We start from the raw sequence: 144,179 nt of genomic DNA, 5'->3' as shown, positions 1-144,179 counted from the left end.
TTTGAGTTTAATTTTGTGTATGGTGTAAGTTTGTGCTTTAGTTGCTTTTTTTTTTTTTTTTGCATGTTTGTGTCCAATTTTTCCAGCACCATTTATTGAAGATACTGTCATTATTCCACTGTATTCTCTTGCTTCCTTTGTCAAATATTAATGGGTTGACTTCTGGGCTCTTTTTCCATTCCATTGATCTATATGCCTGTTCTTATGCTAGTACTACAATGTTTTGATTACCATCATTTTGTAGTATAGTTTGATATCTGGTATTGTGATCAATCCAACTTTGTTCTATTTCCTCAAGATTGATGTGGCTATTTAGCATCTTCTCTGGTTCCATATAAAACTTTGGAATATTCGATCTAGATCTGTGAAATATGCCATTGGTGTTTTAACAGGGATTGCATTGAATCTATAGATTTTTTTGGGTAGTATGGACATTTTAATGATGTTAATTTTTTCAATACATGAACATAGTAAATGCTTTTACTCATTTGTATCTATCTAGTATTTCTTTTTCAGTGACCTATAGTTTTCTAAATATAGATCTTTTTCCTCCTAGCTTAAATTTATTCCTGGGTACCTTATTTTTAATTATTTTATAGTGATAACCGGGATTGTTTTCTTGGTTTTTCTTTTTGATAATTTATTATCAGTGTTTAAAAATGCCACACATTTCTGAATACTAATTTTGTATCCTACTGCTTTGCCAGATTTACTTATTAAATCCAGTAGTTACTTTGATGGGCTCTTTCAGGTTTTCTATATGCAATATCATCTCATCTGTGAATAATGACAATTTTACTTCCTCCTTCCAATTTAGGTGCCTTTTTATTTCTTCTTCTCTGATTTTATGGGCCATCCAGCATTCCTGTCCTGTTTCTGATTTTAAGTGAAATGCTTTTAGATCATTAAGTATGATCTTAGTTGTAGTTATTTCTTACATGGCTTTTATTATGTTGAAGTATGATCCTCTATTCTCATTTTCTTGGGAGTTTTTATCATATACTAGAGGCCCAGTGCAGGAAATTCAGGCATGAGGGCGGGGTGGGGAGGATGGTCACTTAGCCCGGCCTGTGTCCTCTCGCAATCCAGGATCCCTCAGGGGATGTTGGGCCTAAGCTGGCAGTCGGACATCCCTCTCACAATCTAGGATGCTGCATACACCAATGACCATACTTTTCATACAGGTGAAAGGCATTTTGCTTTTGCATGGGCAGCTACATTTTTTTGCCCTGATTGTAAAAAGTAGTACATAACATGATCCTTCTGAGGCAGTAGTACCATTTTCCCCATCTAATGGGTGGGAAAACTGAAGCAGAGAGAAGTTAAGTAATTGGCTTTGCCACACAGTTATAAGTGTCAGAATCAGGGCTGACCACAAAATGTGCAAGCCAGAGTCCATGCATGTCATCCCTGCATCATCCTGTTTTTTTTTCAGTGTTAGAGTAGCCTTGCCAGGTTTTAATTTTTAAATCTAAGAGACTGTTCCCAATATATAGGATAGGGTCCCTAGGCCTGGCCGGCAATCGGGGCCATCTGTGGGACAACCAGCAGGTAGGGAAATTGGGGGCCCCCACTGGCACCTGCCTTGGCTGGTGGCCTGGCGCCATCCACTGGCCAGCCCCAACCCCGCTGCTACTGCCAGTCACCTCCCTGTGTGGGGCGACCAGCAGGCAGGGTGATCAGGGTGCCTCCCATTGGCACCTGCCTTGGCTGGCAGCCTGGCACTGCCCATTGGCCAGCCCCACCCCCTAATCATGGCCACCAGTCATCTCACTCTTAAGGGGAAGATGCTCAACGTCTGGGGACAGCTCCTGCATTGAGCATCTGCCCCATGGTGGTCAGTGTGCGTCTGGTCATTCTGCCGGTCATCTGCCATTCAGTCAATTTGCATATTAGGGTTTTATTATATAGTATGGGTGTTGGATTTTGTCAAATGCTTTTTCTGCATCTATTGATATGATCATGTCATGTTTATCTTCCATTTTGTTTATGTGGTGTGTCACTTTTATTTATTTGTGAATATTGAAAAATACTTGCATCCCTGGGATAAATTTCATTTGGTCCAGGTGTATGATCTTCTTAATGTATTGCTAGATCTGATTTAATAATATTTTGTTGAAGATATTAGCATCTATGTTTATCAGAGATATTGGCCTGTAATTTTCTTTTATTTATATGTACATTTTTAATTGATTTCAGAGAGAAAGTGAGAGAGAGTTAGAAACATTAATGATGAGAGAGAACATTGATTGGCTGCCTCCTGCACGCCCCCCACTGGGGATCGAGCCTGCAACCCAGGCATGTTCTCTGACTGGGAATTGAACCATGACCTTCTGTTTCATAGGTCAATGCTCAACCACTCAGCCATACCAGCTGGGCAATATAATTTTTTGTGTGTATAGTGTCACTATCTGGTTTTGGAGTTAAGATAATGTTGTCCTAGTAACAGGGGCTTAGCATTCTTCCTTCATCCTGAATTCTTTGGAATAGTTTGAGGAGAATGGGTCTTAGTTCTTTGAATGTTTGGTAAAGTTCACCTGTGTAGCCATCCAGTCCAGGAGTACTTCTTTCATGGGAGTTTTTTTTTTTTTTAATTACTTCTTCAATTTCATTAGTTGTTATTTGTCTATTCCAGTTTTCTGATTCTTCCTGATTGAGATTTGGAAGATTGTATGCTTCTATGAATTTGTCCATTTCACCCATGTTGTCCAGTTTGTTGGCATATAGTTATTCATAGTATTTTCTTACAATCCTTTGTGTTTCTTTGATGTCAGTTGTTACCTCACCTCTTTACTTTCTGATTTTATTTATTTGTATTCTCTCTTTTTGTTTCTTGATGAGTATGGCTAAAGATTCATCAATCCTGTATATCTTTTCAAAGAACCAGCTCTTAGTTTCATTGATCTTTTATATTTTATTTTTTAGTCTCTATGCCATTTATTTCTGCTCAGATCTTCATTATTTCGATCCTACTTCTTACTCTGGGCTTTTCTTTCTTTTTAATCTTTATTGTTGAGAATATTACAGATGTCCCCTTTAATCCCACCATTGCCCCCTCTAGCCAGTTCCTGCCCCACCCCAGGGCTTTACCACCCTACTGTCAGTGTCCATAGGTAAAAATCTCTGGTTAATCTCTTCCCACCCCACTCCCCTTCCCTCTGAGATTCATCAATCTGTTTCATGCTTTTATTCCTCTGAATCTATTTTATTCACCAGTTTATTTTTCTCATTAGATTTATTTTTCATTTATTTTTATTTTTAGATTAAATTGTTCATAGATATGTATTTGCTGTCATTTTATTGTCCATATTTTTATCTCTTCTCCTTCTTTTCCTCCTCCTCCTCTTCCTCCTCCCTTCCTCCTCCTCCTCCTTCTTCTCCTCTTCCTCTACCTCTTCCTCCTCCTCCTCCTCCTGCTTCTACTCCTTCTTCTTCATCATCATCTTCTTCATCTTCTTCATCTTCATCTTCTTCTTCTCCTTCTCCCTCTTCTGAAAGAATACCCTTCAACATTTCATGTAATACTAGTTTGGTGGTGATGAACTCCTTTAGCTTAATCTTGTTTGAGAAACTCTTTATCTGACTTTCAATTCTAAATGAGAGCTTTGCTGGGTAAAGTAATCTTGGTTGTAGGTTCTTGGTATTCATCACTTTGAATATTTCTTGCCACTCCCTTCTGGACTGCAAAGTTTCTTTTGAGAAATCAGCTGAAAGTCATATGGGTGCTCCCTTGTAGGTAACTGACTGCTTTCCTTTTGCAGCTTTTAAGTTGTTCTCTTTGTCTTTAACACTTGGAAATTTAATTATGATGTGTCTTGGTCTGGTCCTCTTTGTTTTCCTCTTGTTTTGAACTCTCTGAGCTTTCTTGACTTGTAAATCTATTTCTTTCACCAGGTAGGGGAAATTTTCTGTCGTTATTTTTTAAAATAGATTTCAATATTTTGCTTTCTCTCTTCTTCTGGCAGCCCCATAATGCAAATGTTGGTATGCTTGAAGCTGTTCCAGAGGCTACTTATGCTATCTTCATATTTTTGGATTCTTTGTCCTTTTTGCTCTTCTGATTGTGTGTTTTTTTGCTTCCTCATATTCCAAATCATTGATTTGATTCTTAGAATCCTCTATTCTACTGTTAAATCCCTATAAATTAATATTTATTTCAGTTAGTATATGCTTAATTGCTGATTGGTCCTTTCTCATGTCTTTGACATTCTCAGTAAGAATCTTGAAAGTCTCATGAAGAACCTTGTGTAACCTTATGATCATGGTTTTGAACTCTGTATACAGGAGTTTTCTTGCTTCCATTTCTTTCGTTTGTGACATTTTTCTTTGTCTCCACATTTTGACTGTTTCCTGCATTTGTTTCTATGTATTAGGTAGAGCTGCTATATTTCCTGGAATTGATAGAATGGCCTTGTGTAATAGGTGTCCTGTAGGGTCCAGTGGCTCAGCTACCCCAGTTACCTGAGCTAGGCACTCTAGGTGCACCCCTGTATGGGTTGTGTGCACAGTTGTTGTAGTTGAGCCTTGATTGCTGTTGTAGACACTGGAAGGAGTTGATCTCCAGGCAAATTGGCAGTGAGAACCTGCTGTTCAGGAAACACCATTATGGAGTAGGAATTCCTTCAGTAGGGCTTTGGTGCTCACTGGGTCTGCCTCTTGAGTGTGTCACTTGTGGATGTGTAGAGTTATAATTTGGTATGGTCTGAAGCTGTCAACCTGGTGCACTGGATCTGGGGCCTCCTGGGAGGTGCAAAGTCAGCCACTGCCTGGGGCCACCCAGCAGGAGCTAACCAGCAATCTGCAGATGGCTGATAATTTCTATTTGTATTGGGCTTGGAGGTGCCCAAGCAAGGCCCATCTCTGAAGAAGGCAGGATGATGCTAGTGCCTGGTCTTGGACCTTTTATAGATAGGTTTGGGGCACACTGTCACCATTTGCAGCTTGTTTTTGAGATTTTAGCAAAGTTTGAAGCCTGAGCCAGGACAGACCATTCATATGGAAAAGCTGCTACAAACAGCTTGGGTGGGGCTGAAAAATGGATGGGATGTGGCCTCAGGGAATCCCCAGGGTGGAGCAAACAGTGTGCTCCAGGCTGATTGAGACTCATATATGGCTGCCAGTCAGCCCTGTGACAGGGGAGTTTTCAGTCCCAGGGCTGACTGTGACAATGACCTCTGCAATCACCCCCATTTGAGAGAAAGCCACCCCCTGAGTTCTTGCCCCGTTGCCAGATAATCCAGTTCCTCCATGTATATGTCTGGGTCCCCCAGCCCTGGAGTTCGGAAGAAGTGGGATCCCGTCATTTTGTGTGGACGTCCTTTAAGAGGAACACCTGGGATTCCAGCAACTTCCATATCACTTAGCCACAATCCCAGCTGGTTTTTAAATATCCAGGTGTAGACTTATGTTGTCACCTTAGCATGAATTATGAAGGTTATAACATTTTATATAAAATAAATAGAATATTAATGAAGGCTATTATATTAATAAAGCAGGAAGTACTTTGTTCCCAATGGAAAAAAAAATTAGCTGCTGAAGTGACTTGATATTTTCTTTGTGTCTAATGATATATCATAATTATTTAGTATATATAAATCTATGCACACTGAGAATGATGAGGAGGAGGGTGAAATCAGGAAAAGATTTATCATAGGAAGACATCTGTTGTTAAAACTAACTAACCTCTAGTGAATTCCTAGGCATAAGCCAAGAATTGCTCATATCTGGATTATACATCTTGCCTATAACACATACTTATTTGACAACTTTTCTCTAATGAAACTTGCTTCTCATTTCCATGATTTATTTTATATTTTTATCTTTATTTATTTTTTCTTAATCCTCACCTGAGGATATTTTTCCATTGATTTTTAGAGAGTGTTGAAGGGAGGGGGAGAGACAGAGAAAGAGAAACATCAATATGAGAGAGACACATCGATTTGTTGCCTCCTGTACGAACCCCTACTAGGGCCAGGTATTGAGCCTGCAAATGAGATGCCCTTGACTGGAATCAAACACAGGACCCTTCTGCAATCTGATGCTCTATCCATTGAGAAAAACTGCCTAGGGCTATATTTTTATCTTTTAAAAGGTTGATATTACCAAACCTGAAAATTTCAACCAGGTCTGCCAAATAGAAAATGTAAAATGAAAAAGTGTGATCACATTCTTATGTAGATAAAGCCTCATTGAGACAATCATATATATATCCTATCTAATAATAGACAAACATGGTAATTGACCATAACTTCACTATGCTTCCTATTGGCTAATCAGTGTGATATGCAAATTAACCCAACCAAGATGGTGGCCGGCAGCCACTCAGCTGAAGCGAGCAGGAGGCTTGCTTGCTCCAGTGATGGAGGAAACCAAGGTTCCCTGCCTGCTGTGGCCCAGCTCTGAGCTCCGAAAGCAACAGAGTTTCAATTATAGAAGCTAAACAAACCCCAGATACCTGCTTTTAGCAGGCCGTGGCCTCAGAGCTGGAGCAAGTAGGAGCCGGCTCTCAGCTCCAGTGACGGCAACAAAGTTTCAATTATAAAAGGTAAATAAATCCCAGAAAAAGAAAAAGAAAAAAAGGAGAGGCTGGGAGCTTCAGTGGCCGGCCAGCCTGAAAATGGCCCTCAGCCCCTCACCCAGACTGGCCAGGCACCCCAGTGGGGAGCCCCACCCTAAATGGGGTGTGGCAAGCCTGAAAACAGTCATCAGCCCCTCATCCAGGCTGGCCAGGCACCGCAGTAGGGACCCTCACCCTGAAAAGGGTGTGACCAGCTGCAAACAGCCATCAGCCCCTCACCCAGGCTGGCCAGGCACCCAAGCGGGACACCCACCCTGATCCAGGACACCCTTCAGGGCAAACCAGCCGGCCCCCACCCGTGCACCAGGCCTCTATTCTATATAGTAAAAGGGTAATATGCAAACTGACCCTAACAGCAGAATGACTGGGAATGACTGGTCAATATGACACACACTGTCCACCAGGGGTCAGACGCTCAATGCAGGAGCTGCCCTATGGTGGTCAGTGTGCTCCCACAGTGGGAGGTCTGCTCAGCCACAAGCCAGGCTGATGGCTGCCAGTACAGAGGTGGTGGTGGGAGCCTCTCCTGCCTCCTCAGCAGCACTAAGGATGTCTGACTGCAGCTTAGGTCTGCTCCCCATTGGCAAGTGGACATACCCCGAGGGCTGTCCAGCTGCCAGATGGATGTCTGATTGCCAGCTTAGGCCCAATCCCCTGGGGAGCAGGCCTAAGCCATCAGGTGGTCATCCCCCGAGGGTTCCCAGACTGTGAGAGGGCACAGGCCGTGCTGAGGGGACCCCCCCTGAGTGCACAAATTTTTGTCCTTTTTGATGACAAGTTAAGAACATATGGCTTAGATACTACTACTTTCAGCCTTACTCCTAAATTATCTATCTTCTCAAACATCCCCAAAAGACATTCTTGCAATTATAGGTAATAATAAGTCTATAGTTATTTTCTACTTTCTCGCTTGGCAAGGTGCTCTAACTACCTCAGCAAGCTGAAGGCACATCTAGACACTCAAATGTAGTTGCAGAACATCCAGTTAATTTAAAGGGATACTTTAATCTTTAAAAATCAAATAATTATTATATTATGACATATATACCTAATTTTCCTGTTTACCTATGGGTAAAAACATTTTTAAAGTCACTTTCATAGATTTATCAAGACAAAGACATTAAAATATCAAACAACAAAATATATAGATTTAAATTGTTTATCTTGTACATTCTATTACTGATAAAATGAATTTTTTATTAGAGAGGAAATTAAGTCTTTTAACAGTGGTCAGCAAACTCATTAGTCAACAGAGCCAAATATCAACAGTACAATGATTGAAACTTCTTTTGAGAGCCAAATTTTTTAAATTTAAACTATATAGGTAGGTACATTGTTATTAACTTAATTAGGGTACTTCTAAGGCTTAAGAAGAGCCACACTCAAGGAGCCAAAGAGCCGCTTGTGGCTCGCGAGCCACAGTTTGCTGACCATGGGTAGGACAATGCAATACAAATCTGATAAACTGCAAGTCAAATCTACAGGCCTTGAGAGAATTTTTGGCAACAGGGTTCAGATGGTTCAAGGGAAGGGGAAGAGGTAGGAAAAGAAGAGAAGATACCAAACGAGGAAGAGTCAAAGTAAAAGACTGGAGGAATATTTGAAATGGGTTTCATTAGTTAAGAATAGCGATAGTAGTAATTGTTGTTGTAGTAGTGATAGAGGTAATAGTAGTAGAAACTAAGAAGTTAGGCACTATGCTAAGTGATTGAAATGTATGGTTTCATTGGAACTTTATAATAATTCCATTTAATTTAATCATAATAAATGATACTAGTATCTCATTTTACAGAGAATGAACTTAGACAAATGAGATCACTTGCCCAGAATCAATGAAGAAATGGTAGTTATTAAATTCTAACTCCAGTAAGTGCAACTGCAGAGGTAGAGCCTTCATTCTCTATAAATACTTCCCCAGAAATGTGAGAAGTAAAATTCAAAAAGGCACAAACATCCCAGGAACCCAAGTCTCCAAACAAAAATGTATTTCCTGTTTTCTCCTCCTCTTTGCCAATTTTGACCTTTACTGAGGTCAAATGTGACTGGGCCATGTTTACAATTCATTAAGGATGTAACAGACTTAAGATGCACACTTGCTATTGCATATCATGTTTGTTAATATACCAAGTTTGTCACTATCATCACCATTACATCACACTAACTCCATCGCCATCTCCACCATTACCCTTGTCTCCAATCTAAAACACATGCATTATATGTGGCTCCCTAATACTGAAAGAAGCAATCTATTCCAAGAAATCTATTTCCTTTTAGCTCAAGACTGTTGTCACCTATCCCCAGTCTTCTTTCTGTATAAACTGTAGGGTTAGGATGGCAGGTGATTGGTAACAGATATGGTCCTCAGACCTCTTAGTAAGCCCTAGAAGAAAGATGTGGCCAACATTTTCTGTGCACTCTCTTCAAAAAATGGATACTTGGGAGCTCTTGTCTTTATCTTCATTTGAGTTTTAAGTCTAACATTGAGACAATAGGAGTTACCCCTTAACCTAATGCCTCTTATGGCCCAGCATAATGTCTTTATTGAGTAAAGTAACTATTTAGATTTCTCTTTGACCAGAAGTAGAAATTTGACTACAGACTACTTTTCTGTCCCCTGATTTGAAAACAAACAAACAAATAAACAAACAAACACTTTAGCAAGGAGGAATTATTTCTGTTGTTTTTATCTTCACTGATTTGGTACCACAGCATGGAACTCAGTGTTCTATTAAAAAATTCCCAGGTTTAGATCCCTCAGGTAGCTTTTGGGTTGCCATGAGGTGAAAAGGTGGCTTGCCCTTTGTTTGGGATTATTTACTCTTTGTGTAAGTATTGATTTCAAAAAAGGACAAGACAAGAGATCTTTTTGCAGTATTACTGGTACATATTTCTTATGTTAAATTGGAGATGTTAAATGTGACATCTCAGATCTGCTTACTTCATCTCATCCTCACAGCCAGCTTCTGTATGATAACAGAATACTCAGACAGCCCTGATTAAAACTCTGATGGGAAAGCTAGAAGAACATATAGTAAAAACTTCCAGGCATCCATATATATTTTTAAAAGGAAGTTCTCTTACTCATTTGCACTGACTTTTCTTTGTTGGTCCCCACAGTTGACATCAATGTTTGTATTTAGATGATTCTGAGAAATCATATCATACTTTTGTAAACAGCAGAGAGCAATTTTGCAAAGTTCCCATTGTGGTGACTCAAACAGATATATGGTGACTAAAACTACAAGCAGTGTTTAATCTGGTGCTTTAAAAATAGAAGATACCTAATTATATTAGCTGGTTATCAAAGATCTACAGTATTATATACAACTCAAATTTTTTAAAAATGATGATGTGAGTCTTCAGTTTGATCAAGATCTCTGTTTTTCCCACAGAATTGTGCCTTACAAAGATCAGAAGTAAATTTATGTTTATGCTGCCAAGAAAGTCAGTTTAAAGTTTCCTCTCTCAACTCCAAAGACAGTGTAATATATCCAAATTTTAAGTTTTTGTTGTTACCCTCCTTAGGAAACCTCATGGGTCTTCTAGTCCAGACTTCCAACAGAAATGTCATCTTCGTGAACCCATCTAATAAGAACAGAGTCTATTTGGATTTTAAGGAGCCAAAGGTTAAAATGTTGTTTTATCATAATAAGCTTCATAAGTACTTCTCTCTAACTCCTTCCCGATAGTCGTCATTTGCCCTCTAAAGCAATTAGCCTTAATGTTTTATTCCTCTACATAATCACCTACAAAATATTTGAAGTTATCTATTTTGGTGACTGTTAATAATCATATTTGGCGTACAAGTTTGATGGGAGCAGAAAGAGAGACACAATTTATCTGTACAGGGAAATAAAATATAACCACTTTGGTTTCTTAGCAGGTATTGAAAATACATTTCATTTTATGATACATGCAAATTTGAAAACAACAGAATCACAGATTCAGAGTTGGAATGAACTTTAGAGATCAGACAGGCCAGGTTTCCACTTATTCCTAGAATCTCTCTGGAGTATGACTGATGGAAGATATTCCGGCTCTGGATTGGAATCCTGACTCCACAGAGTGATACATTCCAGTGAGAACAACTTGGATTGCCTTCCAACTTGGGTTGGGGAAGAAGCTTCCTTTCTGTGATTTTTATATAAAAATTACAACTGCTGCTTTCTGAGACAGACCAAAGCAAGACTGTGTCCTCAACAGGATCATTTTTAATCTTTCATGGCAGCTATTACAATGGCTGCTTTTAGTAAAATTTTGATAAACAGGAAGAATCAATATCTGGCTATTTATATTACTGGGGTAGAATGATAGTTCTTGTATGACTCTATATATAGAATTGTGTGTATATATAGTCCAAACCTCTTTTTTTTTTTTTGAAATGAAATAACTGAAACCTAGAGAGATGGAAAAGGTAGAAAAACATATAGTAAAAAGAATACAAAGCTGATTGCTGGCTGAAATGAACCTGACACCTCACTCACCAGACAGTCCAATTCTTATTACTGTGTCTTTGGAGGAAAGTTAGTTTGAAATGCATTTGTTCAATCAATAATTGCACGCACACATCTAATCTCTGGGAACTAGCAAAGATTCAAGCAAAACCAAACAAACTACATTGTGAAATCTCAAGTAAAAGAAAATCTTGTATAAGAGCACTGCATTAAGGAGATTGAGTTCCAGTCCTGGTTTCTCCACTAACTAGTAGCATAATATAGTCACACTGCCACTTTGGGCCTTAGTTTTCTTTTCTATGTTGTGCTTGTGTGCTGGATTCTGAGACTGTACAGAAGCCCAGTAGCTAAACATACCACAGAAGTACTGAACAATTTTTTTCTCGTTGATAAATAAGTTCAAAATTTCCCACAAGCTCTAAAATCCAGTGCATGAGTCATATTTTATTCAGTTCTGATATATTCCTTTTTTCAAAATGGAGGTGGTGGCCATCATCAGCTTCCCAATCTTATATAAGCTCACAAAAGGTATTTATTTATGAGAGTATCACCAAAATCAAGATATAGGACAGAGTTGGCAAACTGTGGCCTAGAGGCCAAATCTGGCCCATTGACAGCTTTTCTAGTTTCAATGCAACACAGTGTTACCCAATCATCAATTGAAAACCCTAAATTATTTATTCTCTGATACTTTACAGAATACTTATGATGGTAGTTGTAGATTTTAATAGATGTTCTTTATCAAATCAAGAAATTTCCCTTCTGCTTAGGCCTTGTTGAACATTTTTATCATGATAAATTCTAAATTTCCCACAAGCTCTAAAATCCAGTACATGCATCATATTTTACATGTTAAATTTTGTCAAATGCATTTTCTGCATCTAATGTGAAGATATTTTCATTTTTCAATAATCTGCTGATATATTGATTGATTCTTAAATGTTGAAACAACCTTTTATTCCTAGGAAAACCAGCACTTGGTCATGATTTTTTATCAATGTATATATTACAGTATTTAATGTACTGTTTGTTGAGGATTTTTGTGCATATTCATAAGTTTTATGAGTTTGTAGTTCAGTTTTCCTTGTGTTTACTTGTCCCAATTTTATCAGAATAATACTTGCTTCTTAAGTGTTTATTCCCCTTGTATTTTTGTGTTTGATTCACACTGGTATTTCTTCCTTAAACGTATGGTAGAATTTACCGCCAAGCAACTGTACCTAAAACTTTGTCAGAAGACTTTTAACTATAAATTCACATTCCTAAATAACTATAGGACAATTCTATATTGTCTTGAATCACTTTAGAAGTTTGTGTCTTTCAGGAAAAATGTCCAATTCATTTTAAATTACAAAATTTATGAGTACCACCCTGTTTATTTTATTATCTTTATAAAATCTATATAATCTTTATTGATGGCACTTTTTCATTTCCAAAATTGATCATGTATATTTCTCTATTTATTTCTTGATCTTAATTCTAGCTAGAATGTTAAAAACTTTGACTATTTCAACTATCTAGATTCAGTTTTTATTGTTTGTTTTCTCAAGTTCTACATTTTAAAAATCAGTGATTACTGCTGTTATCTTTTTTTTATTTTCTTCTGAATGTTTTGGGCTTAATTGCTTCTTTTTTTTCACACTATCATAGTTAAAACTGCGATCACTATTTGTGACACTTATTGATTTCTAGTAAAGCATTTAGACTTATAAATTTCATTCTAAGTACAACAATAGCTTATTTGGTTGTACTTTTATTTTCAATCAATTCAAAATATTTTCTATTTTATTTTGTTTTGTTTTTTCATTACCATTTATCCACACTATGCCCTTTCCCACCTCCACCAATTTCTTTTTGACCAAGAGTTATTAAAGGTGTGTTTTTTAATTGAAAAATACTTGGTGTCTGTTGACCTGGTGATGGGGGAGGGGGGGAGACAGAAAGGTTTTCTGTTGTCCCAGTCATGGGATACTTAGGTAGGCCTATACTTGGGCATTGGAGATGGAGTTTCTCAATGATCCACACCTTTTTCTCATGTCAGTAAATCTTTGCAGGTCATGTGCAGAAGTGGGTTTCTTGACCTTCCCACTTTGGTAGAAAATCTTTAATGATATTGGTGCAAACCCTAGGCTCAAGGATGTTTCCTACTTTTCTAATAGGGCTAATGTGTTTTGTTCCTTAGGGGACAGGAACATGCCCTTCCCCTAGAATCAGCCTCTTGTACAGTGAATGAGATCTATGGAAGAGTACGCACATAGGTGTAAATTCTCTTGTGTCTGTGTTCCAAGGGTTCTATCCTATTATGCTAGCTCACATGCAATCTTTAGTTTGTTTAAAACATCTTTCTGAAATTTTCTTACTCCTTTGTATAATGCCAGTGTCTCTTACCATTCCACTCTGCCACAGGTAACCTAATACATTGTAGCTCTCTTTGGAAGAACCTGCTTTTCCTTCAAGTATAGGCTCCTTGGTGTCTTATCTCTTTAATGGGTTCATGAAAAGTTATGTTTTTATAGTTAATGTGACTTTTCTTGCTTTTAGTGTCAAACAGATGTGAAGCTCTGTGCTACACATTTGACTTTCCAGGCTATCATTTTCTTAAAGGAATGTCATTGTTTGTTTGTATTAATGTACTTATGAAATTATATTCATTCTTTTAATATTTTCTGATTATAGATACTTTGATATATCCTTCTCATTAGGCTATAAAAACAGACTTACAAAACTTTATTAAGATTATGAAAATAGAGTAATGACATATAGTGATATTTTACAATTACTTCGTAGATTAAAATAGACAAAACACATTTTCTATAAAAAAATATGACCATAATAAAGGAAAAGGATTTTTATTTTTTCTGGTTGTAGCTTTAAAGCTATCGCACATTTAAATGAAGTACCAGGAATGTTATAGTTGCCTTTTGTCTACACCTGAAATCAGATCTTCAAGGTGCTAATTGCTTACAAAAGCACAACAAAGTACCCTGTTTAATGGTATTAAGCTGGATATGTTTAGTAGATATACTGTTTTTTACTTGGGATGAAGAATATCTTAAAATATTTATTTACAAATAAATGTTATATTTTCCATAAAAATATATAATTAAAGAGAAATTACAGTTTGATTAAGAATTTCACATTCTTATAAATTTTTCAAATACTATGTAAAAGAAAGTGAAGCTGCCCTAACAGCATTCTCTACAATTAGCTGAGAGTTCTGAAATCTGTCTGGGACTCAATATTATTACCTCTAGTAATAGATGCTGTATCTAGTATATAACTACATGGTCTCTTATAGCTCCAAGATTTTATACTTCTTAAATTGGAAATCTGTTTTTAGTAATTTGATTGAAAATTACACTGACAATAAACCTCTTCATAATTGCAGGTTTCATATGGGGAGAAATAAAACAAATGTGGGATGGCGGACTTCAAGATTATATCCATGATTGGTGGAATCTAATGGATTTTGTGATGAACTCCTTATATTTAGCAACAATCTCCTTGAAAATTGTTGCATTTGTAAAGGTAAATATTGTTTATGTTGTTGTAATGCATAAATTCTGATAAATATTTAGTTTATACCTTCAATTGCTATAAATTTTATTAATATTGTTACTTAGAGTATCATTTATCTGTATGTGATATTCATCAGCATATGACCTTAATGAGATAGGTATAAATTACATAGATAATGCATAATTTATAATCATAGAAAAATTTAAAGAACAATTAGAAGTTGTCACCCAGTTTTCTTGTATCTAAATTGAATGATGCCTCAAAATTATTCACAGTAATTCCTCCTGTTTCTAATCCTATCAATTTCTAATGAAATTCTACCTCAAGCACTTTAAATTTTGGCAAAAATATCTATTTTTATCAGTTATAACTAGCTAATAAAATTACATAGACAAATCAAAATATTACTCTTTCAAACCACTGAAGTTATTATTTCACTTTAAACTAACATAGTTTTATATTATTAGAGCAAAATGTATATATTTTTCTCCTCATGCCATTCAACATGACAGTTCTTGAAATCTCACACACTCATTACCCAAGAATCTATACAACATCAATATTATCCCAAATTACATAATTTATGTAAAATAAATTTTGTTCTGCAGTGATAATTGGGATTATTTTGTATTTGAGGGATGTTTTTCAAACCAAAGTATTGTCATCTCCTCCTTCCTGTTTTTTTTTCCTCTTTCCTCTCTCTGTTTTTGAAATTTTATTTTATTTTATTGTTGACAGTATTACAGATATCTCCCAACCTCCCACTCTTACCCTCTTCTCCCAGCCTCTGCTCCACCCCAGGCCTTCATCACAGTATTGTGTGTGTCCATTGGTTATGCACATATATGTATATAGTATTTATCTCTCCCACTCTGCTCTGAGATTTGTCAGTTTTTCCATGCCTTCATGTCTCTAAACTTACATTGTTTGTCAGTTCATTATGTTCACTAGAGGCCCAGTGCACAAAATTTGTGCACAGGGGTGGGAGGGGCTTCCCAAGGACCTTTTGGGGGATGTCTGATTGCTAGTTTAGGCCCGATCTACAGGGATCAGAATGGGGCTAAACTGGCAGTCAGATATCCCTCTCACAATCTGGGACAGGGGGCGGCCTGATTGCCCCTAACCACTCCCTCAGGGGCTGGGCCAGCCGGGGTGAGGACCGATTGGGGAGTTGGGGCACCGCCCCCTGTCATGCACAGAGCAGGGCAGATAGGGAGGTTGCGATGCCACCCTCAGTCATGCTCAGGGTAGGGCCGATTGGGGGGTTGGGGCACCACCCCCTGTCCCTGCTAGACTGCCAGCCTGATCTCCCCTAACCACTTGCCTGCCTGCCTGATTGCCCCTAACCACTCTACCTGCCTGCCTGATTACCCCTAACCACTCCCTCAGGGGCTGGGCCAGCCGGGGTGAGGTCCCAAGGTGCTCTGGTCTCTGGTCATTCTGGTCATTCCACTGTTTTGAATACTGGGCTTTTATTATATAGGACTAGAGGTCCGGTGCACAAAAATTTGTGCACTAGGGGGAGAGGGGGAGGTCCCTCAGCCCGGCCTGTGCCCTCTTGCAGTCTGGGACCCCTCGGGAGATAACGACCTGCTGGCTTAGGCCTGCTCCCGGGTGGCAGAGGGCAGGCCCAATCTCTAGGTGCAGCCCCTGGTTGGGCTCAGAGCAGGGCCGATTGGGGAGTTGGGGCACCGGCCCCTGCCATGCACAGAGCAGGGCGGATTGGGAGGTTGCGATGCCATCCTCAGTCACGCTCAGGGTAGGGCCGATTGGGGGGTTGGGGCACCACCCCCTGTCACACTCAAGGCAGGGTCGATGGGGAGGTTGTGGCGCCACCCCCTGTCACTCACAGAGCAGAGCCAATCAGGGGGGTTGGGGCTCCGTACCCTGTCATGCACAGAGCAGGGCGGATCAGGGGGTTGAGGAGCTCCCCCCTGTCACTCACAGAGTAGGGCCGATAAGGGAGTTGGAGCACCGCCCCCTGTCACACACAGAGCAGGGTGGATCAGGGGGTTGGGGCGCTGCACCCTGTCACACTCAGGGCAGAGCCGATGGGGAGGTTATGGCTCTACCCCATCACACACAGAGCAGGGGCCATGGGGGGCCATTGGGGCGCCACCCTCTATCACTACAGAGCAGGGCCGATCAGGGGGTTGGGGCGCCGCACCCTCTCACACACTGAGCCGCAGGGCGATCAGGGGGTTGGGGTGCCGCACCCTCTCACACACTGAGCCGCAGGGCGATCAGGGGGTTGGGGAGCTCCCCACTATCAGGCACAGAGCAGGGCTGATCAGGGGGTTGGGGTTCCTCTCCCTGTCAAGAACAGAGGAGGGCCGATAGGGAGGTTGTGGCCCCGCCCCCTGTCACACACAGAGCCGCAGGGCAATCAGGGGGTTTGGGCACTGCCCCCTGTCACGCTGATCCCAGTGCTGGGAGGCCTCGCAGCTCCGCTGATCCCGGTGCTGGGAGCCATATTACCCTTTTACTATATAGGATAGAGGCCTGGTGCACGGGTGGGGGCTGGCTAGTTTGCCCTGAAGGGTGTCCTGGATCAGGGTGGGGATCCCCACTGGGGTGCCTGGCCAGTCTGGGTGAGGGGCTGAGGGCTGTTTGCAGGCTGGCGGGTGACTGAAGCTCCCAACCACTCCTTTTTTTCTTTTTTTTTTATTCTGGGCCAGCTTTAGCTCTGAGGCTTGGCTCCGGCTCTTAGGCCTTGGCTGCTGAAAGCAGGTATCTGGTTTGTTTGGGTTCTATAATGGAAACACTGTTTCAACTCCAGCTCTGAGATCCCGGCTGGCTGAAAGCAGGTTTCTAGGGTTTTGTTTAGCTTCTGTATTTGTAACAATGTTTCAAACTGAAAGCTCAGAGGCCGGCAGCTGCAGGCGGGGAACGTTGGAGTCCTCCGTCACTGAAGCAAGCAGGCCTCATGTTCGCTTCAAGCTGCCTGGCTGCCGGACGCCATCTTGGCTGGCAGTTAATTTGCATATCCTGCTGATTAGCCAATGGGAAGGGTAGCAGAGGTATGGCTAATTACCATGTTTCTCTTTTATTAGATAGGATTAGACTCCACTTATAAGTGAGATCATGTGATATTTGTCTTTCTCTGACTGGCTTATTATACTCAGCATAATACTCTCCAGGTTCATCCAAGCTGACACAAAAGGTAAAAAAATTCTTTTATTTTACAGCTGCATAGTATTCCATAGTGTAAATGTACCAGTGCTTTTATATCCACTCATATATTGATGGGCACTTGGGCTGTTTCCAGATTTTATCTAGTGTAAATAATGCTGTTAGGAACATAGGGGTGCATATATTTTTTTTCTGATTGGTGTTTCAGGATTCTTAGGATATATTCCAAGAAATGGGATCACTGAGTCAAATGGTAGTTCTATTTTTAATTTTTTTATTTAAAATATATTTTTTATTGATTTCAGAGAGGAAAAGAGAGGGAGAGATAAAAAACATCAATGATGAGAGAGAATCATTGATCACTATATCTTGAACTTCCTCTAACAGGGATCCAGCCCACACCCTAGGCATGTGCCCTAGCCGGGAATCGAACCTTAACCTCCTGGTTCATAGGTGAATGCTCAACCACTGAGCCACACTGTCAAGGCCCATTTTTAGTTTTTTGAAGAAACTCCATGCTGTTATCCACAGTGGCTGCATCAGTCTGCATTCCCACCATTGGTGTACTAAATGCTCAACAACACTACTAATCATCAGAGAAATCAAATTAAAGCAATCTATATTTTAAGAATGGAGACATAATATAGTAACTTTTCTATTAGTATTGAGGTTAATGCCCTTGAAAACTATTTTTTTAATATATTTTATTGATTTTTTACAGAGAGAAAGGGAGAGAGATAGAGAGCTAGAAACATCGATGAGAGAGAAACATCGATCAGTTGCCTCCTGCACATCTCCCACTGGGGATATGCCCGCAACCCAGGTACATGCCCTTGACCGGAATTGAACCTGGGACCCTTCAGTCCGCAGGCCGACGCTCTATCCACTGAGCCAAACCGGTTCCGGCGAGGTTAATGCCCTTGAAAACTTTAAGAGAGGAGAAGGTGGTGTCTTAACCAAGGAGGTTATGAATCCATCTAGGAAATGGCCAGTCTGTTTTTAAGTGCATATCTGTCCAACCCCTCTTTTCTCTGTAATGATCCTTAACTAAATATATCTATAAAATTGTTTGTGACATTGCCACAAAAATGTAACATATCCGCTTTATGTGGCTCCATGCAGTTATAAAATTCTGGTATTATATGACTATAGCAGCTTTTCTAAAACTTTCAGGTACATAAGGATAACTTAGAGAACTTTCAAAAACACAGATTCTTTTTCTTCATCCCCAGAAATTCTACATAGGAGTATTAAGGAGGAGCCTAAATTTTAATTTCTAGCAAACTCACCAGGTGATGCTGATACAGCTGGTATAAGGGAGACATTTTGAATAGTACTGGGTTGTATAAGTCTACTCAACAGCTCATAGAAGTATTGATTTCAAAATGGATCTCTCTCATATGCCAGTATTTATTAATATAACATTTATACAAATATATTGATATATTTTATATATTACAATAGTACATATATTTTCACATGTAAGAATTCTGTATACTACAAATCCATAAATTAATGGATACTTGTGAATGTTTTGCCTCAATGTTTTTAGATATGGGATTTTAATTTTATTTTAAATTCTTCATGTGCAACACCTATTTCAAAATTAAAATATAAATATTGCTTTTAATACCACACCAAAGGAAAATTTATGTTTACAAATTTAACTCAACTACCCCAACTGATGAAGAAGGGGAAGAGGTGGGAAAAGGGGAGATGGAAAAATACACAGAAATTACCTCAGATGATGATGATGCAAATAACATGGAATCTTCAGAAATGTGTAGTTTATTACTTTGGTTATAAGAGTTCAGCTATGATTTTAAATATAAATTATGAATTGTTCTTTCTTAATGGTTTGTTTGTGTGACTGTGATTTGAGTTGCATTGGTAGCAGTTAATGGCATATAATTTACCATCAAGTCTCCTGGGATCAGTAATTTCCTCCATTAATTACTAGTTATTTGAACTTGAATCTGTTTTTTTCACTTTCTTCTGACTTATCTATTAAATAGTAAGAATAACAATGTCTACCTTATTGTGTTGGTATGAGAGGTAACTGAGTTGATATATTTAACAGTCCTGTTAAAGAGTAAATGCTCATTATTAGCTTTTCGTCTTCTTTTTTTTTTTTTTTTTACTCCTATCTCCTCCTCCTTCTTTATATAGTGAGCTCACTAAACTTGCCTTTTGTAGTCTTAATTACACATCCTCTTTATTTTGGTTAAAAAGTGGTTTGAACTCTGGATTCACACTTACCTTTCTTTACAATATGCAATCTGTGTGATTTGGGACAAGTTATTTAATGTAAGCCTCAATTTTATTATGTGTTAAATGGTAATAATAATTAAAAGAACACCTATTTGGGAGTCTGTGATGTCATACTTACTTGTTGACTCACCCTTCTTTATTTTATTGATTTGAGGGAGAGAGAGAGAGAGATTGATTTTTGTTGTTCCACTTGTTTATGCATTCATTGGTTACTTCTTGTATGTACCCTAATCAGAGATTGAACCTGCAACCTTGGCATACGGAGATGATTCCCTAACCAACTGAACTGCCCAGCCAGGGCCTGGACTCACCTGTTCTTGCCTTCTTTTGTTCTATCATTCAATTTTTTGTGCAAATTTTTAATAACTTATAACTTATTTCAGGAAAAGTGCCTTTTTTATGTACAAAAATAGATTTTGCTAATAGTAAGAGAAACAGTTTTTATATGAAACAACCAATAAGAATTTGTAGGGCACACTTGGAAACCAGCTGTTGATCTGGTTGCTAAAAATGCAAATATACCAGAGATATAGTCTATGCTTTCAAGTTGTTCACATCCAGATGTAAGAAAGAGAGATAAGTATCTTACATGGGATAAGATCTACATCAAAGGCTATGATAGCATCAAGGAATGAACCAAACTTTACTGGAATTGTTCTGGAATTATACAGAGGACAGAGTGAGTAGGCAACTACCATGTTCATGAAGATGCATGAACGTTCCAGAGAGAAAAGACACAATATGCAAAAGTCTATGTGTATAAGGGAGGTCAATATCAATGAGAGATGATCCAGGAAATAGAAGCAAGAAAAGATTGGAAAGGACTTTCCACATCCTGTTATAGAATGTGGATCCTTTCCTATAAATAAAAAGAATCCATTAAAGAGAATTAAACAGAAAGTAAGTCAAGTGGTGATGAACCCTGAAGTAGAGCAATAGACATGGGGGATGCTAATAGAAGGTTGGATTTGAAAAAAAAGAAAAGAAGGTAAGATGCACAATATAAGAGACATTAGCTATGAAGTATATGAAATCATTCTGATGCTGCACCCTAGTAAAAACAGTTTACCTGTTATGGGGCAAGCAAAATTACCACAGAGTTAGAACTGGGTTCTTTGCTGGGATAGTACTGGTTTTACCTCCTGTCTAATGATACTTAAATCGTAGAGAAAATCCAGCCCTAGAACTTTTTGGCCAAGCTGTGGATACAGACAAAAACATTAATAGCCAACAATAAGGGAAACCTTTCTGTGATTGCCTGTTCAAGAGGAGAACCTTTTATAATAGGCCTGGCAGAAGAGCCACACTTGCTTAATTTCTTCATCCTTTTTCAATTCATCTGCTTGGAGGGTTTTGTTTTGTTTTGTTTTGCTTCTTAAACACAGAAATATTGTCCTAACCAAGGCCATGTCTGGGCTCTAGTCCACACTTGATATGAGTATTGCCTATATCACTTCCTATTTGTGTGATTTGGGGCAAGTTATTTAATCTATGCCTCAATTTTATTTTATCTGTAAAATGACACTAATAATTAAATCCCATAGAATGTGAAGATTACATTAATAAAGACATTTATTGTCTATGAATAAAGCTTAATATAAACACTCGCTAGTTCTTTTTTAAGTTTTATGTATAATATGATGTACAATGTAATGGTACTATATTTTACAGACAAAGAGCACAGAAGTATATGTGACTTCAGTACTCTTGCTAACATGCAAGGCTTCATGGTGCTTCCTTAAAAACCTTGATTCATTTTCATTACTTGTGGATGTGGCTTTAAAAAATGCTCCTAATTATTAAAGGAGAAGGTTTGTTATCATATCCTCTTCTTGATGTGTATGAAATATCATTTAATCCAGAGCTTATTTATGCCTGGGTACAATTATATTATTTTAGCTTCATTAGGTCTGGTTTTCTTCCTTGCCATATGTACAACTTATCTCATATTTATCTTCAGTCATTTGGCAAAAATGATTAAATTTCTACACTATTTCCACTGTGTAATCTAAGTAATAGTTTAAAAAATAAAGATATTATAAATAGGGACATTTATTTAGACAATCATGATAGGTTTTTTTCATAGCAGTATTCTAAATAGTTGTGAATATATATCTCATTGATCCCTCCTATTTTTACCAGCTAATAACAAGTCAATATTGTTGTTTACATTTTGCAATTGCTGTAACTTTATTGTACTCTCCAAGTTATAGGGTTTTCTAAATATTCTTTAGTTTTATTATAGAGAGCTATAGTAATTTAAATCCCAATGGCTTAATCTAGTATTATCCACCACAGGAAAAAAAACAAAACAAAAAACATATGCCTTCCTATTCTTTCACTACTTAATTATCTAACCCAGTGGTCAGCAAATTGCAACTCGCAAGCCACATGCAGCTCTTTGGCCCCTTGAGTGTGGCTCTTCCACAAAATTCCACGTGCAGGCGCGCACCTACAGTGCGATTGAAACTTTGTGGCCCATGCGCAGAAGTCAGTATTTTGTGGAAGAGCCACACTCAAGGGGCCAAAGAGTCTCATGTAGCTAGCGAGCCGCAGTTTGCCAACTACTGATCTAACCAATTTGTAGAAAGAAAAAGATTATCACCGTGTAAATCAGATATGAAAACCAGTAGAATTTTCTATTTAATCTCATATGACAAAGATTTTCATTTTATATCAATTTAATGTTTACTCATTTTGATTACTTACTTGGTTTTTATAAATATATATATATATATATATATATATATGTGTGTGTGTGTCTGTAGAGGATATAAAGATAATCTAACATATATTTTCCTGTATTAAAGGAATTTATGACCCAATGTTATGATTCAATATATCTTCCTCTCTTAACACTTCTGCAGTCTCCAACTTCCTCTCAGATTATATTTTCCCATTATATTAAGATTCTCACATTTTTACAAACCTTGCTTTTGAATATGTCTTATGATTTTCTCCCTCAATGTTTTTAAGCTCATACTATATGAGCCCAGCACATGAAATTATTAGACAAAGCTCCCTGCATGGAAAACTGTCAAGTAATCTAAGGGTGAATAATCTATAATAATCTATTATATAAGTATGCAAAAGGGAAATTATCTTTAAAAGAATCTGTATAGAAATAAATGCTTAGGGAAAAACAAAACCATGGCAGGATTAAACTAGAAAGCAAATACTTCAGAGAAAGAAAAAAGCAGGAATTGATGGTCCTGGATAGGATATGGGTGTTCAGGGTAGCTCTTGATTTTGTTCTGTCAAGGATTATTTTACAATATAGAGTAACCACTCTGGTCAGCAGAATGCTAGTGTTTTTTTTGTTTGTTTGTTTGTTTTTTATTTTTTTAATTAAATCTTTATTGTTCAGATTATTACATTTGTTCCTCTTTTTTTCCCCCCATAACTGCCTTCCTCCCAGTTCCCGCCCCAGCCTCCGCCCTCACTCCCCACCCACTGTCCTCTTCCATAGGTGCACGATTTTTGTCCAGTCTCTTTCCGAATCTCCCACACCCCTTTCCCCCCCAAGAATAGTCAGTCCATTCCCTTTCTATGTCCCTGATTCTATTATGATCACCAGATTATTTATTCACTTGATTCTTAGATTCACTTGTTGATAGATGCATATTTGTTGTTCATAATTTATATCATTACCTTTTTCTTCTTCTTCCTCTTCTTAAAGGATACCTTTCAGCATTTCATATAATACTGGGTTGGTGGTGATGAACTCCTTTAGCTTTTCCTTATCTGTGAAGCTCTTTATCTGACCTTCAGTTCTGAATGATAGCTTTTCTGGATAAAGTAATCTTGGTTGTAGGTTCTTGGTATTCATCACTTTGAATATTTCTTGCCATTCCCTTCTGGCCTGCAAAGTTTCTGTTGAGAAATCAGCTGACAGTCGTATGGGTATTCCCTTGTAGGTAACTAGGTTTCTTTCTCTTGCTGCTTTTAAGATTCTCTCTTTGTCTTTTGCTCTTGGAATTTTAATTATGATGTGTCTTGGTGTGGTCCTCTTTGGATTCCTTTTGTTTGGGGTTCTCTGCGCTTCCTGGACCTGTAAGTCTATTTCTTTCACCAGGTGGGGGAAGTTTTCTGTCATTATTTCTTCAAATAGGTTTTCAATATCTTGCTGTCTCTCATCTTCTGGCACCCCTATAATTCTGATGTTGGTACGCTTGAAGCTGTCCCAGAGGCTCCTTACACTATCTTCATATTTTCGGATTCTTTTTTCATTTTGCTTTTCCGGTGGGGTGTTTTTTCTTCTTCGCGTTTCGAATCTTTGACTTGATTCTTGCGCTCCTCTGGTCTGCTGTTGGGTGTCTGTATAATATTCTTTATTTCAGTCAGTGTATGCTTAATTTCTAGTTGGTTCTTTATCACAACATCGAGGGTCTCATTAGATTTCTTGAGGATCTCACTACATTTATCGGCGGTCTCACCAGTCTTTTCGAGGGCCTTCCTAAGTTTATCGGCAGCTTCTAGACAGTTCTTGAGAGACCTTAAAAGTGTGGTTTTGAGCTCTATATCTTCCATTTCTGACATTTGCGTCCTGTTTCTTTGTCTCCGCATTTTTATATCTTTTCTTGGTGCACCCCCTAGTGGTCTTTGTGCGCAGTCTTGTAGTTAAGCCTTGATTGTTGTCGGTAATACCAGGGGTGATTTGACCTCCAGGCTAACTGGCTATGAGAGTCAGCTGTGTCTGCAGTGGGAGAGCTTCTGTGCTGGATCTCTAGGGTGGTGCTAATCTAGCCTTTGCCTGAGGCTATCAGGCAAATGGCTCTGTGCAGGGCTTGGGCAGGGCGGGTCCCCAGGGATCTACAGGGCGGGCCAGAGCAAGCAGTTATGGCGGCTCTCAGTTCCGTCCCTAGGGGCTCTGCCTCTCAGAGTCCCAGCAACTGCTGCAAACCTCGGAGAGAAAGCTGCCTTCGAGTTCCGACAGAAGCCAGAGAGTCCCGCTTCTCCCGTTTGAGTCTGGGTCCCCAGAGACTCGCCGGGATCTGGAGCTCAGAGTCTGAAACTCCCTCCCGATTGAAAACAACAACTGCGCCCTCTGCCGCCAGCCCGCTCCGCGTGCGCACTCCGCACCTGAGTATTTCACTTCAGCACTGCGCCTCCTCTGAGTCTGGGTATGATATTCTCTTTCCTCCTAGTTGTAGAATTTCCACTCAGCCAGCCTTCCTGTGGTTCTGGATGATGTCTGTTCTGTCCTTTAGTTATATCTCTGAAGTGGTTGTTCGAGGCAGCAATCTCCGGCGTTAACCTATGCCGCCATCTTGGTTTCTCCCCAGAATGCTAGTGTTGAGTCATCTGCAGTCAAAGAGTACTTATCAAAGGAAAAATTAGAATTGTTTACCTAATGTCTATCTTCAGTATATGGTAAGCCTATATGACATAAACTATATATTGTCTGATCAAGATGATGAACCCTGAAAACTGTGCCTGATACAGAGCGGGCACTTAACATATATTTGGTAATGAATAACAGTTGAAAAATAAAAATAATTAGACTTTAAATCCAATCAAGGCAAAGGGCCTCATATTCATAAAAAGCATTTTGGTGAGAATGTGAGGGTAATTTGGGGAATTACCAGTACTAAATGTTGAGTAACAGCATTAGGTATCTAATTGGGGACAAGTGGCAGGTCAATCTTAAGATGAAGTCAAGACCCATACCCTACAGTCTTTATGTGCCATGTTGGGCAACTGATAACATAAATTGGCAATTTAATTTCAAGTATAATGTAGAGTCATTGAAGAACTAAGCAATATGTGAGATGGTGTCACTGGCCCTTTAAACAGATGATTTTAGAGGAAATCGATGATTGTAGAGATAACGTTCAAGTCAGGATAAGCAGATAGGATGCTATTATAATAATTTCTGTGGGAAATAGAAAAACGTTTTAAGACAGTGAGGATACTAATGAGAAGGAGTAAGCAACATATACAAGATTTAGGTTCACAGGCTGGGAATTTGGAAAGTAAGGCTCAAGGATAAAACTCAAATTCTGCCTTGAGCAGTTTACTGCCATTCACTAAGATCATAAAGCAAAAATGGAGAAAGAGTTTGAGGATGAAAAGATTATGAGTTCCAATATTGGCCTCTGAGCTTGAAATGCCTGTGAGATGTACAAATGGAAAGGTCAACAAGACATTAGAATATAAAATATGAATGTAAGGTAAGGAGAATGGGCTAGAGATGTGAAACTGAGAGTCATCAGTACATGGCTGACAGTTGAAATTATAGGAAACATAATTCATGTTGAATGAATTAGGAGAGAAGAAGCTTGCAAAGTGAACTCAACACTTAAGGGGCAAGTGAAAAAGAGAAACATGCAAAGCATACTGAGAAGTACCACAAATGAATTAATGCAAACACAAAGATAAACAAAAAAAGCATATAGATTTTGTGAATTTTTTTTTAAATTTCTTTATTGATTAAGGTATTACATATGTGTCCTTATCCCCTCATTACTTCCCTGACCCCCCGACTCATGCTGTCACCCCCCCTAGTGTCTGTACCCATTGGTTGGGCTTATAGGCATGCATATGAGTCCTTTGGTTGATCTCCCCTCTTACCTCCACCCTGCCCTACCTTCCCTCTGAGGTTTGACAGTCTAATCGATGCTTCTCTGTCTCTGGATCTGTTTTTGATCATCAGATTATGTTCTTCAATATATTACACAAATGAGTGAGATCATGTGATATTTATCTTTTGCTGACTAACTTATTTCACTTAGCATAATGCTCTCCAATTCCATCCATGCTGTTGCAAATGGTACGAATTCCTTCTTTTTTACCGCAGCTTAGTATTCAATTGTGTACATGTACCACAGGTTTTTAATCCACTCATCTGCTGATGGACACTTAGGCTGCCTCCAAATCTTAGCTATGGTAAATTGTGCTGCTATGAATGTAGGGGTGCATATATCTCTTCTGATTGGTGTTTCTAGTTTCTTGGGATACATTCCTAGAAATGGGATCACTGGGTCAAAAGGGAGTTACATTTTTAGTTTTTTGAGGAAACTCCATACTATTCTCCACAATGGCTGCACCAGTCTGTATACCCACCAGCGGTGAAGGAGGGTTCCTTTTTCTCTGCATCCTTGCCAGCACTTGTCGTTTGTTGACTTGTTTATGATAGCTATTCTGACACGTGTAAGATGGTACAGCATTGTTGTTTTGATTTGCATCTCTTGGATGATTAGTGACTTTGAGCATATTTTCATATGTCTCTTGGCCTTCCTTCTGTCTTCTTTTGAAAAGTATCTATTTAGGTCCATTGCCCATTTTTTGATTGGGTTGTTTATCTTCCTTTTGTTAAGTTATATGAGTGCCCTGTAAATATTGGAGATTAAACCCTTATCAGTGATAACATTGGCAAATATGATCTCCCATGCGGTGGGCTTTCTTGTTTTGTTGATGGCTTCTTTTGCTGTGCAAAAGCTTTTTATTTTGATGTAGTCCCATTTGTTTATTTTCTCTTTAGTTTCCATTGCCCTAGGAGCAGTATCATGAAGAAAATGCTTCAGCATATGTCTGAGATTTTTCTGCCTGTGGGTTCCTCTAGTATTTTTATGGTTTCCCGTCTTATCTTTAAGTCCTTTATCCATTTTTAGTTTATTTTTGTGTACAGTGTAATTTGGTCGTCTAGTTTCATTTTTTTTTTGCATGTATCTGTCCAATTTTCCCAACACCATTTATTGAAGAAACTGTCTTGACTCCACTGTATGCTCTTGCCTCCTTTGTTGAATATTAATTGAGCATAGTGGTTTGGGTCAATTTCTGAGTATTCTATTCTATTCTATTCTATTCTATTCTATTCTATTCTATTCTATTCTATTCTATTCTACTGATCTATATGTCTGTCCTTGTGCCAGTACCAGGCTGTTTTGAGAACAGTGGCTTTGTAATACAGCTTGATAGCTTGATATCTGGTAGTGAGATCCCACATACTTTGTTCTTTCTCAGGATTGCTTCAGCTATTTGGAGTCTTTTTAAAATTCCAGATGAATTTTTGGAAAGTTCATGCTAGGTCTGTGAAATATGCCATTGGTAGTTTAATGGGAAGTGCATTGAATCTATAGATTGCTTTGGGTAGTTTGGACATTTTGATGATGTTGATTCTACCAATCCATGAACACAGTATGTCCTTCCATCTGTTTATGTCTTCCTCTATCTCTTTTTTTAGTGTCCTGTAGTTTTCTATGTATAGGTCTCATACCTCCTTAGTGAAGTTTATTCCTAGGTATCTTAAATTTTTTTGGTGCAATGGTAAATGGGATTGCTTTTTCAGTCTCTCTTTCTGTAAATTCACTATTGGTGTATAGAAATGCCATAGATTTCTTGGAGTTAATTTTGTATCCTCCTACACTGCCGAATTCATTTATTAAGTCTAATAATTTTTGATGGAGTCTTTAGGGTTTTCTATGTACAGTATCATGTCATCTGCAAATAAGGACAATTTTACTTCTTCTTTTGTAATTTGGATGCCTCTTATTTCTTCTTCTTGTCTGATTGCAATGGCTAGTACTTCCAGTACTATGTCAAACAGGAGTGATGAGAGTGGGCATCCCTGTCTTGTTCCTGTTCTCAGGGGAAATGGTTTTAGTTTTTGCCCATTGATTATGATGTTGGCTATGGGTTTGTCATATATGGCTTTTATTATGTTGAGATATGATCCTTCTATTCCACCTTGCTGAGAGTTTTTATCAAAAAGGGTGTTGGATTTTGTCAAATACTTTTTTTCATCAATTTATATGACTCTGTGATTTTTATCTATCAGTTTGTTTATGTGATCTATCACATTTAGTGATTTGAGGATATTGTATGATAGTAGCATCCCCAGGATAAATCCTACTTGGTCATGGTGTATGATCTTTCTGATGTACTGCTGTATCTTATTTGCTAGAATTTTGTTGAGTATTTTGGCATCTATGTTCATGAGGGATATTGGACTGTAATTCTCTTTCATTGTGTTGTCTTTATCTGGTTTTGGTAATAGGGTGATGCTGGCTTCATAGAATGAGCTTGGAAGTATTCCTTCCTCTTGAATTTTTTGAAATATTGTGTGGATGGGTTTTAGTTCTTCCTTGAATTTTTCCTTATGTCTTGTTATGGTCTTCACTTTGTGGTTTATTTTGTCAGATATAAGTAGTTTTACCCTCAGCTTTTTTTTTTCATTTCAATTTACCTGATAGATATTTTTCCACCCCTTCACTTTCAGTCCGTGTGAATCCCTTGTTCTGAGATGGGTCTCCTGTAGACAGCATATATATGAGTCATGTTTCCTTATCCATTCAGTCTTTTTTTTTTTTTTTTAATATATTTTATTGATTTTTTACAGAGAGGAAGGGAGAGAGACAGAGAGTTAGAAACATCGATGAGAGAGAAACATCGATCAGCCGCCTCCTGCACACCTCCTACTGGGGATGTGCCTGCAACCCAGGTACATGCCCTTGACCGGAATCGAACCTGGGACCTTTCAGTCCGCAGGCCGACGCTCTATCCACTGAGCCAAACCGGTTTTGGCCCATTCAGTCTTTTGATTGGAGTATTTAATCCCCATTTAAGTTTAATGCTATTATTCATAGGTACTTGTTTGTAGCCATTTCTGTACTTTATGCCTGTGTTCCTTCCTCCCATTCTATTTCTTCTTTTTACAGCATTCCCTTTAGCATTTCTTGCATTGTTGGCTTGGTAGTGATAAACTCCCTCAGCATTTTTTTTTCTGTCTATGAAGCTCCTGATTTCCCCTTCAATTTTGATTGATAGTCTTGCTGGATAGAGTATTCTTGGATTCAGTCCTTTGCTTTGCATCACTTTGTATACTTCATTCCATTCCTTTCTAGCTTGATATGTTTCTAATTGAGAAACATTTGATAATCTGATGGGGGATGTTTGGTTGGTAACTCTCTGTCTCTTGCAGCCTTTAAGATTCTCTCTTTGTCGTTAACATTCGCCATTGTAATTATGATGTATCTTGGTGTGGGTCTTTTGGGATTCATCTTGCTTGAGACTCTCTGTACTTATGTGACTTTTTCTTCCCCACATCAGGAAAGTTTTCCGTCATTATTTCTTCAAATAGATTCTCTAATCCTTGCTGCTCTTCTTGTCCTTCTGGTATCCCTATTATATGTATGTCACTTCATTTCATATTGTCCCAAATCTCCCTTAGGCCCTCCTCCTGCTTTTTAATTTTTTTCTCCAGTTGGTGTTCAGATTGGGCTTGTTTCTCTACTTTATCTTCTAACTCACTAATCTAGTCCTCCACTACTTCTAGTCTCCTGTTGAAACCTTCCATAGCTTTTTTGATTGTAGCTATATCACTTTTGATTTCTTCCTGATTTTTGCATAGGTTGTTGATTTTCTCGTCCATCTGGTTTATGAGCTGTGACCATTACTCTGAATTCTTTTTCTGTCATATTGCATGCCTCCATTTCACTTATTTCCTTTCTTGGTGATCTCTCTTTTTCTTTTCTCTGGGGATTGTTTTGTTGTCTCCCTATGCTAACTATCACCAGAAGATCCAAACGTCAAGTTGTGGGGGCCTGAGCCCAGTGCAGTGGGAGTGTCGCACCACCCGAGTGTCACTGAACAGCTCCAACCTGGAGACGTGTGGCTGCCGTTGATTGGTGGGTGCCATGTGCGCCGAGAATCAGAGTCACTAGCACTCAGTGCAGCTCACGCGTGCAACTAGAATCAGGGACCCTGCGTGTGCCATGCTGAGGAAAAGTCTTCACAGGCATGAGCTGAAAATCAGAGTCCCCTAGCACATTCCAGGAATCAGAGTCCCAGTGTGCATGCACCAAGAATTGAATATCGGAGTCTCTGTCACTTGGTATGGCCTCACACTGAGAATCAGGGTCCCTATGTGCACTCAGTGTGCGTGCACTGAGAATCTGGGATCCTGTGTGCATGCCATGAGAAACAGAGTCCCGGCAAATGCATGCTGAGAGTCAAGTCACTGGTGCTCAGTGCTGCCTTTTGAGGCAGTGGGCTCAAGAAGCCTGTACACTGGAAAGGTGCAACTGTGGTGCCTGGTGACTGGCAGCTATGGATTGGGAAGACTCAGTTTTTGCTGTTGGGACCTTGCACCCTTGGTAGGATTTGCGTGTGCCCAGTGGCATCTCACTGTTTGCCAAAGCAGAGCACTCAGAGGGGCCCTCACACTGAAGCTGCATGACCTGTGGTGTCTGTGGGCAGACAGCCAAGAAGGGAGGTAGTCCCAATTTTTACTGCCGGGGCAGTGCTCCCTTTTCTGGATAAGAGCGCACCCAGCAGGGGCTTACAGTGGCATCCAAAAGCCACCTTTGGGACAGTGGAATCAGGAGGCCTGTGCTCTGGAAAGGTGTCTTGACTGTGGTGTCTTGGAGGTCAGCAGCCAGAGAAGGGAAAATCGCACTTACTGCTGCGGGAGCCATTCACCCTTGGAGGTGGAAGTCTTAGGGTCTGCAGTTCTGTGGGCAGGGCAGCAGGATTTTGGCTGGAGTGGCTGCAGGTTCACGGGTAGTGTCCAAGGCCAGTCTCGCTGGTGATGCTGATGAGTTCCGAGAAGAGGCTGCTCTCCCCTTCAAAATGGCGAAGGCTTCATGCCCGAGTCCTGCAACTCACTGCCTACAGCAGTGGTAGGTGCTCTCTGCCCAGGAGAGCCTGGGTCTCCCAGCCTCTGATACTCCTGCTGGATTTAACTGTTCCTCACTCACTCCCAAACACACCACACACATCCACACACTCTCCTTTCACCCCCTCACTCACTCACACCCTCTCCCTCCCCTCCATCTTGCCAATTACCCTGTAAAATGTTTTAAATTGCACTATAAAACAAAGCCTATGTTTTAAAATATAGGCTAAATGTATATATAAATAACAGGAGAAAAATTTAAAAGCAAAATTTAAAAGGAGGAAATCAAGAGATAATTACTAAATGTTTATATTTCTACTTATAATAGTCCCCTTTATCTGCAGTTTTGCTTTCTGTGGTTTTAGTTACCCACTTTCAGCCAGTCTGAAAATATTAAATGAGTAATTCCAGAAATAAACAGTTTATGTTATAAATTGTGTGCTGTTCTGAGTAACATGACAAAATCTCACACTGTCCAGCTCCATCCTGCCCAGATGTGAATTATTTCTTTGTCCAGGGAGTGTCTCCACATTGTATGTGCTCCCAACCATTAGTCACTTAGTAAAAATTTTGGTTATCAGGCCTGTTGTCATGGTATCACAGTGCTTGTGCGTTCAGGTAACCCTTATTTTACTTAAAAATGACCCCAAAGTCATTCATATAGTTTTCATTATAGTATACTGTTATAATGGTTCTTATTTGTAATTGTTGTTAATCTCTTACTGTGCCTAATTTATAAATTAAACTTTATCATAGGTATATACATGTGTATAGCAAAAAAATATATAGTATATATAGGTTTTGGTACTATCTGTGATTTCTAGCATCTACTGGGTACCTTGAAACATATCCCTGATGGATAAGGAGGAAGTGCTATATTTCTGACAGGAAACAAGGTTTTTGGATCAAGGAAAAAAAAAATTTACTTACATGACAGTCTTAGTGTTGATTCCCCATGCTTCATTCCCTCTAAGGCAGTGGTTCTCAAGCTTCCTAATGCCATGAACCTTTAATACAGTTCCTCATGTTGTGGTGACCCCCAACCATAAAATTATTTTTGTCGCTACTTCATAACTGTAATTTTGCTACTGTTATGAATCATAATGTAAATATCTGATATGCAGGATGTACTTTCATTGTTACAAATTGCACATAATTAAAGCATAGTGATTAATCACAAAAACAATATGTAATTATATATGTGTTTTCAGATGGTCTTAGGCGACCCCTGTGAAAGGGTCGTTCGACCCCCAAAGGGATCGCGACCCACAGGTTGAGAACCGCTGCTCTAAGGGCCGATATACCCTTTGCATACAAAAGTTAGACATGGGAGAGGACCTAGAAAATTATGAATCCCCTACTATAGCTGTGCTAGCTGCCCACCTTAACTTCAAAACTAAACATATCCTCTCTGGAGTGTCAAAGGTCCCTAGGTTTATTATCATTAGAATGTAAGCAGATGGTTCCAGGGGAAAGGTTTCTAAATCTCTCAGGAGGTCTCCATTTTTAATTTACAAGGCTTGTTTGTCATTAAAATGTTATTTTAAAATAATATATTTTTATTGATTTTTTTACAGAGAGGAAGTGAGAGGAATAGAGTATTAAAAACATTGATGAGGGAGAAACATCGATCAGCTGCCCCCTGCATGCCCCCTACTTGGGATTGAGCCTGCAACCAAGGTACATGCCCTCAACTGGAATCGAACCTGGGACCTTTCAGTCCACAGCTCGATGCTCTATCCACTGAGCAAAACCGGTTAAACATTCTTTAACTCTAAGGCCAGCAATGTTTTGCACAGGAAGCCCTAACCATACATAAATGTGAACATATTTATGTAGCATTGTTTCCTAACAATTACCAGAAGTCCTAGACTTTGAAGCAGACTTTAAGTAAATATACTGGGGCAGAATCTAGCATTTCATGATTTGTAAAGTGGAAAACTTTCCTTGTATAATTTTGCAAATATCAGTTGAGATAGTCACTCACCATGTGATGATGATTTCACATCGAACTGCCTTGAACTGGCTGTAAAACCTAGAACAAGGTCTAGCATATCTACTGATCTTAATAATTGGAGGACCCTCAAACTGTAAACAACATATAATCTCTGTTCAGCCCCAGGTTGAATGACCAATTTCTCCTCTGTTTTCAAAAAACACTTTATGTCAATTTCTTAGATCATTTTTATTACAATTAGTTGTCCCTGTCATCCTCACTGGTATATGAATACTTGATGGGACAAAATGTTTCTTGAGCAGCTATTATATGCAGGAGATTGTGTTAAATGTTGTGAGAAATTTGAAAAAACAATCACATTCTTAAGAATGCTTATTGTTTGTTTTGTACATTTTGAGATGTAGTCATAAGCCATGAGAGAGAGAGAGAGAGAGAGAGAGAGAGAGAGAGAGAGAGAAATATAAAATTAGTATCAATAAAGGGGAACGATATTCTCTACTTAAACTGTGTGTCTTTCAAGAAAAGTGAGAAAAAGAGGTAATTGTGATCCTAGCTTTGAAAGGAAAAAGACATAATATGTGGGGGAACAAGTGGAGATAATTTGGTAATGTTTGATACTGTGAACTCTTACTATACTTGTTATAATAAATTTTTTAAATCTTAAATTTTTAATTTTTTTCTCTTTAGTCATTAGCTCTTTCATGTTAAAACTATATGTGGGAATGTTTAATAATAGTTAACAATATTTAAATATAGAAAATAACATTCCTCTAGTTCATTTTTTCCAGTATTTTATTTCTTAAATTTATCTTTATTATAGAAAATATTACAGATGTCCCCCCTTTTTCCCCTATTGACCCCCTCTACTGTGCTCTTGCCCCTACCACAGGCTTTTACCACACTACTGTCTGTGTCCATGGGATATGCATATATGCATATAAGTTATTTTGTTAATCTCTTCCTGCCCACCCATCCACCCTTCCCTCTGAGATTCATCAGTCTTTTCCATGCTTCCGTGTCTCTGGATATATTTTATTCGTCAGTTTATTTTTTTCATTATATTCCACATAGTGAGATCATGTGATACTTACCTTTCTCTGATTGGCTTATTTCAGTTAACATAATACTTTCCAAGTCCCTTCATGCTGTCTCAAATGGTAGCAGATCTTTCCTTTTTATAGCTGCATTGTGTAATGTACCACAATTTAAAAAAATATATACCTTTATTTTAAAAGTATTATGATGTCCCTTTTGTTTTGTTTTTTTCCCATTGACCCTTTCCATTTTGCTTTTGCCTCCACCACAGGCCTTCATTGCACTGTCTATGTCCATAGGCTATGCATACATGCATATAAGCTCCCTAGTTAATCTCTTCTTTCCCATTCCCCCATCCCCACTTTCCCTCTGAAATTCCTCTGCTCCATGCTTCTATGTCTCTGGATCTATTTTGTTCATCAGTTTATTTTTTCATTAGATTCCACATATGAATGAAATCATATGATACTTTTCTTTCTCTGACTGGCTTACTTCACTAAGCATAATACTCTGCAGGTCCATCCATGTTGTTGCAAATGATGCATCACAACTTTTTTATCCACTCACCTACTGATGCAAACTTGGGCTATTTCTGAATCTTAGCTATTGACAATAGTGCTGCTATGAACATAGGGGTACATATATTCTTTTGGATTGGTGTTTCAGGAATTTTAGGATATATTTCTAGAAGTGGGGTCACTGGGTCAAATGGCAGTTCAATTTTTAAGTATTGGAGGACACTCCATACTGTTTCCCATAGTGGCTGCACTAGTATGCATTCCCTCTAGCAGGTACTAGGGTTTTTTTTCTCTACATCCTCTATAGCACTTGTTTGTTGATTTGCTGATAGTAGCCATTCTGGCAGGTGGGAGGTGATACTGCATTGTAGCTTGAATTTGCATCACTTTGATAATTAGTGACTTTGAGCATTTTTTCATGTGTCACTTGACCATTTGTATGTTGAATTTGGAGAAGTGTCTATTAGGTCCTTTTCCCATTTTGATTGTATTGTTTGTCTTCCTTTTGATAAGTTGTATGAGTTTTTTATATATTTTGGAAATTAACCCCTTAGCAGATGTGTCATTGTTAGCTATGTTATCCCATACAGTAGGGTCCCTTTTTATTTGTTGATGGTATCTTTTGCTGCGCAGATGCTTTTTATTTTGATATAGTCCCATTTTTTTATTTTTTCCTTTGTTTCCTTGCCCTAGGAGATGTATTGGCAAACATCTATACTAATAATAGAGGGATATGCAAATTTTCCAGGATGCCATCACAGTAACAGTAACGACCAGCAGGCTGCGTGGGGCCATCAGGCCAGCAGGGGGTTAGTGAGGGACAACCAAATGACTGAACAGCAGGCTGCATGGGGCAACAAGGCCAGCAGAGTGCTTAGTGAGGGATGACCAAAGAACTGAACAGCCTGCTGCATGGGATGACCAGGCCAGCAGGGGAGGCAGTAAGGGGCAACCAGGCTGGTGGGGGGGCAGTTAGGGGTGACCAGGCTGGCAGAGGGAGGCAGTTGGAGGCAACCAGGCCAGCAGGGGTGGGGGAGTTAGGGGCAACCAGGAAGGCAGGCAGGTGAGCAGTTAGGAGCCAGCAGTCCCGGATTGTAAGAGGGATGTTCGACTGCTGGTTTAGGCCTGATCCTGGGGCCTAGACTGGCAGTCAGACATCCTGCGAGGGGTCCCGGATCGGAGAGGGTGCAGGCTGGGCTAAGGAGATGCCCCCATGCATGAATTTTGTGCACCAGGCCTCTAGTCTATAATAATAAAAGTGTAATATGCTAATTATACCAAACGACCTTCCAGACGTCCACACTATGACAGCCACTGGCTCCAGGCCAGCCAAGGCAGGTGCAATGTGATTGGTCGGGGCCTGGCCATTGCTCCATGATCGCCCCACAGAAAGAGGCCCAGGCTACAGACTGATGGGCTGCCATGGGTGGGCAGGGCCTCCCTCTGCCAGGGAAGCCTGGGTCCCAGATGCCAGAGTGAAGCCGGTGCTGGCAGCCGGGGGAAGGAAGGCCTACTCTTGAATGAATTTTGTGCATCGGGCCTCTAGTATTGCTATAAGAGATGTCTGAGATTTTATTGCCTCTAGTTTATTTAGTATTTTTATGGTTTCATGACTTACATTTAAGTCTTTTATCCATCTTGAGTTTAGTCTTGTGTACTGTGTAAATTGATCTAGTTTCATTTTTATGTACCTGTCCAATTTTCTAAACACCATTTATGAAGGGACTGTATTTACTCCATTGTATGCTCTTGCCTTTGACAAATATTAATTGAGTATAATGATTTGGATTGATTTCTGGGTTTTCAGTTCTGTTCTATTGATGTATATGCCTGTTCTTGTGCCAGTACCAGGTTGTTTTGAGTACAGTGGCTTTGTAGTATAATTTGATATCCAGTGTTGTGATAGCTTATACTTTACTGTTCTTTCTCAAGATTGCTGTGACTACTTTGAGTCTTTTAGTTTCATATAAATTTTTGGAACATTTTCTCTACATCTGTGAAATATGATGTTGGCAATTTTAAAAATCTTTATTGTTGAGATTATTACAGATGTCCCTCCTTTTTCCTCCATTGACCCCCTCCACCCGGGTTCCCACCCTTCCCCAGGCCTCTACCACCACATTGGCTGTGTCCATAAGTAAGCCATATATGCATATAAGATCTGTGTTTAATCTCTTCCCAACCCCCACCACCTTTCCCTCTGAGAATTGTCAGTCTGTTCCATTCCCATGCATCTGATTCTATTTTATTCACCAATTTATTCTGATCATTAGATTTCTTAAGCATTTATTTTTTATTTTTAGATTCAATTGTTAGAAAATGTATTTGCTGTCATTTTTTGTTCATATTTTTTATCTTTTTCTTCTTCTTCCTCTTCTTAAAGAATTCCCTTAAACATTTCATATAATACTGGTTTGGTGGTGATGAACTCATTTAGCTTTTTCATGTCTGTGAATCTCTTCATCTGACCTTCAATTCTAAATGATATCTTTGCTGGGTAGAGCAATCTTGGTTGTATATCTTTGCTATTCATCACTTTGAATATTTCTTTCCAGTCCCTTCTGGCCTGCATAGTTTCTGTTGTGAAATCAGCTGACAGTCATATGGGCATTCCCTTGTAGGTAACTAACTGTTTTCTTTTAAGATTCTCTCTTTGTCTTTAACACTTGGAATTTTAATTATGATGTGTCTTGGTGTGGTCTTTTTTGGGTTCCTCTTGTTTGGGACTCTCTGTGCTTCCTAGACTTGTATGTCTATTTCTTTCACTAGGTAGGGGAAGTTTTCTTTCATTATTTCTTCAAATAGGTTTTCAATATCTTGCTCTTACTCTTCTTCTGGCATCCCCATAATGTGAAAGTTGGTACGTTTGAAGTTGTCCCAGAGTCTCCTTATACTATCTTCATATTTTTGGATTCTTTTTTCGTTGTGCACTTCTGGTTGGGTGTTTTCTGCTTCCTTATATTTCAAATCATTGATTTGATTCTCAGAATCCTCTGCTCTACTGTTGAATCCATGTATATTATTCTTTATTTCAGTGAGCGTATGCTTAATTTCCAACTGGTCCTTTCCCAATTTTTTGGAGGTTTCTAGAAGATTCTTGAGTAACCTTGTAACCGTGGTTTTGAACTCTATATCCAGTAGTTTGCTTTTTTCCATTTCTTTCATTTGTGACATGTTTCTTTGCCTCTGCATTTTGAATCCTTTCCTGTGTTTGTTTCTATGTATTGGGTAGAGCTGCTTTGTCTCCTTAAGCTGGTAGAGTGGCCTTGTGTAGTAGGTGTCCTGTAGGGCCCAGTGGCTCAGCCTCCCTAGTCACCTGAGCTGAGCATGCTAGCTAGGTACACCCCTTTGTGGGCTGTGAGCACAGTCTTGTTGTAGTTGATACTTGATTTCTGTTGCTGTCCCTGGGAGGAATTGACCTCCAAGCCAATTGGCTGTGAGGACCTGCTGTGACTACATGAGAGAGCTGCTGTGGAGGACATACTCCTATGAAGAAGGACTTGTTTCAGTGGGGCTTTGGTGCTGACTGAGTCTGCCCCTTGAGTGTGTTTCTTATGGTTGTGTGGAGTTATAATCTGGCATAGTCTGACACTGACCTCTGGGTACACTGGCTCTTGGGTTTCCAGGGAGATGAAAAGTCAGCCACTGTCTAGGGACACCCAGCAGGAACTTCAGATTCCTCCTCTTTGTATTGGTTTTGGGATTTCCCAGATGCAGACCAACTATGAAGCAAAGCAGGCTAGTGCTGGTACTGTGTCTTGGGCCTTTTATTGATAGGTTTGAGACTCCTTGACCCAGCAGCAGCTTGAGAGATTTTAGCCTGAGCAAGGAGAGGCCATTCATATGCAAAAGCTTCTGCACACAGCTTGGGTGGGGTTGTAAATTGGATGAGGTGGGGTCTTAGGGAATCACCAGGGCAGAGAAAACATAAATGGCTGCCAGTCAGCCCTGTGACCTACCAGGGATGTCCCAGCATAGGAACAATGGTCCCTATGAGCACCTCCATCTGGAAGAAAACCACTCCCGAGTTTATGCCCCAATGACAGATAAGCCAGTTCCTCCTCATATGTGTCTGTGTCTCCCAGAGCCTCGCCCTGGTGCTGGAGTTCAGAGGAAGCAGTACCCTGTAAATTAAATTTGTGCTGCCAGCCTTTTAAGAGGAAAGCTGGGTCGCCAGCAGCCTCTGTGTCACTGAGCCCCAATCTGCACTGATTTTTACAGCCCATAGTTCTCACTGCTCTTAGGGACTTCTTTTCCCAGCTCTGGGATAGGGGGTCTGGTGTGGGGCTGGGACCTCTTGCTCCTCCAGGTGGCCTCCACAGAGATGATTTTTCTCCCCATTAAAAAAGCAGCACATGTGGGTGTTGGACCACCCATTCTGCGCCTCCACCCCACTACCAGTCTCAGTGTGCTTTCTTCTTTACTTCTCTAGTTGTAAGACTTCCATTTAGCCAGATTCCCAGTGGTTCTGGATGATGGTTGTTCTGTATTTTAGTTGTAATTTTGATGTGGTTGTGGGAGGCAGGGAGTATAGGTATTTATCTATGCCACCGTCTTCATTGTCCCTACAGTGTTGGTATTTTATTAGGGATTGTGTTGAATATATAGATTGCTTTGGGCAGTATGTACATTTTAATGATATTAATTCTTCCAATCTATTGTTTACATCTTCCTCTATTTTTTTTTAATGTCCTATAGTTTCCCAAGTACTGGTCTCTTACCTCCTTGGTTAAGTTTATTCTAAATATCTTGTTGTTGTTGTTGTTTTTGCAACATAAAATGGGAATGTGTGTGTGTGTGTGTGGGTGTTAGTTACTTTTTAGAGTTCATTATCTATAATAATAAAAGTGTAACATGCTAATTAGACCAGACATCCTACTGGATGACTTTCTGGACAAAGCCAAGGTTGTGAGGGTCGAAGCAGCTGCTGTGGTTGCCTTGGGCCGAGACAAGCCACTGCAGCTGCGAGGACCAAGCCCCTTGCACTAATTTTGTGCATCGAGTCTCTAGTTGGTGTATAAAAATGTCATTGATTTCTGGATGTTAATTTTGTATCCTGCTACATTGCCAATTTCATTTATTAAATCTAGTAGTTTTTTGGTGGAGTCTTCAAATATCATGTCATCTATATACAATATCATGTCATCTGTGAAAAATGACAGTTACACTACCTTCTTTCCTATTGGATGCCTTTTTCTTCTTGTCTGATCACTGTGGCTAGGACTTTGAGTACTATGTTGAATAAGAGTGGTGATAGCAGACATGCCTGTCTTGTTCCTGTTCTTAAGGGAAACACTTTCAGTTTTTGCCCATTAAGTATGATGTTGGCTGTAGGCTCGTCATATATAGCATTTATTGTGTTGAGGTATGATCTCGCTATTCCCACTTTCCTGAGAGTTTTTATCAAAAATGGGTGCTAGATTTGGTCGAATCCTTTTTGTGAATCTATTGATATGATCATGTGATTTTTATCTTTCATTTTGTTTGTGTGATGTATCACATTTATTGATTTGAGAATACTGTACCAGCTTTGCATCCCTGAGATAAATTCCACTTGGTCATCATATATATTTTTAATATATTGCTGGATCCAATTTGTTAATATAATTATAAGGGATATTGGCCTGTAATTTTCTTTCCTTGTATTGTCTTTATCTGGTTGTGAAATTAGGATAATGCAGCTCTTATAAAAGAGCTTGGAATTGTTCCTTCCTCTTGGATATTTTGGAATAGGTTGATGAGGGTAGGTGCTGGTTCTTCTTTGAATGTTCATTAAAATACTCATGTGAAGCTGTTCAGTCCAGGATTTTGGTTTACAGCGAGTTTTATTTATTTATTTTTATTACTGCTTTAATTTAATTAGTTGTTATTGGTCTATTCAGATTTTCTGATTCTTCCTGATTCAGTTTTGGAAGATTATATGTTTCTAGGAATTTATCCATTTTGCCTAGGTTGTCCAATTTGTTACCACATAGTTGTTTGTGATATTTTCTTACAATCCTTTGTGTTTCTTTGGTGTCAGTTGTTACTTCATCACTTTTGTTTCTGATTTTATTTGGCTCCTCTCTCTTTGTTTCTTGATTAGTCTTGCTAGCAGTTCATTAATCTTGTTTATCTTTTCAAAGAACCAACTCTGAGATTATTTCCTTCCTTCTACCTACTCTGTATTTTTCCTGTTCACTTTCTAATTCTTTTAGTTGGAGTGTTAGATAATTTATTATAAATTGTTCTTGTTTCTTGAGGTAGTCCTGCAGTGCTATGAACTTCATTCTCAGGACTGCTTTCACTATGTCCTGTAGATTTTGGTTTGTTGTGTGTTCATTTTTATTTATTTCCAGTAAGTTTTTTAAATATATTTTTTACTGACTTCAGAGAGGAAGGGAGAGGGAGGGAGAGATAGAAGCATCAATGATGAGAAAGAATCATTGATGGGCTGCCTCCTGCCTGGCCCCCACTGGGGATTGAGTCCACAACCTGGGCATATGTGCCCTGACTGGGAATCAACTCATGACCTCCTGCTTCATTGGTCGATGCTCAACCACTGAGCTGGGCTCCAGTAAGTTTTTAATTGCTTTCATGATCTTATTGTTAACCCATTCATTGTTTAATAACATGGTCTTTAGCCTCTGTGTTTTTGAATCTTTTTGTGTGTTTGTATTATTAATTTCCAGTTTCATGTCATTGTAATATGATAAGGTGGTTGACATGACTTCAATATTCTTGAATTTGTAGAGACACATTTTGTGTCCCAATATGTGGTTTATCTTTGAGTATGTTCCATGTGCACCTGAGAAGAATGTAAATTCTTCAGCTTTGGGGTGAAATGTTCTATAAATGTAAATTAAATCCATCTGATTTAGTGGGCCATTTAGGATCACTGTTTTCTTATTGATTTTTTTGTCTGGAAGATCTATCCAGTGAATCAGTGGGGTGTGAAGTCCCTTACTATGTATTGCTATCTATCCCTTTAAGTCTTTCAAAGGAGTTTTTAAAAAATATATTTAGGTTCTCCTATATTGGGTGCATATACATTTACCAGGATTATATCCTCTTGTTGGGTTGATCCATTTAGTATTATGTAGTGACCTTCTTTGTCTTTTTTAGGGCCTTTTCTTTTCTTTCTTTCTTTTTTTTTTTTTTTAAAGAAACCTAAAGAATTTTTTTTTTTTAATATATTTTATTGAGTTTTTACAGAGAGGAAAGGAGAGAGATAGAGAGTTAGAAACATCAATGAGAGAGAAACATCAACCAGCTGCCTCCTGCACACTCCCCACTGGGGATTGCCCTCAACCAAGGTACATGCCCCTGACCGGAATCGAACCTGGGACCCTTCAGTCCGCAGGCCGACGCTCTATCCACTGAGCCAAACCAGTTTCGGCTAGGGCCTTTTCTTTGAAGTCTGTTTTGTCAGCTATAAATATTGGACCAGCTGCTTTTTTGTTGTTTCCATTTTCATGGAAAAATATTTTCCATCCATTTGCTATTCTCCTGTGTGAGTCTTTGGTTCTGAAATGGGTCTCTTGCAGACAGCATATATATAGGGCATGTTTTCTTATCCATTGAGGTACCCTATGTCAGAAAATTAATTAGAAGATGATTGGCAGATGGTACTGGGCAAGATGGGCTGGACACACCCTGGAGCCAACCTCCTGTGGTCCCTCCCCTGCTGGTTGCAACTGGGGCAGCACTGGGGATTGAAGGGTGTCTGCAGAGTGAGTGGGGTCCCTCTGGCAGATGGGGTCCTTAGGCCTGGCCTGCAGGGATCGGGCTGAAACCAGTAGTTCAACATCCCCCAAGGGGTCCCGGAGTATGAGAGGGCACTCTGCAAAGTTGCTGTCACTCGGCAGCTCCTGCATTGAGCGTCTGCCCCCTGGTGGTCAGTGCATGTCATACCTACCAGCCGGTCAGCAGGTCAGCAGGTCAGCAGGTCGGCTGGTCAGCCAGGCAGATATATATATACTCACACACACATATACACACACATATGTTTTATTATTGATAGTATTACAGATATCTCCCATTTCCCCCCCTTTACACCCTTCATCCCAACCCCTACCCATCCCTCCAGGTCTTTAACATCCTATTGTACAGGCCCATAGGCTACACATATAAATATATAAGTCCTTTAGTTTATCTCTTCTCATCCCCACAACCCCACATCAAGGTATATCAGTCTGTTCCATGACTTCATGATACAGGTCTTATTTTATTGGTTAATTCATTTTGTTCATTGAATTCCACAAATAAATGAGGTCATATGATATTTGTCTTTCCCAGACTGGCTTATTTCACTTAACATAATATTCTCCAAGTTTATCCATGCTGTCTCAAAGGGTAAGAGACTCCTCTTCTTTACAGCTGCATAGTACTCCATTGTGTGAATGTTTCACAGCTTCTTTATCCACTCATCTACTGATGGGCATTGGGCTTTTTCCAAATCTCAGCTGTCTATAATAAAAGCATAATATGCTAATTAGACCAGACAGCCAAATGACCTTCCAGATGAAGCCACAGCAGCGGGGGCCAAGGCAAAGGCAGTTAGGGCCAATCAGGCAGGAAGGTGAGTGGTTAGGGACAATCAGGCAGACAGGTGAGCTGTTAGGGGCAATGAGGCAGGCAGGCGAGTGGTTAGGGGCAATCAGGCAGGCAGGCAGTTGGACATATCCCAAATTGTGAGAGGGTGAAGGCCAGGCTGAGGGTCCTCCCCCCGCTGCATGAATTTTGTGCACTGGGCCTCTAGTTGTAAATAATGCTACTATGAATATCGGATGCATATATTTTTTCTGATTGGTGTTTCAGGATTTTTAGGATAATATCTCAGAAGTGGGATCAATGGATCAAATAGAAGTTCCTTTTTTTAAATTTTTTAGAGTAAACTCCATACTGTTTTTCATAGTGGCTGCACCAATCTGAATTTCCACTAGCAGAGAATCAGTGTTCCCTTTATCCTGCATCCTTGCCAGTAGTTGTTGTTTGTTGATATATTTATGATAATCATTCTGACAGGTGTGAGGTGATATCTCATTGTGGTTTTAATTTGCATTTCTCTGAGGAGTAGTGAATTTGAGTAATTTTTTATGTGTGTCTTCGCCATTTGTATGGCCTCTTTGGAGCAATGCCTATTCAGGTCTTCTGCCCATTTTTTAATTGGGTTGTTTGTCTTCCTTTGTTTAGTTGTATGAGTGCTTTATATATTTTGGATATTAACCCCTTATCAGATGTATCATTGGCAAATATATTCCCCCATACAATGCATTTCCTTTTCATTTTGATGGTGGTTTCTTTTGCTGTACAGAAGCTTCTTATTTTGATGTAGTCCCATTTACTTATTTTCTCCTGTATTTTCTTTGCCCTAGGAGATGTATCAGCAAAAATTCTGCTACAATGAGATGTCTGAGATTTTCTTCTAAAATTTTTATGGTTTCACTAGAGGCCTAGTGCATGAAATTTATGCACTGCGGGGGGGGGGATGTCCCTCAGCCCAGCCTGCACCCTCTCTAATCTGGGACATCCCTCTCACAATCTGGGACCGCTGGCTACTAACTGCTCACCTGCCTGCCTGCCTGATTTCCCCTAACTGCTTCTGCCTGCCAGCCTGATCGACACCTAACTGCTCCCCTGCTGGCCCAATCGCCCACAACTGCTCTCCCTTGCCGGCTATCTTGTGGTGGCCATCTTGTGATGACATGGAGGCGGCCATCTTGTGACCACATGGGGGCAGCCATATTGTGCAAGGGCATGATGGTCAATTTGCATATTACCTCTTTATTATATAGGATGACTTACATTTAAGTCTTTTATCCATTTTAAGTTTATTCTTCTGTATGGTATAAGTTGGTGGTCTAGTTTCATGTTTTGTTTTGTTTTTCATGTGTCTGTGCAGTTTTCAAATACCATTTGCTGAAGAGGCTGTCTTTACTCCATTGCAAGATCTTGCTTCCTCTATCAGATATTAATGGATCATAATGGTGTCAGTCAATTTCTAGGGTATCTGCTCTGATCCATTTGTCTGTATGCCTGTTCCTGTGCCGGTACCAAGCTGTTTTTGGTATAAGGGCTTTGTAGTATAGTTTGATATTCAGTATTGTGATCACTACAACTTTTACTTCCTTCTTAAACTTGCTTCAGCTGTTCAGTGTTTTTGTTGCCTTTATATACAGTTTTGGAGTAATGTTCTAGATCTGTGAAATATGATGTTGGTATTTTAATAGGGATTGCATTGCATGTATAAGTTGCTTTGTGTAGTATAGACATTTTAATTATGTTAATTCTTCCAATCCATGTACATACTATAGGTTACCATTTTTTGTCTCTTCCTCTATTTCCTTTTTCAACGCCCTATAGTTCTCTAAGAATAGGTCTTTTATGTACTTGGTAACTCTATTCTTAGGTATCTTATTTTTCTTTGTTGTAATGGTAAATGAGATTGTATTTTTTATTTCTTTTTCAGAGAGTTCATTATTGGTGTATAAAAATTTCATCAACTTCTGGATATTGATTTTGTATCCTGCTACCTTATCGAATAGATTTATTAAGTCTAGTAGTTTCCTGGTGAAGTTTTTAGGGTGTTTTTTTTTTGTACAATACTAGAAGCCCAATGCATGAAATCCATGCAAAAGTAGGCCTTCCTTCCTCCAGCTGCCATCACTGGCTTCCCTCTAGCACCCGGGACCCAGGCTTCCCTCTGGCCACTGGCACCCGGGACCTGGGCTTCCCTCCAGCTTCCAGCAGGCACCCAGGACCTGGTCTTCCCTCGCAGCCCCAGCTTCATACAGAAGGTTGTCTTGTCTAATTAGCATATCACCCTTTTAAAATTATAGATCATGTCATCTGTAAATAATGAGAGTTTTACTTCTTCCTTTATAGTCTGGATGTTTTTGTCTCTTCATCTTGTCTGATTGTGATTAGGATTTACAGTACTATCCAGAGGGAAGTCAGTGCTGGCAGCTGGGGGAAGGAAGGCCTACTCTTGCATGAATTTCATGCATCGGGCCTTTTGTGTTGAATAAGAGTGGTGAAAGTGGACATATTGTTCCTCTTCTTAAGGGAAACACTTTTCGTTTTTACCCATTAGGTATTATGTTGGCTATAGGTCTGTCATATATGGCCTTTATTTATGTTGAGGTATGATTCCTCTACTCCCACTTTCTTGAGAGTTTTTATTTTTAAAAAAAGGGGTGCTGGATTTTGTTGAATGCTTTGTCTGCATCTATTGATATAATCATGTGCCTTTTATCTTTCAATTAGTTTATGTGATGTATCACTTTGTTTACTTTGAAGATATTGTACCAGCCTTGCATTCCCAGAATAAATTCCATTTGATCATGTTGTATTATCTTTTTAATACATTGCTGGATCCATTTTGCTAGTTATTTTGTTGAGGATTTTAGCATCTGTGTTCATCAGGGATATTGGCCTATAATTCTCTTTCTTTGTACTGTCTTTATCTGGTTTTAGAATTAGGATAATTCTGGCTTCATAAAAAGAACCTGGAAGTGTTCCTTCCTCTTGAATTGTTTTGGATAGTTTGATGAGGATAGATGTTAATTCTTCTTTGAATGTTTGGTAAAATTCTTTAAATTCATCTGATCCAGGACTTTTGTTGTTGGGATATTTTTGATTACTGTTTTTATTTCCTCACTTGTTATTGGCCTATTTAGGTTTTCTGATTCATCTTGATTGAGTGTTGGAAGATTGTATATTTCTAGAAATTTGTCCATTTCACCCAGATTGTACTGTTTGTTGGTATAAATGTTCATACTATTTGCTTAAGATCCTTTGTATTTCTGTGGTGACTACTATATTCTCACTTTCATTTTATTTATTTTGGTCCTCTCTCTTTGTTTCTTGATGAGTCTGGCTAGAGGTTCATCAACCTTGTTTATCTTTTTAAAGAACCAGCTCTTGGATTCATTGTTCTTTTTGTTTTGTTTTTTTAAATATATTTTATTGATTTTTCACAGAGAGGAAGGGAGAGGGATAGAGAGTTAGAAACATCAATGAGAGAGAAACATCGATCAGCTGCCTCCTGCACACCCCCTACTAAGGATGTGCCCACAACCAAGGTACATGCCCTTCACTGGAATTGAACCTGGGACCTTTCAGTCTGCAGGCTGACTCTCTATCCAATGAGCCAAACTGGTTAGGGCACTTTTTGTTCTCTTTTTTTATTGTCTGTGTCATTTATTTCCACTCTGACGTTTATTTCCTTCCTTCTACTTACTTGGGCTCTCCTTCTAATTCACTTAGTTGTAGGGTTAGGTAGTTTATTAGTGCTTTTTCTTGTTTCTTGAGATAGGCTTATAGTGCTATGAAATTCCCTCCCAGGGCTGCTTTCACCATGTGCCATAGTTTTTGAATGCTTGTGTGTTCATTTTCATTTGTTTCTGGAAAGTTTTTATTTCTTGCTATATCTCACTGGTAACCCATTCATTGTTTCATTGTTTAATAAAATCCTATTTGGCCTCCATGTATTTGAGTGCTTTTGAGGTTTTTTTGTGCGTTTTTTTTTATTATAGTTGATTTCTAACTTCATGCTCTTGTGATTTGAGAAGATGCTTGGTATTATATCAATCATATCTAATTTGTATAGGCTTGTTTTGTATCTGAACATGTGTTCTATCTTTGAGAATGCTCAATGTGCACTTTAAAAGGATGTATATTCTGTTCACTTGGGATGAAATGTTCCATAAATATCAGTTAGGTCCACCTGATCTAGTGTGTTATTTAAGGCCTCTGTTTCCTTGTTGATTTTTTTTTCCCTGGAAGATATATATCCAGTGGTATCAGTAGGGTGTTGTAGTCTTCTAGTATGACTGTAATGTTGTTAATCTCACCCTTAAAGTCCATCAAGAATCTTTTTATGAACTTCGGTGCTCCTCTATTGGGTGTATATATATTTACAAGGCTTATTCTTTTTGTTGAATTATTCCCTTTAGTATTATGTAGTGGCCTTCTGTGTCTCTGGTTATGGCCTCTGTTTTGAAGTCTATTTTGTTTGATATGAGTATTGTTACTCCAGCTTCTTTTTCCTTTCCATTTGCATGGAATATATTTTTTCAGCCCTTCATTCTCAGTCTGTGTGTATCTTTTGTTAAGAAGGGGGTCTCTTGTACACAGCATATATATGTGCCATGTTTTCTTATCCATTCAGTCACTCTATGTCTTTTGACTGAAGCATTTAATCCCTTTACATTTAAGGCTATAATTGATAGGTATGTATTTATGGCCATTGTTATTTTCTTTATGCCTATGATCTTCTTTCTATTCTTTTCTTCTTCTTCTTCTTAAAGCAGTCCCATTAACATTTCTTGCATTGCTGGTTTGGTAGTAATGTCCTCCTTTAACCTTTTTGGTTATTTTTGGTCTGGAAAGCTTTTTATTTCAACACTAGAGGCCAGGTGCACAAAATTCATGCACAGGGTGGGGGCCCTCAGCCCAGCCTGCACCCTCTCCAATTCAGGACCCCTTGGGGGATGCCCGACTGCCAATCCCCAGGATCGGGCCTAAACCGGCAGCCAGACATTCCTCTCAAAATCCTGGATCACCGGCTCCTAATCGCTCACCTGCCTGCCTGCCTGGTCACCCCTAACTGCCTGCCCCCACTGGCCTAATCGCCCCTCACTGCCTCTGCATGCCAGCCTAGTTGCCCCTAACTGCCCCCCCTACCAGCCTGGTCTCCCCACACAGCCTGCTTGTTCAGTTGTTTGGTCATCCCTCACTAATCCCCCTGCTGGCCTGGTCATTTGCAGCCATTTTGTGAGGGTGTGAGGGTTAATTTGCATATTACCTCTTTATTATATAGGATTGATTTTAAATGATAGCCTTGCTGGATACAGTAGTCTTAGATGTGGGCCCTTGCTTTTCATTACTTTGAATACATCATACCACTCCCTTCTGTCCTGAAGTGGTTCCATTGAGAATTCATCTGACATTCTAATGGGAACTTCTTTGTAGGCAATTTTCTGTCACTCTCTTGCTACCTTTAATATTATTTCTTTGTTTTTAACATTTGCCACTTTGATTATGATGTGTCTAGGTGTGGGTCTTTTAGGGGTTGTCTTTATTGGAACTTTCTGTGCCTCCTGAACTTGTGTGACATTTTCCTTCACTTGGTTAGGGAAATTTTCTGTCATTATTTCTTTTTTCTTTTTTTTTTTTTTTTTTAATTTGGACCAGGAATTTATTATACAGATATCGCTATGCACCTGTTGACAATGTATCTAATTGAAGAAATAGTTCCTGGAAAGAGAGATTAAAAAATTATGTTTATTTGCTTGGAAAACCCCAAACTCTGGGGAAATATCAGTTGTCTTTAGCAATACGACACAAATGCTATGGTGGGATGTCTGGCATAATATTAAATCGGTGATTACCTAAGGTCCCCAGGGCTCACAAGACTGTGGGAAATAAATCTAGATGTGAGATAGACATTGTTAAACCAAGTCCTCTAGGGAACATGATTATACTAGAGTATAATTATGCAGTGAGACTTGGAATGGCAGCTATGGAAAGACAAGCACTCCATTTTCAACATGTGACTATCTTTAAACCTAACTTTCTCTGATACAAAATGTCTGAGAATCTCTACAAAAATGTTTAATCACATTTGCACCATAGTTACTTTACAAATACTTGATCATTTAACTAAGTTATAAACTTCAGATATGCGTTTTAACTTCACAGAAATAGTTTTGCTCTTGAAACAAACCCTTTGTGGCTCTGAATCTCATATTATGTCTGCATATTATGTCTGGCTTTGTTTTAGGCTTAATCTGAATTTTTAAAAAGCACTTTTATCATGTTTAAAGTAAAATAATTAATAACATTTACACAAACAAAATTCTCCGAGGCATGGCTAACCAGTCACCAAGGACAACAAAGAACATGTTTCTAAGAAGTGGCATGACAGCACATCATTCTAAATTTGGTTATTCCCAGAGTCTATAAGAACATTATCAAAAGATATGGTTCAATTACTATGTAGCCTCAAGTAACTGAATAATTAAGTTATATTTAACCCAATAATATCACTGTTCTAATTTACTATATATTGTGTAGCTTTCCTATCTGCTCTTCAGAGATTCCAAATAGTGTATTACTGATCTAATGACCAAAAGTGCCGGGGTCCAACCCCAGAAGGTCCAGGGGTCCCCAAAGGTGTGGACGGAGTCGGCGAAGAAGGAATGACACGGAGACAGCGTTCGGTTGATCAGCAGCCTAGCCAGGATCTCTAGCCAGGATCTCCAGCCAAGTTCTGGTCTGGATCTCCAGGGAAGTTCTGGTTCAGGATCTCCAGCCAAGTTCTGAGTCCATGCTCTCTTGCTAGGTTCTCTAGGTTCTCCAGCCAGGTTCTGTAGCCATGTTCCCTCGCTAGGTTCTCCAGCCAGGTTCTGTCCAGGTTCTCCAGCCAGGTTCAGTCACCAGGTTCTAGTCAGGTTCTTTTGCCAATTTCTGTAGTCAGGTTCAATCCAGGATCTTTTGCCATGTTCTCTCCAGCTAAGTTCTTCTGTCTTCTGGTTCCTGTGTAGGTTCTGTCTCTCTTGGTTCTGTCTTCTTACATCTGTATTTATACTAGTTGATTCCAATCCTATCAATCTCTATTCCAAAGGTTAGGGTGTTTCTTATCTCCATGCCAGGGAGTAAAGATTATGTAGCTTAAGCATGATTGTTCGTAGTTAAAGTGATTAATTACCCGCCTGGCACTTAGTTAAGAGGTTTTATTCCCTCCCTAACTTCAGGGGAAAATCCCTACCTGGAGAAACACCCTTTCTCAGAGACCTTGGTTAAAACACATAGTGCCAAGAAGGTGAGCAAACATATTAAGAACAGTATGCCATATATGCCAGGTCCCTTGAAACAGCAAGCATGGACCGGCTCCCGGCAAATTCCCCCTTTTTTATTTTTTAAAAGCAGGCATTAAGAAGAAAAACCCGAAATGCTCTCTTGTATCCATTTTAAGAGTAGGATTGGTGCTTTCCGCTATTACCTGAGTCCTGATCTATCACCCCAGGGAGAGCTTGCCAATCCTGCACTTTCCCGGGGTAGAAAGGCTGCAGTGGGGTTAAGGATAAGGCTCCTTGGGCCTACCTCCTCCCATGCCTTTACATTTACCTTTCCTTCCTCAGAAAAGCATGGACATACTTGTATAAAACGTTCTGTCTGACTGGGAGTAACCTTAATTCCTCTGCTAGCAAGCATATGTGTTAAAAGATCAATACAGAGTCTTATTTCTTTAGACTCAGTATGGCACATTTTCTTAATCTAAAGATCAATACAGAGTCTTCTTTCTTTGGACTCAGTATGACACATCTTCTCAATCTAAGTTCTGTACTATCCACCTTCTTACCCTACTTATCCTCTATAGGGGGGTCTGCAATACCCTGGTGGAGTCCTATCCGTCCCGAATGTGGGGGTTCTCAATGGGGGGGGGGGCTTACCTAGGGGAATCCTGTTCCAGGGGTTCCCAAAGGTGTGGACGGAGTCGGCGAAGACTATCCACCCTCTTCCTATGGTGGAGTCCGATCCGTTCTGAGTGCGGGGCACTTACCTAGGGGTCCCTGTTCGGGCGCCAGATGCCAGGGTCCAACCCCAGCAGGCCCAGGGGTCCCCAAAGGTGTGGATGGAGTCGGCGAAGAAGGAATGACATGGAGGCAGCATTCAGTTCATCAGCGGCCTAGCCAGGATCTCTAGCCAAGTTCTGGCCAGGATCTCCAGCGAAGTTCTGCTTAGGATCTCCAGCCAGGTTCTGTGTCCATGTTGTCTTGCTAGGTTCTCCAGCCAGGTTCTCCAGGTTCTCCAGCCAGGTTCTGTAGCCAAGTTCCCTCGCTAGGTTCTCCAGCAAGGTTCTGTCCAGGTTCTCCAGCCAGGTTCAGTCACCAGGTTCTAGTCAGGTTCTTGCCAATTTCTGTAGTCAGGTTCAGTCCAGGATCTTTTGCCATGTTCTCTCGCTAGGTTCTGTCTCTAGGTTCTGAGGCCAGTTTCTGTCCAGTATCTTTTGCCATGTTCTCTCCAGCGAAGTTCTTCTGTCTCTAGAGAACGTTCTGTGTAGGTTCTGTGCCTAGGTTCCGTCTCTCTTGGTTCCGTATTCTAAGTTCTGTGTCTGTCATTATTTCTTTAAACAGGTTACTCTCTTCCCCTTCTGGCATTCCTATAATGTGGATGTTATGTTCCATGTTTTCCCTGAGCTCCTTTATGCTATCTTCCTGCTTTTAATTCTTTTTTTTCTATTTGCTGCTTTGCTCTAATTGGGTATTTATTTTTATGTAGTCTTCCAAATTTCTGACTCGGTCTTCTGCTTCTTCCAGTCTACTTTTAATTTTTTCCAGGGTGTTATTGGTATCAGGTATATCATTCTTCATTTCTTTCTGGTTCTTGTTCATGGCCTCTATTTCCTTTTTAATGTTGTAATTTCTTTAAACATCTTTATAACTATTGCTTTGAACCCTGTCTCATAGGTTGCTTGCCCCATTTCATTTCATTCTTTTTCTGTAGATTCCTTCTTTTCCCTCATTTGGGGGTTGTTTTTTTGTCTCCCTATTGTATCTGTCTCTCTGTATTTGCTTCTATGTATTAGGTAGAACTGTTTTGCCGCCCAGTCTTTGTGGGATGGTCATATGTAGAAAGAATCTTGAGGGGTCCAGTGGTTCAGTCTCTTTGTTCACCTGAGCTGGATGCTCTAAGAATGCCCCTTGTGTGCCTTATTTGGTATCTCCTGTTGTAATTTGGACTTTATTGTTCATGTCCAATTTGTGAGAGGAATCTCCCCTCTGACTTGTTGCCAGTGAGGTTCAACCCCAATTGTGTGCAAGTTGTTATACAGGCACTGACAGAATAGAACAAGACACAACAGGACCAAACGAAAAATAACACCACAATAATCAAGCTACTCAATGCAACAATAATAGGAAAGACTAAGAAGGAAAGGGAAGAGAAAGCAAGCAAAGAAAAAAATAATACTATACTAAAAGGCATGCAACCAAATTCTTAGAGGAGATATAAAGAAAAAGGGAGAAAGAAGAAGATTAAAAAATGGCTATATGGAAGCAAGGAGGAAGCTAAAAGAAATAGTATAGGAGGAAAAAAGAAAAGGAAACAGAAAATAAGTGAAATAATAATGAATTTAAAATGTATTGATAATGGACTTAAGATATAGAGATAAAAAATAAAGCTAAAAGAAAGGAGAAAAAATAAAATCAAAAGAAAAATTAGTAATAACAATAAGAATAAACAAAGTAGAATACAATAAAAGGGAACAAAGGAATTAGAGATATGCAAGAAAAAGGAAGAAAGGAAAAAAGGGCTGGGAGGAAACCAAGCAACTGTGCCCCCCCCCCAAAAAAAAATCCAATAACACATATCATAGCCCAATAAACAAAACCACTCACACTCTTACACTAAAAAACCTTTGGGTCCACTATTTGTGGAGCTCACTGGATTTTGCTCTGATGTTGTTGTAGCTGGCCCCTTGGTGTATCTATCCTGGGCCTTCTGGAAGCTTCTCTGGTGCAGGTCAATGTGAGTCACTGTTCTTTCTGGCCCTGGGCAACCTGATTGAGGTCCAAGAGGTTGAAGCCTCTGGTAATCCCATGAGCAGGGACTCCTTAGGCCAAAGACTAGATCTGCCTTGAGTCTCTCACCTTGATTATCCCTGTTCTGAGCTGGACTCCCTTCCCCCATGGAGCTGGGCTGTGCGAGGGTATCCTGTTCTTGGCCAGGATGGTTTGAGAAGACTCATGTTGAGGGAGGTGCCGGTAGCCTTTAAGGGAGAGGGGGGTGGGCCCTTCCTCTTCTTTTAATGCAAGTATGTCAAACTCAAATGCTAACTCGGGCCAAATAAACAAGGTTTATGTTTATGTGGGCTGCAAAAAAACAAAAGCTTCAATTTTCATAGAAATGTAGGTTTATTTTGATAGAGACATGCTGAATACAAAGGGCTGAAATAAATGAGTAATTGTTAACATAAAATAATAGAACATTTTAAGAAAAATTAATATTTTTCTTGAACATTAACTTACCAGACATTGAATAACTGCACAAATTAATAAGCATAACTCAAATAAACCTATTTTTCTTGTTTTCCAAAAGTGAAATATTTCCTGTTGTGCACACCAACCAAGTCAGTACAAGACTAATGATGTGGCAATTGGCTGCTAAAATATTCGCTGCTGGTATTAGTGGAGAGAAATGGTGCGCCTGCACATAAGGCACTTAAGGGAAATGAATGCAATACAGTTATAGTAATCAGTCATTAGCGAACATTGTAGCTCATCATTAATAATTATGTATAACAGGATATTGTAAAATTTAAGTTGGTAAATTTTTATTAAAATGTTTCTTACAAACCATTATATTGGCTGGGCTGCAAAAATATTCGTTTTGGGCCGCATGTGGTCTGTGGGCCACGAGTTTGACATGCTTGTTCTAGTGCCTCAGCTCTTTCAGGTTTGCTGGCACCTCCTCTCTGTCACCTACAGGGGCACATTTTTCCTGCCACGGGATGTTCCCCCGTGCCTCAGGTCACTGCAGGTTGGGTCAGAAGCAACTTTTTGCCAGTGGGAAAGCGGGTACCTCCCCTGAACTCCAGGTGGGCAGGGATGACCTCCTTCCTAGACCTACTGTCTAGCCCCCTTTCTCTTCACCATCATGACTTCTTCTAAGAAATAGAGCCCCCCTCCACCAGATTCAATGTTAAATGTATCCTTCAGACCCCTCTAGTGTATGCTGGCCCTGAGATCCACTGTGTGACCCTTCTCACTGGTCAGAGGAGCTTCCCAGGCTGCAGGATGACAGGGTGCTAGCACTGCTCTATCCAGGGACTTCAACCCCAGGCTTCCACTGCTGCACCCACTCCCAAGTCTCCACAGCCAGTGCTCTCAGGCCTCTTTTCTCAGTCCCAGGTCCTCCTGTCTCACCTATAGATCTGCAGCCTCTTCAGTCTCCTTATGTCCTCAGTTCAATAGGTCCATGTCAGGGGAGGCTACATCAAAGTCCTGGCTTTCAGTGTAGTTCCTGCCCCCAATTCCTGGTGGTGGAGCTGAGCAGCTGAGCTCTAGTGTGGCAATGGCAGCACAGTAGTGGTGGCAGTGGGTAAATATAAGGCAGGGCAAGAGCCCTTCCATGTCATTGTTGGTCACCCAGAGGTGGCACAATGTCCAGGCTGGGTCCTATCAGGCACATGGTGCAGGTTGGATACATGCCAGGCATGCAGACGTTTCTAGTTTGTTTCAGGCATATTGTTTTGGGTTGTGACCTCTGTGGGTGCACATAAGTTCAGGCCCAGGCCACCTAGCCACAGCTGCTCCCCACAGTCTCTTCCCAAGGAGGACCTTGTCAAGCCTTCAAGGTGGCCCACTCTCTAGCTGGAGCTATGAGAGGGGCTGCGGAGGTGGCGATAGTGTGGAGACCTACAGCTCTCAGCTGCAGGCACGTGGGGTCTCACTTCTCTTCACTTAGGTGTTGGCAGGGCTTTATCTATGGCAGGTGAAAACAGGGTCTTGCTGTTGCTGCCGCTATTAACATAGGTTCGCAAACCAGGCATTGTTTGCAGCAGATGTGTGCGGAGTCTGGGTTGTGTCCTTGGTGCACACAAGTATATGAGGTCCGGGGGGGGGGGGCGCGGTGCCCATGGTTTCTGGCCCAAGCTGTGGCTAGTGTGGGTGGTAGCGAGGCTGGGCACCTAGCTGCTGCTGCTCCTCACCTCCTCCTCCCAAGGACCTTGAAAACTCTTCAAAATGGCATGGTCTCTGAACCAGAGCCACATCCAGGAAGTGCCTATGGGTGTAGCAGAACCTCTTTGGCTAGGAGAGCCAAAACCGCCTGTCCCCAAGACTCCCCATGATTGGACTGCCCCTCCCCCATGCCACACACAACCACACACCTGTGTATGTCCACACACTCTCACTCCTTCACTCACTCAAACTCTCTCCCTCACTCCAATTCTTCCATACTTATGGGGATCTATGTTCCTCTTCAGTCTTTTGATTGGAGCATTTAATCCATTTTCATTTAAAGTTATTATTGATAGGTACTTATTTATTGCGATTTTAATTCTCTCTCTCTCTCTCTCTCTCTCTCTCTCTCTCTCTCTCTCTTCTCTTTTACTATTACAGCAATTCCTTTAACATTTCTTGCAATGCTGGTTTGGTGGTAATAAACTCCTTTAGCCTTTTATTTTTGTCTGAGAAACTCTTTATTTTTCTATTTTGAATGATAGCCTTGCTTGATAGAGTAGTCTTGGATTTAGATGCTTGCTTTCATTTCATTGTATACTTAATACCTATCCATTCTGGGCTGGAGAGTTTTTGTTGAGAAATCAGCTGACAGCCAAATTGGAGCTCCTTTATAGGTAACACATTGCTTTTCCCTTGCTGCCTTTAAGATTATCTCTTTGGCTTTAATTTTCAACATTTTAATTGTGATGTTTCTGTGCATGGTCCTCTTTGGGTTCATCTTGTTTGGGACTTTGTGCTTCATGAACTTGTGAGACTTTTTCCTACACCAGGTTAGGGATGTTTTCTGTCATTATTTCTTCAAACAGGTTCTCGTTTGCTTTTTCATTTTATTCTCCTTTGGGTACTCCTATGATGCAGATATTCTTACGCATTCATGTTGTCCCACAGCTTTTTAAAACTGTCTTCCTGTTTTGTTCCCCACTGTCTGATTAAGTGATTTTTTTTCTGTCTTCTAATTAGCTAATCTAATCCTCATCTTCCTCTAGGCTGTTGTTTATTTCTTCCATTGTTTTCTTTATTTCCACTATGTCATTCTTTATTTCCAACTGGTTTTTCATAGTTTCTATATCTTTTTTTTTCATGCTGGTGAGCATCCTTATAATCATTATTCTGATTATATCCATTTCATTTAGCTCTTCTCCTGGACAACTCTCTTGTCCTTTTATTTGGTGTTTGTTTCTTTGCCTCCCCATTTTTTGTTGCCTTGTTTGAGTTTGCTTCTATATATTAGGTACATCTCCTCTGACTCCCAGTCTTGGTAGGGTAGCCTCATGTAGTAGGTGATCTGTGGGGCCCAGTGCTACAGTCTTCCTGATCACCAGATCTGGGTGCTCTAATAATGCCCATTGTGCACATTGTGTGGACCCCCCTGTTGTAATTGAGTCTTAATTGCTATTGGCCCACTCATGTGTGGGCTTGACCATCAGGCTGACAGTAAGGCTCAAGTGTGTAGGCTGCTATGCAGATGCCTACTACACAAAGTGGAATTCACCTCAGTAGGTTTTATAGCCTGCCAATATCTTCCTTTTGATACACTGCTTGTGAAGATTATTGGATCCTCTTCTGTTCTTGTATAAAGTTAACCACTGGGCTTATTGGTTTTGGGTCCCTTTGGAGGGTCTCTGGCACAGATCAATATCAGGTGCTGTTTATGACTGGCCCAGAGTACCCTGTTTGGAGCTATCAGCAATCCACAAATTGTGGCTCCCTCTGCTGGGGCTGGGTACATGCGGAAAGGACCAAAATGCACACAAAGGTCTCCTTTTCCTAGCCCCAGTCCCAGAAGCAGGTTAGGGAAATACTTAAAGCATCCTGAGATCCGCCTAGGGCCTACAGGCTGACTGTTAGTCTCAGTCACTTAATGGACCTCAGGCTGCATACCTCAGCAAGGTGAAAACTCTACAGGCTGGGGCAAGAGGATTTCCAATTGGTGGGGCTATTGCTTCCCCCCAGGTTAAGGCTGCATTGATGGGAAAGCTCTGCCTGAGAAAGATGGCTTCTGCAGCATGGGGAAATGACTCAACACAGGGATCCTGGCAGCTGTCCTCCCAGCTCTCTCTCCTGAGCCATCAGCCCCATATTCTCCTCATGCAGCTCTAGTCCACTTTTTTATCCCTCTGTTGGAGCCCAAGGTGAGTGGCTGCAAATGAAATTTAGTGTGTTGGCCCTTTAAGTGATTGTCTGTGTTTCTAGCCATCTCTCTCTGCCTGACAAAACCCCCAGTGCTTTTTACAGCCAGATTTATGTGAGCCATTTTCCCAGTTCTGTTACTCTGGAGGGGGATCCTAGTTTGGGGGTTAGACCCAAGACTTCTCAAGGAAACCCCCAGCAGCTAAGATATCCCTCCAGAACTTCAGCTGCTGCCCATGAGGGCCTACTCATCCCTCTCATGCCTCAACACTTTCGACCAGTCTTGATATGGCCTTCTCTTCATGTTCTTGGTTATAAGGGTTCTCTGCTAGTCTTCAGTTGTTTATTCAGGATGATTTTTCCACATTTTAGTTGTTATTCCAGTTTGGTCGTGGGTGAATGCCCGTGTAGATTCCACTTATTCTTAACAACTTCAAGGGCTCTCTTTATTTATTTTTTAAAATTTTATTGAATTTATTGGAGTTACATTGTTTAATAAAATTATATAGATTTCAGGTTTACAATTCTATAATACATCATCTGTACATTGTATTGTGTGTTCATGACTCCATGACTTTTATAATCATTTATCTTCCCTTTACCCTCTTCTACCTCTCTCCATCCCCCCTTTTCCTCTGGTAATCATCATAATATTGTCTGTGTCTTTGATGTTGTTTTTTTCTTAATCCTTCACCTTTTTCACCATCACCCCCCAACTTAAACTGGACCAAAAAATTAAGTCCATCACTGCCTGTCACTACTGAGCCACTAAGCAAAGACAAGACTGAATCATTGATGTGTGTTTATTTCATATTTCCAGCAATGTGGAATGAGCAACAGTGATGATCCCTTGGAAAAAAACCTGCTCCCTGACATTTCATTTTAAACAAACTCTTATATAGGATTAGTGGGTTAAAAAAAAATCTAAAGTTAGTGAATTCACAAGGTCTGCCCTTAAAAAAATCTTTATTGTTGAAAGTATTACATAGGTCCCCTTTTTGCTGCCATTAACCTTTACAGACCACTCCTATAACTCCCCTGCCCCCTGCCCAGGACCACACCACCTCATTGTCTGTGTTCATGGGTTATGCATACAAGTTCATTGGTTGATCTGTTCCCACCCACCCTCCCCTGCCTTCCCTCTGAGGTTCAAAAGTCTGTTCATGTTTCTATGTCTTTGGGTCTCTTTTTGTTCATCAATTTATTTGGTTCATTAGATTCCACATATGAGTGAGATCATGTGATATTTATCTTTATCTGACTGGCTTATTTCACTTAGCATAATACCCTCCAGGCCCATCTATGCTGCTGCAAATGGTAAGAGTTCTTTCTTTATTATTGCTGTGTAGCATTCCATTGTGTATATGTAACATCGGTTTTTTTTGTTTTTTTGTTTTTAATTTTATCTACTCATCTGCTGAGGGCACTTAGGCTGTTTCCAAATCTTACTACTGTAAGATATATTCTTTCTGATGAGTGTTTCTGGTTTCTTAGAAGATGCTCATAGAAGTGGGATCACTGGGTCAAATGGGATTTCCATTTTTAAGTTTTTGAGGAAACTCCACACTGTTTTCCACAGTGGCTGCACCAGTCTGCATTCCTACCAGCAGTGTAGTAGGGTTTCCTTTTCTCAACATCCTCGCCAACACTTGTCATTTGTTGGTTTGTTGATGATAGCCATTTTGACGGGTGTGTGCTGATATCTCATTGTCATTTTGATTTGCATCTTTGAGATGATTAGTGACTTTGATCATTTTTTTATATGGCTCTTGGTTTTCTGAATGTTCACTTTAAAGAAGTGTATATTTAAGTCCTTTGCCATTTTTTTTAATTGAATTGTTTGTCATCCTTTTGTTAACTTTATAAGTCCCCTATATATTTTAGAGAGTAATCCCTTATCTTATCTAATAAAGAGGGAGGAATATGCAAATTGACCTTCACACCGTAATGGTCAAGATGGCTGCGCCCACAGTGGAGGCAGGGATTCCATAACACAAGATGGCTGTGCTCACATTGGAGGCTGAGTTCCTGTAATGAGCCTTAATGAGCAATCAGCAGGGACCTGAGGCTGCACCCATCCTGCCTGGTGGGGCTTGACAGGGGGCCTCAGGCCACACCATGCACCCCAGCGGAGCTTGATGGGGGACCTCAGGCTGTGCCCCCCACTCCAGTACCGGGCCAGGGGACCTGAGGCCATGCCCCCCACCTGGTGGAGCTTGACAGCGCACCTCAGGCCATGCTCCCCACCCGGTGGGGCTTGACAGGGGGCCTCAGGCAGTGCTCCCCACAGGGCAGGGATTGACAGAGACCTCAAGGTGCACCCCCTGCCTGGCCCGGGCTGGGGGACCTCAGGCCAAACCCCCTGCCCAGAAAGGCTTGACGGGGGACCTCAAGGCACACCCCCTACCTGGGTGCTGGGCCGGGGGATCTCAGGCTGCTTTCCCTGCCCTAGTGCCAGGTCAGGGGACCTGAGGCTGCACCCCCCACCCAGATGGGCTTGAGAGGGGACCTGAGGATGCGCCCCCTGTCCGGCGGGGCTTGATGGGTCTGAATCTTGCCCAGTGCAGGTAGGGCCATCCAGGTCTGGGTTTCGCATGATTTTGAGGCATGCATGGTTGGGCAGGGACTTGACTCTGGGTCCCATGGTGCACCCCAGACTCTCACAGGGGAAGATTTTCATATACATTTTACTAATTTTCTTTCATCTCTGACACTTCTATTATAAGGGCAAATAACATTATTAAAATATTTCCTCTAATTAATTCCTTACTAATGTGCATAAATTTCTTGCACCAGGCCACTAGTAGAATGTATAACGCAAATATATTATCCCATGTAGTGGGCTCTATTGATATATTGTTGTGCAGCTATTTATTTTAATGTTGTCCCATTTATTTTCTCAGTTTACATTATCCTAGGAGATGTATCAGTAAACATATTGCTACAAGAGATGTCTGAGATTTTGCTATGTTTTCTTCTAAGATTTTTATGGTTTCACAGCTTATAAGTATTTTATCCATTTTTAATTTTATTCTTGTGTATGGTGTAAGTTGGTAGTCTAATTTCATTTTTTGCATGTACCTGTCCAATTGTCCCAAAGCTATTTATTGAAAAGATTGTTTCTGCTCCATGGTATTTTCTTACCTCCTTTGTCAAATACTAATTGAGCATAGTGGCTTGGGTTGATTTCTGGGTTCTGTGTTCTGCCCCATTGAGCTATATACCTGCTCTTTTGCCAGTACCCAGTTGTTTTGATTACAATCGCTTTGAAATATAACTTGGTATCTGGTATTGTGATCCCTCCAACTTTATTCTTCTTTTTCAAGATTGCTGTGGCTATTTGGGGTCCTTTTCTTGTTCTATATAAATTTTTGGAGTGTTTGCTCTAGATCTGTGAAATAAGCATGAGTATTTTAATATGGATTGCATTGAATCTGTAGATTGCTTTTGGTCAAATGGACATTTTAATTATGTTGAGTCTACCAATCCACGAACATGGTATATTCTTCCACTTATTTATCTCTTCCTCTATCCCTTTTTTTTTCAACATCTTATAGTTTTCAGAGTACAGGTCTTTTACCTCCTTGGTTAAGTTTATTTCGAAGTATCCTAATTGTTTTTGTTGTTGTTGTTGCAAAGGTAAATGGGATTTTTTGTTGTTGTTAGTTTATCCTTCTGAGAGTCCATTATTGGTGTATAAAAATGCAATGGATTTTTGGGTGTTACTTTTGTATCCTGCTATGTTTGCAAATTCATGTATTAAATCTAGTAGTTTTTATGGGGTTTTGGGGGTTTTATAAGTGCAATATCATGTTATATTCAAATAATGAGAGTTTTACTTACTCCTTTCCAATTTGGATGCCTTTTATTTCTTCTTCTCCTTTTCTGATCGCAATGGCTAGGATTTCCAGTACTATGTTGAACAAGAGTGGTGAAAGAGGGCATACTTGTCTTGTTTTTAGGGGAAATGGTTTTAGTTTTTGCCCGTTGAGTTTGATGTTGGCTGTAGGTTTGTCAAAAATGGCTTTTAATATGTTTAGGTATGATTCCTCTATTCCCACTTTGCTGAGAGTTTTTATCAAAAAAAGGGTGTTGGATAGTGTTGAATTCTTTTCCAGCACCAATTGATATGATCATGTGATTTTGGTCTTACAAGCTGTTTATGTGCTGTATCACATTTATTGATTTGCAAATATTGTACCCGCCTTGCATCCCAGGAATAAATACCACTTGGTCATGGTGTATTATCTTTTTAATGTATTGCAGCATCCAGTTTCCTAAAATTTTGTTGAGGATTTTAGCTTCTATGTTCATCAGGGATATTGGCCTGTAATTCTCTTTCACTATCTTGTCTTTATCTGGTTTGGGAATTAGAGTAATCCTGGCTTCTTAGAAAGAGCTTGGAAGTGTTCCTCCTTTTTGAATTTTTTGGAATAGTTTGAGGAGAATAGGTGTTACTTCTTTGAATATTTGGTAAGACTCCCCTGTGAAACTGTCTGGACCAGGGCTTTTATTTGCTGGGATTTTTTTTGATTACTGCTTCAATTTCATCAGTAGTTACCAGCCAATTCATGTGTTCTGATTCCTCCTGATTGAGGTCTGGAAGGTTGAATTTTACTAGGAACCTGCCCATTTTGTCCAGATTGTCTCATTTGTTGGAATAAAGTCATTCTAAGTATTTTATTATAATCCTTTGTATTTCTGTTACTTCACCTCTTTGGTTTCTGATTTTGTTTATTTAGGTCCTCTGTGTTTTTTTTTTCTGGTGAGTCTGGCTAGAGTTTCATACATCCTGTTTATACTTTCTAAGAACCAGCTCTTGGTTTTATTGATATTTTGTATTTTTTATTATTTGTCTCTATGTCATTTATTTCCACTCTGATCATTATTATTTCCTTCAGTCTACTTACTCTGGCTTTCCTTATTTTTCTCTTTCTAATTTTTTTAATTGAAATAATAGATAACTTATTACCAATTTTTCTTATTTTTTGAGGTAGGCCTGTAGTGCTAGAAAATTCCCTCTCAGGACTGTTTCACTGTGTCCCATAGATTTTGGATTATTGTATGTTCATTTTCACTTGTTTTCAGAATGTTTTATATCTTCTTTGATCTCTTTGGTAACTTACTCATTGTTTAATAGCATGCTATTTAGCCTCCACGTGTTTGATTGCCTTATGAGCATTTTTATAGTAGTTGATTTCTAATTGCACACCATTGTGGTCTGAGAAGACGCTTGATATGATTTCAATCTTCTTGAATTTGTAGAGTTAGTTTGTGACATAATATGTGGTCTATCTTTGAAAATGTCCCTTGTACACTTGAGAAGAAATTTTATTCATAGCCTTGGGGTGAAATATTCTGAAGATGTCAGTTAGTTCCATCTGATCTAGTGTGTCATTTAGAAATGCTGTTTCCTTGTTGACTTTTGTGTCTAGAAGTTTTATTCAGTGCTGTCCCTGGGGTATTAAAGTCCCTTACTATGATTATATTGCTGTTGATATCTCCCTTTATATCCCCCAGAAGATTTTTTTAAGATTATTTATTGTTTAAAGTATTACACATAGTATTATTACATATGTTTAATTTTTCCCACATTGAGCTCTCCCTGGCCACCCTCACCCCCCAGCACATGACTTCACCCCATAGTGTTGGTGTCCATGGGTTATGCTTATATGCATGCATACAAGTCCTTTGGTTAATCTCTTACCCCTACCACCTTCCCCTGTCTTCCCTCTGAAGTTTGATGGCCTGTTTGATGCTTCTCTGTCTCTGGATCTATTTTTGTTCATCAGTTCATGTTGTTCATTATTTTCCACAAATGAGTGAGATCATGTTATATTTATCTTTCTCTGACTGGTTTATTTCATTTAGCATAATGCTCTCCATGTCCATTCATGTTATTGCTAATGGTAAGAGTTCTTCTTTTATAGCAGTATAGTATTCCATTGTGCAGATGTACCACAATTTTTTAATCCACTCATCTGCTGAAGGGCACTTAGGCTGTTCCCAAATGTTAGCTATTGTAAATTGTGTTGCTATGAACATAGGGGTGCATATGTCCTTTCTAATTGGTGTTTCTGATTTGTTGGGATACATTCTTAGAAGTGGGATTATTTGGTCAAATGGCAGTTCCATTTTTAATTTTTTGAGGAAACTCTGTACTGTTTTCCACAGTGGCTGAAGCAGTCTGCATTCCCACCAACAGTGCACAAGGGTTGCTTTTTCTCTGCATTCTTGCCAGCCCTTGCAGTTTGTTGATTTGTTGATGATAGCCATTTTGACAGGTGTGAGATACTATCTCATTGTTGTTTTGATTTGCATCTCTCAGATGATTAGTGACTTTGAGCATGTTTTCATATGCCTCTTGGCCTTCTGCATGTTCACTTTTAAAAAGTGTTCACTTAGGTCCTTTGCTCATTTTTTTTGTATTGGATTGTTTACCTTCCTTTTGTTAAGTTGTGTGAGTTCCCTATAAATTTTGGAGATTAAACCCTTATCGGTGATAACATTGGCAAATATGTTCTCCCATGCAGTTGGCTTACTTGTTGTTTTGTTATGGTTTCTTTTGCTGTGCAGAAGCTTTTTATTTTATGTATTCCCATTTGTTTATTTTCCCCTTAGTTTCCATGGCCCTAGGAACTGTATTGGTAAAGATATTGCCACCAAATATGTCTGATAATTTTGCTGCCTATGGATTCTTTTAAGATTTTTATGGTTTCCCGTCTTACGTTTATGTCCTTTATCTATTTTGAGTTTATTTTTCTGTATGGTGTAAGTTGGTGGTTTAATTTCATTTTTTTGCATGTATCTGTCCAATATTCCCAATAAAGTTTATTGAAGACTTTCTTGACTCCACTGTATGCTCTTGCTTCCTTTGTCAAATATAAATTGAGCATAATGGCTTGGGTTGATTTCTGGGTTCTCTGTTCTTTTACATTGGTCTGTATGTCTGTTCCTGTGTCAGTACCAGGCAGTTTTGAGAACCGTGGCTTGGTAATGTAGCTTGGTATCTGGTATTGTGATCCCTCCAACTTTGTTTTTCTTTCTCAAGATTTATGTGGCTATTTGAGGTCTTTTTTTATATTCCGTATGAGTTTTTGGAGAATTTGTTCTAGGTCTGTGAAATGTGCCATTGGTATTTTAATGGGGATTGCATTAAATATATAGATTGCTTTGGGTAGTAAGGACACTTTAAGGATATTGATTCTATCAGTCCATGAACCCCATATATTCTTCCATTTGCTTAGGTCTTGCTCTTTATCACGTTTTTCAATTTCCTGTAGTTTTCCAAGTACAGGTCTTTTACCTCCTTAGTTAAGTTTATTCCTGGGTATCTTAATTTTGTTTTTTTTTGGTTCAGTGGTAAATGGTATTATCTTTTTGTTTGTTTGTTTCTCTTTCTGTGAGGTCATTATTCATGCATAAAAAAACCATAGGTTTCTGGGTGTTAATTTGTATCCTGCTACATTGCCAAATTCATTTATTAAAACTAATAGTTGTTTTTTTTAAAGGAGTCATTGGGGTTTTCTATGTACAAATTCATGTCATCTGCGAATAATGACAGTTTTATTTCTTTTCCATTTTGGATTCCTTTTATTTCTTCTTGTCTGATTGCTATGGTCAGCACTTCCAGTACTATGTCGAACAGGAGTGGTGAGAATAAACATCCCTGTCTTGTTCCTGTTTTTAGGGGAAATGGTTTTAATTTTTGCCCACTGAGTATGATGTTGGCTGTAGGTTTGTCATTTAATTCTTTTATTATGTTGAGGTATGGGCCCTCTATTCCCACATTGCTGAGAATTTTTATCAAGAAAGGGTGATGGCTTTTGACAAATGCTTTTTCTGCATCAATTGATATGATTATGTGATTTTCATCTCTCAATTTGTTTATGTGATGTATCATGTTTATTAATTTGTGGACAATTTAGTTGTATTCCCAGCCCGGCCCTGGGAGGAGTTGCCCAACAGGTCTGACTATTCAGCTGCCATTTTCTCTCCCCCTACCTTTTTTTTATTGTCCTTGCAAAGATTAGCCCTGAACACTGTAAAGATTAGTCCAGAATGCTGTCTCCCTTCAGATAGATTCTCTCTGTTAACTGGGCTCCAGGCTGCCTTATCTCCAGGGCCTATTCTCCTTGTAACATGTCCTTCAGTTTCCCAGGGTCTGTAAGAAAATCTCTTCTTTACAGTGAGTAGCTATTAAATAACTCTAATTCACCTATGTGCCCCTCCCGTATCACAGCCACCCTCCCCTTTGACAGCTTCCAGTCTGTTCATTGTATCTATAAGTCTGTTTCTGGTTTGTTCGTTAGTTTACTTTTTTCATTAGATTCCACATATAAGTGAAATCATGTGATACTTGTCTTTCTCTGATTGGCTTATTTCACTTAGCATAATACTCTCCAAATCCATTCACATTGTTACAAATGGTAAGAGTTCCTTCTTTTTTATGACCAAGTGATTATTGAATAATATTCCACTGTAATGCACCACAGTGTTTTTATCTACTTATCTGTTAACTAGGGGCTCAGTACATGAATTTATGCACCTTGAAAAGAACTGTGGGCTGTGAGGCTGCGGTGGGCACAGGGACAGGCTCATCCTCTGTGACCCCACCCAAGCCCTCCTGCCAGTGCCCCCAGTCCCCTGTCTTCTGGCAGCCCTGCTCCCACTGTCACCACTCCCATGTGCTGATGGCGCCAGCCCCACTCGCACCTCCTGACAGTGTGGAGTGATTGGTGGCTGCTGCCCCGATCACCCCTCAGGAGCAGGGTGAGGTGGAGAAGCCCTCAGGGGTGATCAGGGCTGGCAGCTGCCTCTAGCACCCGCTGATAGTGCCGAGTGATCAGAACTGGCACTGGGTGCTGGCAGTGGGTGCAAGCAGTGGGTCTGGCACTGGCAGCAGGTGCAAGTGGGGCTGTCGCTGGCAGTGGGTGCAAGATGTGGCTGCTGGCCCTGATCACCTCTCAGGAGCAAAGGATTTTCAATAACCACCAGAGGCTTACCTCGATGACAGCAACCGGTGCCCCGCCTTGGTCTGGCACCCTTGCTCACATACTCCACACTCCCACCGTGGCCAACACCTGCTATGTTCCGCACTCTTCTGCCTACTGCTGACGCCCACCATGTTCCGTCATACCCCCTGGTGGTCAGCGCTTGTCATAGCAACTGGTGGTTCGGTTGTTCTGCTGTTTGGTCTATTTGCATATTAGGGTTTTATAAATATACATGGGCACTTGGGCTGCTTCCAAATCTTGGCTATTAGAAATAATGCTGCATTGAACTTAGGAGTGTATATATTCTTTCAAATCAGTGTTTCAGGTTTCTTTGGATATATTTCCAGAAGTGGAATCACCGCATCATATGGAAGTTCCAATTTTAATTTTTTGAGAAAAATCCTAATATCAATGAATCAACAAACAACCAGTGTTGGCAAGGATATGGACAAAAGGGAGCCCTCATGCACAATTGATGGAAATGCAGATTGATACAGGCACTGTGGCAAACTTGATTGTTTTAAATTGTCACCCAAGCAAGAGTCTGTTGAACAAAATCAGTTACTTGTGATGTGTTTTTTTCCTCAGGGAGATTAAAAAAATACTATCTATTATTTTTAAGAGAATTAACATTTGTAAAGTCATTGCTATAAAATAAAATATAAAGAGAAAGAAAATATTCTGATTGGACTCATACAGATGCAGAAAGTTTGTTCTGACAGGAAAAAAGATGCAGTAGTCTAGACATATTTTTTAGTGAAATATATGGAGAAGTAAATTCAATTTATTATTCACTTCCTATACATATATAATTATAGGGTTTCATAATGGAATATTTCAAAGAGTATATTTGACTTCCTTTTTTTAAAAAAAAGAAAAGCAGAAAATTTACTTTAATGCTACAACTAACAAATTGTATTGTGCTCTTTACATAGCTTAATATGAAGATAATTCAAAGCTGACATTTATTTAACATAAAATAATTGCTGGTCAAAGTTTAATCTAGCAAATATTTTTCTCAAATCACATCCTATCTAATAAAAGAGAAACATGGTAATTAGCCGTACCTCTGCTACCCTTCCCATTGGCTAATCAGCAGGATATGCAAATTAACTGCCAGCCAAGATGGTGGCTGGCAGCCAGGCAGCTTGAAGCGAACATGAGGCTTGCTTGCTTCAGTGGAGGAGGACTCCAACATTCCCCGCTTGCCGCTGCCGGCCTATGAGCTTGCAGTTTGAAACATTGTTACAAATATAGAAGCTAAACAAAATCCCAGAAACCTGCTTTCAGCCAGCCGGGATCTCAGAGCTGGAGTTGAAACAGTGTTTCCATTATAGAACCCAAACAAACCAGATACCTGCTTTCGGCAGCCAAGACCTAAAAGCTGGAGCCAAGCCTCAGAGCTAAAGCTGGCCCAGAATTTAAAAAAAAAAAAAAAAGAAAAAAAGGAGAGGTTGGGAGCTTCAGTCACCTGCCAGCCTGCAAACAGCCTTCAGCCCCTCACCCAGACTGGCCAGGCACCCCAGTGGCGACCCCCACCCTGATCCAGGACACCCTTCAGGGCAAACCAGCCAGCCCCCACCCGTGCACCAGGCCTTTATCCAATATAGTAAAAGGGTAATATGCCTCCCAGCACCGGGATCAGTGTGACAGGGGGAAGCGCCCAAACCCCCTGATTGCCCTGTGGCTCTGTGTGTGACAGGGGGCAGGGCCACAACCTCCCTATCGGCCCTGCTCTGTTCGTGACAGGGGAAGGCACCCCAACCCCCTGATCAGCCCTGCTCTGTGCCTGATAGCAGGCAGCTCCCCAACCCCCTGATCGCTCTATGACTCTGTGTGTGACAGGGTGTGGTGCCCCAACACCCCCCCCACGGGCCCTGCTCTGTGTATGATGGGGTAGAGCCATAACCTCCCCATCGGCCCTGCCCTGAGTGTGACAGGGTGCGGCGCCCCAACCCCCTGATCAGCCCTGCTCTGTGCATGACAGGGGGGAGCTTCCCAACCCCCTGATTGGCCCTGCTCTGTTCATGACAGGGGGTGGTGCCACAACCTCCCCATTGACCCTGCCTTGAGTGTGACAGGGGGTGGTGCCCCAACTCCCCAATCGGCCCTACCCTGAGCGTGACTGAGGGTGGCATCGCAACCTCCCAATCCGCCCTGCTCTGTGCATGGCAGGGGTTGGCGCCTCAACTCCCCAATCAGCCCTGCTCTGAGCCCGACCAGGGGCTGCACCCAGGGATTGGGCCTGCACTCTGCCACCCAGGAGCAGGCCTAAGCCAGCAGGTCGTTATCTCCTGAGGGGTCCCAGACTGCGAGAGGGAACTGGCCAGGCTGAGGGACCCTCCTCCTCCTCCCACCCCCCACCCCCGAGTGCACAAATTTTTGTGCACCGAGCCTCTAGTGTTATATAATTAAGGAATGTTAAGATAAATATCACATTATCTACACATTAAATATTTTAAAAATAGCAATTCATTGACATCCAGGATGATTTGTAAGTTAGGTTTTATTTACATTTAAGATATAACAGATACAAAGTACTAACTGTTATGCCCATATTGGCCATTACTATTTCCACAGTAACCGACCACTAGTTCCACTCATTTATATGTAATTTGTATCATACATGCATTTCTCTAGAATAGCCAAGTGTTTCAAATATGGTAAGTAAAGTCATTGTTACTTTGTTAAAAATTTAGTGCCTTTCATTTGTAATGTATTTTTCTTTGTTACAATGATATTGCTATATTTTTCCATTGTAAAATCAGATTTCCCCCTATATAACACTTCTTTTTTTGAAATTCCATTGGAAAGGCAAGAGTAGATGTAATTCACATATTAATGAATACTACAAAAGTCAAGGACAGATCAGGAAGTCACTTTAATTGAAGTTTATAAATTATAAATTAACTAGAGGCCCAGTGTATGAATTTGTGCACCAGTGGGATCCCATGGCCTGGCCTGCAGGATCGGGCTGAAACTGGCTCTCCAACATCCCCTGAGGGGTCCCAGATTGTGAGTAGGCACAAGCCAGGCAGATGGGCCCCATTGGTGCACAACCAGTGCCAAGGAGGGAGATGGGAAGTTGACCAGCTGGGGAGGGACCACAGGAGGGCTCCAGGGTATGTCCGTCCCATCTCCTTCAGTCCCAATTGGTCATACACCAGCAGCAAGCTAACCTACCAGTTGACTATCTGCCCCCGGGGAGTCAGTGCACGTCATAGCGAGTGGTTGAGTGACCGTAACATATCAATAGCATATTACACTTTCATCGGTTGAACAAACAACTGGACACTAAGCATATTAGGCTTTTATTATATAGGACTAGAAGCCTGGTGCACAAAAATTTGTGCACTTGGGAGGGTCCCCCAGCCCAGCCTGTGCCCTCTCGCAACTGGGACCCCTCGGAGGATGACCACGTGCTGGCTTAGGCCCCCACTCCCCGTGGGACTGAGCCTAAGCTGAGAGTCAGATATCCCTCTGGCAGCCGGAAGCCCTCGGGGGATGTCCACTTGCCAGTGAGGAGTAGGCCTAGCTGTAGTTGGACATCCTTAGCGCTGCTGAGGAGGCAGGAGAGGCTCCCACCACCACTGCTGTACTTGCAGCCGGCAGCCTGGCTTGTGGCTGAGCAGAGCTCCCCCTATGGGAGCACACTGACCACCAGGGGGCAGCTCCTGCATTAAGCATCTGCCCTCTGGTGGTTAGTGTGTCATAGTGACCATTGATTCCCAGTCGCTCTGCTGTTAGGGTCAATTTGTATATTACCCTTTTATTATATAGGATAGAGGCCTGGTGCATGAGTGGGGGCCGGCTGGTTTGCCCTGAAGGGTGTCCCGGATCAGGGTGGGGGTCCTGCAAAGGTTCCCGGCCAGCCTGGGTGAGGAGCTGAGGGCCGTTTTCAGGCTGGCCACACCCCTTTCAGCGTGGGGGTCCCCACTGGGGTGCCTGGCCACACTGGGTGAGGGGCTGAGGGCCATTTTCAGGCTTGCCACAGCCCCTTCAGGGTGGGGGTCCCTGCTGGGGTGCCTGGCCAGCCTGGGTGAGGGGCTGAAGGCCATTTTCAGGCTTGCCAGCCCCACAGCAGGGACCCTCACCCCCTGAGGGTGTGGCCAGCCTGGGTGAGGGTCTAATGGCTGTTTGCAGGCTGGCCACAGCCCCTTCAGGGTAAGAGTCCCCTCTGGGATGTCTGGCCAGCCTGGATGAGGGGCTGATTGCTGTTTGCAGGCTGGCCAAGACCCCAGCAGGGACCCTCACCCCATGAGGGTGTGGCCATCCTGGGAGAGGGGCTGATGGCTGTTTGCCAGCTGGCCACAGCCCCCAGCCACCCAAACTCCCAGTGGAGGCTGGCTGAAAGCAGGTATCTGGGATTTATTTAGCTTCTATAATTGAAACTTTGTTGCCTTTTGCAGAGGCCACAGCTGTCCCAGGCCAGCGGGAAGCTTGGCTTCTTCCATCGCCGGGGCAACCAAGCCTCCTGCTTGCTCCAGCTGGGTGCCTGCCGGCTGCCATCTTGGTTGGGTTAATTTGCATATAGTCGCTCTGATTGGCTGGTGGGCATGGCTTTGGGCATAGCAATGGTACGGTCAGTTAGCATCTTTGTCTTTTATTAGTTTAGATACCTTTTTTTTTCTGATTAGTATTGCTGCCATTGTTGTGGAGGACATCAGCTTCCTGAAAAAGTATCCTGGTCTGACATATTTATATGTATGCATTTATTTTACTTTTTGTTTTTCTCTTTTCTTCAGTACAGTGCTCTTAATCCTCGAGAATCTTGGGACATGTGGCATCCCACTCTGGTGGCTGAAGCTTTATTTGCAATTGCAAACATCTTCAGTTCCCTACGCTTGATCTCACTATTTACTGCAAATTCTCACTTGGGGCCTCTGCAAATATCTTTGGGAAGAATGCTCCTGGACATTTTGAAGTTTCTATTCATATACTGCCTTGTGTTGTTAGCATTTGCTAATGGCCTAAATCAATTATATTTCTACTATGAAGAAACAAAAGGTTTAAACTGCAAAGGCATACGATGTGAAAAGCAGAATAATGCATTTTCAACGTAAGTCCAAACATTTCTATCAATAACATGCAGAAATTTAGAATGCAATACATTATGAATTTGAAAAATTGTTGACAAGTGGTTGAAAAGGAAATTATATTTAATGCAGAGAACAGAATTAACATGCCTTTAAATATTTAATTAATTCATTCATTCATTTTGCTTTTCTCAGTGCTTCATATAAATGATGTCACATCATATGTGAAAAGAAAAATAATAAAATTATAATTTCTTCTGTTATCTTCATGGTATTCAAAGTAAATAGTCCATTTCTTATAACTTTATTTTAATTGTTGACACTATTACAGATGTCCGCATTTCCCCCTCCCTTTGCCCACCTCTACCCAACCCCTGTTCCCTCTTTCCTCTGGCCATCACTATATTGTTGGTTGTGAATATATGTTATTTAGCTAAGTTTTAGTAAAATGATAATTTCTTTCAAAATGACCTCATTAAAGACACCTATATATACTTTTTTGAATTATTAAATTTATTGGGGTGACATTGGTTAAAAGGATTATATAGGTTTCAAATATACACTTCTGTGATACATTTCTGTATATTGTACTTGTGCACACAGTCTTTTCCCATCACCATATATTTGGCCTCCTTTACCTATTACTACCTCCACACCTGCTTCACTACCTTACTTTGTCTGTGTCTATGAATTTAGGTTTTATATCCCACATATGGGTGAAATTATATGGTTTTTCTGACTGACTTATTTTGTTTAGGATGATATTCTCAAGGTCCATGTATATTCTTAAAATGTGGAATAAGCCCACCAGAGTGGCTCAGTGAGCATGGACATATGAACCAGGAGGATACAGTTCGATTTCTGGTCATGGCATATGCCCGGGTTGTGGGTTTGATCCCCAGTGTGTGGTGTGCAGGAGGCAGTCAATGGATGATTCTCTTTCATCATTGATGTTTCTCTCTTTCTCCCTCTTCCTTCCTCTCTAAAATCAATAAAAATATAATTAAAATCAATAAAAATATAATTAAAAATAAAATAAGTAAATCATAAATAAAATGTAGAATAAAATGGAAATCTGTGTCCTATTGATAGCTTACACACCCATTAAAAATATAATGTGTACATGTAAAAGCAATTATATAAAAAAAATCCAAGTGCTTTTCAGTCCTTTTTCATGTGTTTTCCAGATGTTAAAGTCCTTTCATATCTCTTTGATTCTCTAGTTTTCCATACAAAAATGTAAGCATATAGAAATAATCCAAACCTTATTATGCACACAAAACTTTCTGTGCCCTTCCACCTGAGAAGCAATAGGCCTTGTGTAGTATCACCATTTATATCTTACAATCAGATTTGCTGGACAGCACAGGTTCATGACCACTATGTTTGATGTTCACACAGTCCTCATACAATAGACCTCTATATATCTGTGTCCATTTTCTTCCCACTCTAGTAAACAGTTAATTAGCAGATTAATGGAGAAGTTGGGTAATTTTCATCTACACAGTAATCATATGTGAATACATGGTCTTTTGTAGTTGACTTTTAAAAGTCAGACCCTATTCATGGACCATTACAGAATTTTATGTAATATGAAAAAGTACAGTAATTTTTCAAGTATAAGGAAATTAATAAACTCACATGAAGTAAGTCACTCATGGTTAAAAAAATTGTTGATTAAATTCTGTCTTGTTTTATCTTTGATTCCAGTACTTAAAACTCCATTTTAATTAATCAAGATCTGATTATTTGCACATGAAATTTTAAGTGCTGCCTTAGTTGCCTTAAATATTTTTAGAAATAGATTTGCTACAAACCACGAATCATAAATAAAACAAAAAGTCATTCCAGCCTCTCCTTGCCTTGTCTTCTGAGCTTAAGTAGCATTTCTTCAGCTGACCAGCTTACTTGGCTTTGTTGTCTTCCTTTATTCTTTTCTGACTCTGGACAGGGCAGGTTCAATGAATCCCTTGTAACAACATCCTTGTGACTAGCATGGTTTTGGACTGTCTCAGTTTTGATACCTAAACCTATCTTTCCCCACTCATTTGTGATCCTTGTCTTGGTATTTGCCCCTAGCAACTAGGTCCAGGGATTTACAATGGCCAGATCCTACCACTTTTCCCTAGAATTCCACCTCCAACAAGCTGCCTGTATATTGTCTGTCTGCTTACTGGACTGCTGGATTTCTGGTGAGCTCTTATGCACGCTGTGTCTTGCACAACTCCTTTGCTACTTTGTACTGCATGACCTGATGCAAACTGCTTGCCAAGACCACTCCATCTATATTTCCATCTATATTTGTTGTCATATCCTTCTGATTCCATGCTTTGTCTTCCAGAAAGAACTTCTACACAGCACCTAGAAGTGAGTAAACTCCCATGTCTTTTTTAAATTCAGGGAACAGCTCTGGTTCCAAGACCCCAACCCCTTCTCAGAAATCTGATTCATCTGCAACCAACAGGATTATACTTAAACCCATCCTAATTTTTGTTCCCTAAGATTTCCAGGAATCCCTTTGCTTCATGGTAAATGATTAAATATTAACTAATTTAAATCTCCATTCAAGAATGTATGGCTAGAAAATTCTGATGTAAGATATCCAATATAAATTGTATCTTAAAAGCAACTGTATTGAATGTTTTAATTATGTATTATTTTACTTTGTCCATACTGATGGTTTCCTCTGTTATAATAAAAAACAAACGATAATTGCATACCTCAAATATTATAGACCCAAATCATTCAACCTAAATAAATCAAGTATTCTACCTGAAATTTTTCCAATGTAAACTTTCAAGGAACAAATTATTTTTGTTTAAAATTATTCAAAAGCTAAAATATATATTCATAACTTCTCATTTTTTAATATACTAGAATATATAGGATGTAGTAGGCAGGCATGAATGACTTATCCCTTAATGACCCTGTTTGGCTAAATGGATATAAATCACTGAGGGGATAACTAGTGGTGTCCTCAGGGCTCCTGCTCTACATCTTATTTCTGTGCTTTTGTTGTCTTCAGTTTTATTTTCATAATTATATAACTGCTATAAATTTTAATCTTTCACCCTAGCCGGCTTGGCTCAGTGGATAGAGTGTTGGCCTGAAAGGTCCCAGGTTTGATTCTGGTTAAGGGCACTTGTGGAGGCAACCAATCAATGTGTTTCTCTCACATAGATGTTTCTCTCTTTCTGTCTCTCCCCATTCTTCCACTCTCTCTAAAAATCAATGGCAAAATATTCTTGGGTGAGGATTATTAAAATTTTTTCAAACTTTCTTTTACTAACTGCTCTTTCAGAGATTTTATTCCATGTGAGGATTAAAAAAAAACCCATAACAATTCATGTAAAGTACCTGAATACAGCAGCTGTCGTATAATATGATAAAATGTTAGCTACTTTACTTCTTTTTATTATTGGTGGTAATAGTACAGTGTTATCTCTCACTTATATCTCAAATGGTTACTCTCTTTTACTCCTTTCACTCAGGGTAAATATGGACGCTGAAACTTTATAACCTTGTGTTTCTCATTAGTTACCACTCCTGTTTCTCTTCTTTCTTTCATCCAAGCAGCCATGAAATGAAGCCTGAACATGATACCTTGTTTTCTTGCTTCTTATTCATCTTCACCCAATTGCAATTTGGTTGTTGCTTCCATGACTCCATCAGAACTATTCTAGAAAATATCTAGAGCAGTGGTTCTCAACCTTCCTAATGCCGCGACCCTTTAATACAGTTCCTCATGTGTGGTGACCCCCAACCATAAAATTATTTTTGTTGCTGCTTCATAACTGTAATTTTGCTACTGTTATGAATCGTAATGTAAATATCTGATATGCAGGATGTATTTTCATTGTTACAAATTGCACATAATTAAAGCATAGCGATTAATCACAAAAACAATATGTAATTATATATGTGTTTTCCGATGGTCTTAGGCGACCCCTGTGAAAGGGTCATTCGACCCCCAAAGGGGTCATGACCCACAGGTTGAGAACCGCTAATCTAGAGCCTTCATATCACCACTATCAATGGATTTTTTTTCTTTACATTTTCTTCAGTATATCTGAATCATTTAACCCTGTTTAACACTTCCATGTTTTAACATTATTTTATTTTTCAATTACAGTTTATATTCAACATTTTTTTATTAGTGACACTTCCATTTTTGAAATCTTGTCCTTTTTAAATTATGTTACTCTGCTTTAATATTTCATCTCTTACTTTAGTCTTTTTCACTTTCCTCTGATAATTATATTTCAACTATTGCTTTTATTTATTTTTTAAAATTATTTATTGTTTAAAGTATTACATAAGTCTCCTTTTCCCCCCATTGACCTCTCCCCAGCTGCCCCCAACCTCAAAAGTGGTCTGCTGTAGTAACTATCCTCAAACCCTATTGCAATATCTCTGTGAAAACTCAGCTATGATTATGGATTTGGTCCAATGCCTTTGAGATGACTTCTATATTAATATCACTAGCACAGATCCCCAAGATTTGTAGGGCCAAGTGTTAGCTACCTCTCCATGCATATCTCCTAAAAATGTAAACCTAATCAAAGAAAATTCATCAGAGTTTCTCCCTCAAAAGTGGTTCCTCCTTGGTTCCATTGTTAAACAGCTCTAGCAAAATACACCACTAAACACATAATTAAATTTCACATCCTGTAATTAAAATTTAATTATGCAATCTACACTATTAAAATAGGAACATGTAAATTAACCATCACTCTGCCATTCTGCTACACCCACCAGCCAATCAGGAGCGAGTATGCAAATAACCCAACTGAGGTGGCAGTGGCCATGGAGCTGGAGCGAGCAGGAGGCTTGGGTTGCCCCAGTGATGGAGGAAGCCAAGCTTCCTGCCTGACCTGGCTGGCCCTGGGCTCCACTCAAGGCTACAAACTTTCAATTATAGAAGATAAATAAATCCCAGATACCTGCTTCCAGCCAGCCCTGGCCTCCACTCAAGGAGGCGCTGAAAAAAAGAAAAAAGAAAAAAAGGAGAGGCTGGGAGCTTGGGTCGCTGGGGGGCATGGCCAGCCTGAAAACGGCTGTCAGCCCTCTCCCAGGCTGGCCAGGCACCCCAGAGGGAACCCACAACCCTGAAGGGGCTGTGGGCAGCCTGCAAACAGCCCTCAGCCCCTCACCCAGGCTGGCCACACCCCCATGGGGTGAGGGTCCCCACTGGGGGACTTGGCCAGCCTGCAAACAGCCATCAGCCCCTCACCCAAGCTGGCCAGGTAGCCCAGCAGGACCCCCACCCTGATCTGGGACACCCTTCAGGGCAAACCAACTGGCCCCCACCTGTGCACTAGGCCTCTATCTATACTAATAAAAGAGTAATATGCTATTTAGACTGGGAGACCTTCCAGACATTCTTCTGGACAAAGCCATGGTGGCGGGGCTGAGGTAGAGGCGGTTAGAGGCCAAGAGGGGAGGGCAGTTGTAGGTGATCAGGCCAGGATGGTACTGCAGTTGTGGGTGATCAGGCTGATGGGGAGGTGGGGCTGTTGAGGGTAAGCAGACCAGCAGTTGGGGGCGAGCAGGCTATCAGTGGGGGTCAGTTGGAGGTGATCATGACCATTGGGGGGGGCAATTTGGAGTGAGCAGGCCAGCAGGAGGTGAATTTGGGGGTGAGTAGGCCAGCAGCAGGGGCAGTTGGAGGCGAGCAGGTCGGCAGGCAAAGTGGTTAGGGGCAATCAGGCAGGCAAGCAGGTGAATGGTTAGGAGCCAGCAGTCCCGGATTATGAGAGGGATGTCCGACTGCCAGTTTAGGCCCGATCCCTGTAAACCAGCAGTAGGACATCCTTCGAGGGGTCCCAGATTGGAGAAGGTGCAGGCTGGGCTGAGGAACACTGTCCCCCCAAACCCCATGCACGAATTTCGTGCACTGGGCCACTAGTTAAAAATATAAAATACTTTATTTTTTTAAAAAGCAATCAATTTGAGAAAAGAACTCTAATGAACTCTAATTAAGGCATCCTTAGTTAGATTCTCCTGGTTATACAGACCAGTAGCTCATGAATTGTTTCAAGTAACAGGAGTTTTGTTATAACAATGATACATAGGATTACAGTCCTTTGATCCTCTGAGCAAACTTAGAGCAAAACTTGGCTTCAGAAAAAGCAAGAGTTGACATAGTGCTGGACCACAGGACTTTTTTTTTTTTTTTTAATATATTTTATTGATTTTTTACAGAGAGGAAGGGAGAGAGATAGAGAGTTAGAAACATCAATCAGCTGCCTCCTGCACACTCCCCGCTGGGGATGTGCCCACAACCCAGGTACATGCCCTTGACCGGAATCGAACCTGGGACCTTTCAGTCCACAGGCTGACACTCTATCCACTGAGCCAAACCAGTTTTGGCGACCACAGGACTTTTTACTATGAGAACCAACATTAGCATGATTTAGCTAGTCCATGTGTACTCTCTTTTCATGTGTACCAGCTTTTTCATCCTCAATTCTCTGCTTCTTAGTTTGTCTGTCTTAAACTTTTGACTTCTCATAAGTCCAGTGATCCTGATCTTACATCATAACTCCTGTCATTTCAGTCACTTTGGCAACTACCACATTCTCTTGATATTTCTAAGATAAACTCTCTTAGAGAACAAATCTGATTGTTTAGGCTCATCTTCACATTAGGCCATGTCCCTGCTTAGGTCATTTGACCTTGACTAATCTAATCCATGTGGCTTTGGGTGGGGAGGGTCAGAGACCTATATAAAGATCGCCCTTGCGTGAAAAGGTGCACATGGAATAATGTCACTCGGGCTGAGAGCTGCCAGAAAACATTATTGACTTGGTCCTACATCATGATTTCAAACTAATGTCAATCTCACTAAAGATTGAAATCCTAAGTGCATGTTATGTATATTTTTTTATTTTTACAATATAATTTAACTAAAGACTTATTGTAACCATTTATCAAAGAGTATAAGACTTTTGTCTTTTTACAGCATTATATTAAAGTAGTAAAATGGTCCTCTTGAAACAAATAATTCTTCATTAAGTTCAGACATTCTTCCTCTTATTCTATTTCTTGCAGTAAGTGAAATAAACTTAACTTTTAATTAAATCACCTAATTCATTCATTGACAGGAATAAGTAAAATGTTCTCTGAAATATTAAAAAAATAACAAATTTTATTAACTCAGCATTCTCAGACACTGCTATCTTACAGCATTTATTATGTGCAACTTAAATAGCCAATGTGGAAACCAATATTGGTAACTTTATCTTTTTAAATATATTTTTATTGATTTCAGAGAGGGAGGAAGAGATAGATTTAGAAACATCAATGATGAGAGAGAATCATTGACCAGCCACCTGCCGCATGGCCCCAACCAGAGATCAAGCCACACCCTGGGCATATGCCCTGACTGGGAATTGAACAATGACTTTCTGGTTCATAGGTCGATGCTCATCCACTGAGCCATGCCAGCCAGCCAATAAATTTATTCTTAATCCTCTTACAACTAAAAGCAAAATCAGGAAAAAAAAATGGCATTTTTCAAAGATTAGGCTTGAGGATCAATTATTTGTTAACTATTACTAATTGCCCTAAGATGGGACAAACTTTTTATGAAAAAGACACATAGTAAATATTTTAGGCTTTTGTGGGCCATATGTTTTCTGGTACAGTTACCTCTGCCATTGTAATACAAAATAAATAATAGGTGATGCATAAATAAATGACTGTGGTTGTGTTTCAATAAAACTTTGTTTATACAGTATGAAGTTTCCTCAAAAAATTAAATATGGAACTATGATTTGATCCAGTGACTCCACTTCTAGAAATATATCCTAAGGAACCCAAAACACCAATCAGAAAGAATGTATGTAGCCCTATGTTCATAGCTAAGATCTGGAAATACTCCAAGTGCCCATTAGTAGATGAGTGGATAAAAAAGCAGTGGTACATTTATACCATGGAATACTATGCAGCAACAGAAAGAAGAATCTCTTACCCTTTGAGATGGCATGGAGGCACCTGGAGAGTATTATCCTAAGTGAAATAAGCCAGTCAGAGAAAGACAAGTATCATATGATGTCACTCATATGTGGAATTTAATCCTATATAGTAAAAGGCTAATATGCAAATCGGTGGAACCACCAGTTGCTATGATGCTCACTGAGCACCAGGGGGCAGACGCTCATGTTAGAGCTTCCCCCTAGTAGTCAGTGCGCTCCCAGTGGAGCTCACAGTGCAGCATAAATAAATGCGAGTGCAGCGGCAGTGTTGGGAGCTTCTCCTGCCTCCACAGCAGCGCTAAGGATGTCCTCTCCAGGGGAGCGGGCCTATAAGCTGTCAGTCGGATATCCTCTGAGGGTTCCCAGACAGCGAGAGAGCGCAGGCTGGGCTCAGAGACCCCCGCACCCGAGTGCACAAATTTCATGCACCAGGCCTCTAGTGAACAAAATAAACTGTTAAACAAAATAGATCCAGAAAAATAGAAGCATGGAACAGACTGTGGAATCCTAGAGGGAAGGCTGGTGTGGGTTAGGGGCAGGGGGGAAATAGGGGGAGGTGGTGGAAGAGATCAACCAAACCCATGGACACAGACAATACGGTGGCCTGGGGCAGAGGTGAGCTCAAAAGATTCAATGGGAGAAAAAAGGGGACATATAGACATATATAATATTTTCAACAATAAAAATTTAAAAAATAAAAATAAATAAACTCTAAAAAAAAACCCCTTTGTTTATGGACATTAAATTGTGAATTCATACAATTTCATATATCATAAAACATCACCCTTTTTTTCTGTTTTTTTCAACCGTTTGCAAAAGCAAAACTTATTTTTAACTCAGGGGTCATACAAAAACAGGCCGTGGATCAGATTTTTCATCTCTGACCTAGAAAAGTAAATATAGCTTTCAAAGTTCTTAGGAAAATCAAGTACACCATTTACACTAGTATGATTAAAACAAATTTTTAATTCTTTTTATTAAGTTTAATTTTATAATCACACTAAAATTTTATTTTACTATTGACCTGTATTTTTTCTTTTGTCATTCATGCATTTATTTATTTTTCTTTTTAATTAAATTTATTGGGGTGATATTTGTTAATAAAATTATATAGAATTTCAAATATACATTTCTATGATACATAATCTGTATATTGCATTGTGTGTCCTCTACTCAAAGTCAAATCTTCCACCACCACATATTTGATCCCCTTTAGCCTTTACTACCTCCTTATCGTTCTGGTGACCACCATTACTATTATCTGTGTTTATGATTTTTTGTTTGTTTTTCTTATTTGTTCATTTGTTGCTTTCAGTTTTATATCATATGGTTCTTGACTTTTTCTGATTGACTTATTTTGCTTAGTATGATATTCTGAAGATCCATCTATGTTGTCACAAATGGCAGTATTTCATCTTTTCTTATGACTGAGTAGTATTTCATAATAGCTATAATAATAAAAACAATATGCAAATCGACCGAACAACCAAATAGCAGAAAGACCATCCGGACAACCTTCCAGATGACCACACTATGACACACACTGGTGCCAGGCCAGCCAAGGCGGGTGCAATGTGATTGGTTGGGGTCCTTTCCATCGCCCCATGATCGCCCTGCAGAGGGAGGCCCAGGCTACCAGCCAGCAGGCTGTGGTGGGTGGGAGGGGCCTCCCTCTGCAGGGGCGATCCGCGGAGCCCTGACCAGGTGGGTGGGGCCTACCTCTTTGGGGTGATTGATCGAGGGGCTCCCGGACTATGAGAGGGCACAGGCTGAGCTGAGGGACCCCCCCCCACCAACCCCTGAGTCTATGAATTTTTTGCACTGGGCCTCTAATATGTATGTATATCACATCATATGTTTTTTATCCAATCATCTACCAAATGACCCTTCTGTTGTTTCCATATCTTGGCCACCTTAAATAATGCTACAATGAACAAATGGGTACATATATTTTATGATTAAATGTTTTCAAATTTTTGTATAGATACCCAGTGGAGGACATGTATTTTTAAATTAATTTTATATACATAACAGTATTCCAGTTTTACTGTTATGTCTTTGTATACTGGTTCTATTAATATAGTTATTAGTTCATTTTACATTTATTCCAGGTTATTTGAGACACTCCAGTCCCTGTTTTGGTCAATATTTGGGCTCATCAATTTATATGTGACCAATGTTAAAGCACAGCATGAATTCACTGAGTTTGTTGGTGCCACCATGTTTGGGACATACAATGTCATCTCTCTGGTTGTCCTACTCAACATGTTAATAGCCATGATGAATAATTCTTACCAACTTATTGCTGTAAGTTGAATAATTTTATTTTAATACAGTATTTTACCTTAGAATGCATTGTTCATCATCATTGTAAATAAGGTTTGGAATTGGCTATTGATAAGACAAAAGTATAATATAAATGGTTAATTTGAAGTTTCTAAGCAGTATTCACCATATTTAGCTATATACTACTCTAGTGTTTTACACATGATTATAAAATAAACTACATTTATCCTTCCAGGTAGTCATTATAGCTATGGCAAGCAACAGGTAAGTGTCCTTTGGAATTTGCATTGTGTCTTTCCATTTAACCTACAATCTTGATATAAGCAAACTCAGGCCAGCTTGGCAAGATACAAAAAATAGTCCAGAGGAGAATCTGAGGGAAGAAGTCACAGGATTTTTAGTTTCTTAAAGCCTAGCAAAAGCAACATAAGTATAATCCTGAATTCTGTAGCAGAATATTGTATATTCTGTATATATTGTATATTCAATATTGTATATTGTATATTGAATCTGGAATCCAAACACTTAGTTTAACTTATTTATTCATTCATTCTACAAATTCTTATTGAATACTTACTCTGATGCCAGGTACTGTTCTAAGAACTAGAAATACAGCAGTGAACAACGAAGATAAAGCCCTTTATCCCCTAGAACTTACATGTATATCTATAGCCAAACACAATTATAATAAAGTAAATCATGCTGTAATGAAATATGTTTTTAAGTATTTAATATTTAGACAAATATCATTTTATAAGGATAATTATAGGCTTCTCAGTTTCTCCATAAATAACTACAATTATATTGCATTTTGGAATTTATTGCTAAAACTCTGAAATGTTATTATTGTTATTTTGAGAGGCAACATTCTGAATTTTACTTAAACCTGTCACAGATGAAAAACTGCATAAATATAAGAAAAAATATTTTCATTTACTGATTCACAGTCTAACATATTCCCATGTGCATGTACCTAGGTCCTGGGATTTACATGTTAATAGCTAAATTTGTGGAGCTTTATTTAAACATCTTACAAATCTAAAAATTTTTAGATACTCCCTATATATTTGTATCAGAACTTCTGTATTCTTCTAGTTAATACATTTTCCTAATGTGAATTCTATTTTCCAAACTACCCCTTCAAAAACATTAGGAAGCCTCTAATTATAAAGCTATAGACAGAGAAGCTGTATATACAATTTGGATTCTATAAAACATGTATGGTGTATGGAGTTTATGAAGAGAACACTATTCAAGAATAGTATGACATTTTCTTTTTGCTTCTTTGTGGAGTGTTACTTTTTACATAGATGAAAATAAGCTTCAAATCTCTATTTTTGTTTAACCCAAATACTAAAACTACTTGAGAGGAGACCAGGCACTCAGAAGCTGAACCAGGTGTCCTTTCCAGGATCCTGCATATGATGCCTCCTTGGAGCATGAACATGCCAAGTATTTTATTTCCTCCTGTTCTAAAATACCAGAATTTACCCTGAGGGCTTTTTCTTTTGTCCTGCTAGTCCTAACTCAGAGCTTTAGGATAAAATATTTTAAAAATAATAAAGTTTAATGGTTAAAAGGCAAAAGCAATCATGCAGGCCATATCTAAAGCCTGTTTCTCATTCACTCATGTATTCTTTAAACAAATATTTATTGTGCATCTAATATATGCCAAATATATGCTTGCTTTTAAGGATACACAGAATAAGGAAGTCTCTGCCCTCAAGAAAAATGTGATGTAGTAGGGATAAAATAAGTAAATGATTTCAATATTGAGAAAATGGATTTGCTAATGTGATGAAAGTACAGAAGAGAAGGACCATGCATGCTGGGGTGGGAGGCAGCTGAGATTGATGGTGGTTGGGGCAGGCTTCCTATGAGAGCAAATAGCTAAGTGAAGCCTTAAATATTGACTAGGTTAGAAGATGGGTAGCAGTAGGTAGTTTTTAGTCATCACCATCATAGTTCAGTTCCAGTTTTTCTTTTTTTTACTTTCAATTACAGTTTACATATATCATTAAATTAGTTGCAAGTATACACCCCAGTGACAAGACATTACATAATTTAATAAGTGATCACCCCAATAAATCCCATACTCATTCAGCACCAGAGTTAGTTATTAAAATATTATTGATTATATTCCCTATGCTGTACTTTGCATTCCCATGGGTACTCTGTAACAACTAATTAGTACATCTTAATCGCTTAACCTTTATTGCCCAGTCCCCCACACCCTCCCATCTAGCAACCAATAAAAATATCTCTGTATCCGTGAGTCTGTTTCTGTTCTGCTTATTCATTTTGTTTGTCAATTCAATTGTTGATAGATATGTATTTATTGCCATTGGGACAACTTTAAGTGTACTGACATTCACATCATGGGGGAGTGGAAGGAGAACAGTGAGAGCAAGAAATTGAAAACCTATTTGAAAAAATAATAACAGAAAACTTCCCTAACTTGGAGAAGAAAACATACATATAAACCCAGGAAGTGCAGAGAGTCCCAAACAAGATGAACCCAAAGAAGCCCACACCAAGACACATTGTAATTAAAATGCAAAAAGTTAAAGACAAAGATAGAATCCTCAAAGCAGCAAGAGGAAACAGTTACCTATAAGTGAGACCAATAAGACTTTCAGCTGATTTCTCAAAAGAAACTTTGCAGGCCAGAAGGGAGTGGCAAGTAATATTCAAAGTGATGAAAGCAAGGGCCTACAACCAAGACTACTCTATCCTGCAAAGTTATCATTAAAATGGATGATAAAGTTTCCCAGACAAGAAAAAGCTAAAGAAGCTCATCACCACCAAACCAGAATTGTATGAAAGGTTGAAGGGTCTTCTTGAAGAATATGGTCAATAATATGAACAATAAAATGACAATAAATACATATCTATCAACTGTTCCAGTTTTTCTAACCATTGGAGACTTTGTGTAGACTCTTTCAGAATCACAGGCTTTGTTTAGTAGTAAAATAGCATAATGAAATCAAGATAACACTTAATATATGACTCCTTAAGAATCAGGAGGATCAGAAGCTACTCATAAGCCAATAATTTATTTATTTATTTATTTATTCATTTATTTATTTATTTATTTATTTTTAAAATATGTTTTATTGAAGGGAGGAAGGGAAAGGGAAAGAAACATCAAGATGAAAGAGAATCATTGATCAGCTGCCTCTTAGGAACATTTATGGCAACTAGTTAGAGAGCAGCCATTCTCCCCTTGAATTAGCCATAAATTGAATTAAGTAGACAATCTGGGAAGTAGGAAGTGCTAGAAACTGAACCCACAACTGACATGTGCCCTGGCCAAGAATTGAACTGGTGACCTCTTGGTCCATGGGTTGACAGTCAATCACTGAGCCATACTGGCCAGGCTAAGCCAATACTTTAGGTGACCACCTTTTTATTATCTTAAGCAGATTCTACTGAATCCCATTCTCCATAACTGCAGCAAACAAATATACTTTTCTTCATTACATTAGAATCCTTTAGCTTGTTTAGAAAGAAAGTAAAAAAGAGGGAACTAGAGGAGAGGAACAGGAAGGAAAATGCGTGGGAAACTACAGCTTCTGTGCTTCCATCTAATGATTGAAGCCTCCAATCAGACAATTGCTAAGCAACAATGGAGGCCATGCATTTTCTAAATATAGTGATTCCTATTGAAAGCACAATTTGTCCAGTGCCTAGACCAGCCGTGGGCAAACTACGGCCCTTGGGCAAACTACGGCCCACGGGCCGGATCCGGCCCGTTTGAAATGAATAAAACTAAAAAAAAAAAAAAAAAGACCATACCCTTTTATGTAATGATGTTTACTTTGAATTTATATTAGTTCACACAAACACTTCATCCATGCTTTTGTTCCGGCCCTCCGGTCCGGTTTAAGAACCCATTGTGGCCCTCGAGTCAAAAAGTTTGCCCACCCCTGGCCTAGACTAAAGTATATATTATTCATAGTAGAAAGATATATACAACCTATGCATGCATTGGCACCTAGCAATTTTGTAATATTGGAATGATGTATAGTCTAATATTATCTTACTCCAAAATCTGAGTTCCTTTTTATAATAGTAATGGGTTAAAATGAATTATTTTGAATTATTTAGCTGTATGTATACCTAGTTTCTAGCACTTCCTACTTCCCAGATTGTCTACTTAATTCAATTTATGGCTAATTCAAGAGGAGCATGGCTGTTCTCTATCTAGTTGCCATAAATGTTCCTAAGTTTTCTCAGGAGATAATAAAATCCTATATAATAAAAGCCTAATATGCAAATTGACCAAATGGTGGAACAACCGGTTGCTATAATGTGCACTAACCATCAGGGGGCAGACTCTCAATGCAGGAGCTGCCCCCAACCTGCATGCCCCAGATCAGCCAAGGCGGGTGCCAGCGGGGCCCCCTGATCGCCCCACTGGTCGCCCCAGAGATCGGCCCTGATTGCCAGCTAGGCCTAGGGACCCTAAACATGCAAAAATTTCATGCACCAGACCTCTAGTAGAATGATAAATAAATGATAATGAAGGATAACCTCAGGCTTATGGGCAACCACCAGTCATACTCCTATCTGGTGCCATTTGGCCAGGATTAAGTCAAGGTTCAATGTTGTGTCATAGTCCCAACTCTACATTTGTTAGAGGAACTTCTCTCTGAGTTTATGTCTGTTCCCTAAAGGTGGTCACTAATTATTCACATGGAAATGTATCAAATAAGACTTTTCCTAGAAATACCAGGAGGCTAAGCCATGAGCAGCCATGAGGGTGACATTCACATAAGTAGGGGTTCAAAGTCTTGGATAATACATAAAGCCCTGTTTGTGGCCAGAATCTAATGAAACTGAGCTAATGAAACTGAGCAATGCAGGAAATTAAAATTCATCCTCAAGGCATAAGTAATCACTGTAGTCTCTTTAACATGGAATTATTTTAGATGACTGTTTCAGGGAAGAGGGAAGGATGAAAAGTTACAAGAAAGCTGTGACTCTTACCAGTATAAGCCATCATCTGAAATGTTTAGATGACTATCTCCAAGAGTCAGCAGTGTTTTCATGAGTAATTAATGTTCCAAGAGCTACACAAGTCAGGTTACAGGCTCTCTGTGATGTTTATCTGACATTAATAATTAAGAAACCCGTCAGCAGTTATCATGTTCTTCTCTTCAGGACCATGCAGATATAGAATGGAAATTTGCTCGAACAAAGCTTTGGATGAGTTATTTTGAAGAAGGAGGTACCCTGCCTACTCCCTTCAATGTCATTCCGAGCCCCAAATCTCTTTGGTACCTGATCAAATGGATATGGACACACCTGTGCAAGAAAAAGATAAGAAGAAAACCAGAAAGCTTTGGAACAATAGGGGTAAGAACATAACATGTTAGTATTACTCTTTATTTTATTTGTTCTTTAACTAAAGAACTTGTAAGCATATATGCATAACTCAAAAACACAGACAATAGTGTGGTGGATGGCTTGGGGTCAAGGGCAGGTGTGGGCTAGAAGGGTACAATGAGGAAAAAAAGAGGACATCTGTAATACTTTCAACAATAAAAATAAAACAACAACAGAAACCTACATGACTATAATTCATTTCTAGTAAAGCATCATCAAAAATAATTTAAAAATAATTGTGTATTTAAATATATTTGTATTTCATATTGAATATTTTCCATTATTCTTAGAGTCTAACACAAGAGCATATTATGTTTGATAAAATGTTCTCAATTAAATGATTATATGAATATTATAACTAGAAAATACTGTGCCATATTCAAGCACAGTGATTTTGTAACTGGACAACCAAAGAGTCCAGGCTGTCTGTCGTTACTTCAACCAATTAAGCAGAGGCAGGGTTGAATTATATATGAGTGATTATTCCAATAATGCTCACTGTATGTGAGAGCAGCAGGTCATCCACAAAAATCTACTCTTCAACCCACCATAAGCCAGCTGCTTATATTGGGTAGAAGGACAAAGATTATGTGGGGAAGTAGGAATTAGAGGCATGGAAAAGTAGGCATGGGATAATCGTTACAGGTTATAAGTCATGCAGGCATGGAGCAGGGGGAGGGCGGTCACAAGAGGGCAGGCACCTCCAGACACTCCGGGACCAGATTATAGGTAATAGGGGCTGGGGGTTGGAAAGAGCAGGTGCCTCCCAGACTAGATTGTTTCAGCCACAAGGTTGTAAATATTTCCATAATGACAGGCAGTTCTTGGGTAGGAGGATGAACTGCATTCCAATTCCAATGTTAGCTCCCATGTCCTGGGGTGTACAATTCCCAGCAAAGTTAGAATGTCCTTTCTTTAATCAGAACAAAACAATCATGGTTTACAGAGCATGATTAATATTTCTTATTTTATTTCTTATAACTAATAGCTAGTCCCCCAATATTATGTTTCTGCCCCTAACATTCCCCACTGTTTTTTTTTTTTATCATCTCATATATATGAGATTAGGTTTAGATGAAAAATCTCATCCTGCTGGACTATATTTGCTTTTGCCTTGAAAGCAGTTCCCAGGGATAGAATACAGTGAATGTACGATCTTGAAGATGGTTTCCCTAATTTGATGAATGTTGTTTTCTATCAATTGAGAATTGTCAGAAAGATTAAAACAGAACATTTCTTTCAATTCCACACAACTGTGTTTATGCTGCAACAACAAATAATCTATTGCTGCCCAATTCTCTAGAACTGCTCCCTGATATTTCTCAGCTCTCAATTTATCCCTTGAATAGCCCTGGAAGTGGCATTTGGAGCTTTTACCATGCTCAAGCCAGCCAGGTCACTTCTACATTAAAGGAGCCTACCATTACCAAAATGTTCAAAGAAATATATTCAGCAGGGCTCCACAGATGGAGATCATTGTTGCAGTCTTGTGCCACAGCTGTGAGAAGGTCTTTTTGGTTGGGACCCTGTGATGTTTCTGAGACATAAAGACAGTCAGTCGTCCTAAGGAACAGGTGCTGTTAGCACGGATATATGAATAGATAGTTACCCCACATATCAGAAAACAACCAGCTGGCAGCTTAGTATGTCCATTATTATAAGGGATTGTGTAATTATCAGAACAATTCATATTGTAGTTATTAGATACTGAAGCACTCCCAGTGAAATGTCTCACATTCGCCTCAGGTAACTACTGCGGTAACCTTTAGAGAAAACATCCCAGCATCCTTTTCCCAAACAATGGGTCCCAACAACAAAGATCCCAGTAAATGACTTTCCTCCCAAAATAAGTAGAATGAGTATAATTCAATATATTAACAATAGGTATCCCAACTCCTACTAGGCAAAATGTCAAGTTCTATTCTACATAGGTTCCTCAATTTCCAGCTTCAGAGCAGTTGGAGTGGTGAGATACATGTCTCAGGGTCCCATCCATTTCTCCCCCAGTTGGCCTATCGTCTTTGCTCTGCTCATGTCTGTCTGACTACCACATCCCCCTTCAAGGATCCTGCTCTGAATTCTTTCAGAGAAAAGGGGCACAGGGTTTCTTCTGTAGCTGTTTCAAGCTGAAAAGGAATGAAGTTTTCTTTCAGAGCCAAGAGATCCTTGCTCTCTGTCAGCGGTACAATGAAGCCTGGGCATGGAAGGAGGTGGCAATGGTGTCTAGAGGTGGTATTCCTTGAGTACAAGTAGGGCTTGTAATCTGGTGGAGACAAACTTTGTTATAAATTTTTGTATTATTGGGGTAAAAGCTAGAGATAAATTCAGGATCCAGTTTAATTCATAGGTAAAAAATAAAGCTTTGAGTCTAATATTCACAATTGTGTCTTATAGAATCTACTGAAACACAATTACTCCCCCCCCCAAAAAAAAATCACCCTCATCTTTATTAAGGAGCCAAATTAAGACCAATTGATTTATTGTATTAAGTCTAGTTTCAATTTGGCCTGATCACTTACATGAACACAATAAGAATAGCCATTGATCATATAGGTTTTTAAAAAAATTTATTTGCTGGAGTTTCATGACTGAGCTTTAATTATCCCCCCAGGGCAAAGACAGTGAGCCACTTAGGTGCCATCAGGTTTTCCTGCAGTACCTGTTGACTTGGGTGAATTTCCTCACATTCTTGAGGTTCCCAATATGACTTGAGGTTCCTTCATTGCCATCTCTCAGGAAAGCAACTTTTGTTCCTTACCTGGAAAGACTGCCGTGAACCACTGACCAAACAAGGTATCAGGCTATTTCTCCAAGGCTCACTTATTGGCTTCAAAGTTACTCTTCATTCCTTAAAGCTTTCTGGTGATATCCAGAGTCCAGGCATTTCTCTTTCAGACATGACATTCCAGTCAGTCTTGGTTCATAAAACACAATTAGAAACAGGTCTTATAGAATTCATGCAACGAAGCATCTTGCCATAACTCACTTAGTAAGAATTGCCAAATTCTGGAGGGATAAGGTACGGAGAAAAATACATAATTTACCAAATTGCTTTAAGAAAAGAATCAAGTTTCCTTATGTCTGAAAAACAAAAAAGATTAAAAATCAGCAATATTTTCCACAAAAAATATATAATTCTTTTCTGTTCATTCAGTCCCACAATCATTTTTTTGTTTCTCCTGATTTTTTTCTGCCAATACTTTTATAAATCCAGATACTCTGTAGAGTTCTAATAATTTTCATCCAGTTAGAAGGGGATGATCTGAAAATGTCAGAGTCCTTTCCATGGATCCCTCAGAAGATGTAACATTTTTCCAAATGCATCATAACAAAACAGTGACTGTCTCTAAATGACAAGAAGAAATTTAAAATGACACAATATTTAAGCCTGTTTGGCGTGGCTCAGTGGTTGAGTGTCGACCTATGAACCAGGGGATTGCGGTTCAATTCCCAGTCAGGGCACATGCCCAGGTTGTGGGCTTGATCCCCAGTGTGGGAGCATACAGGAGGAAGCCAATCAATGATTCTCTCTCATCATTGATGTCTCTCTCTCTCTCTCTCTCTCTCTCTCTCTAAAATCAATAAAAATATATATCTTTAAAAAGGATAAATAAATAAATTAATTAAGTGACACAATATTTCAGAATAACAATTAAGTTATAAATGAAATTATACCAGAATTATTATTTCTTTATTTGACAAAGCTTCCCATGTACCTTAAGCAGAAAATTTTCCTTCATAAGGAGATAAAACAAATCCTTGAGGCATTCAAGGGCCAATTGGAATGACCTAAAGCCAATTCTAGGTCAAGAAAAGTTTCTTAAAATTCAAACTCTGGGAAGGTTGTCAAACTTATTTTACCAAAAGGTTATATATCATCCTTATTATTATTATTCTGCAACAGTATTATTATTCAATCAAAGTGACAAAAGGTATTAAACACAACCATAGGCTAGCAAAACTTCAGTTCCCACAATTAAGAAGGTAGACTTTTTAAGCAATCATGTACCTGATTAATATAACATAATATATAACCATTGCCATAATTTATAGAACTTTTGCTTCCTGGGAAAAAACAGGAAAGACTTTTTTTTTTTTTTTTTACCTTTTAGCAGACTAGAAAAGAGTAAACAAATTATGTATTAGCTTACTTTAGACTCATTTATGAAATTAAATTTATTATTCAGATTATCTATAATTTCCTTTTAATATTTTTCTTCACAACCCTTCCATAACTTTCACAAACCTTTCTACAACTTTCACAAACCTTCTTAGGTATTCAGAAATAACCAGCTTTAGAACTCACTTTCTTTTTTTCTTCAAAATGTATCTTCATGCCTCATTCTTTCTATTACCAAAACTATATAATTTCCAGTTGATTAGAATTCTTAATTCTCAGAAACCTTAATTTTTAGGTGATCACTAAAAAGTAAACAGCATTATTTAGATTGGCAAGTATATTTTCACTTTTGAGAGACATATTTCTATTATAAAACATTCACTAATAGTTTCAAGTGTATTTTCTAGCTTTTCTGTAATAAAAGGTCAAAAGTAGGCAAACTCAGATTAATATTTCAGTATGCTGTTATTTCAAAATACATAGATATTTAATAATTTCTACTACTTAAACCAGCAGAACCAAAGTTTTAAGTTACCAAAGACTTTACAAAGTGGGAGTGGCCCCCTTCCTTGAGGGCACTTCTGCAGTTCAGGCCCTTCTAGGAGAAAAACTTGGGGGGTGGGGGTGGGTAGAAGTTTTATTTCCCATAATTTTCTTTCTGAGTAGACTGTAACAACATGAAATCTTGCATATAAGAAGAGATCTTACCCTATTTCAAAATAGAAACAAAAACAACCCCTAAAGAAAATAGATGAGTATTCCCAATACTAGGGACTGGGACATTAACTTTAGAATATTATCTTACACTAACCCAGCACAGCAAATGACCTTTCATTCTGAGTAGTGCAAGCCTGAACAGCAGAAACAGAGGATTCCTAGTGTTCATAAAATAACAAAGAGTAAACTAAGTCCCCCAAAGATAAGAAAGGAAGCAAAGAACACCCTTAACCAAAGTTACATTACAGACAGACAAAACTCTCACTAGCAAAGAATTTGGAGTGGCTGATGTCTTGAGAAGGAAAGCAGGGAGGGTCCCCAACATTAAGAATTCTCAGAAGCTGCTGGGAAGTTCCTCCATGCCATGGGTTCAGCCTGCCACAAGCAGCTGGGGCCCCCAGAAAAGTGGGATGTGCCCCATCTTTAAACAAGTAAACCAGACAACGAAGAGTCACAAAATAACAATCAACAGAGATACTCTATGCATCATATTTACAGGCACACACAACCCCCAGACAAGAGCTTTACACCATGCTTCTTGTCTGTCCAGCCACAGAAACTTCAGAATGCCCTGCATTTAAAAAACAAACAAACAAAAAACACAAACACTGAAGCAGAGCAATGTCTCTTGTTCCAGAATGGATCAGACTAAGGGCTCAAATACCAGGCAAGGACCACTAGAGGTCTCTTGCTATCAGGACCTGGTCAGGCTCACCCAGTAAATGCATGCCTTAAGCCCAGATGAGAGGCAGCAAATGCTTCTCGGGCTATACAAACAAGATTGATTCTTCTGTCATACAGAAATGCTTGATTCAACTTACATCTTAGGTGAGATGATGGAGATTGCTGAGGCTGGGGCTGGGACTCAAAACAGGAAAATTTCTGGCAGTGCTGCAAATAAAAGAGTCCAGTCCTCAGTCCCAGGAACCCCTAGTCCAGACAGCAAGCTGGATCGCCAGTATTCACCCCAGAGGAGTCGCTCGCTTACATCCCACCAGAGTCACTAGATTATGTAACCTGACAACCAAGGGTTCCGGGCTTTCTTTCACTACTTCAGCCAATTAAGCAGAGGCAGGGTTGGATCATACATGAGTGTTTATTCCAATAATGCTAGCAGTACAGGAGAGCAGCAGGTCATCCACAAAAAATCTGCTCTGCACCCCACCATAAGCCAGCTGCTTTATATTGGGTAAAAGGACAAAGATTACATGGGGAAGTAGGAATTACAGGCATGGGAAAGTAGGCACGGGATAATCATTACAGGTTACAAGTCACGCAAGCTCAGGGTGGGCAGAGGTCTCAAGAGGGCAGGCACCTCTGGGCACTCTGGGACTAGATTACAGGTAATAGGGATTGGGGTTTGTAAAGAGCAGGTGCCTCCTAGACTAGATTGTTCCAGCCACGAGGATGTGAATCTTTCCATTAATAATAGGCAGTTCTTGGGAAGAAGAATGGACTGCATTCCGATATTAGCTCCCATGTCCCAGGGAATACAACTCCCAGTCAGGTTAGAATGTGCTTTCTCTCATCAGAACAAAACATTCATGGTTAACAGAGCATGATTAATATTTATTATTTTATTTCTTATAACCAATAGCTAGGAGAATATTATGTTTCTTCCCTTAACAATTTCAGAATATGTTTAATTGTCCAATATTTTGTTTCTACCCTCAATCATATTAAATGCCAAGAAGTTGTGTTTGTAAAAAACATTATGACTGCTCAGAAACATGTTTCTCTTATACTGGAAAATTATACTTCTTTTGAAAAATGTTACTGGAAAGCAGAAAATACATGGACTTAGGTATGTTCTTTCATCATACCACTGACATGAGACAAATCATTCCTCACTTATTTCTCACTTATTATCTTAATTTTTAAAGTTCTCATAGTGTTTTGGGAATTAATACCCTGACATTCAATAGTCACTTTGAACTTCTAAGATAAATTGCTTTGGGATGTATACTAATATGCCTTTATATTATAATTACCAAGGAATAAGAATGGGTTTGCAAAATAATAATGGGTATTCAGGCATGGGGAAGTAGGCAAAAGGAATAAAAATGGGTATAATGTTTACAGATTACAGACAATGAGGTCTGGGGGTTTGCGAAGGGTTGGACATCTCAGTTTTCTACAACAAGGTTATTAATCTTTTCATCCAAGAGAATAGGCATCTCTGGGATGAGGAGGATGGGCTGCATTTCCAGGTTAGCTCCTAGGTCCAGGGGAGTACAACTCCCAGCTAAGTTATAATGTACTTTCTTAATCAGAACAAAACAATCACAGTTAACAGAGCATGATTAATATTTCTTATCACTATAACTAGTCTCCACTATTCTCTTTCTTCCTCCTGCTCCTAACAATTCTAAAAAAAGTTAAATTAATTTACTCCAAATATTTAATTTCTCTGTTAAAAAAATAAGTTGAAATTATTTACAAAAACCACATATGGTTGCAAAATAAATGTAATGATTTAGTTTTAATAGGCAATTATTGCATGTGTTCCACATGCTAGTAATTGAGCTAGGAATTGGGGGTGGTGTTCGTGTTTCTATTATGGGAGAAACAGATATGAGAACATATTACTATAATACTAGGAGCCCAGTGCACGAATTCATGCACATTGAAAGGAATTGTGGATTGCAGTAGGCACAGGGGCCGGTCTCAACCCATCCTCTGCACCCCCGCCCAGGCCCTCCTGCCATAGCCCCCGATCCCCTGCCTGCCAGCAGCAGCGCTCCTGCTGCCGCTGCTCCCATGCAATGACAGCGCAGGCCCCACTTGCATCCACTGATGGTGCAGAGCTATTGAGGCAGGCACCAGCAGCAGGTGTGAGCAGCAGCTGGTGCCCTGATCGCCCCTCAGGAGCAGGGGGAGGTGGAGAAGCCCTCAGGGGCGATCAGGGTTGTTCGCACCCACTGATGGCACTGAGTGATCGGGACCAGCACTGGGAACCAGCAGTGGATGCGAACAGCAGCTCCAGCACCAGCTGCGGGTGCAAGCGCCGGGTGGGACTGCAGCATGCAGGAGCAAAGATTTTCAGTAACCACCAGAGGCTCTCCCTGACTACAGTGACCAGCGCCCGCCTTGGTCTGTCACCCCTGCTCACCTCGTCCACTATCCCGCTGCAGCCAATGCCCGCCATGTTCCGCACCTGCCCCCTGTGGTTAGCGCACATCATAGCGACCAGTTGTTTGGTTGTTCCAGTTGTTCCGCCATTCAGTCTATTTGCATATTAGCCTTTTATTATATAGGAGGATATGCTATGTAATATATTTAACATTGTAAGATAGTCAAATGCAAAAGACAATTTAAACAGTGTAAGAGATAATGTTTTCTTTTAAGATAAACAGGGAAGGGTTTCAAAAAGCCAAACTCTGGCTTATTCCTTTCCACATCAAAATATACTTGCTCTTTTTTCTATGTTTTTCTTAAATTTATAAGAAATTTATTTAATCCCTAAGAAGCTATTCGTGAATAATACTATATTATGTTATCTGTCATAGGAGTATATTGATTTAAAAAGTGTTTCTGGGTCCAAAAATAAAGAGTACACGCAAAATAAATTTGTCTTTACTATTTTCATTTTGGGCCATAGCAGTGGGAATTTTGGGTTTTAATATGCCACAAAACTTACAAGAAGATATGAGGATCTGTTCTAATATTTTAAGAAATTCATGTGTGCTGCCACCAAAATCATGGAGAACCACTCCAAAATTTTGACTTCCAACTCTCCCTCCCACACCCCATAGAATTACCACACTTTTGATGAATTGTTAGGAATATGTTACCATCATTTCTTAGATGAAAAAAGGAGTTTAACACTGACTTGGGCTTTCCTATTAAAACAATGATTCACTCCTTTCAGGGGGAGAAGGTAGAATTTAAAAGCTTTACTTGTTATGCATTGCTAGGCTTGAAAATTTTATTTTTATATTCCTTTCTCTAAATTTAAGTATTTTGATTCAAATTGCTGCACATGAAACCGGACAACCAATGGGTCTGGGCTGCCTGTCACTGCTTGAGCCAATTAAGCAGAGACAGGGTTGAATCATATGACTCAACCAATTTCAATAATGCTGGCAATATGGGAGATTAGCAGGTCATCCAGGAAAATCTGCTCTCTACCCTCCCTTTGCCATAGCCCAGTTGCTTATATGAGGTACAAGGACAAAGATTACATGGGAAAGTGGGCAAAGGTATAAGAATGAGTATGCAAAATAAAAATGGGTATTATAGGCATGGGGAAGTAGGAAAAAAGAATAAGAATGGGTATAATAGCTACAGGTTACAAGCAATGTGGGCAATGTGGGCTGAGGGTTTGCAAAGGGCAAGGGGCATCCTGGTCTCCATTATTTCCTTTCTGCACCAAGGTTGTTCATCTTTCCATGATAATAGGCAGATCTCAGGTGGGGAGGAGGGGCCAAATTTCCAGGTGAGCTCTGAGATCCCTGGTAAAATTTTCAGCCAGGTTAGAATGTGCTTTCTTTAATCAGAACAAAACATCATGGTTAACAGAACATGATTAATATTTCTCATAATTATAGCTGGTCCCCAATATTCTATTTCTGCCCCAAACACACATAAAGATAATTAAAGATTAACTGTGATATCAAACCATTTCTTTTTCCTTATCCATGTTAATTTTACTAACCTTTGGATATTTTTATGCTTCGGGAATTTATGACAAACTAAATAAATATTGCGAGTCATGTCTCTTCTCCAGCCTCATCCCACTCTCAATCCTGCCTCTTCTCTACCAGCCTAACCAAACTCAATTAATGCTATATATTTACTCTTTATCTAGACTACATTTCCAGAATGAGGTTATATTAGTTTGGTTTGTATACTCATAGTTGAGTTTTAGACATTTATATTTTAGATGAAAATAAATAATGCATATTATTTGTAAGAAAAAAATATAAGGTAAATGAAAGCCAAATTAAGAAGATTCTGATAATAATGTTTCAGAAGACCAGAGAAAAAGCAAGCCACACTTAGAGAAAGGGAGTTACATTATTTATAAATTCTGTGCAGGCCCAGAGAAAAATGTGTCTTTCAAATTCTGGGCCCCCAACATGGAGGAAACTCCCTTTATTTATACTTTTTTCAGTCCTTTGTCTCCCAAATTTGGAATGAGACTTCCGGGCCTTCTGAGAAAGAAGGCCTGCGTGCTGGGAAGGGGCCATGAGACCATATCTCAAGGCCTGGCTGGCCTGGTATCAGCACTGACAACTCTGTCTGGGGCATAGTTTATGGCCTCTCTGGAATGGGAGTAGTCTTATTTTCCTTATTATTTAATACAGAAGCCAGAATAGCAGGGTTAAAATTTCAAACAGCAGTTTTTATATAAGATGGATGCTTCAATAAGAGGAGTTAAATGAGAATCAAAAAGTAATTGCTTTTGTTCTGAATTCCTTTCAGTTTGGATAATCTTCCTGATAGTTATTTGTATAAACATGAAAACAAGGAGATATACACATATTCATTAATAAAAAGGTAGAAGTCACTTTGTATAACCAAGATATGGCTTAGAATATCAAATCACACTTCAAAGGGACTGTAGAAATCATTTAACTCAACCATTTCCTTTAAAAGAGAACTTATTTACCTTGCTCAGCATTTCAGGATCCCTTGGTGACAGAGCTGGGAAAAAAAACTGGGTGATTGTTTCCCAGTCTAATGTGCTTTTCACTGCCTTAAATTGTTTCCCTGAAAAGTCTGATGAGCATGCAACAATACCTTCCATGTTGTGTATTTATCTTTTAAGTTTTCTCAACAGCTCTTGCAGATCCTATCACTGTTTTCAGTTTCCTTTTAGATTCCTGTATCTCAAAGTTCTCATTTAACAAGATGGCATGCCTTCTGCTCTCATCCTAACTTGCTTATATTTAAGCCACATTTTTGAAACAGAAAATTAAAACTAAACTCTCGGTAGAGTTTATGCATGTTTTGAGTCATTTTTCTCTAACCTTCCTATTTGTAATTCACTTACTGACTCTTGTCACCTAGCAGGTGCTCATTCTCTTCCCTGCCCTTCAGGGTTACCACCATTGGTCCTCTCTAGATTCCATCACTGGTGATTTTATCTTGCTATTTATGACCACTGGGTAACAATTAACCCTGAAGAATTAAATAACTCTTAAAAAAAAACAACTTTGGACTTGTTAGGGTCACTGAAGGAGTAACGCACAAGGCCAAAAGTGGTAAAGAGTTATACATTTATTAGGTCATCTGGTAATCAGATGGGCTGAGCCCCCAAATAATGCCAGCAGCCAGGAACAGGGAGTCAGATATTTTATTTTATTTTTATTTTATTTCTTTTTTAATTAAATTTTATTGGGGTGACATTAGTCATCATGAACATATAGGTTTCATGTGTGGATTACTAATTTACAAAATCTGTATATAGGACCATGTGACCACCACCCAAAGTTAAATCTTATATTAGGACCCCTTTCACACCTCACCCCCCTTACTCTGGCAACCACCACACTGCTGTTTGTGTTCATAAATTTCAGTTTTATATTCCACATATGAGTGAAATCATATAGTTCTTAGCTTTTTCAGTCTGACTTATTTCACTTTGCATAATGTTCTCAAGGTCCATCCATGTTATTGTAAATGATGCTATTTCATCCTTTCTTATGGCCGTGTAGTACTCCATTGTGTATATGTACCACATCTTCTTTATCCAGTCCTCTATCACAGGGTACTTTGGCTATTTCCAAGTCTTGGTCACTGTGAATAATGCTGCAATGAACATAGAGGTACATATATCTTTGTGTATAAATGATTTTGAGTTTTTTTGGTATATACCCAGGAGTGGGATTGTTGGGTCATATGGTAGCTCTATTTTTAATTTTTTGAGGAATCGCCAGACTGCTTTCCAAAGTGGTTGTACCAGTCTTCATTCCCACCAGCAGTGAATGAGGGTTCCCTGTTTACCACAACCTCTCCCACACTTGCTGTTGTTTGTCTTGCTGATAATAGCCACTCTAACTGGTGTAAGATGGTATCTCATTGTAGTTTTCATTTGCATTTCCCTGATTGGCAGTGAGTTTGAACATCTTTTCATATATAGGACTCTAGGCAGGCTTTTTTGGCAGGGACTTCTCTGGGCAGGTCCATATCCTGGGCATGTCCTGAGGGGAAAGATAGTGGTCTTAGCAAATGGAATGTGGTCTAAGCAAAAGAAAATGTTGGCTGTGAAGTAGTCTACAGGTCAGTTCCCAGGGGAGGGGATATCGATTCAATTATTTGATCAGATCTAACAGGACTTTCTTATATGGATAACTAGGTGTTCCAGGTAAATTAACCTTTCACTTGGAATACTTTTTGGGGAAAGCATAAATGAAGCAGAAATGTTTTATTGATCAAAACCTTTACTGTAGGAAGAAACTCATTGGGAAATGGCTTCTCTCTGGGAAATCATAAAAAATCCTACCTAAGGGGAACCTATTGGGAATTTTTTGCTAAATCTCATTTTAGCAGCAAAACCCTCTCAGTATTAAAACACTGGTTCTCAAACTTTAATGTGTACTAGAATCATAGGGAATGTCCATTTTAACAAGCACTTACAGCTTGTAGCTTTAATTAGAAACTCCTGTTTACAAAATCACTGGTGTCAGCAATTTAAACTAAACAAAACTAGTGTTTCTACTCGTGGCTCCAGAGTTTGGATCACTTAATTATAGTAAAAAGATGTTATGCAATACTTCACCAAAGTATTTAATTAATATGAAATATATTTTTTATATATATTTTTTATATATATTTTATATATATATATATAAAATCTAATAAAAGACAAACATGCAAATTGACTGTACATTTGCTATGCCTTAAGCCATGCCCACCAGCCGACTAGAGCGACTATATGCAAATTAACCCAACCAAGATGGTGGCGGCAGTCATGGAGCTGGAGCAAGCAGGAGGCTTGGTTGCCCTGGTGATGGAGGAAGCCAAGCTTCCCCCCTGCCCTGGCCAGCTGTGGACTAGGCTCAAGGCAACAAAGTTTCAATTATAGAAGATAAATAAATCCCTGATACCTGCTTCCAGCCAGCCTCCACTGGTGGCTTGGGTGGCTGGGGGCTGTGACGAGCCTGAAAACAGCCATTAGCCCCTCACACAGACTGGCCAGGCACCCCAGCAGGACCCCCTACCCTGAAGGGTGTGTGGCCAGCCTGACAACGACCATCAGCCCCTCACCCAGGCTGGCCAGGCACCCAGGTGAGGATCTCCACACTGAAGGGGGTGTGGCCAGCCTGAAAACGGCCATCAGCCTCTCACCCAGGCTGGCCAGGCACCCCAACGGCACCCCCACCCTGATCCGGGACACCCTTCAGGGCAAACCAGCCAGCCCCCACCCATGCACCAGGCCTCTATCCTATATAATAAAAGGGTAATATGCAAATTGGCCCTAACAGCAGAACAACTGGGAATGACTGGTCAATATGACACACACTGATCACCAGGGGGCAGATGCTCAATGCAGGAGATGCCCCCTCTGGTCAGTGTGCTCCCACAGGGGGAGCTCTGCTCAGCCACAAGCCAGGCTGATGGTTACCAGTACAGCAGTGGTGGCAGGAGACTCTCCTGCCTCCTCAGCAGTGCTAAGGATGTCAGAATGGAGCTTAGGCCTGCTCCCCACTGGCAAGTGGACATCCCCTGAGGGCTCCCGGGCTGCCAGAGGGATGTCTGACTGCCAGCTTAGGCCCAATTCCCTGGGGAGGTGGACATCCCCCGAGGGGTCCCAGACTGTGAGAGGGCAACAGGCAGGGCTGAGGGACCCCTCTGAGTGCACAAATTTTTGTGCACTGGGCCTCTAATGTGTATAGATATAGATATAGATATAGATATATAATATATTATATATTTTTATATATTATCCTATCTAATAATAGACAAAAAAGGTAATTAACTGTACCTCCGACACACTTCCCATTGGCTAATAAGGGTGATATGCAAATTAACTGCCAACCAAGATGGCTGTTAATTTGCATATGTAGGCACCAAGCCATGGACTGAGGCTTTAGGCCTGGGTCAGGGAGGAGCCAGCCAGCGATTGTTGAGCCAGCGATGGTTGATGGCAGTGGCAGCGGGGAGCTGGGGGTGCCCTGGCCCAGGCCTAAAACCTCGGCCAGAGGCTTTAGGCTTGGGCCTGAGAGGAGCCAGCCAGCAATCGTTGATGGCAGTGGTGGAGGGGAACCGGGGCGGAGCCAGCCAGTGATCATTGAGCCAGCGATCATTGATGACGGTGGCGGCGGGGAGCTGGGGGTGCCCCGGCCCAGGCCTAACGCCTCAGCCAGAGGCTTCAGGCCTGGGCCGGGGCGGAGCCAGCCAGCAATCCTTGATGGCCATGGCGGCAGGGAGCTGGGGGTGCCCCCACCCAGGGCTAATGACTCACCAGAGGTGTTAGGCCTGGGCAGGGGCCAAGCTGGCAATTGGTGTGAACTACAGAGGAAACACCTTTTCTGACTCTGATTGGTTAAGCTCCCTGTATGCCACTGATAATATTCTTAGTAACTGGGTAATAAGAGTCCAAATAGGTGATCCAGGGTTTTTTTTTACCACACTGCTGGAGAAAAAAAGAAAGGTCTGCTGCTGGAGGGTTAAGAAATGTCATATCCTGCCCTAGCCAGTTTGGCTTAGTGGATAATGCCTCGGCCTGCCCAACACAGATTCTGGGTTCAATTCTGACCAAGGGCATGTACCTAGGTTGCAGGCTCCTTCCTGGCCCGGGCCCAGGTCAGGGCTCATGCAGGAGGCAACCAATCAAAGTGTTCCTCTCATTTTGATGTTTCTCTCTGTCTTTCCCTTTCTCTTCCACATTCCCTAAAAATCAATGGAAATGTATCCTCAGGTGAGGAGAAAGAAGAAAGAAAGAAAGAAAGAAAGAAAGAAAGAGAGATAGAGAAAAAGAAAAAGAGATAGATAGAGAGAGAGAAAGAAAGAAAGAAAGAAAGAAAGAAAGAAAGAAAGAAAGAAAGAAAGAAAGAAAGAAAGAAAGGTCATAGCCTATGAAAGACACTTCTTGAAAATGCCTAAAGAAAGTTGTCATTTTTTCATGGTAAAGGGACTGGAGTCTGTGTTGATGAAAACATCTTGGTGGCTGCGGTGACTGGAAGTGGCTGAAACAGTGCGGTGATGGGGCTGGTGCCTTCCCCTGATCAGCCTGGTCAACTCCCACAAAGGGAGGCCAGACTGTGGCTTAGGCCTGCTCCCCAAGGGGAGCAGGGAGCAGGTAATAGGACATTCCCTAAGGCTCCCAGTATGTGATAGGAGGCAAGCTGGGCTGAGGGACCCTCCCCTCCAGTGCACAAATTTTTGTGCACTGGGCCTCTAGTATCCTATCTAATAAAAGAGAAACATGCAAATTGACCATAACCCCGACACCCTTCCCATTGGCTAATCAGCAGTATATGCAAATTAACTGCCAACCAACAATGCAGCTGAAGCAAACAGGAGGCTTGCTTGCTCCAGTGATGGAGGAAGCCAACATTCCCTGCCTGCCACTGCCAGCCTCTGAGCTGCACTCTAAGCAACTATGTTGCAATTATAGAAGCTAAACAAGCTCCAGAGACTTGCTTTCAGCCAGCTTTGGCCTCAGAGCTTAGAGCTGCTGTGATGGCAACAGAGTTTCAATTATAGAAGCCAAACAGACCCAGAAACCTGCTTTCAGCCATCAGAGCTGGAGCTGGCTCTCAGCTCCAGTGACAGCTATAGAAGGTAAATAAATCCCAGAATTAAAAAAAAAAAGAAAAAAAGGAGAGGCTGGGAGCTTAAGTTGCCCTCCAGCTTGAAAATGGCTCTCAAGCCCTCACCCAGACTGGCCAGGCACCCCAGTGGGGACCTCCTACCCTGAAGGGGGTGTGACCAGCTGCAAACAGCCATCATCCCCTCATCCAGGCTGGCCAGGCACCCAAGTGGGACCCCCATCCTGATCCGGGACACTTTCAGGGCAAACCAGCCGGCCCCCACCCATGCACCAGGCCTCTATCCTATACTACAGGCAGGGCGGGACAGCGCAAGCTGCCATCTGGGCTCCATGTGCAGCCCTGGGCAGCGGGGCATAAGCCCCGCCCCCAGATGGGACCCCTGTGTGCCACCTGAGCCCCCAGCCGGGACCCCTGTGCCGCCTAAGCCCCGCACTGCTAAGCCCCACCCCAGGCCAGGAACCTATGACTATTGGAGAGCAGGAAAGTGCCGCTGTGTCCTGGGTCGCTGTGGTGATACGGCCATCAGTAAGTAGAAAAGTGCGGCCTGTAGGCAGCCCCCAGCTGCGCCTGATCTGGGAGCAGGAAAGCAAGCCTGGCCTGTGGGAAGCCCCCAGCTATGCCTTCTCCCCGGTAGCCATGAGGATCCGGGAGAAGGAAAGCAAGCCTGGCCTGTGGGCAGCCCCAAGCTGGGCCTGATACAGGAGCAGGAAAGCCCAGCCTGTGGGCAGCCCCCAGCTGGGACTGCTTCCCAGTCGCCATGGGGTTCTGGGAGCAGGAGAGGAGCACGGCCTGTGGGCAGCCCCCAGCTGGGCCTGCTCCCTGGCCGCCATGGCGATCCAAGAGCAGGAAAACCCAGCTTGCAAGCAGCACCCCCATCCTGGCAATAGATCAAGGGAGAGTACAACATGCAGTGGAGGCCAGGAGCCTGAGGGATCAACACAGAGGGGCTCCTGCTCCAAGCCTCCATGGTGTGGCTGGGGGCAGGCCCCCAGCAGACACACACACACACACACACACACACACACACACACACACACGGGACACCTGCTCTGAGCCTCTGCTGCCAGACTGTGGCCATCAGTAGGACATCCACTGAGGGCTCCCGGACTGTGAGAGGGGCAGGCTGGGCTGAGGGAACCCCACCCCCCAGTGCACGAATTTCGTGCACCGGGTCTCTAGTATATAATAAAAGCCTAAGCGACCATTATGGCAGAACTACCAGAATGACCAGTTGCTATGATGCACACTGACCACCAGGGGGCAGACACTCAACACAGGAGCTTACCCCTGGTGGTCAGTGTGCTCCCACAGTGGGAGAGCCAGTCAGCCTGAAGCTGGGCTCATGGCTGGCAAGCGCAGTGGTGATGGCAGAAGTTTCTTCCACCTCAGCGGCAATGCTAAGGAGTAGTGAGCCAGGTGGTAAAGAGCTAGGGGTCCTGAACTGCAAGAGGGTGCAGGCCCGGCTGAGGGACCCCACCCTCCCCCAAGTGCATGAATTTTGTGCACCAGGCCTCTAGTATATATATATATATTTGGTGTCCCAGATCAGGGTGGGGGTCCCTGCTGTGGTGCCTGGCCAGCCTGGGTGAGAGGCTGATGGCTGTTTTCAGGCTGGCCACACCCACGGGGTGGAAGCAGGTATATGGGATTTATTTAACTTCTATAATTGAAACTTTGTAGCCTTAAGCAAAGCCCAGGTTGGGTTCCCCCTGGCAACCAAGGCTCCCAGCCCCTCCTTCAGCAGAGGCCATGGCGGCTGGAAGCAGGTATCTGGGATTTATTTATCTTCTATAATTGAAACTTTGTAGCCTTGAGCAGAGCTCAGGGATGGCCAGGGCAGGCAGGAAGCTTGGCTTCCTCCGTCGCCGAGGGCAACACAAGCCTCCTGCTCGCTCCAATTCCATGGCCGCAGCCATCTTTGTGACGGACTGAGTGAGGAGTGATGGTTAATTTGCATATTACTCTTTTATTAGATAGGACACACACACACACACACACACACACACACACACACACACACTCACACACACATGAGGCCCAGTGCATGAAGTTGTGCATGGGTGGGGTCCCTCGGCTTGGCCTGCCATCAGGGCCAATCTGGGGGGGGCCAGCACATGGGGGGAAGAGACCACGGGAGGTTGGCTGGCCAGCCCACCCCCCCATCAGGGTCCATGGGGGGCCAGCCAGTGGTGGGGAAGGGCTGCAGAAGGTTGGCCCCAGCAGCAAGCTAACCAACTGCTGATTCCACATGGAATTGGGCTCCCTCTTCCTTCCTGTCTGGGTCCAGCAGCAAGGTCTTGGTCAGTGTACATCATAGCTACTGGCTGGTCATCCTGTCTTTCCTGCCATTCCGGTTGTTCGGTCCTAAGGGTTGCTTAATTTTTCAATTACAGTTTACATTCAATGTTATTCTGTATTAGTTTCAGGTATACAGCAAAGTGCTTAGAAAATCATGTACTTTACAGAATGTTGTCCCCACTGCTTCAAGTACCCACCTGCCCCAAACATATTTATCACAATATTATTGACTATATTCTCTATCATAAAATCTATACCTCTGTGAACATTCTGAAACTAACAACTTTTATTGTTTAATTCCTTCACCTTTTTCACCCAGCCCCCAATATCCCCGCCCCCCTGACAACTATAAGTCTGTTCTATGTATGTATGAGTCTATTTTTTATTTTATTTGTTGGTTTATTTTGTTAATTAGATCCAAATATAAATAAAATTATATGGCACTTGTCTTTCTCCATATGCCTTATTTCACTAAGCATAATACCCTTTAGGTCCATTTATGCTGTTGCAAAGAGTAAGATTTCATCTTTTTTATGGTCCAATAGTATTCCATCCTGTTAATGTACCACAGCGTTTTTTTCACTCATCTATTGAGGGGCACTTGGGTTGCTTCCATATCTTGGCTATTCTAAATAATGCTGCATTGAACATAAGGATGCATATTTTTTGGTTTTATTTGGATATATCCTCAGAAGTAGCATCCCTGGATCATAAGAAGTTCCACTTAAAAATTTTTAAAAAACCTCCACACTGTTTTTCATAGTGGCTGCATCAATCTGCATTCCCACCAATAATGCACAAGGGTTCCCTTTTCTCCATATCTTCACCAACACTTGTTTGTTGATTCGCTGATGATGATAACCATTCTGACAGGAGTGGAATTGTATCTCATTGTGGTTTTCATTTGCATTTCTCTGATGATTAGTGATTTTGAGCAACATTTTATGTCTATTGGCCAACTATATGTCCTCCTTGGAGAAGTGTCTCTTCAGGTCTTCTGCCCAGTTAGGGTATTTGTGCGTGTGTGTGCGTGTGTGCTTGCTGCTGGGGCCAACCTTCTAATATTCATAGATTTTGAATATTAACCCCTTACCACATGTATCATTGGTGAATATGCTCTTCTATTCAGTAGGTTGTCTTTTTGTTTTGTCGATGGTTTCCTTTGCTGTGCAAAATCATTTTAGTTTGATTTAGTTGATGTAGTCACATTTATTTACTTTTTCTTTTGTTTCCCTTGACCTAGAGATATATCAGAAAAAAAATATTGATAAGTGAAATGCCAAAAAGTTTATTGCTGATGTATTCTTCTAGAATTTTTATGGTTTCAAGTCATACATTTAAGTCTTTAATCCATTTTGAGTTTATTCTTATTCATGGTGTGAGAAGGTGGTCAGGTTTCAGTTTTGAATGTATCTGTCCAATATTCCCAACACTGTTTATTGAATAAACTGTCTTTACCCCATTGTTTTCTTGCCTCCTTTGTCAAATATTAATTGACCATATAGGCATACGTTTATTTATGGGCTTCCTATTCTGTTCCATTTATCTATATGTTGTTTTTATGCCAGTAGCTTACTATTTTGATTGCTAAGACCTTGTAATATACGTTGATATCAAGTAGTGTGATACCTCATACTTAGTTTTACTTTTTCAAGATTGCTGAGGCTATTTGGGGTCTTTGGTGGATTTATATAACTTTTTGAGTTATTTTTTCTGACTCTAAAAAATGCCATTGGTATTTTGATAGTCATTGCATTGAACCTATAGATTGCTTTGAGTAGTATGGACATTTTAATGATGTTAATTCTTCCTACCCATGAGCATGGTATATACTTCCACTTATTTGTATCTTCTTCAATTTCTTTCTTCAATATCTTATAATATCTCAAGTACAAGTCTTTTATAACCTTGGCTAAATTTATTCTTAAGTACATTCTTTTTTATGCAATTATAAATAGCATTGATGTCTTAGTTTCTTTTCATATTTTTATTGTTGACTCTATTACAGATGTCCCACATTTTCTTACACTTTGCTTCTCTCCACCCTGCCCATGCCTTCCCTAGACCTTCCCCACAGTATTTTCTGTGTCTATGGGCTAAGCATATATGCATATAAGTTCTTTGGTTGATCTATTCCCGTCCTCCCCACCCACCTCCTCTTTGAGATCAGCCAGGCTGTTCCATTTATTCATGCCTCTGGTCCTATTTTGTTTGTCAGTTTATTTTGTTCTTTAGATTCCACATATGAGTGAAATCATGCGATACTTATCTTTCTCTGACTGGCTTATTTCACTTAGCATAATGTTCTCCAGGTCCATCCATGCTGTTGCAAGTGGTAAGAGTTCCTTCTTTTTTGTAGCCATGTAGTATTCCATTGTGTAAATGTATTACAGCGTTTTTATCCATCTACTGATGGGCACTTGGGCTGTCTCTAGATCTTGGTTATTGTAAATAATGCTGCTATGAACATAGATGTGTATATATTATTCCTGATTGGTGTTTCAGGATTCTTAGGCTATATACCCAGAAGCTAGGTCAAAATGTGATTCCATTTTTAATTTTTTGAGGCAACTCCATACTGTGTTCCATAGTGGCTGCACCAGTCCACATTCCCACCAACAGTGCCCTAGTTTACATTTTATCTGCATCTTCACCAGCACTTGTTGTTTTTTGATTTATTTATAGTTGCCATTCTGATCAGTGTGAGGTGGTACCTCATGATAATTTTTATTTACATCTCTCTCTCGATTAGTGACCTTGAGCATTTTTTTTCATATCTATTGGCATCTGTATGTCCTCTTTGGAGAAGTGTCTTTCAGGTCCTTTGGCCATGTCATTAATGGGATTGTTTGTCTTCCTGATGTTGGGTTGTATAAGTTCTGTATATATTTTGGAGATTAACCCCTTATCTAATAAATCATTTGCAAATATGTTTCCCCGTATGGTAGGTTCCCTTTTTGTTTTGTTGGTGGTTTATTTTACTGTTCATTAGTTTATTTTTCTCAGAGTTTATTATGTATAAAAATAAAAGCATAATATGCTAATTAGACCAGACACCCGAACGACCTTCCGGACATCATTCTGGCCGTCCTTCTGGACTAAACTACAGTGGCAGGGGTGGAGGCAGCGGTGGTTAGGATCGATCAGGCAGGCAAGTGAGTGGTTAGGGGCGATCAGGCAGGCAGACAGGCAGGCGAGCGATTAGAAGCCAGTGATCCCAGACTGCGAGAGGGATGTTCTACTGCCAGTTTAGGCCTGATCATGCAGGGATCTCTGTGGGATTGGGCCTAAACCAGCAGTCAGACAATCCCCTGAGGGTCCCAGATTGCAAGAGGGTGCAGGACAGGCTAAGGGAACCCCCTCCCCCACCATGTACGAATTTCATGCACCAGGCCTATAGTTGCTGTATAAAAATTCAACCAATTTCTGAATATTAATGCTATATCCTGCTACTTTACTAAATTTATTTATCAGTCCCTGTAGTTGTTTGGTGGAATCTTTAGAGTTCTCTAAACACAATATCATGTCTTCTGCAAATAATGACAGTTTTACTTCTTTCTTTCCAGTTTATCACTTCTTCTTGTCTGATTGTTGTGGCTAGGATTTCCACTATTATGTTGAATAGGAGTAGTGAAAGTGGACATCCCTGTCTTGCTCCTTATCTTAAAGGAAACACGTTTAGTTTTAGCCAATTGAGTATGATATTGGCTGTAGTTTTGTCATATGGGGCCTTTATTATATTGAGGTATGATCCTTCTATTTCCACTTAAATGAATTTTTTTTAACCTTATAATGAACTCAGAAAGGGAAACCAAACAAACAATCCAATTTACCATTGCAACAAAAAAATTAGATACTTAGGAATAAACTTAACCAAGGAGATAAAAAAAAACACCTATATTCAGAAAACTACAGACATTGAAAAAGAGATAGAGGAAAATATACGCAAGTGGAATAATATACCATGTTCATGGATTGGTAAAGTCAACATCATTAAAATGTCCATACTACCCAAGGCAATCTATAGATTCAATGCAATCCTTATTAAAATACCAACAGCATATTTCAAAAAGCTAGAAAAAATTCTCCAAAAATTTATATGCAATCAAAAAAAGACCTGGAATAGCTGCAGCAATCTTAACAAAGTAAAACAAAGTTGGAGGAATCACAATATCAGAATTCAAGTTATACTACAAAGCCACTGTACTCAAAACAGCCTGGTACTGGCAAAAGAACAGGCAAATAGACCAATAGAACATAACAGAGAACCCAGAAATTAATCCAAGTCATTATGCTCATTTAATATTTGACAAAGGAGACAAGAGCATACAATGGAGTTAAGACAGTCTCTTCAATAAATGGTGTTGGGAAAATTGGACAGATACATACAAAAAAAATGAAATTAGACCACCAACTTACACTATACACAAAAATAAACTCAAAATGATAAAAGACTTCAATATAAGACGTAAAACAATAAAAATCTTAGAAGAAACTATGGGCATCAATATCTCAGACATGTCTCATAGCAGCATGTTACAAATGCATCTCCTAGGATGATGGAAATTAAGGAGAAAATAAACAAATGGAACTACATCAAAATAAAGAGTTACTGCACAGCAAAAGAAACCATCAATAAAATAACAAGAGTGCTCACTCCATGGGAGAACATATTTGCCAATGATACATCTGATAAGGGGTTAATTTCCAAAATCTACAAAGAATTCAAACAACTTAGCAAAAGAAAGATAAATGATCCAATTTAAAAATTGGCAAAGGACATCCATAGATACTTCTCCAAAATGGACATACAGATGGTCAAAAGGCATATGAAAACGTGCTCAAAGTCACTGATCATCTTAAAGATGCAAATCAAAATGATAATGAGATACCAACTCACACCTGTAAGAATGTCTATCATCAACAAATCAACAAACGACAAGTGTTGGCGAGGATGTGGAGAAAAGGGAACTCTTGTGCACTGTTGGTGGGAATGCAGACTGTTTTCCTTGGTGGAAAACAGTTTGGAGTTTCCTCAAAAAATTAAATATGGAAATCCCATTTGACCCAGTGACCTTATTTCTAGGAATATATCCTAAGAACTCAGAAACACCCTTCAGAAAGAATATATGCACCCCGCCCTAACCGGTTTGGCTCAGTGGATAGAGTGTCAGCCTGAGGACTGAAAGGTCATAGGTTCGATTCCAGTCAAGAGCATGTACCTTGGTTGCAGGCACATCCTCAGTAAGGGGGTGTGCAGAAGGCAGCTGATCAATCTTTCTCTCTCATCGATGTTTCTAACTCTCTATTCCTCTCCCTTCCTCTCTGTAAAAAATCAATAAAATATATTTTTAAAAAAAGAATATATGCACCCCTATGTTCATAACAGCACAATCTACACTAATAAAAGAGAAACATGGTAATTGGCATACGACCGCTACCCTTCCCATTGGCTAATCAGGGCAATATGCAAATTAACTGTCAGCCAAGATGGCAGCCGGCAGCCAGGCAGCTTGTAACTAACATGAGGCTTGCTTGCTTCAGTGGCGGAGGACTCCAACGTTGCCCGCCTGCCGCTGCAGGCCTCTGAGCCTGCAGTTTCAAACATTGTAAGAAATACAGACGCTAAACAAAACTCCAGAAATCAGCTTTCAGCTGGCTGGGATCTCAGAGCTGGAGTTGATACAGAGTTTCGAGAACCGAAACAAACCAGATACCTGCTTTCAGGAGCGGAGGCCTAAGAGCTGGAGCCTCAGAGCTAAAACTGGCCCAGAATAAAAAAAAAAAAAAGGAGCAGTTGGGAGCTTCAGTCCCAGCCTGAAAACAGCCCTCAACCCCTCACCCAGACTGGCCAGGCACTCCAGTGGGGACCCCCACCCTGAAGGGTGTGTGACCAGCTGCAAACAGCCATCATTCCCTCATCCAGGCTGGCCAGGCACCCCAGTGGGGACCCCCACCCTGATCCAGGACACCCTTCAGGGCAAACCAGCCAGCCTCCACCCGTGCACCAGGCCTCTATTCTATATAGTAAAAGGGTAATATGCCTCCCAGCACCGGGATCAGCGGAGCCACGAGGCCTCCCAGCACCAGGATCAGCATGACAGGGGGCAGCGCCCAAACCCCCTGATCGCCCTGAGGCTCTGTGTGTGACAGGGGGTGGGGCCACAACCTCCCTATCCGCCCTGCTCTGTTCGTGGCAGGGTAAGGCGCCCCAACCCCCTGATGGGCCCTGCTCTGTGCGTGAGAGGGGGCAGCAACTCAATGCCCTGATTGGCCCTGCTCCGTGCGTGACAGAGGGTGGCTCCGCAACCTCCCCATCGACTCTGCCTTGAGTGTGAGAGGGGGTGGTGCCCCAACCCCCCAATCGGCCCTACCCTGAGCGTGACTGAGGGTGGCATCGCAACCTCCCAATCCGCCCTGCTCTGTGCATGACAGGGGGCGGCGCCCCAACTCCCCAATTGGCCCTGCTCTGAGCCCAACCAGGGGCTGGACCTGGGGATTGGGCCTGCCCTCTGCCACCCGGGAGCAGGCCTAAGCCAGCAGGTCGTTATCTCCCGAGGGGTCCCAGACTGTGAGAGGGCACAGGCCGGGCTGTGGGCCCCCCCCCCCCCGAGTGCACAAATTTTGTGCACCGGGCCTCTAGTTTATAATAGCTAAGATTTGGAAACAGCGTAAGTGCCCATCACAGATGAGTGGATTAAAAGACTATTTTACATCTATACAATAGAATACTACACAGCTGTAAAAAAAGAAAGAACTCTTACCATTTGCAACAGCATGGATGGACCTAGAGAGCATTATGCTAAGCAAAATAAGCCAGTCAAGGAAGACAAGTATCACATGATCTCAGTCATATGTGGAATCTAATGACCAACATAAACTAATGAACAAAAATATACCCAGAGACATAGAATCATCCAACAGACTGTCAAACCTCAGAGGAAAGACAGGGAAGGGTGGAGGATGTGTGGAGGGGGGAGGGAGAGATCAACCAATGAACTCACATGCATATGTGCATAACCCAAGGACACAGACAGTGGGTGCTGAAGGCTTGGGAGGGGAAAAAAGGGAGAGGGCAATGGGGGGAAAAAAGGGAACATATGTAATACTTTCAACAATAAAGATTTATTAAAAAATAAACAAACAAAAAACAAACATGAAAGAAATAAAAACTTACCAAAAGCAAGACATTTCCAGATTTAATTTTCTATTGTCATTCACATATGCCAAAATATCAGAGAATCTCAAAAGAGCTGGGATATTTGATTTCATCTAGTTCAGCAATTATCAAAATTGTTTTTTGTTTCAGGACAAGTTTACAGTCTTAAAAATTATTGAGGACCTCTAAAGGACATTTGTCTATGTCAGTTATATCTATTGGTATTTACCCTATACTATTTGAGATTATAAACTAAAAAATATGTATTTGTGAATTTTTTAAAGATAATAAATAACAAAAAAGTGTGATGGGTTTTGTCAAATGCTTTTTTTTAAACTATTGCTATGATCATATGTTTTTTGTTTTTCATTTTGTTTATGGTTTATGTGGTAAATAATGTTAATTGATTTGTGGATATCATACCAACATTGTATCCCAGGAATAAATTCAATTTGATCAGAGTTATGAGCTTTTTAATGTATTGCTGAATTCAGTTTGCTAATATTTTGCTCAGAATGTTTGCATCTATAGTCATCAGGGATGTTGGCCTATATTTTATTTCTTCATAGTGTCTTTACCTGGTTTTGTAATTAGAATAATGAACTTGTGATTTTTCCCTACTCTTGAATTTTTTGGAATAGTTTTCAAAGAATTGGTGTTAATTCTTCTATGAATGTTTGGTAAAACTCACTTTTGAAGCCATCTGGTCTAGGATTTTACTGCCTTTGAGGCTTTTGATTACTGTTTTGATTTATTAGTTGTAATCTCCCTATTTAGATTTTCGGTTTCTTCTTGATTCTGTTTTGGATAATTGTATGTTTCTAGGAATTTATCCATTTCTTCTAGATTGTCCAATTTATTGGCATATTATTATTGGCTCATATTATTTCTTAAAATTGTTTATATTTCTTTGTTGTTAAGTCATTACTTCCCCTCTTTCATTTCTGGTTTTATATATTTGGGTCCTCTTTTTTTTTAATGAGTCTGCTTAAGGGTTTATCAGTCTTGGTTTTTTTTGTTTGTTTGTTTGTTTTTCTTTTTTCTTTAAAGAAAACTAGCTCTTGGTTTCATGGATCTTTTTCATTTTTTAGACTCAATTTCATTTATTTCTACTCTAACTTTTATTATTTCCTTTATTTTACTCACTTTGGTCTTTGTTTCTTGTCCTTTTTCTAGTTCCTTTAGGTGTAAGGTTAGATTGTTTATTTGAGATTTTTCTTGCTTTTGAGGTAAGCTTGTATTGTACTTTCAAATTGTTTCATAGATTTTGTGTTGTTGTGTATTCATTTTCATTTCTCTCAAAGTAACTTGATTTCTTCCTTGACATCATTGTTAACCCATTCATGTATTATGTTATTTAGCCTTAATGTGTTTGTGTATTATTTTAGTTTTTTGTGTTTTTTTTTTTCTTATACTTGACTTCTGGTTTCATACCATTGTGATTGGAGATGATTCTGATATTATTTCAATCTTCTTGAAATTATTGAGATTTTTTTGTGACCTAACATTTGGTCTGTCCTAGAGACTGTTCTATGTGCACTTAAAAAAAAAAAAAAGTATATTCTGCTACTTTTCAGTGAAAATGTCTGAAAATATCAATTGAATCCATCTGGTATAGAGTGTCATCTAAGATTGTTGTTTCCTTGTCCACTTTCTTGTCCATTTTTTTGTCTGGAAGATCTATCCATTGATGTCAATGGGGTGATAAAATCTCCTGCTATAACTGTATTACTGTTGATCTCTCCCTTTGATTTCCACCAAGATTTTCTTTACATATTGAGGTGATCCTATGTTGGGTACATATATCTTGTTGGATCAATCTTTTTAGTATTATACTAGAGGCCCAATGCATGAAGTTCATGCAAGAGTGGGCCTTCGCAGCCCCAGCTTCATCGGGAAGGTTGTCCAAATGGGTGTTCCGCTGTTCGGCCGTTTGGTTGATTTGCATATTATGCTTTTATTATTATAGATAATCTTGCTTTGTCTCTTATTATGCTCTTTGTTTAAATCTATTTTGTATGATATAAATATTGCTACCCCACATTTTTTGTTTGCTTTTTTCCATTTGTATGAAATATTATTTGCCATCCCTTTACTTTCAGTCTGTGTGTATATTTTGTTCTGAGGTGGTTCTCTTATAGACAACACAGATATGGGTCTTGTTTTCTTCTCCATTCAGCTACCCTACTTCTTTTGATTGGAGCATTTAATCCATTTACATTTAAAGTAATTCATTATAGGTATATATTTATTGCTATTTTATTCTTTTTATCTTATTCCCTTTCTATTATCTTTTTTTTTTATTTCTTCTTTTTAAAGAAGACCCTATAACATACCTGGTTATAATGGCTTTTTGGTAATTAACTCCTTTAGCTTTTTATTTTCTGGGCAGTACTTTATTTCTCCTCTAATTTTAAATGATAGCTTTGCTAGGTAGAGTAGTTTTTGTTTTAGGTCATTGCTTTACATATCTCATATCAATCCCTTCTGGCCTGAAGTGTTTCTTTTGAGAAATCAGCTAACAGCTTTATGGGAGCTCCCTTGAAGGTAACTAAATGTCTTTCTATTGCTGCTCTTAAGGTTATCTGTTTATCTTTAACATTTGTCATTTTAATTATGGTGTGTCTTGGTGTGGGCCTCTTTGGATTAATCTTGATTGGGATTCTGTGTGCTTCCTGAACAGGTGTTTCTTTTACCTTTACCAGGTTATGGAAATTTTCAGCCATTATTTCTTCAAATAGGTTTTTGATCCCTTGCTTTTCCTCTGGTAACCCTCTGATATGGATGTTGTTAAACATGATGTTGCCCCAGAGGTCCCTTAGACTTTGTTCCTTTACATTTTTGTTGTTGTTGTTGCTCTGATTGGGTGTTTTCTGCTACCTTGTCCTCTAATTTGCTGATTCAGTCCTCTGTTTCATCTAACCTGCTGTTGATTCCTTCTAATGAATTATTCATTTTATATGTTACATTCTACATTTCTAACTGATTATCTTTTATGGTTTCTATGTTCTTTTAATGGTTCCTATTTTTTTTAAATTCTCACTGAGATCATCCATTTTTTTCCCTAAGTATATTGTGCATCCAATAGCCACTGTTTTGAACTCTGTATCTGGTGGTTTGATTGCCTCTATTTCATTTGTTGTTTTTTTCTGCAAATTTCTCTTGTACTTTCATTTGGGGTGTGTTTTTTTGTCTCACCATTTTGTCTGACTTTTTGTGTTTGTCTATTGTTATCTTATATAGTAGGCTTCTTCTGAGGTTCAGTGGTGCAATCTTTATGATCACATGAGCCAGGTGCTCCAGAAACATCTCTTGTGTGTGTTATGTGAGCAGTTGCTCCAGGATTGTTCTTGTGTGAGTGATGTTAGCCCTCCTATTGTAGTTGAGTCTTGAATATTGTTGCCCTGTCTGTGAGAGGGGTTTACCTTCAGTCTGGCTGACTATGAGAATCAAACCCAACCACAGTGTATAAGCCACAATGCAGAAGCTGCCCTCCTAATTGGAATTTGTCCCAGAAGAGACTTGGTGCCTACTGGTATTTCCCTTTGGGGTGTACCACTTTTGAGGCTAGCTAGGTCATGCTCTGGTGTTGTCTGAAGCACACCACTGGTTATGTTATGTCTGGGTTGACATGGGAGGGACTCCTGTGCAGGTCCATTTAAGACTCTGGGTATAACTTGCCTTGGGCTAGTTGTCTACAGCTACTAAGAAATCCACAGTTTGTGGCTACCTGTAATGAGCCTAGGTGTGCATGGGAGGATCCAAGCTATGTACAAAGATGAGCTTCCACCAACTCTTAGCTGAGATAGTTAAAGACCAAGATCTGTGAATCCCAAGATCCGCTCCACCTGTCTGCTTCTCTACCACCCCTTGAGGTTACCTGGACTTCCTCAAAGCTTTCTAAATAAAGTCTGTAGATTGACCCCAGCCTGGCTGTCTCTTCCACAAGGTGTGAGCTTGATATGGCAGGGATACTAGGGTCAGGAGGAAGGACGTAGTGGATCTTCTGTTTAGAAGCTCATGGTCAGGCACTCAGTGGTGAGAAAATGGCTCCTACTCCAGAGCCATACCACTTAGTCTCTCTGAATCTCTGCACCTGAGCTCCCCAAAAAGAGCACAGCACAGGTTCTGGACTGGGTGCAGCCAGCCAAACCTTCTTTGGGACAGGAACTTAGAAAGATGAGGCCACCTGGTAGTTGGAAGGATAGAACAAGTAGGTTTCTCATTGGGGAACTGTCGTTGGTGTCTTAGTGTGGGGAAAATGGCCACTGCTCTAAGTGTCTGTCTAAGTTCCCAACTAGAGCTCCTCAAAAAGGAAAGTGCACCGAAGATCTCAGTTACACACAGCCAGCCAACCCCTCTGGAGGACTCGAGCTCAGCAAGGCAGGGTCACTGGAAGTTGGAAGAACTAGACAGATGGGTCTCCTGTTAAGGGACAGGTGCTGATGGCACAAAACGGGGAACAAGTGCTCCCTGCTCTGGAGCCACACAACTGCTAGAGTCTCTGACAAGAGCTTCCCAAGAAAATGAGGACTCCAAAGGTCCTGGCTGGGTGCAGCCAGCAGACTTTCTGTGGGAAGAGAGCTCAGCAGGATGGTGTTGTTCCTAGTTAGAGGACTGGGCTAGTGCACTCCTCAGGCTGGTGCTATAAGGATAGGAGTGCTTGACCCAAGGAGGATGGCATCTGTGGATGGTGTGGGAGACTTAGGACAGAGATCTCTGTGTCTGACCCTCCAGATTTATTTTGGGAGTCATACAACCCAGATCTTCTCTGTATGACTGTAGTTTGTGCTCAGTCACCATTCTTCTATCACAGTCCTGGATGCATGGCAAAGGGTTATACTGACCCTTTAAGAAAGCTCTTGGATTTCTAGCAGACTTCCATGTCTCCCTGGCAGACAGAACCCACACTGATTTTTACAGCCAGATGTTATGTAGACTCCTGTTCCTAATTCTGGCACTCTGGTTGGGGATCCCAAAATAGGATTGAAATACCTCACTTAGAAGTGAGGACCATTGCAGGCAAGATACCCTTATGGATTCCCAACTGCTGTATATGCATGCGAGACCAGCCATTTCTATATATCTGCTGCCCTTCTTACAGTCTCTATGTGGCTCCTTCTGTAGATTCTTGGTTATAATATTTCAGTTCAGCTAGCCTTCAGTTGGTTATTCAGATTGATTTATCTATAATTTAGTTGTTAATCGGTTAGGTACTGGGAAGAAATGAGTATAGTTTCCACTTACTCCACAGCCATTTCGGCTCCTTCTCAATATGAAATGTGTTTAATGCCATAGATTGATTTTCTAAATGGAATATTTAAGTTAATAAATAGGTCAGTATACTGAAACAAGGAATATTAGGACTTCTCAAAATAAAAATGACTTTTATTTCTTTAATTTAGCGTTTTCCACTTTCTAGTTTTCTCTGAAGTACATAGTGAGGGTCATATGAAACACTATACTTTTTGGGTAATTTAGAACCCCACAGTTCTGGACCTACAGGTGGAATACTCACGCCTGATGAGTTGCCACAAAAATGCTCAGTTAAGTCACTACAAAAGAATTAGAAACTGTGAATAGGTTGGTGCCACCTATAATCACTAAAGGAAAAAAAAATGCTAATAGTGCATGCCTTTCAGACTTCATTTTAGTGGAAATTTATCAAATTGTATTGTTCCTTAATTGTCATCATTTTCAGTAGGCCTACCTACAAATCTTACAGATTTGAGAGTATACATCTGTAAGTAACTTAATCACAGCTGGAAGATTTGCTGAGAGGGCCTTTTACTTATATTTCCTTTCCCAAGTGGGGATATAGAGGAATGAATTTCTTGATATCCTTGGTATTTTAAGAATGAGATCTTGAATACTTGTTTTGACAAGGCCACATTAAAAAAATTTATCTTATTTCTTTTATATGCTTAAGAACAATATGTAGAGCCACCTGTAAATGTTAGGTCAACAAAGGAGGAACGCACAAGGCCAGAATAGTGAGGGATCACAAATTTATTCGATTATCCGCACACCAGGTGGCTGAACCTGGATGGCTCCAGCACCCAGTGATGGGAGTCAGCAGCTTTTAAAGGACTTTTGGCAGGCTTTTTCCTGGGTGGAAACTTCTTTATGCATACCTGGAGGGGAGATAATGGAATGTAGTCACCACAAGTGAAATGTGGTCTCAGCAAAAGGAATGTCCATAGTGAAATGACCTGAAAAGTCAGTTCCTGGGGCAGAGCTATCAATGCAATTGCTCAATCAAACCTAGCAGTAAATAAGCAAAACTACAATTTTTAAAAAGAGATCACATCTTGGAATGGCCCCTCACATTTTTACTTTTTTAAAAAAGAGAACACAGCAAGCTGCATCTCTTAAGGGACTCAGTGAGGAAAGCAAAGAATAAAAGGCATAATTCATGGGCTTCAAATTAATGGTCAACCCACACTAGAGTGGAAAAGAGAGAAAAGGACACTGACAATTGACTGCGGGGAACCAGCTACATGAAGTAAGCCTGATATCCCACATGATAGACCTGGAGAGAACTCAGAAAAAGAGTGAGAAAAAGGTTATGGCTGATTACTCAGAGACTTTTCTTTCAGGGCTGCAAAAACCTTCCTGTTCTAAAGCAACCTAATAATACCTCTATTAAAATGCAGAATTACCTCACAGGTTTCTTTATCATTAGTTCAGTGATACAAATACTACCTTTGTCTTACACTAACAATTCAGGAGAAATCTGCAAACTGAGAGTTTTGTTAATGTGGCACATAGGTGTGATTTGGCACTTCTGAAGTCACCCAGCTAGGGAAGATTCTGTACACAGTGCTAAACTTCTGGTATAATTTACAAAGAAAGCTGCCAATTTAAAAGGCTCATCTTCCTATGAAACATTCTTCCTAGACACCAAGTTAATTGGTCCTGTGGTCCTGTTTTTTTCTGTCTTAAACATAACTGACAACCAATTTAATTTTTTAAAAGCTGAAAAATGCAAAATTTTCAGTAACATTGTATTCATTAACTCATTCATGGAGAAATTATTTCTAACCTAGGTCTGTCATGCTATAATTCCACTTAGTTAATTATCTATATACTAGAGACCCCATACATGAAATTCATGCGGGGGTCAGGGGGAGATCCCTCAGTCTGGCCTGCACTCTCTCGCAATGCAGGACCCCTTGGGGGCTGTCTGACTTCCAGTTTAGGCCAGTTTTAAACCCTAATATGCAAATCAACCAAATGGCAGAATGACCAGTCACTATGACGTGCACTGACCACCAGGGGGCAGACACTTATCACAGGAGCTGCACCCTGGTGGTCAGTGCACTTCTACAGCTGGAGTGCTGCTCAGCCAGAAGGTGGGCTCATGGCTGGTGAGTGTGGCGGCGGTGGTGGGAGACTCTCTCGCCTCCACAGCAGCACTAAGGACCCCTCGGGGGAAGTCCGACTGCCAGCTTAGACATGCTTTCCAGGGGAGCGGGCCTAAGCCAGCAAGCAGACATCCCCCGAGGGGTCCCGGACTGCGAGAGGGCACAGGCTGGCCTGAGGGACGACCCCGACCCCCCCCAGTGCATGAATGTCATGCACCAGGCCTCTAGTATAGGATATAAAAGGCTAAGCAACCAGCTGACCAGCTGGTAGGTATGACGTGCACTGACCACCAGGGGGCAGATGCTCAATGCAGTAGCTGCCAAACTGCGGTGACTTGGCAGCGTGGTTCTTGAGTGACACACCCGGAACCAGAGAGGAGGGAACCCGTTTCCGGGGTGTGTCACCTGAGAACCACCCTCTTGCAATCCGGGACCCTTCAGGGGATGTTGGAGAGCCAATTTTGGCCCTATCCCCACAGGCCAGGCTTAAGGACCCCCACCAATGCATGAATCCATGCACTGGGCCTTTAGTTTCTTAATAAAAATACAGAACACATAATCATTGCAGATTACTTCATTAATAAAAGTTTAACATGTGAGTGGCTTGAAAAATTAAATACCCTTTAACCACTTAGGTAATTTTTAAATAAATATCCTTTATTATGTTACTTTCATAAACACAAATTTGTCAATTCTGTTCTTGGTTATTCCCAGTGATAATTATAAGCTGTAATGATGACATCCCTTATAAGTGTAAATCCCTTTGAAGCCCAGCTGGTCTTTACCTAACAAAAATTTTGCAAATATTCTAGGTACTATTGGTAGTTCTTGCTAGGGTCGCTGAAGGAGAAACACATGAGGCCAAAAGGGGTGAAGAATTATGAATTTATTAGGTCATCTGGATATCAGACGGGCTGATCCCCAAAATAGTGCCAGCAGCTAAAGATGAGGAGTCAGAAGTTTTTAAAGGACTCTAGGAGGATTTTTTCTGGGTGGAGAATTCTATGTGCAGGTCCAGATTCTGGGAAAATCCATAGGGGAGAGATAATGGTCTTAGCAAGTAGAATGTGGTCTAAGCAATTAGAATGTTCATTGTGAAGTGGCCTAAAGATCAGTTCCCAGGGGAGCGGGTGTCCATTCAATTATTTGATCAGACCTAACAGTTCTAATATATAATATTTAAGGATGCCACTAATTGTCAAAAATTATCATCATGTTTCTTGCAAAATAGTACGTAGTGTAGGTAGAATTGTTTCCCAAAAAAGATATGTTGAAGTCCTAATCCCCAATACCTCAGAATGTGTTTTATTTGGCAATAGGATCTTTGCAGATGTAATTAGTTAAGATGAGATCTTACTGGAGTAGAGTCCTTATAGGAATATGACCAGGTGAAGACACAGAGACACAGAGAGAACACTGTATGAATGAAAATGGAAGCAGAGATTGGAATTATGCAGCTGCAAACCAAGAAACACCAAGGATTGACAGCACGGCCAGAAACTGGGAAGAGGAAAGGAAGAATTCTGTCTATTATCAGAGTAAACATGTTCCTGACAACCTCTTGATTTGAGACTTCTGGTTTCCAGAGGTATGATATAATTATTTTTGTTGTTTTAAGCCACCCAGTTAAAAGTACTTTGTGGAAGCCTTAAGAAAATAACACAACATATACCATGCATTTTGTGGTTATTAATTGTTATTAAAATAAATATGGATCCAGTATGCTAACAATGCTGATTCTCAAATTAAGATGTGTTGGGAGAGGGATGTGTTCAGATATCTCTTAGTGTCTTTTTGGTAGAAAGAGCATAGAATAAAGAGTGAGTTCTTGCCCAGGATTCTAGAACTGGCACTGCCATGAGAACATTAGGGTATTTTATTTTATTTTTTAAATGTTCCCAGTAGGCTAAATGCTATGCTACCAACATAGCAGAAAAAAACCTATTGGGGAAATGGTTTGTGGTCTAGGGTATTTTACTTACTCAACTCTGTGGGCCTAGTTTTCCTTTCTTATAAATGATGCGATGAGACTGGAAAAACTCATGGGTTTTAATAAGTAATATATCTAATCTTAATGCCTATGTGTCAATTGTCATGTATTGAAATTTAAATCCCAATCTTTTTTTTTTACCTTAGGAAATTAGAGAATTAACTTTAGTGTTAGTCTGATAAAGCTTATTTAAAAAGAAAGAGGATGATTTTATGCATTCTTAATAGATATATTCACAATTTATTAATGATTTTATTATCCATCATAGTTTCCTTTTCTTCATGTCAAGAGATGTGGATTAGTGATTTTACCCACTATTGTATCTGGGCATATAGTCCTCAGATCTTCTTTAGTCCTGGCCTACTCTTAAATATGTAAACTAGACAATTGCATTTCTACTTTAATGTCATCTATCAACATCTCCAAAATTGAATTCTTTGTTATGTTTTTTTAAGTGTCTGTAACATCTCAGCAGCCAAGCTAAAAATCTTTGTCATTATGGTCCCAGCCCAGCATCAAAGGCCCTCAACATTTCCTGTCCCCTCCTTTCTACTCATATTGCTATCATTTTAGCTCACTCTTACTATATCCTTTAGTTACATCCTGGTTAATGCCATCCCAACTGATAGCTTCATCAACTGATTCTCTCCCACATATCTTTCTGTCTTATACTGCAGCCAGATGACTATCACAAAAATTGAACTTTCATCGTATGTAACTCAATTAGTCAATAATCCCAGGTGCCTACCTTATCTCAATAGTATATCTTCCTTCTCTGTACTCAAATAACAATCTTATAGCACTTCCCATGTTTTCTTTTGTATTTTGCATTCATCTATAGACTTATGTGTTCTTAACATTCCATCGAATACACTATAAGCCACTTAGGGCAAAAAAAGTATGCTTTATTCATCTCTGGTTTCTTGCAGCCCACTGCCATGATCATGTAGTTGCTTATTATACATATCTTAAATTGGTCCTCTGAACTAAGATTCATGATATAGAAACTCACAAGGGAAAACTCACAGAGATCATAACAAAAATCCAATATTATGTATAGATGTTCATAAACTTTTTGCACCTCCCAAAAAGTTCATAAACTTTTTGCACCTCCTAAAATATTACAAACCTATTAGATTGGCTAAAAACTGAAACACTAATACCAACAAATGCTGACAGGGATGTGAAATAACAGTAACTGTCATTCATTGCTGGTGGGAATGCAAAGTGGTACATCCACTTTGGAAGACAGTTTGATGTTTTTTTACAAAACTAAATATAATCTTACTATACAATCAAGCAATCACACTCCTTGGTATTTATAGAAAGGAGTGGAAAATGGATATCCACAAAAATCTTTTACAAGGATGCATATAACAGCTTTACTCTTAGTTACCAAAATGTGAAAACAACCATTATGTCCTTCAGTAGGTGAATGGTTAAGTAAACTGTGGCATATCCAGACAATAAGATATTTTCCATAATTAAAAAGCAATGAATTATCAAGGCATGGAAAGCCATGGAGGAACCTTAAATGAATATTACTAAGTAAAAGAAGACAATCTGAAAAGGCGACATGCTATATGACATTCTGGAAAAGATAGTAAAAAGGTGAATGTTTTAAAAAGGTTGAGATGGAAGGAGGAGTAAATAGGCAGAGATTAGGGTGATAAAAATACTATGTATGATACCACAAAAATCATGCCACTAGAGTATACATTTGTCCAAACCCATGGAAAATATACCACTAAGAGTGAACCATAATGTAAACTATGGACTTTGGGTGATTATGATATGTCAATGTAGATTTATTAATTGTAAGAATGTACCATTCTGGTAGAGGATGTTGATAATGGAGCAGCCTAAGCATGTGTTGGGGTAGGAGGCATATGGGGAATCTCTGCACCTTCCTCTTAATTTTTCCATGAACCTTAAATTGCTCTAAAAGATAAAGTTTTAATAAAACAAAAATGACTGCCTATACAAATGTGTTAAATCTATCCATATTTACCAGAACCATCCCCTCACCCTATTGCTTAAATGCACATTTCTTACTTCCAAACCTACTGCCTGAGCTAAAAGCATCCAGCTCCATAACTAAAGAAAATGATCCCCTCAAGTATGAAATGCCATGCTAACCACATAGAAGTACCCTGGCTGAGAGACAATTACATCTAAGTATATCCTTTTACTCCCTCAGAAGTAATCCTGATATATGTCAAACTATCCACAAAACTTTTGGTACAAGAATAGTTTTTAAAAGCTATTAAATCATGCTACTAATCCAGAAAAAAAGAAAGAAAGATGATGGGAACTAACATTAGTTAGTAATAATGCTTTCAATCTATTATCTCATTTAATCTTCAAAATCATCCAGGGGGCTTATCTTCACCTTGCAAAATAAAACAGGGGGAAGGGAGAGGATCTCAGAGATAAATTGTTTGTTCAGGCTCAGTCAACTTCAAACTCAGGTGTGCACCCCAAGTCCATGTTTTTAATATCATGCCACTCTACCACCAAAGAAGTAGAAAACATATAGGCAAAATAGCAATGGTCAATAAGACAAGAAACAATTGTGAAGATATTAAATAGACATGAGGAATATCTGTGCTGCATAATTTAGGAATCACCATTGGTGAATATCTTGGATTCATTTTAATAAAATATTCATAAGGTGGTTAATGTCATCCACTCATATTCTTAGAATATTTAAGTTTAGTTGGCTGATATATTCTTAAAGACTAAAAATAGCTTTGTAATATTATTCTGTAAGTTGGGAAACAATGAACAAGTAAGCTTTCTTTGTTTTTTCTGTCAGACAATTTGGGTTTAAAAAAAAATGTTCCCCATAAAAATAAACTTGAATTTATTTTTTTTAAAATATGATCGTTGGTCTTTTTATATCTGTATTAACATTTTAAAATGTATATGTGAATAAGGTTCTAATAATACACTATGATAATTTTTACTTATTACTTATATTTTTCTGATCCTGTCATTTTTATTGTTAGTTTTATGTTAAAGAAATGTTAAGTTAAAATCATATTTCAAAATGTTCTTTGTTGACTTTTATTGTTTTACTAGAGGCACGGTGCACAAAAATTTGTGCACTTGTGGGGGGCAGTCCCTCAGCCCAGCCTGTGCCCTCTTGCAGTCTGGGACCCCTCGGGGGATGACCACCTGCTGGCTTAGGCATGCTCCCCGGGGATTGGGCCTAAGCTGGCAGTCAGACATGCCTCTGGCAGCCTGGGAGCCCTCGGGGGATGTCCACTTGCCAGCAGGGACCAGGCCTAAACTGCAGTCAGACATCCTTAGCGCTGCTGAGGAGGTGGGAGAGGTTCCCACCACCACCACTGTACTGGCAGCTGGCAGCCTAGCTTGTGGCTGAGCAGAGCTTCCCCTGTGGGAGTGCACTGACCACCAGGGGACAGCTCCTGCATTGAGCATCTGCCCCCTGGTGGTCAGTCTGTGTCATAGTGACCAGTCATTCCCAGTCGTTCTGCTGTTAGGGTCAATTTGTATATTACCCTTTTATTATATAGGATAAAGGCCTGGTGCATGGGTGGGGACCGGCTGGTTTTCCCTGAAGGGTGTCCTGGATCAGGGTGGGGGTCCATCTGGGATTCCTGGCCAGCCCGGGTGAGTGGCTGATGGCTGTTGGCAGGCTGCCCACAGCCACTTCAGGATAGGGGTCCCCTCTGGGGTGCCTGGCCAGCCTGGGTGAGGGGCTGATGGCAGTTTGCAAGCTGGCCACAGCCCCCAGCCACCCAAGCTGCCAGTGTAGGCTGGCTGGAAGCAGGTATCTGGGATTTTTTTGTCTTCTATAATTAAAACTTTGTTGCCTTGAGCAGAGGCCACAGCCGTCCAGAGCAGGTGAGAAGCTTGGCTTTCTCCATCGCCAGGGCAACCAAGCCTCCTGTTTGCTCCAGCTCTGTGGCTTCCAGCCGCCATCTTGGTTGGGTTAATTTGCATATAGTCACTCTGATTGGCTGGTGGGCATGGCTTGGGGCATAGCAGAGGTGTGGTCATTTGCATGTTTCTCTTTTATTAGATTAGATTAAATATTAAAATAGAATGGTGAAATGCTATAAAACCATAAATTATTAAAACTTGAATCAACTAAATCCCATATTAAATTCAGAGTTTCTATTTATTTAAATTGTGGAACATGGATCTCCTGTACAATTTTTATAGTGAGAGTGTTAAAGAAGTTAGTATACCATTGGCTTTAGTAATTTTGTTCACTTAAAGTGAACTTAAGGAGATCTGAAAAGCTTGTTTTTTTGTCTTGGATTTTAGCTGAGCTATGTCTCAAAAAGAGTTACATATCTCTATCTGGTATATCATAAACTATTTTTCACTAGTAATTAGAAAACACAAATCCATTCTCATCATAATGGAAAATGCCATTGTCTCTTATCCCTGTAAAGAGGAGAAATAAAAAAAAATTGCCTTTTGATGTTTGATATCTTTTGTAATATCATTTCACAGTGATGTATGTATACCTCTTTTAAAAATTCAATTTTAACAGTCTGTTCATGCTTCTATGACTCTGTTGAACATCAGCAGAAAGGCAGGGGAGGGTGGGAGGAAAGAAATTAACCAATGAACTTTATCCATTATGCATAACCCATGGACACAGACAATGGGGTGGTGAGGGCCTGTGGGGGACGTGGGGGGCCCGAGTGGGCTGGAAGAGGTTAATGGGGGAAAAAGGAAGATCTATGTAATACTTTCAACTTTTCATTCAATTTTATCAGCTTAGTAAAGAACAAGATCAAAAGACTTATTTAAAACTAAGATATATGAGATCCAAGATGACAGCAGAGGGGAGAGCAGGCTGCAAGATAGTGTGAGTGAGAGAGCTAAAGGAGAATGTGTGGACATGCAGGGAATGTCTGTATTTGTGAGTGAGGAACAGTTATATTCCACAGGACTGTTGGGGACTGGAGGACCAGGCTTCCCTGGCTGGGCAGCCTCTACTACCTCTGAAATCTCTCCCAGAGCAGCCAGCTCTGCCGCGAGACCACACCATTTTAAAGGGGAGAGTGGCTGTGATCAGAAGCCCAGCCTTACTTTCAACTGGGAAGACCTTGGATACCTCCGGGGACGCTACAACCACACGCCCAGGGACCAGCTGTCTCAGCTGAAAACCCATGAATACCGAGACTCCAGCCTCCCTAGCCACAGGCACCTAAAAATTTTGTCTAGGGGAAGACAAGGTGGTGACTGAATACATGTGTGGGTCCTGAACCTTCTCACAGAGCAGAAAGGAGGAAGAGCTGAATCAAATAACATCCACATGGAACTGGAAAATTAAACACATCTGGTGAGGCAATCCAAGGACAGAAAGGTCAGAGATTGCCTTGAGCTCTTCAGATTCATCTGGGTGTTTGTTGTTTGAGTGTTTGTTGTTGGCATTTTTTGGATTAGTTGTTGTTTGCATTCTTCTCTGGGTGTTTGTTGTTTCCTTTTTTTGGATTAGTTGTTGGTGTTTTGGAGTTTTCTGCCCATATACATATATTTTCCCTGCTTCTTTTTTTTTCTCTTTCTTTTCCTTCTTACATTTTTTTCCTTTTCTAAATATAATTTTTGCACTCTTTTCTCTCCCCTAATTCTATTTTATCTGGTGGTCACCTTTATTTGGGGTTATTTGTATCATTAATACATTTGTGTTTGGTGCCCTGTGTGTTGTGCCTTGTCATGTTGTATTTTGTGCCTTTAAGTCAGTGCAGGAGAGAGAGAGAGCTACATAAATAGACACTCTGAGAGGAGAGAACCTGGGGAGACAAAGAAACAGCCCCATAGGAAAGAAAAGGAGGACTCACCAGAAAAGGAAGTAAATGAATAGAGACAAGCAATATGTCAAAGAAAGAATTCAGAGTAGTGGTCATAAGGACACTAAAAAGTATGGAAGATAAATTCAACAATATGTGTAAGAATCAAGAGGAAATGAAGAAGAACCAAGAAGAAATGAAGAATGACATCAATGCAATAAAGAACACAATAGAAAGCATCAACACTAGACTAGAAGAAGCAGAGGACCACATTATTGAGCTAGAAGACAAGGTAGGAAAAATACCCAAGCAGAGCAGAAACTGGAAAAAAAAATGGAATAACATGAGGAGACCCTAAGGGAACTTTGGGACAACATGAAACAAAACAACATCCACACAATAGTGGTGTCAGAAGGAGAGGAAAGTGAGCAAGGAATAGAAAACCTGTTTGAAGAAATAATGACAGAAAGCTTCTCTGATGTTAGGAAGAAAAAAAGCCACACGAGTCCAAGAAGCACATAGATTCCCAAACAAGATGAATCCAAAAAGACCCACATCAAGACACATCATAATTAAATTGGCAAACATCAATGACAAAGTAAGAATCTTAAAGGCTTCCAGAGAGAGACAGAAAGTTACCTACAAGGGATCTCCCATCAGACTATCGACTGATTTCTCAACAGAAACACATCAGGCCAGAAGGGAATGGAATGAAATATACAAAGTCATGCAAAGGAAGTGTCTGAATCCAAGAATACTGTACCCAGCAAGGCTATCAATCAAAATTAAGGGTGAAATCAGGAGCTTCACAGACAAAAAAGGATCAAAGGAGTTTATTACCACCAAACCAGCGATGCAAGAAATGCTAAAGGGTCTGCTGTACAAAGAAGAAATAGGAAGGGAAGAAGGAACACAGGCATAAAGAATAAAAATGGCAACAAAAAAGTACCTATCAATAATAACTTTAAATATAAATGAATTAAATGTCCCAATCAAAAACAAAGGGTAGCTGAATGGATAAGGATACATGACACATATATCTGCTGTCTACAGGAGACCCACATCAGAACAAAGGACTCACACAGACTGATGGTGAAGGAATGTAAAAAGGTTTTTCAGGCAAATAGAAATGAAAAAAAAAGCTGGGGTAGCAATACTTATATCTGACAAATTAGACCTCAAAATGAAGGTCATAACAAGAGATAAGGAAGGCCACTTCATAATACGAAAGGGAGCAATTCAACATGAAGGTATAATTCTGGTAAACATATATGCACCCAATACAGGAGCACCCAAATACATTAAAAAAAAAACCTTCTGGAAGATATCAAGGAACAGATTGACAGCAATACAGTCATAGTAGGGGACTTTACTACCCCACTAACACCACTGGACAAGTCCTCTAAACAAAAAATCAGCAAAGAAACATCAATCCTAAATGACTCATTAGGTCAAATGGAATTAATTGATATCTTCAGAACATTCCACCCTAAGCCACAGAATATTCATTCTTCTCAAGTTCACAAGGGTTATTTTCAAAGATAGACCACATATTGGTACATAGGCAAAGTCTCTTCAAATTCAAGTAGATTAAAATCATATCAAGCATCTTCTCAGATCACAATGGCATAAAACTAGAAATCAACTACAGCAAAAACAATGAAAAAAAATCAAACACCTGGAGGCTAAATAGAATGCAATTAAACAATGATTGGGTTACCAAAGAGATCAAAGAAAAAGTAAAAAGCACCATGGCAACAAATGACAATGAAAACACAACAATCCAAAATCTTTGGGACACAGTGAAAGCAGTCTTGAGAGGGGAGTTCATAGCTCTACAGGCCTACTGCAAAAAAAAAAAAAAAAAAAAAAAAAAAAAAAAAAAAAAAAAAAAAACAGAAAAAATGGTAATAAATTATCTAACCCTACAACTCAAAGAGTTACAAAAAGAATAACAAGAAAAGTCCAGCATAAGCAGAACAAAGGAAATAATAAAGATCAGAGTGGAAATAAATGACATAGAGACTGCAAAAACAATACAAAAAATTAAAAAAAAAAGAGCTGGCTCTTTGAACAGATAAACAAGATTGATGAAACCTAGCCAGACTCACCAAGAAGCAAAGAGAGAGGACCCAAATAAACAAAATCAGAAATGAAAGAGGTAAAGTAACAACCAATCCCAAAGAAATACAAACATTTATGAAAAAGTACTATGAACAACTCTATTCCAACAAAATGGACAACCTAGATGAAATGAACATATTTTTAGAAAAATACAAGCTCCCCAAACTCAATCAGGAAGAATAAGAAAACCTGAATAGGCCAACAACTACCAAAGAAATTGAAGCAGTGATCAAAAATCTTCCAGCAAACAAAAGCCCTTGTCTGGATGACTTTACAGGAGAGTTCTACCAAGCATTCAAATAGGAACTAAAACCTATCCTTCTCAGACTATTCTAAAAAATTCAAGAGGAAGCACACTTCCAAGCTCTTTCTATGAAGCCAGCATTACCCTAATCCCAAAACCAAATAAAGACACCACAAAGAAAGAGAACTACAGGCCAATATCCTTGATGAACATAGATGCTAAAATCCTCAACAAAATTCTAGTAAATTGGATTCAGGATCACATTAGAAAGATCATACACCATGACCAAGTGGGATTTATTCCAGGGATGCAAGAATGGTACAATATCTGCAAATCAATAAATGTGATACATCGCATAAACAAATTGAGAGACATAATCATATCAATTGATGCAGAAAAAGCATTTGACAAAATCCAACACGCTTTATTGATGAAAAACCCTCAACAAAGTGGGAATAGAGGGATAGTACCTTAACATAAGAAAAGCCTTATATGACAAACCTACAGCCAACATCATACTCAATGGGCAAAAAGTAAACTCATTTCCCTTAAAAATGGGAACAAGACAGGATGCCCACTTTCGACCCTCCTGTTTGATGTAGTACTGGAATTGCTAGCCATGGAGATCAGACAAGAAGAAGAAATAAACAGCATCTAAATTGGAAAAGAAGAAGTAAAATTGTCCTTATTTGCAGATGACATGATAGTATACATAGAAAACCCCAAAGACTCCATCAAAAAACTACTAGACCTAATAAATGAATTCAGCAATGTAGCAGGATACAAAATTAACACTCAGAAATCTATGGCCTATTTATACATCAATAATGAACTCACAGAAGCCAAAACTAAAAAGACAATCCCATTTATCATTGCATCAAAAAAATTAAGATACCTAGGAATGAACTTCAATAAGGAGGTAAATGACATGTACTCAGAAAAATACAGGACATTGGAAAAAGAGATATAGGAAGACATAAACAAATGGCAGAACATACCATGTTCCTGGATTAGTAGAATCAACATCATTAAAATGTCCATACTACCCAAAGCAATCTACAGATTCCATGCAATCCCCATTAAAATACCAATAGCATATGTCAAAGATCTAGAACAAACTCTCCAAAAAATCATCTGGAATAAAAAAAGACCCCAAATACCCACAGCAATCCTGAGAAAGAAGAACAAAATTGGAGGGATTACAATACCAGATATCAAGCTATATTACCAAGCCACGGTTCTGAAAACTGCCTGGTATTGGCACAAGAACAGACATATAGACCAATGGAACAGAACAGAGAACCCAGAAATCAACCCAAGCCATTATGCTCAATTAATATTTAACAAAGGAGGAAAGAGCATACAATGAAGTAAAGACAGTCTCTTCAATAAATGGAGCTGAGAAAATTGGTCAGATACATGAAAATAAAAAAAGGAAACTAGATCACCAACCTATACCATACACACACAAAAAAAACCTCAAAATGACTAAAGTACCTAAGTGTAAGATGGGAAACCATAAAAATCCAACAAGACTCCATAGGCAGCAAAATAGCAGACATATGTCAAAGCAGTATCTTTACCAACACAGTTCTTAGGGCAATGAAGATTAAGGAGAAAATAAACAAACAAATGGGACTACATCAAAATAAAAAGCTTCTGCACAGCAAAAGAAACCATCAACAAAACAACAAGAAATCCCACTGCATGGGAGAACATATTTGCAAATGCTATTTCTGATAAGAGTTTATCTCCAAAATTTACAGAGAACTCGTACAACTTAAAAGGAAGATAACTGATCCAATAAAAAAAAATGGGCAAAGGACCTAAATAGACACTTTTTGAAAGAGGACATACAGAAGGCCGAGAGACATATGAAAACATGCTCAAAGTCACTAATCATCTGAGAGATGCAAATCAAAACAAAATTGAGATACCATCTCACACTTGTCAGAATGGCTATCATCAACAAATCAACAAACAACAAGTGCTGGTGAGGATGTGGAGAAAAAGGAACCTTCCTGCACTGCTGGTGGGAATGCAGACTGGTGCAGCCACTATGGAAGACGGTATGGAGTTTCCTCAAAAAGTTAAAAATGGAACTCCCATTTGACCCAGTAATCCCACTTCTAGGACTATATCCCAAGAAACCAGAAACACAAATCAGAAAGGATATATGCACCCCTATGTTCATAGAAGCACAATTTACCATAGCTATGATTTGCAAACAACCTAAGTGGTCATCACCAGTTAAGTGGATTAAAAAACTGTGGTACATCTACAGAATGAAATACTACACTGCTATAAAAAAGAAGGAACTTTTACCATTTGCAATAGTATGGATGGAACTAGAGAGCATTATGCTAAGCAAAATAAGCCAGTTGGAGAAAGATAAATATCACATGATCTCACTCATATGTGGGATATAATGATCAATATAATTTGATGAACAAAAATAGATCCAGAGACAAATGGCAGGGGAGGTGGGGGAGGAGGGGTAGAGAGCAACCAAAAGTCTTCTATGGATGCATATTAGATAATAGACACAGACACTGGGGCAGTGGGGGCTTGCCCAGTGTGGGAATGACTGTGGGGTCAGGGGGTAGGTCAATCGGGGGGTAGGTCAATCAGGGGAAAAAGAGATATATGTCAAATTTTAGACAATAAATTAAAAAAAAAACCTAAGATATGTTATTTCTTTTTCTCTCACAATTTACTAAGTTCATTCCTTTATTTCAGAAATAATTTTATTTTAGACTAGTAGGCTGGTGCACGAAATTCATGCACATTAAAAGGGAATTAATTGCCTTAACTCATTTTGCTCATTGGATAGAGCATTGGTCTGTGGACTCAAGGGTTCCAGGTTCGATTCCAGTCAAGAGCATGTACCTTGGTTGCAGGCACATCAGTGCAGCTGATCGATGTTTCTCTCTCATCGATGTTTCTAACTCTCTATCCCTCTCCCTTCCTCTCTGTAAAATATCAATAAAATATATTTTTTAAAAAGGGAATTAATTAGCAGAGATATTTTAATATTGCTATTTGCCCTTTCTCTATAATAGAAGTGTGAGAGATGAAAGGAAATTAGTAAAATGTATATGAAATCATATATAAATTTATTAATAAATAAACAGTAACAAAAAGATATAACAACAGAGGCATGATATAAAAAATTCAAAAACATGATATGAAAACAACAAAAACATGATATGAAAACAACAGTGATGCAAACAATGACTGATAAAGTGATTAAACTTTTTCTAATATCTCCCTGTACACCACATTAAGAGTGAAAACACTTTCAGAGTGCTTGATTAATTTCCCTTGCGATGAAGTACTTATAACTTTAACTGTAACATCACATGCTCTTCAAACTCGAGAGAAAGCAACATATAACTGACCATGTGCAAAGACGGGTTCAGGTAGGAATATGCCTATTTTTTCTAGAGTTTGTCCATGTGATTTATTAATAGTCATCACAAAGGCTGACATCACAGGTAACCATCGTCAAATCAATTTAAATTCGAGGCCAGTGTCAGATGGGGACAAATTAATTCTTGGAATCAGAACAGCCTCTCCCTCTGCAGACCCTGTTAATACTTCAGCTTCGATAATGTTAGGTCGTAATCTTTTGATAATAAGTCTGGTACCATTACAAAGACCCCATTTATTATTGAGATTTCTCAATAGGATGATGATTGCACCCACTTTCAATTTTAATTTATGACACGGCATTCCCGAAGGGGTAATACTGTTAAGAAATTCGATGGGAATATTTTCCTTTCAGCAGCATCTGTGGAATCAATGGAATCATTACTCAAATATGTGTGAAAATCTCCATCGAGTATATCCAAATTTTCATTTAATTTTTGAACATGCTCATTTTTTGGACAAAGAATTGCATGTTTATATATATATATATATATATATATATATATATATATATATATATATATTTTTTTTTTTTAATATTATCTATAGCAGTGGTTCTCAACCTTGGCTGCACATCAGAATCACCTGGGAATCTTTAAAATCCTGATTCCTGGGCCTCATCCTCTGGAAATTGTTTCTTTGTTATGGGGTGGGACCACAACATTAGTAACAAAGAAACAGAATTAAAACTTTATTGTGGGGAGCCACTACAGTGTTTTGGACAGGTTCAAGCCTTGGACTGAGGAGAGGGCACAGTCCTCTCATTGCCACGTGCAAGTCCCAGCTTGGAGGGCAGGGCCCTCCCAGCACAATTATAGCCAACAGCTGTAGTTGTAAGCTTGAACCTATGGTCCAACACGTGGCCCCATGTGCCTGAGTGATGTAGGCTTGATAGAGTTCAGGTGCATGTAGTTGTGTAGGATTGAAACCTAGGAGAATGTTGTAAACATCCTGGTCACAGCCTTTGCCTCGTAGCATCTGCTATAAAATAAAGGCATGGCTGTGGGCATGGTCACTGTCTCTCAGAGAAGCAGCGTCCCACTGAGACTCGGCTTTCATTCTCTTGTCTGTCTTTTCTAAGCCTTTCAGCCACCCCCACTCAGGTTCACCCTTGGTTGTGCTGATGTGGCACACTTTATAAAGATATATGCCTCCACGCTACCAGGGTGGGTTCCTGCCTCAAACCCCGCCCTTACAGGAAACAGCTCTGGGGAGGGCGCAGCCGTTGCCAAGACAACCCCTGCAGGTCTGACTTCCTTCCCCTTGGTCTCGCAGTTCTGGTCATGATGAACACCACCCAGGGTTTTTATATAAGTAAATTATTTTGGACAGTTTTCTGCTTTATGATATTTATTTAACAAATATAAAATAGAAATTTTGATAGCTTTTTTTCCTAGTATCTTTAGATTAGTTGTGCATCTGCAAATGCATAATTTTAGTATAATTTATTATTTAACTCAATTTTTAATGGACTATTTTTAATCGTTAAACATCTCTCTCCATTCTGCACTCTAGAATCACTGTTTTGTGTTAACCTTCGTTTTGCTTCCAAACTATTCTTCTCTCTTCAAAATGATATCTGTAGTCATATTTATGTAAAAAATAAGTATAAAGTAAGTAACCCTATGTTTTAACAGAATCTGTTATTTATTTATTTTGGTTAAATCTAAACATATAATTAAACCATATTTTGGTTAAATCCAACAGCATAATTGAAACAGCAATTCCCTCTTAATGTTCATCTGATTGAAATTATTTATTGTGTAGCAATGCTTCTGATTACATGTTAGATATCATGGTTAAATACTTAATCTTGCTATGTGATATTTATGAAGAACTTTATATTATTATAATAATAGCTATTATTCTATTAAATTTTTATTTGACATTTTTTCTATTTTTCAATTTGATATGGTTCATCTGTTTCTCTTAAAATCATTTCAAGTGATTTAAGGTGTGTATCAACTATAATTACTGATTTCCCTATCCCTTTATATTAGAAAAGCAATATTTATATTATTTTAAACTTATTTTGTATATCAAATGCCATACAGATTATAACCTTGCACTTTGCTCTTTTGGTTCACTCATTCTTTTGATTCATGTGAAGCACTCTCTGGCACTTGTCCACTGTCTAATTAAAGTCTCCCTCTGAAAAAATGAAAAAAAATATTCTTCATTAAAAGAACAAATTAATTATTTTATAGAATGGTAAACATCCTTTTCTTTTTCAGAGGCGAGCTGCTGATAATTTGAGAAGACATCACCAGTATCAAGTAAGTTAATCATTATTATATCTTGAAATTTTGGACATTAAAATACAGTCCCATCTTCAGAACTAACCAAAGAAAGAAATCATATATATGCACTGAATATCAATTGTGTTATTTTTAAATACCTCAGGAAGTTATGAGGAACCTGGTGAAGCGATATGTTGCTGCAATGATTAGAGATGCCAAAACTGAAGAAGGCCTGACTGAAGAGAACTTTAAGGTACCTATTTTTATTTTAATGATGAAATCACCAAGAGTCAGATTCTGCAGAGCATGGAACCTAACATAGCGCATTGAAAATCAGAACTGGAAACACAACTGTGTGTTTCAGCTAGATTTTGTGTCTTCTAAATTAAAGCACTATTGTATTATCCAAAAGAGTGATGGCATTTCTTCTCAAAATGCATTGTTTTCAAACATACTTACTCTGAAATGTCGAGATGACTTATTGAAGCCATCCTGGCATTCTGACTGCCTATCCTACTGAGTGAGCTTTAGTTTTTGAAATTTCAGGCTGATTTCTAATCCTGAAATGTTTAGTAACCAACATGCTAAAAACAAAATCTTTGTGTTCTGCACAGCTTTGATAGAAGAAAATTTTGCACTTAATTGTAACTTATAAACTTAGTGTTTCTCCCTGAGTTTTATTTTTATTGTAACCAGAGGAGATAGGTAGAATACATGAAATATATGAATAAATATAAATATATAATGTGTGTAAAATACCTCTGTTATTCTGCCTGAGTTTTTTGATATTTTGGAGGAATGATTAAAGTCAATAAGATCTGATAGGCAAAATCTAACACATAAAAATCATCCTACAGGAGACCTTTAACAGTGAAAAGTATAAGTTTGACAGAGAACAAATATAACCAGCCAATTAGGTAAGAAAATAGATAAATTGCAAAACTTAAAGCACACTGATAGTTGGCTAGGATCCAAAATGTTCTTTATAGGCACAACATCCAAGTTTTAGAATTAAATGGTCCTTGGTACTTTGGGAGATAGGTTGGAGGCAGGGGCCCACCTTAAAGGCCACCATTAGATTAGAGCTGAGAATTCAGATGTCCAAAAAGAGAAGAAAAATGAATCTCAGAAATGCTATCTGATTGAATTAAGCAATTTGCAAGATTTAGTAGCTAACCGAGATGCTGGGGTAAAAATCAACTTTAAGGTAGTAAATAATGGAAAGTTACTGCCCACACTAGAAAGGTCAGGCTTCACTTTTTTTTTGATATATGTGTCCCTTTGGACAGCAAAATATACCTATGTTAAAAATATTTACAAAATGTATCCCTGAGAGAATGTGAAGTGATTTCAAAGCAGATGGGTATTTGCAGAGGAAGTACTTGAAAGTGTAGCCCCCCCAAAAAAACAATATACTTGACTATGCAACCGTGAAAAATAAAAGTCTTCCTGTTTCTTTTCACATAAACCTTAGGAAGTCTCCTCATTATTACAGAACTTGAATAGGAAATTAATAGATATCACAATGACACAAGTACCAGGAAGAAAACTAGAAATTCTAGGTAGAACCACAGCAGAGTGGAATCCTAGTTCTTAAAAATGCGTGAAAACACATCAGCCCCATGTATGAAATGAGCAAATGATGTTTACTAATGTTTATTTAAGTCACAAATTTCATCATTTTAAATTTCACTTAGGAACTAAAGCAAGACATTTCTAGTTTCCGCTTTGAAGTCCTGGGGTTACTAAGAGGAAGTAAACTCTCTACACTGCAATCCGCTCAGGCTACGAAGGACACAGCAGACTCAGATGAAAAGACTGATAACGAAGGTACCAGCAAAGACAAGAAGAACTTCAGCCTTTTCGACTTAACCACCCTGATCCACCCGCGATCAGCAGCAATTGCTGCAGAAAGACACAACATAAGCAATGGTTCTGCGCTGGTGGTGCAGGAGCGCCTGCAGGAGAAGCAGAGAAAAGTGAATTTTGTGACTGATATAAAACACTTGGGGTTATTTTATAGAAGATCAAAACAAAATTCTGCTAAGCAAAATGCAAACCAAATCTTCTCTGTTTCAGAAGAGGTTGCTCGTCAACAGGCTGAAGTATCATTGGAGAGAAATATTCAACTGGAATCTCCAGGATTATCTTCAAGGGATGACCTGAGCATCCCTGGTCTCAGTGAACAATGCATGTTAGTAGACCACCGGGAAAGGAATACCGACAGTCTGGGTTTACAAGTTGGAAAGAGAATGTGTGCCTTCATATCAGAGAAGGTGGTGGTAGAAGACACTCTTCCAATAATACCAAAGGAGAAGCATGCAAGGAAAGAGGACTCTAGTACAGACTATGATGCAACCCTCACTAACACTGTCATCCAGGAAGATTATGTGACCACAAGATTGTGATACTTGAAGGAAGGAGGAAGTGTTTATCATACATATATCTTTTCTATAGTGCTCTGAGTTGGGGAGAGTGTTTAAAAGTAAATTAGCACATTCTAACTTATACTCTAAGCATTTATCAACTCTAGCATACTAACGTGTAACATGTTTAAATAAGGTAAAAGCTATCAAAAACCCTTGTTCTGTAGCCCACTTTTGCTTGCACAATTTGTTTTACATTTTTCGTTGTTAATAAATAAACTCACCTTGTATCTTGCACTGTTGCAGTAACATGGGCAATTTTTAGCTCTTTTTCAATTAAAACAAATTCAATGTTATGATTTAGTTGACTCCTGCAGTAGATATTTTTATATCCAAAAATTAATATAGCTAAAATATTAGAGCTTTTCATAAATTTTAGGGCCTCAAGAGATGGGTACTTATTAAGGACTTTTCACTCAGCCCTATGGTTTAGCTTTAATTCACAAATATTAGCAAATTATTTCTTAAGCAAAAATGAATAATTATCGTACACAATTAAAGCAAGAAAGGCTTCTCATGGGGTCATGATCAAACTCTTTTTTTAAAATGAAAGTTGGCCCCTCGCCAGTGTAGCTGAGTTGCTTGGAGTGTCCTCCTGTACACAGAAAGTTGGCAGGTTTGATTCCCATCAGGGGACATACCCAAATTATGAGGGTTTGATGTTTCTCTCTCTCTCTCTCTCTCTCTCTCTCTCTCTCTCTCTCTCTCTCTCTCTCTTTCTCTCCTCCTCCCTTTTTTTCTCTCTAAAATCAATAAAGGTATCCTTGGGTGAGGATTAAAAAAATTAAAAATGTAAGTCTGTATACTTCATAGAGTTTTAGTTTGACCAGTTTTTTCTTTCAGAAAGTAAATAAATGTTTGTCCTAATAAATTTGGATGACTGGTGATTTTTAACATTTTACAAAAAAAAAAAAAAGTTTTACTTAAAGTTTTATTTTTATTTTTATTTATTTATTTTTTTTATTGCTTAAAGTATTACAAATGGTATTACATAGGTGTCTTTTTTTCTTTTCTCCCCGCCCTTGACTATCCCCTGGCCTCCCCCACCCCCCAGCGTCCCATGTCCATTGGTTATGCATATATACATGCATACAAGTCCTTCGGTTGCTCTCTTATACCCCACCCAACAGCCCCCCCAACTTTCCCCGGCCTTCCCACTGCATTTTGACCATCTGTTCGAGGCAGCTCTGCCTCTGTATCTATTACTGTTCAAAAGTTTATAATGGTCTCTATTATCCATGAATGAGTGAGATCATGTGGTATTTTTCCTTCATTGACTGGCTTATTTCACTTAGCATAATGCTCTCCAGTTCCATCCATGCCGTTGCAAATGGTAAGAGTTCCTTCTTTTTTACAGCAGCATAGTATTCCATCGTGTAGATGTACCACAGTTTTCTAATCCATTCATCTACAGATGGGCACTTAGGCTGTTTCCACATCTTAGCTATGGTGAATTGGGCTGCTATGAACATAGGGGTGCATATATCCTTTCTGATTGGTGATTCAGGTTTCCTGGGATATATTCCAAGAAGTGGGATCACAGGGTCAAATGGGAGTTCCATTTGTAGTTTTTTGAGGAAACTCCATACTGTCTTCCATAGTGGCTGCACCAGTCTGCATTCCCACCAGCAGTGCACAAGTGTTCCTTTTTCTCCACACCCTCTCCAGCACTTGTCGTTTGTTGATTTATTGATGGTAGCCATTCTGACAGGTGTGAGATGGTACCTCATTGTTGTTTTGATTTGCATTTCTCGGATGATTAGTGACTTTGAGCATGTTTTCATATGTCTCTTGGCTTTCTGAATGTCCTCTTTTGAAAGGTGTCTATTTAGTTCCTTTACCCATTTTTTGATTGGATTGTTTATCTTCCTTTTGTTAAGTTGTATGAGTTCCCTATAAATGTTGGAGATTAGGCCCTTGTCAGATATGACATTGGCAAATATGTTTTCCCACACAGTGGGTTTTCTCGTTGTTTTGTTGATGGTTTCTTTTGCTGTGCAGAAGCTTTTTATTTTGAAGTAGTCCCATTTGTTCATTTTCTCTTTAGTTTCAAGTGCCCTAGGAGCTGTATCAGTGAAGAAATTGCTTCGGCATATGTCTGAGATTTTGTTGCCTTTGGATTCTTCTAGAATTTTTATGGTTTCCTGTCGTACATTTAAGTCCTTTATCCATTTTGAGTTTATTTTTGTGTATGGTGTAAGTTGGTGGCCTAGTTTCATTTTCTTGCATGTATCCATCCAATTTTCCCAACACCATTTATTGAAGAGACTATCTTGACTCCATTGTATGCTCTTGCCTCCTTTGTCAAATATTAATTGAGCATATTGGTTCGGGCAGATTTCTGGGCTCTCTATTTTATTCCATTGAGATATATATATATATATATATATATATATATATATATATATATATATATAGTCTGTTCTTGTGCCAGTACCAGGCAGTTGTGAGAACAGTGGCTTTGTAATACAGCTTGATATCTGGTATTGAGATCCCACCTACTTTGTTCTTTCTCAGGATTGCTGCAGCTATTCGAGGTCTTTTTTTATTCCAGATGAATTTTTGGAGAGTTCGTTCTAGATTTGTGAAGTATGCCATTGGTGTTTTAATGGGTAGTGTGTTGAATTTATAGATTGTTTTGGGTAGTATCAACATTTTGATGATGTTGATCCTACCAATCCATGAACACGGTATGTTCTTCCATCTGTTTATGTCTTCCTCTATCTCTTTTTTCAATGTCCTGTATTTTTCTGAGTAGAGGTCTTTTACTTCTTTAGTTAAGTTTATTCCTAGGTAGCTTAATTTTTTTGGTGTGATGGTAAATGGGATTTTTTTTGTAATCTCTCTTTCTGAAAGTTCACTATTGGTGTATAGAAGTGCCTCAGATTTCTTGGGGTTAATTTTGTATCCTGCTACATTGCCAAATTCATGTATTAAGTCTAGTAGCTTTTTGATGGAGTCTCTAGGGTTTTCTAAGTATAATATCATGTCGTCTGCAAATAAGGACAGTTTTACTTTTTCTTTTCCAATTTGGATGCCTTTTATTTCTTCTTCTTGTCTAATTGCAATGGTTAATACTTCCAGTACTATGTTGAACAGGAGTGGTGAGAGCGGGCATCCCTGTCTTGTTCCTGTTCTTAGGGGAAATGGTGTTAGTTTTTCTCCATTGAGTATGATGTTGGCTGTGGGCCTGTCACATATGGCTTTTATTATGTTGAGGTATGATCCTTCTACTCCAACCTAGCTGAGAGTTTTTATCAAAAATGGGTGTTGGATTTTGTCAAATGCTTTTTCTGCATCAATTGATATGACCATGTGGTTTTTTTCTTTCAATTTGTTTATGTGATGTATCACATTTATTGATTTGCGAATATTGTACCATCCTTGCATCCCTGGGATAAAACCTACTTGGTCATGGTGTATGATCTTTCTGATGTACTGCTGGATCCGATTTGCTAAGATTTTGTTGAGGATTTTGGCATCTATGTTCATGAGGGATATTGGCCTATAATTCTCTTTCATTGTGTTGTCTTTACCTGGTTTTGGTATTAGGGTGATGCTGGCTTCATAGAATGAGCTTGGAAGTGTTCCTTCCTCCTGAATTTTTTGTAGTAGTCTGAGGAGGATAGGTTTTAGTTCTTCCTTGAATGTTTGGTAAAATTCCCCTGTGAAGCCGTCTGGTCCTGGGCTTTTGTTTGCTGGAAGTTTTTTGATGAGTGCTTCAATTTCTTCCATAGTTATTGGCCTATTGAGATTTTTAGATTCTTCCTGATTGAGTTTTGGAATGTTGTATTTTTCTAGGAATTTGTCCATTTCCTCCAGGTTGTCTAGTTTGTTGGAGTAGAGCTGTCCATAGTATTTTTTAACAATCATTTGTATTTCTGTTGGGTCTGTTGTTATTTCGCCCCTATCGTTTCTGATTTTGTTTATTTGGGTCCTCTCTCTTTGCTTCTTGGTGAGCCTGGCTAGAGGTTTGTCAATCTTGTTTATCCTTTCAAAGAACCAGCTCTTGGTTTCATTGATCTTCTGTATTATTTTTTTGGTCTCTATGTCATTTGTTTCTGCTCTAATCTTTATTATCTCCTTCCTTCTGCTCACTCTGGGGTTTTTTTGTTGCTCTCTTTCTAATTCTTTGAGTTGTAGAGTTAGATGATTTACTACCATTTTTTCTTGTTTTTTGAGATAGGCCTGTAGAGCTATAAACTTCCCTCTCAGGATTGCTTTCATTGTGTCCCATAGGTTTTGGATTGTTGTGTTTTCATTGTCATTAGTTCCCAGGATGTTTTTAATTTCTTCTTTGATCTCATTGTTAACCCAATCAATATTTAATAACATACTATTCAGCTTCCAAGTATTTGAGTATTTTGGGTTGTTTTTATTGTAGTTTATTTCTAATATTATGCCATCGTGTTCTGAGAAGGTACTTGGTATGATTTCAATTTTCTTGAATTTGGGGAGACTTTGTTTGTGACCCAATATGTGGTCTATTTTTGAATCTGTCCTATGAGCTCTTGAGTAGAGTGTATATTCCATGGCTGTGGGGTGAAGTGTTCTGAAGATGTCTATTAAGTCTATCTGATCTAGTGAGTCATTTAGGATTGTTGTTTCTTTGCTGATTTTTTGTCTAGAGGATTTGTTCAGTGATGTCAGTGGTGTATTAAAGTCCCCTACTATGATTGTATTGTTGTTGATCTCTCCTTTGATATCTTCCAGGAGTTTTTTTATGTATTTGGGTGCTCCTGCATTGGGTGCATATATGTTTATCAGGGTTATATCTTCTTGTTGTATTGATCCCTTTAGTATTATGAAGTGGCCTTCCGTATCTCTTGTTATGGCCCTCACTTTGAGGTCTATTTTGTTAGATATAAGTATTGCTACCCCAGCTTTCTTTTCATTTCCATTTGCCTGAAAAATATTTTTCCATCCCTTCACTTTCAGTCTGTGTGAGTCCCTTCTAATGAGGTGGGTCTCTTGTAGACAGCAAATGTATGGGTCATGATTTTTTATCCATTCAGCCACTCGATGTCTTTTGGTTGGAGCATTTAGCCCGTTTACATTTAAATTTATTATTGAAAGGTACTTGTTTGTAGCCATTTTGTTGTGTGTGTGCCTGTTTTCTTTCTGAGCTTTTTATTTCTTCTTTTTACACCAGTCCCTTTAGCATTTCTTGCATTGCTGGCTTGGTGGTGATAAACTCCCTTAGCCTTTTTTTTTTTTTTTTTGTCTGTGAAGCTTCTTATTTCCCCTTCAATTTTGAATGATAGCCTTGCTGGATAGAGTATTCTTGGATTCAGTCCTTTGCTTTGCATCACTTTGTAAATTTCTGTCCATTCTTTTCTGGCCTGATGTGTTTCTGTTGAGAAATCATTTGATAATCTAATGGGAGATCCCTTGTATGTAACTTTCCGTCTCTCTCTTGCAGCCTGTAAGATTCTCTCTTTGTCCTGAACATTTGCCATGGTAATTATGATGTGTCTTGGTGTGGGTCTTCTCGGGTTCACCTTGCTTGGGACTCTCTGGGCTTGTGTGATTTTTTTCTTCCCCACCTCAGGGAAGTTTTCTGATATTATTTCTTCGAATAGGTTTTCTAATCCTTGTTCCTCTTTCTGTTGTTCTGGAACACTATTATTTGTATGTTGTTTCATTTCATGTTGTCCCAAAGCTCCCTTAGACTCTCCTCCTGTCTTTTAATTTTTTTCTCCAATTGCAGTACATTTTGGGTGTGTTTTGCTTCCTTGTCTTCTAATTCACTAATTTGGTCTTCCGCTTCTCCTATTCTACTCTTGATACTTTCAATGTTGCTTTTTATTGCAGCTATATCGCTCTTCATTTCTTCTTGGGTCTTACTTAAGTTGTTTATTTGTTCATATGTTTCATCTTGCTTCTTGCATAAGTTGTCGATTTTTTCCTCCATCCGGTTTATGCACTCTA

At 39.7% G+C, this 144,179-nt stretch overlaps 1 protein-coding gene across 1 annotated transcript; it reads left to right on the top strand.

Moving 5' to 3' along the window:
* Positions 1-71,677: 71,677 nt before the first annotated feature.
* Positions 71,678-139,099, top strand: TRPC4 (transient receptor potential cation channel subfamily C member 4; the record flags this gene model as incomplete). Its single annotated transcript, XM_036298936.1, has 6 exons — positions 71,678-71,997; positions 82,065-82,260; positions 87,406-87,600; positions 135,817-135,858; positions 135,986-136,075; positions 137,520-139,099. Coding segments are annotated over 6 exons (1,554 nt in total), but the record flags the coding sequence as incomplete, so codon positions are not given.
* Positions 139,100-144,179: the final 5,080 nt, after the last annotated feature.

This window comes from Myotis myotis, unplaced genomic scaffold, assembly GCF_014108235.1.
Source record: "Myotis myotis isolate mMyoMyo1 unplaced genomic scaffold, mMyoMyo1.p scaffold_m19_p_3, whole genome shotgun sequence".
NCBI classification, from domain to species: domain Eukaryota; kingdom Metazoa; phylum Chordata; class Mammalia; order Chiroptera; family Vespertilionidae; genus Myotis; species Myotis myotis.
Note: the sequence above shows the minus strand (reverse complement) of the source record. Positions and strands in the feature narration are given on the sequence as shown.